The sequence below is a fragment of the Protopterus annectens genome, chromosome 14.part0 (genome assembly GCF_019279795.1).
Source record: "Protopterus annectens isolate FY-2018-M chromosome 14.part0, PAN1.0, whole genome shotgun sequence".
Classification (NCBI taxonomy): domain Eukaryota; kingdom Metazoa; phylum Chordata; order Ceratodontiformes; family Protopteridae; genus Protopterus; species Protopterus annectens.
Genome location: NC_056748.1, coordinates 554965828 through 555110006, shown reverse-complemented (window position 1 = coordinate 555110006; position 144179 = coordinate 554965828). Strand labels below are relative to the sequence as shown.

Here is a 144179-nt window from a genome sequence, read left to right as displayed (position 1 = left end):
TAGACACTGAGTGACCTACAGAGCTATTACCCCCTTCTAGGGGGACATCCAGTGGAGGCTGGACAGCTAAAGAATCTGGCTGAGACTTTTTGGTCTTCTTCTTACCTAGTGGGAGTATCTCAGGGTTAAAGGATTCTGCCATGGTACTGTGAGCTAACTGCTTAAGCCATTGTTTTTCAAACTAAATGGTCAGGGACGACAAATGGCTTCTGAGTGTTTTGGGCACAAATGCCTTAAAGATACTACAAGAGATATGGTCTTGGAAAGCAACCAAACCAAAAAGACACTGTTTGTAAGGATCCTTATGGGGAATCTGCCTCCCACACTGTTATTTTCCCTTCTTGGTTGATATAAACTCTAGGTTGCAAAATAAAATACAAGACCAAGAAAAGTAAAAAAAAAAAAAATGGGGCACTTATCTGGTGGCTATGTATTCAGTACAGCAACAAGGCATTCAGACCAACTAGCAATAATGGTGTTTATACTGGGAACAAAGAAGTTCTGGGTAGTTGCATCTGTGCATCCCTTTGATGCCCTACAGCCTGTATGGAGAGGATAAATGTAATGTACAGTGCATACAAGATCATTAGGCTTTCGTATACTGGCTAAGTGTGAGGCTGCACTAGGCAGGAGATCCCATTTGTTTTGGATACTGCAGCAGTGATATAGAAGGACACAAAGGGATATATAAAGTAAAGAGTAAGAAGGGTGGGAGAGAGAGCAAAAGAAATATTTTCTGCATGAAGGCTCTTTCAAGGATGTTAAGAAGCCATGCAGTTGTGATAGTTATCTAGGTTAGCTTATCTGCGTGTGGAATATGTGTGTTGTTTATGTACTGTTTAGCTTGGTTTTGAAACTTATTGACTTTTCTGTCAGTCTGAGTGTGACAGGGTAGAATTACATCATTTTGAGATGTAGTTGGAGCATAAGGAGTCCCCTACGACTTAGCAGTTTTACAGTAAGGACGTGCTGCTGGAGCACAGCTCTCTGGTACAGTGGTACTGCAGTACGTTTTGAGTGCAGGGCATTCTTCTGGCATATAGATAAATTGGTTTGCCATAGCTAATTGGGAATACGATAAGTGAGTTATTCTAGTCAGTTTAGCTCTCTTAAAGCAGTGCAATGATGGGCTTTCTGTGAGGAGTTTGCAACAAATTTAGCTACTTTGTTATAGTATGTTTCTAATTTTTTTTTTCAGTTTTGTTAAGATTAGTAAGAATTGGAGATGCGTACACACAAGATGGGAGTAATGGGATTAATATACTGTACAGCAAGTGAAGGAAAATAATCAAAGCTGTAAGAAATCTACATCCCCAAACTCAAAACCACACTGCAATATGACAGCAAAGAACTTAAGAGCACTGTTCAAAAATATAAATTCAACCGATACAAAGGAAACTACAAATCTTTTATTCATTTATGTCAGGAAATCAAGCAATAATGTCCATCAGTGCACTGAGTGCATTCGCAATAATATCAAACATTCTGACCGCAAGGATATAGCCAACATAGTAGTAGACAAATCTAAGTGCTAACTTAACCTCCACATACCCATATTACTGGCCCTGCTATCAGTGAAAATTTATTTTCTCCTGAAGTCACTTTGGAACAAGTCTCAGAATCTTTTTTACAGCTAGGAATGATGTTTCCATGGGACTGGAAACATAGCTGGCTGCATTCTCATCAGTACAAAGAACACAATGAGACTGTAGTTAAATTGTTCAAACTCAGTATCTCCACAGAGTTTATACCTGATACCTGGAAAACAGCCACTGTGTCTCCCCTAGATAAGGGTAGCCCCTCCACATGACTGTAAGCCCATTATCCTCACCAGCCTTATACAAAAAGATATGGACGGTACCACAGCTGAACACATTTATGTAGACTTAGACAACTTAATTGATCTAGACCCAAATCATTTTGGTTTTATGAAGGGCAGGCCATGTCTCCTAAATGCAGTAAACATGTATGAAAATGTTACAGAGGCTGTGAACAGTGGTCATTCTGTGCATACTGCTTAACTCAACCTGGCTAAGGCTTTTGATACTATCCCCTACAATGGTATTATTGAAAAATTAGACACACTAAACATAAATGTAGTTAACATTTGTTGACTGGGAAAGTCGGACTAGGACAGAGCCTATTTTCAGCAGAGGCCTGGGGAGAAACACTCCAGACACATGTTTTTGGAATGTGGGAGGAAACCAGAGTACCCAGAGGAAACCAATGCGAACACAGGGAGAACATATAGACTCCACACAGAAGGCACCCCAGCTTAGAATCAAACCAGAGAACCTCTTGCTGTAAGGTGACAACGTTAACCACTGCACCACCCTATACACTTATAGGATCCTCTACATTGTCCACTGGATTACAAATTGGCTATGCAATAGATCCCTTGAGGTGAAAGTTGATGTTCTTATTTTTGTCTGAATGTAAAATTGTAACTAGTTGGGTACCAAAGGTATCAGTGCTCAGGCCTCTCCTGTTTTGGATTTATTTTACAGATATCCAAGCCAGTATCCCAGCGGTATGGTTGACAAAGTTTGCTGATGACTGTAACCTGGGCACTTTTATCTGCTCATCCACTGATACTAAACATATCCAGTAAGTACTGGAATATGCACATATCTGCTGTACCAAAAACAGTGTCAAATTAAATGGAAAAAAGTGCAGCAAACTAGTATTTGGCAGAAAAAAACTGCTCCACCTCATAAGTTATTAATGGTACTCCTCTTCAGACAGATTTAATCGTAAGACATCTGGGTACAACTCTCTCTCTCTCATTCAGTTATTATGTTTCCACCATAGTCATTAAGTTCTATTATTTGGTCCTTTTAATTTAATTTATTTTATTTATTTATTGACATTTGTTAACTGAGTTAGTCCAAGTGGGCTTGTGGCCCATTTTCAGTGGAGACCCGAGGAGAAAAGCTCCAAAAATACACAATGCTCCAATTAATACAGTACAGTTTACAGTAGTTTACAGTACTTAGAACATTAAACTCAGAAAAAGGAAAACAGAAGAACTTTGTTAACAGGAAAATAAAACAGAAACAAGGCAAAGAGTATGCAAAAGGTTTTTGGTCCAAGTTTATACAGAGAAATAACAATAATAATATATTTACATATTTACATAGGAATTAATCCTTCAGCAAAAAAAAAAAAAAAAAAAGATTAAAGTTCAGGAAATATCTCTTAGGTACAGAAGTGGTTGAGAGGGGAGGAAAATATTTGGAAATATGAAGGGTATAAGGAAATTAGGTTGGGTCTTGGCAAGGGCAAGTTTTGGAGTTAAATAGAAGAAGTTTAAGTTCCTTTTTGAAGTGTGATGGATGGGTGACAGTATGTATATTAAGGGAAAGTTTGTTCCAGGCATGGGTAACAGTGTGTTTGTATAGAAGTTTGCTTACTGATTTCTTGGGTTGGTGGGTATCTAGTAATTGCTGGTTAGAGGTACGGAGGGTCCGAGTTGGGGAGTAGATAGAGACAAAAGCAGAAGCAGAGAGAGCTGGACATAATAAGGGTTTATAAAGAATAGAATGTAGTATTTGAAATTGTGATAGCAGTAATTGTTGGGGGAGATCGAGCCATTGGAGAGAGTTTAGGGCAAGACAGCGATGTGCATTCTAAGGAGAGTTAGTGGTGAATCTAGTTATCTTATGGTAGGTTTGTTGAAGTTTATTCAGGTTTTGGCTTGAATGTTAGTAAGAAGAGGGGCAGCATAAAGAAGAGAGGGAAGGAGGAGAGCCTGTGCAAGGGAGAGTCTGGCATGGGGGGTTAGAAATGTTTTGTTACGATATAGTAGACCAAGTTTTTGGTGTGTCGTTTTTATGCATTGGAGTATGTACAAGTTGAATTTGTGTTCATCATCGATGATGACTCCCGGGAGTTCCCTAGGGAATATCTTCAAGATCCAAAGATGTCAGCTATCTCGATGTGCTTCTGTTTCAGCTTAATTATTGAATATAATGCTACGTTTGGCATGTATAAGTCCAAGCATAACACTCAACTAGAAAGGGCCAAGAGATTTCTAACCATGAAAACTAAAGCCCTTAAGCCCTTCAAATATCTTAAAAGATTAGTATGACTCTCCTTATCCTCAATAGTCTGCTCACTGCCCTGAGGTGACCTGTGTCTCACTTCTCATGTTGTGAAAGACCCAGTCCTATCTGACTTCCTATTTCTTAGTAAATTAAGTGGATTTTGAAACACCCATGCTAAGGACTTAAATATGCGCCAAGATAAACAAGACTGAGTAGAGCAGAAGCTTAGCTGGTTCAGCCAGCACTCTGGTCTAGTACTAGGAACCAGTACCCTCCCAGCTCTTCAAATGAAGAGAGAAAAAAATCAATTCACTGTAATAAGCCGATCACTCCATTGTAAGCAATCAGCTTATTACAGTTAGATCTATTCCACCACCCCAGCTCTCACACTGAAGAGCCAAAAAAAAAAAACAGACGTTCCTTCTACTGGCACACCATCCAAGTGGCTAGATGAATGGCATGACTCCACTTGACACATCCATTCAGGTCCCATTTCTATGCTCTGTACCCAACTCTCCTTCAGCACATATTTTATTTTTAAAAAATTCTTATTTTAAGCTGTAGCAAGCTGTTTGCTACAAAAGTAGCAAAGAGTTGCTACAGTTTATACCTTGCCTGCACAAAGAGTTACAGTGCTCATGTTTTCTGTTTTAAAAAAATATATATTTTTAAACTGTAGCAAACTGTTTGCTACAAATATAGCAAACAGTTACTACTGTTTATATCCTACCTGCACAGGGCACTACAGCACTCAGGTTTTAAATAAAATAAAATATATATATATATATTTTTTTACTTTTAAACTGTACCAAACTGCTCACTGCTACAGTTTAGACCACAAATGGAGCACTACAGCACTCAGGTTTGACCACAAATGCAATAACCAGCTTTTAAAAGACAGTATTGCATTAAAAAGTGATTGAGATCAGCTAATCACAGCCCCCAAACACTTTACATCTGGGTCAGTTGCCCCTCTTGACCCACCCTAGCTACACTACTGAGACAGAAGGATAGCTTCCTAACTCAATTTATTCCCAGCTATGGAATAAGTTATCACTATAGGTCAAGCAACCTTCTACTTTGACTACCTTTAAGGTTAGTCCTGATGACTGGATAGGTAGACACTAGTTTACAACATGTGCATTCCTCTCAGTTTGGGAAGTGAGCACTATTAAGCGTTTGTAAAAGGTGTAAAGAGCTTTTAAGTGTATCTACTAAAAGATTTATATGGCTAGACATTTTATGGTCCCCATGATCACTTGCCTAGCATTGTTCCTATGTTTCTAAGTCTTGTGGTGCTGTGGGTCAGTTTTGGTAACCCTAGATTGGATGCATGAAATGTAATGATGTGTCTCAACCATGGCAACCTTCATCTCCATATACATTTCACATGGCACTGTAAGTCATTCATAGCAACTACCACATATAGCTGAATGTTATTTGCTGTTGTATGGAATTCAAGATTGTTCTCACCTGTGGGTAAATGTCAAAAACTGAATTATGTCTGTTACAGTAACCATTACCTGGGGTGAATGTCATGTGTTGCGGTGTGTACCTCATGGCAACTGTCACCTGGGGCTGAATGTCATCTTTTGCTTTTTGTCACAGTAACTCTCAGATGGATTGCATGACATGCGGTGTTGGGTGCCACGCATGATAATCCTTGCTTTGGGATGAATGCTATATTGTGCCGTGCAATGAAATTTCGTTTAGGCTACATGTGTGTAGTTCTAAATGACAGTACTTTGGCTTTGACTCTGACTAACTCATGATGACTTTCATCTTGATGAGCACCATGTAATGCTATGTGTCACTCATGGTAGCCTCTGCCTTGGAGTTAATGTTATGTGGTGCTGTGTGAAGTTGTGAATGCCATGCTCTGTGGGTGTATCTACTTTGGAAACCTGATCTTAGGAGGACTATCATGTTATGCTATATGTCACTCATGGCAGCCATCACCTAGGGGTAAATGCTATGTGTTGCTCTGTCTCACTCATGATAACCTTCATCTGATGTGAATGTCATGTGGTGCTTTATGTCACTCATGGAAACCCATGCCTCAGAATGAATGTAGCAGTGCTCTTTGTTATTTACAAAAATCCTCATTTTGGGGTAAAGGCACAACAAAAGGAAGAAACTGTTGCAGAAAAGAGGAAATTCCCAGGATGCAAAACACTCCCTTACCAGCCTCAGTAAGAAACTGAGATCCCTCATAAAATCCTCCAAAGCTAGTTATGAAAATAAAATTGCCAAAGATTCCAAAGATAACCACAAGGCATTCTATGACTATGTCAAGAATCAAAATGGCAATGCTCAGATCTGGTCTGAGCTAAAACAGAATGGCATTAAATATACTGATTCTAAGGATATTTCCAGGATCCTGGCAGATCGATTCAGTGCCAACATCACCCCCCTCTCTCCCCCTAAATGGCCCATCTCAATACTGGAAGATTGCCAAATTCTGGTAATAACGGCCACACAGGTAAAAAACGCACTCTCCAAAGCTAAGAATACAGCATACATGGGACCAGATGACATCCCGGGCTGTGTACTACATGAACTACAATATGAACTGGCACCTCACCTAAGTGTCATGTTTAATCATAGCCTCACCTCAGGTTTCATGACCACTGAGTGGCGCAGAGCTGCAGTTATCCCACTCCACAAGGGGGGGATCCACCTTGGATCCAAGAAACTCCCATCCCATCAGTCTGAGGAGCCTTATCTGCAAGGCCATGGAGTGTATTATCATGGAACTTATAAACAAAGACATTGGCAACCTTCAAACACTGGACTCCACCCAGTTTGGGATTGTGAAGGGCCAATCTTGTCTCCTGAACCTGATTGACTTCTTTGAATCAGTCTCCAGAGCCATGGACAAGGGTGAGGTGGTCCACACAGCCTATATAGGCCTTGTCAAGGCCTTTGACACCACCCCCACTCTGGAATCATAGATAAACTTATTAAGCTGGGCATTAATCCCTACATCACCAAATGGGTTGCTAACTGGCTTATTGATAGAACCCACTCTGTAAAAGTAGCCGACTCCAAATCCAGCTCCAGACAAGTGACAAGTGGAGTACCTCAAGGTTCAGTCCTGGGACTGCTCTTGTTTGGCATCTGCTTCTCTGAAGTACAGGCCAACACTAAGGGACTCTGGCTAACAAAGTTCGCAGATGACTGCAAACTGGGAGCCATTATTGAATCCCCAAATGATGTGGATACTCTACAAAAGGGCCTTACAGAAACAGATGCTTGGCGCTAGAGCCATGGACTCAAGCTCAATGCCAAGAAATGTATAGTTATCCCCTTTGGGAAAAAACATGTACCTGTGAATTACCATATAGGTGGCAGTACACTAAACATGGAAAGTGTGATAAGAGACTTAGGGACACAGGTGGACAGTGGTCTCACCTTCGATAATCACATTGCCACAACAGTCAGGAAGTTCTTCTATGTGGCACACCTCATCACTAAGGGCTTTTCATCCAGAAAAAAGGAGGTCATTGTCCCACTGTACTCATCCCTCATTAGACCCATTATAGAATACAATGCCCCATTTGGTATGTACCTCTCAAGACATCTGCAACAACTGAAATGGCCGCAGAAATACCTCACTAAAAGAATCACAGGCCTAAAACAGATGCCCTATGCTGACCACCTTAAAAAACTCCAGCTATACTCTGTCACATATTGTCTACTCAGAGGGGATCTCGGTTTAACATACAAGGCCATGTCAAACCCAGAGCTGTTGGACATGCTACACTTAAAGAAATCCCAATCCCTCAGAGCCACACACTCCAGGGATCCAAACCTTGTCATCACAATAAACAAAACATGCTAGAGGGATAGGTTCCTGACCCAGAGACTCCCCAGACTCTGGGAATAGATTGCCCATACATGTCAAGCAGAGTGCCACTTTGGCTCTCTTTAAAAGGAACCTTGACGACTGGATGGGAGAAAGGAAATTCACCCTGGGGATCACATCAGTCACTCTGCTAGACAGGAGTCCAGGGAAGTAAATAGTGTGGGAAGAAATAGCCAGGGAATTGTTATGGCTAGGCTTGTATAGGCCCTAGGGCTGATTGCCTAGTACCAACCTATGAACCTATGAACCTATAAGGTCATGTGGTCAATGCTTCACTCTTGATAACCTTCTCTTTGAGTGAATGCTAAGTATTGCTTCTTATCTTGGGGTGACTGCCATAAGATGCTGTATGTCGTTCATGATAATCTACACCTGGAAAGAATATCACGTAATGCTGCATGCCAGTCATGGCATCTCTCATCTGGAGTGAATTTCATGGTATATTCCAAGTCATCGGTGGTATCTTTTACTTGGCAGTTTATTTCATGTTCATGTTGTGTACCACTTATGTTAATTCTCAGCTGGGGTAGATGTCACATGACCCACCCATGTTAAGCCACTCTTGGTAAATATCAAATGATAACTGTGTGTCACTTATTGAGACAAAAATAATATGATTCTGTCTGTCAGTCATAATATCCTTCACTTGTTGGCAAATATGAGGTGCTGTGTGTCATTCATAGTTATCCTCATATGTGAGAGAATGTCGTGTGTTCCAATTGCAGCAGGCCCTCATGCATGACAGATGCAAGTGCAATACATCATGGTACTGAGAAAGAGAAAACATTTGTCCCAGAGCTATGGGCCATGACAAGATAAACAGAGCACAAAACTAAACTCATGCATGCATTAACACACCCAGGATATGCGTAGTGCATTGACTGGTCATGCAGTGTATCAGATATGAGGGCCTGCTGCAACTGGTACTCCCCAAACTGTAACAGGTTCCATAGCACCATATTAAGTCACATGGCACAGATCACTAATGTTGGTTTCAGGATCATACAGCAGTACACCACTAGATTTATCCAGGCAACAGAAGTGGGCCATCAGCAGTCTGAACACTTTAACTATGTTCCATTACTTTGACAATGTGGTGTTGTATGCCACTTCTGCCATGGTGTGGGCATCATCATCATTTGCACAAGCAGGTAGACAAAGTGACAACAGGCAGCAGCAGCTGAAGCATCAGTAGAGGGGTCATGAGTGGTGCTTGCAGTAACTGCACACACAGCTAGAAGTTTGCAGGGTGTCAAGTATCACTCCTCCAATGATGGGGTGGAGCTTCCAGTGGTGGCACTGGCGGAACTCTGGCTGGATGTGCCATGTCGACCTGCAGTGTCAGGTCGGCAGGTAGCTTTTTCAGGGAATAGTGTAATGCTTCTGGAGTATGTGTAGGAATGTTGCTTTGGCCCCCACAGGCAATATGATGGCATTTACAATTCCATCCTCAAATATAGATAAGTATAACTACAAGTAAGGTTATGGGGGTAGTGTGGCAGCATTAAGTTGCAAGATTCTGAGTGGGTAGCTCACTGGGTGTGCCTATTAGTGGAGCTGGACAAGCAATGGCCACATCCATAAGAATGTCTACTGCCATGGTTAGAGGCCACAGAGGAGCCAGATGAGTATCAGTCACATCATGGAAGCATCCATGGCCAAGGCTGGAGGCCACAGTTGAGCCAAAAGACATCAGTCACACTCAGGAGAGGCATCCTCAGTGAACAGTGGAAGCAGCCATGAACAGCATCGACAGTGTGGCTATCAGAGAAATAGTGATCAGCATCTGCGTTAGACTGGTGTGCAGTCCTTCAATACACAACTGATTCCTAGTATGATGACCATGGCGGTTGGGTTCCTGCACTTGCACAGATGCACAAATGGATGCTAAGAAGGCCACTGCAATATTCACGAGATGTGTCTGCTTCAGGTCCCTTTGAGCAACTATTCTCCATACATTGCGGAATGTCCTGCAGTCCCTGCACTATCTGAAGGTCCTTGCACAGGTCATAGATCACACTGAGCAGCTGTAAGATGGTCTGATTAGTGGCCATCTGTGAGGGGATCACAGATGTGTACATCATCTGATAGATGCCAAGAGTAATATCCAGGTCAGGCAATGTTCTGGAATATTGGTGGCAGCAGTTAACTACACTCCTCTCCCCAATGCCTTGTGCATAAGTCAGAGGCAGTATGGCCCTCTGATCTGCCTGTGATGGTGCTGACTGTAAATTGGTGTAGGGCTGACATGGATAGAAGAACCAGCTCCAAACACAGGTAATGCTGGAGGCTTGTCCTAGACTTTCACAGTACCCTCATCTGTGGACAGTGAGTGCGTACCCTCCACTGATAGAGTTGCCAAGAGTGCCACTATATCCTCAGACTGTGCCAAGTATATGTGTCAAACACTGCCAGTCTATAGGGACCTGCTGATATCAGACAGGTGCTAAGTTGTTATGCTGGATCTTGTCCCACTGGAACTTGTGAATGCATATGGATAACATGCTAGCATTAATGCTGTAACACATATGTGACTCCCACCATCATATGGCACTCACACTGCTACATGCCAGCAATATAAATAGCTTATAGGAGCATACACACCTTGTGGTGCAGGTTGTCTCCATTGCAGCTCTGATATCCCTAGTGGACATAAATGAAAATTTGTTTGTCTGAATAAACCATGCAGAGGTGGGTGTCAGTGTCCTTCTGGAATGCATGTGCTACTATTCACTTGGGGCATACTTTACAGGCACTCAGAAATTCATAACTTCTTTTGTGTGTCATTCCCTTGTTGCAGGCCTAATGTCCCTGGTTGATAAAATTGCAAGTGTGTATGTCTGAATAAATCAAGCAGAGGCTTAAGCAATGTCCTACAGGTCTAACATGTGCCACTATTCATGTAATGCATCCTCTGCTGATACTCAAGCTGTTGTCATCAGCTCACCTCCCACATCCAATACACCCATCAGGCTAGACAGTTCTCTCGTTGTTATATTTGAGGGATAACAGGAATTTATCAATGCCTTTGAGATGACACTGTGCTTGGTATCAGCTTTATACCCCCAGTGGTAAAAATGTCCCTGGCCATTTCCTGAGCCTTGGTCATGACATGTAGGAATATATCAGTGATCCTGCAACATACCTGCTGCAGCATTCTATCATGGCCACCCACTGCACTAATGTCCTGCTTCAGTCCCTGTAACACCTTGCACCAGAAGGTCTTGTCTGCAGGACAGACCTTCCATGTTTGCATAGAACCTGTAGTAGCACCTCAGTTTCCTCTGAGGTGGACTTCTCCAGCCATTGCCATTCTTTCTATTTCATGATAAGTCAGGTACACCTGAGAGTACACATGTGGATCAGTGTGGTTGTGCATGACAGTCTATGTTACAGAATCATAGAATGTACAAGGTAACTGGGTCATTTGGCCACGTATGCTTTGCCAGTACCCACCCTTAGTACTCACCTCCTTTTTCAGGGAACAGTAGGCTAGTCATACCAGTGGTGAATTTATGAATATCCATCTGGTTCTCTAAGTCCTTCTTAAAGGAAGATAGTGTGCCACATTTCTTGATCTGGAGAGGAATTTGTTCCAAATAAGGTGTAGTCATTGTGTGACAAATCTCTCTCTGTTTGCTGTCTGTCTATCTTGGTTTGTTTGTTTGCTGAAACAGGCTCAGATCTCTGGTTCTAGAGTCAACTGAACAGTTTGATTTGTGGAGAAATAAGAGATCTTGGACTGCCAGATCCTTAATATCCAGGAAGACAAGGCACAGATCTCCACTAAAGAGTCTATAGGATACTGAATCCAGGGACAAAGCCACCAGCCTCTCTTGGTTGTTCAGGTCCTTTACACCCATGATCCTTTTTTGTTACAGTACTTTCAGGTCTCTGCAACTACTTGATATGTAGAGTAGGATACAATGAAAGGCCTGAACAGAGAAGAACATCAAAGGGTAGGGACTTCTTTTGACCAACAGGACATACCTTTTGAATTTAGCTGTGCCAGACAGAAGGACTTCCTTCCCACTTCTGCAAAAGGGAATTGTCTAGCCATGTTCCAAGGCCTCCTAAAACATCTTCATGGGTCTTTTAAGACTTTTTACATCATAGTTTCATAGTTCCATGTCCTTACAGATGGTTTAGGAGCTATCTCCAACACAGGCAACAAGCAGTTCTATGGGATAATAACCTATCTTCCTTACTACCAGTAAACATAGGTGTTCCACAAGGCTCAATCTTAGGTCCCTTGCTTTTTTCCCTTTTTATTAATGATCTACATGTAAACATTCCCCAAGCCATCTGCATTCAATATGCCGATGACTCAACTTTAATCTGTGCTGCTAATAATGTTTCCTCACTCCAATCCCTAACTCAAACAGCTTTCCATAAAGGTGAAAATTGGTTTATGGAACATTCCCTCCTTCTAAATCCCAAAAAAACAAAACTTCTTCTCTTTTCTCCTACTCTCAAATCTTCCTCACCTTTCTTCTCCATCTCTTCTAATAATGCCACCTGTATAAACCCAGACATGACCACTCGCCTATTAGGTATTACTATTGATAACCGTCTTAATTTTGATCACCATATTGATAACACCATCAAATCAGTTAACAAAAAAATAGGTACTCTCTACCCTTTCTTACCCCAGCAGCTAGAAAAACCATTGCCCAAACCCACCTGATCTCTACTCTTTTCTATGCCTCTGCCATATATACTAACTTATCAAAAAATAACATTACCAAACTCTCTTCCTGCTACAACAGTATAACTAGATTCATTACGGCTACACCCTTCAGAACTCACCACTGTCTTAACCTCAGACAACTTGATTGGTTAGAACTTAATAGCCACTTACTCTATCAACAACTAACTATCATTCATAAGTCCCTTTACTACCCAGATGCTACCCCTAGCCTTACAAAACTAATTACCCCTTATAAAAACCTAGCCACACTCCGATCTGCTAATAAACTACTAGTAGCCTCGACTAAATCTTACAATAAAGCTGGTGACTCATTATTTTCAAATTCTGTCGGGAAAATCTGGAACCAACTCCCTCAAGAAATAACTAACCTAGACTCCACATCCCTTTTTAAAAAAACATATCAAAGAGCACCTAAAAACCCACTGGCTATGTCCCTGTGCTAACCCTGACTGAAAACACTACCCCCTTACTCTTACTTCACTCACTCTCCCCTGTTTCTTGCCTCTAAATGCCACACTTACTGATACCAGCTACTTCCTTATTTTGAATCCTCTATACATTTTACCTATTCTCTCTTTCATCTCTACTTTAGGCTATTTAGGGGCTTCCTAATCAGCTCTTTTTATTACCCTTACTTTCTTTCCTGCATACCTGAAATCTCTGTTTTTAACCAGCTGTTTCATTTATAGTTGTTAATTATGGTCTTGGGTTGACTAGTCTGTTTCTGTTTTCTCTTTTACTCTTTTAGTCTTACTCATGCTTACCATTGTATCATTATGTACATTTGCTTGCTATTGTCTTTTTTATTGTAAATGTTTGCATACTGCCTGTATTTTGGAGCTTTTCTCCCCGGGCCTCTACTGAAAATGGATATATGTCCAGCTAGACTAGCCCGGTCAACAAATGTAAAATAAATAAAAATAAATAAATAAATACAGATGAGGCTCATTAAGCTGATGGGTCTGTAATTCCCAGAGGCTGTTGTGGGACCACCTTTGCGGAGTAACATAACAGGTGCTGTGCAACAAACCTTAAGAACAAAGATAGTGGATAAGCTCAGGTCAAATAGTAGTAAGAGTGGGTACAACAGTAAGTTTAGTGCAATTCAACAGGCAGCCTTGTACATTATCCGATCCCATAAAGGATGTATTTTTTTTTTGTTTTAGACAGTACTTTTAACTAGTGTTCTGCTGTGATGATACATGGTTTGAGATCCTTAGATCACCTCTTCTTTTTCCACTCCACCTATTTTTGGCTTGCTTTTTTAAGCTTTTTCCTAGTCTATCTCTTGCCCATGCTTGGCCTTTATGCTTTACCCCCTTCTCCTTGCTCTTCTCTCTCGTCACCTTTGCCACTTCTTTTTCTCCTTACTCTCTTTTCTCTCTATTGCTTCTTCTCTTCTTCTGTTTCTCCTAGATTTCTTTATAACTACCTTAACTTACCTGTCATTCTTTCTGATAATTTGTTTCTTTAGCCTTAGCTAAAGTTTAATGCTCTGTAACTGGCTATGTATTTCTCTTTGCCAACTGTAGTTTCTTTTAGCCTGTCCTTTTTTTGGGGTCTGATTGTATTTTAATTATTATTCACAAATATATATATATTTACCATAATGTATTGTTGTTATGTTTTTTTTTTTTTGTGGAGCTTTTCTCCCCGGGCCTCTACTGAAAATGGATATGTATCCAGCTAGACTAGCCCGGTCAACAAATGTAAAATAAAAATAAATAAATAGATATAGGAGGGATTTTTCATAGATTTCTCTGGGGTGAAATTTGCTTTGAATTTGTTTGCTAGTATATTTGTCATACCCACTAGATCAAAGTAGTTAGTGTCATAATGAGTAGGTTCTGAACAATGTTGGGTGTTGCTTGTAATGAAGAATTTGTAGTTATCTTTAGCTTCTAATGCCAGTCTAAGCTCATTGGAACCCTTTGTTTTCTAGGTGGCATTTTTCAGTATTTTGGAAAGCCTTTTGATGTTGACCTTGACTTGTGGGTATTTAATTTTGCCTTATATTCTAGTGAGCTTTTTCTTTTTATTGTAATTTTTATTTATGTATGTGGACCAAGTTTACTTTTACCCTTCCCTTTCTGTTTAGTTTTGTTAGAGACTAACAGAGTTATATTGTTTTCTACGTAAGTGTAGAATTTATTTGCATAACTATTAGCTGTGTCCACATTTTGAAGGTAACGGTTGTACTTGAAATTTCAGACTTCATCATAGAATAGCAAGAAATTTGTATGTCTGAAGTCTTGAATCCAGCAATGTTTGACTTCTGCTGGTTTAGGAATTTTGAATTAGAAGGTTACCAATTTGTGGTCAGACTTGACTGAGTATAGAATTTATGTCAACATCCTGCAAGAAGGTCTTAATGCAGACTAATGACTGGTGCCAAAGTCATGGTCGTAAACTTAATGATAAAAAAGGCATTGCCATCCCCTTCAGCAAGGGAGATGTTCCAGCAAACTACCACATCAATAGCAATACTCTAAGCACATAGTCAGTGGTGAGAGATATGGGCACACAGGTTGACAGCAACCTTAACTTCGATCTGCATATCTCCACATTGGTAAGAAGGGCACTTCATATTGCTCATTTCATAGGTAAGGGCATTGCCTCCAGAAAAAAGAGGTTATAACCCCCTGTACTCTTCCCTCATCAGGCCAATAATAGAGTACAATGCTCCCTTTGGTATGTTCCTTTCCAAATACCTGCAGCAATTGGAGAGACCACAAAGGTTCAGGGTTTTCAAGATCTGTCTTATGCAGACAGACTGAAATCACTGTCACTTTACTCTGTGTCATACAGACTGCTCATAGGTGAGCAGTGCCTTTCATATAGAGCAATCTTGAAACCAGATTTAATGGAAATGCTGCACATTCCCAAATCAAATATCACATGGGTCACTCGCTCAAAGGATCTTAACCTGGTATGTGACATCAACAGAACTTGCTGGAGAGACATATTTATCTCACAGAGGTTGCTCCACCTTTGGAACAAGCATCCTATTCATGGTAAACAAAGCCACTCGTTGGCCCTATTTAAGCATAATTTGGACGATTGGATGGGTAACTGGAAATTCAGCCTGGGGGTTCCACCTGTGTCCCTCTTAGACAGGGGCAATAGGTGCTTATTTTAGTGTCTGCTTGAATCAGACACCCTTGGGAACATAAGTTGAACTTGGCTAGGCTTATAAAGGCCCTGGGGCCGTTAGTCTAGTAACCTCCTATGAGCCTATGAGTATACCAGCAAGGTAGTGCATAGAGATTCTATATTTGAAAGGACCATGTCAAGAATATTTTGTCCTCTAGTAGACTCTGACTAATCTGGGAAATTCTTATTTATGAAATGGAGGAAATTTTGAGTATAGCCAACATCTGAGATATACATCTTCTAGTTTATTGAGGGGTAGCTAAATTCTCCCAGGATGATGGGGTTTTTGTGGAAATGAAGTTCATCAAATGTATTTAAGAACTAGGTAATGTAATTTGGTAGTCTATTCCTTGCAACAGCTACTTATTTTATTTATTTATTTATTTGCAGTTGGTTTACCAGGATAGTCCATTGGGCCAAAGAACCCATTTTCAATGGAGTCCTTGGGAGAAAAGCTCCAAAAAGCAATTATCAAGGTTACAATAAGGTATTTAGTTTCAGTTATACAATTACTACAGACTTGGAAATATAGTAGACTAGTGTAGAAATATATACAAATATTACAATCTTGTAAGGCTGTAAACAATTTACAATATAGAAGCTGAGAAGCTTTTACAACTTGGGGTGTGTTACACTGGAGGTATCTTTTATACATTTAGGATGAGTAGCTTAATACAAGCAAGAGAAAGGTATATGAGCTGACATCGAACTTTTTCAATATAGAAACAAAGAACCTTTTCCATCTTAGGGTATATTTACACTAAGGTACTTTTAAGTATTCAGAGAAAGCTTGATACAAGCAAGAGCAAGATCTATGAGTTTAGGAGAGTAAGTAGAAATTCATATTATGAACAGGAGAGGAGAAGTTGAAATTCCCAGTATTAGGAGATTATGTTGGGTGGGAGCAGGAGCATTCCCACTGGGAAATTAGGTGTGAGTGAAGGGATTTTTTGAATGAGAAGTGATTTGTCATGGTACAAATGGATGGGGGTAAGGAGTTCCAGAGACGAGCAAGACTGTAGGATAACAGACTTTTTCCAGGGGGACGAATCGGTTTATACAGTTCAATTAGGTTAGCTACTCTCTCAGAGAACCAATTAGTACACCTCTCATTCCTATATAATCTTCTACATAGGTTGTCTGAGGATTCTCTACTACTTTTTGATAACCCTAAACATTTCCAGAGGTAGCTGTCTATAAATGCCCTACATACCTGAATATGGTTTCTTCTTATATGTTTATATGAGATGTTGTACAAATTCAAATATTTTAGTCTTTCATAATAAATTAAGTTTTTACATCGATTGATACATTTCCACTGCACTCATTTCAATTTACTCATGTTTGTTTTCTTATAAGGTTTCCATATTGATGTTCCATATTCAAGTATGGGTCTAATACTAACTACCAAACAGTGATTTCAACATTTCTGATCTCCTGGACTTCATAAATCTTTTATACGACCTATAGTTCTATAACTATTATTAACCAAAAATATTTTATACGACCTTTAGCTCTATAACTATTATGAAAACTAATTTGTTGAATGATTAGAAAAAACTCAAAGATGGATATACCCAAATACCCAGGTCCTTAAATGAATCTAGAGTTTCAGTCACTGTATATGGTATTAAATTCACATTTCAGTCTGTATCTGTCAAATCTTGTATGCCTAGTTTTTGGTGTATTTGTAAGCATAATAGTCTCCTGTGCCCAAATGGTCAATTTATTCAAGTTCTTTTGCAGACATACTCTGTCTTTAACACGTGGAATAAGTTTACACATTTTCAAGTCATCTGCATACAGACTGTAGAACATATCTAATAAAAAAGATAGATCTGAAAGATACAGCCTAAACAAGTGTGGGCCTAGGACAGAGCCCTGTGAGACACTCTGACTGTAGCCCAGAATTTCACTTGTCTAATTATTGTGTGATACTTGCCATGTCCTCTTTGTAAACCATTTAGCTATCCATCTTATCAAGATTACATCAATGCCTAGGTGTTCTAATTCATTCATCAGTGTTTTGTGTATGACCCTATCAAATGATGAAGCTAAGTCTATATAAATTACATCACAGCACAATTTTTCATTTGTAGCAGTTATTTTATTGTGATAAAACATGTAACAGGTGGTTATAACTCTGTTTTTTAACATATGCATGCTGATCTATGGTTTCAAGTCCCAACCTTTTCCGTTCTGACAATAAGTTATCCAAAATAGATTTCTTCATTATTTTTCCACAACATGAAAGTTAACTTATGAGTCAGTAGGACTCAGGGTTTAACCTATCCCCCTTTCATTTAACGCTAGATTGAACAATTAGATGTCTCCAATCTTGAGGAATCTCCCTTTCTTAGATGACCTAGTGAATAATAGATATAATGGGACTGTAAGTTCATGCTAAAGTGGTCTCAGGTCATTATTACTAATTCCATCTCATCTCTGTGCTTTGTTTGGGTATAGCTTGTTCAGTTCTTTTTCAATATTAACTAATTTCAGTATCTGTAGTTACCTGGATGTTACTAGGACAATTTATTGCCACCACCCCCCCCCCCCACACACACACACACACACACACCTTGGGGTGCCAAACTACTTTGCATAAGATTTTCTAACTATATCTATATTCTGTTGTGTTTGAAAATAAATTTTAGAATCCACACACAGTTTACCAATTTGTATGACTTTACTCCTACCACATCTTATGTATCTAAAAAATGTTTTCTTATTATGCCCAATTTCTTTATATAAAATTTCTTCAAGTTTTTCACAGTCTTGTTTCACAATGTTTACTTTGTCTGTCCAGTTTGTTTATTTTGTTTTTCAAAGTTATAATTCAAACACTTTTCCATTTCTTATATTTTTCTTTCACCTTAATTATCTTGTTCTTATGGAAATATGTCCTCCTGACTTTGTGTTCCTAGATTCTGATGGTAAACATTTTTTTTTTGTTTTTTTAATTCAATTTATCTTTCAAAACCTGCCATGTTTCTTCAGCATTTTTTCCACTGAACACATCACTCTAGTTAGCTTTACATAGTGACTGTTTTGCTTTCATATAACCTGTTATTAATCTCCTGTGTATTGCTTTAGATTTCAGTTTGACAGAATTATCTAGCAACAAATTAGCCTGTGTAAACCCATGATCACTTCACATCAATGGTGATAAAACTTGACATGAAGTCACTTCCTTAGGAACATAAACAATGTCTAGTATGTTCCGTTCCCTGGCAGGCTTTTTTACAATCTAAAGCGATTGTTTCCTGAAAATACACTGTAAATAATTTCCTTACTAATGTTGCTAAATCAATATTATTCCAGTGTTTTCTGGTAAATTTTAAGTCTTCTGCCACTATTTTCCCTGCTGTGTTTCATGCAAGAAATGCATGAATTCCTGTAGGTCATCTGCACATGACTTTGGTGGACTATACACTCCAACAATTGTTACGTGTTCTAGGGCTGTCTTTATTGTCACAGTAACACAATCTATAGTACTGGTGTTATCAATGAGCATGTGAAGATTGGTGAAGGCTGCCAGCCTAGCCAGGTAGAATTTTGTAGATAATTCTGTCATTTGTAAATATTAATGTAAGCCACAGGCTTGTTCTCTTAAATATGAAAAGACTGCATTGGATATTGAACTGCAAAAATGTAACAACAGTGCACTCTGCTGTAAGAAAGCTAAGTCAAGCATTTCATGACTGTCTTTGATGTTAAAAATCGGAGCCGATATGTCTAGATGAAGGTATCCTGCCTATTGTTTTAAGACCACAGTTAATGGCTAGAATTTGCATGTGTAAATGTCCTTTATTGCTCTGGTTTCTGACCAGGTGTAAAGAATGTAAATGCAGTTACTGTTAGCCTGGGAAAACTTGAGAAGTGTGAAGAATGATGTAATGTGAAGCAGCTCTGTGTTATCAATTTAAAGAGAGAGAATCAGAACTCAGAGTATTTTGTCTTGAGAACATCCAACATCACCAGCACTGCTTTGCTCTAGATGTAAGTTATTTAGAATTGTGTTTTCTCTCAGATATAGCTAGGGAATAGGTAGGTTAGACTAGTTTGTTTTTCTGTGATGTCAAAACTTTTGCTACTGTACTATTTTAAGTATTTCTCTGTGATCTCTGAACTCTTGACTAGCACTGTGTAGTAAGAAGTATTGTCTTGTGTTTTTATTATTTATTAGTAAATATTTTTAAACCTTTCAACTGTGGCTGTTTTATGTAGAGTTAATTTAAGCACTAAGAGTACATTGCATGTATATAGTGATGCAGTACCAAGTCACTCCAAATAAGTCTTGACGGTTATGTCACACTTAGCATTTGGATAATAATATTGTGCAGTAATAATCGGACACCTTTTTAATGGCCTTTGAGTAGCTGATAAATATTAGTTGAGTGGTGGCAGTGATTTCTACTGTATAGTCTGGCCAGAAAAGGGGCACAGCTGGAGAACCTGTGCCAGCCTTCCCCAGGAGTGTCTGTGTGGTTGTATAAAACTCTTATCTCAAAGTGTGTGTGTGTGTGTGTGTGTGTGTGTGTGTGTGTGTGTGTGTGTGTGTGTGTGTGTGTGTGTGTGTGTGTGTGTGTCGGCTACTTGGGCAGGGACACGAAGCACTGGTTGGACAGGGAGGGTGCTGGAGGTTTTAGCATGGCCACTAGGCTGAGATTTGGACCTTATAACTGTGCCAGTGGGGAGTCTTATTGGGACCTGGAGAGAAGGGGAGAGACCAGCCCCAGACTGACTGTGATCTCTGTGTGCTCTTAAGGGAAATTGTAATTTACTGTGTGTGTATTTATTATCTTTCCCCTATATGGACACCCCTCACTGGTGTTAGTGGTGAGGACTGATGCTCCTTGATTGCTGGGCCAGTGCACTGGAGTCACATATTAATTGTTTCAGTGGTGGGATATCCACGCCACATATTAATTGGTTAGCAAATACTAACTGGCTTGTAGCGGTGTGGGTAGAATTCCTGTAGCTTGTGTACAGTGAAGTGAAGGTGTTTTGTACTCTAAATCAGCTATGCAGTGAATACTTAGAGTTCAGATCACAATTGTTTTATTTCTTTTGTTAGCTCAGTTAGTCAGGGAGAGCACACAGCATGTCAGCAGAGGAGACAGGAAAGCTGACAAGGAGCCAGCTGGCTGAGATGTGCCAGGCTAGGGTACTGGTGCATGGAAACCTGATTAAGGCAGACATGATTGCAGCTTTGGTCACAGCTGCATCAGAAAACAGCAACCAAGAGGGCAATCAGACTGGCAGTGGAGATGTACCACCTTCAGAGACTGTACAGCTCAACCTTTCTGCAGAGGACTTAAAAATCCATCTGAAGATAAAGAGACTTGAGTTGGAGGCCAGGCATTTGGAAACAGAAGCAGCTGAGAGACTGAGATGTCTGCAGGCTGACGTGAGGAGAATTATAAACTGCTATGCCTGGAATCTGAGGAAAAGGAGAGGCAGAGGTAACAAGAGAAGGAGATGCTGACTCTTCGCCAGAGTCATGGAGGTAATGGGGAAGGGAGTAACTGGACCCCAGAAGCACAAAATGTCAGTAAATTTATTCCACAGTTTAAAGAGGGGGATAATTTTGATAGTTTCATTCATATGTTTGAGAGAGTAAGTAAACAGTATGATGTTGACCAAAGGCTCTGAGTACAGTTCCTGACCCCCTTACTCCATGGTAAAGCTGTAACTGTGTTGTCTAAACTTGCTGATTGTGAATGTTTTAATTACACAGTTATTACGCATTGCTTGTTAGAATGTTTTAAGCTAACAAATGAAACTTATAGGAAAATGTTTCGTGAGCATAGACGATGAAAGTGTGTGTGAATATGTTGCTGAACTGAGCACTTATTTTCATAGGTGAGTGAGTGGATTTCAGATCACCACTTCTAAAAGGCTGGCAGACCTTTTGGTGAAAGAACAAGCCCTTAGCACTTTGCCTGAGGACATGAGGATCTAGTTAGCTGATAGACAATGTGCTACTTCAGATGAGTTGGGGAAGAAGGGAGACCTATACCTAGCAAGCAGGGCATCCATGCACAGGAAGGGGACTCCCAGTACTGCTCATGGGTCTAAAGGAACCCATGGTGGGCAGCATAGACTGCCCCAACAGAATCTGCCAGTAGCAGGGAAAGCCACTAGTCCAGGTACGTCCAGGACCTAGGGTTAAATGTTTTGAATGCAACCAGTGGGGCCATGTGGCATACAGATGTCCATGGAGGCAAGGTGGGGAACAAAAGGTGAGAGAGCCAGTAAGTGGGAAAGACAAAATGCCAATAGTAGGTTGTCTTGAGACAACCAGCGTACCAAACTATCATCCTGCAGATGTCCTGATAGGATGGAGTTGGATGACGCAGTACCATGTGCTTATGCAGTTACACGCAGTCAGGCTAGGAGACAAGCATGTGGGTCTGGTAACCTGGGGGAGACCCAGACGGACTGCATACTTGCAGCCAAAACAGGTGAGGTGGTTACTTCAGGGAGGAAGCTACACTGTAGCAGTGAGGCTGAAGGTGAGCCACAGCTGCTTGTGGGTACTGATGGTCCCTTGGACAGGGTGACTGCAAAGGTAGAGACAAGTAGTAGTACCCAGGCTGACAGTGAGGCACCACTGTCAGGGGATGCCAGACTTCCTGTGGAAGGGGAGCTGGGAAGGGTTACAAAGAGGAAGTTGAGACAAGCTCAGCTCTCAGACCCTACATTGCAAGGCCTGAGGCAGGTAGCTAGGGAGGCACCTGATTCTCAAGGGAAGGGGGAATCTGTATACTAGGACAAAGGGTTACTGTACAGAGAGTTGACCCCTGAGGGTGGGCTAGAAGGTGAGAGGGTGCAGCAGTTGATAGTGCCTAGAGCCTACCATCTGGAGCTTCTAGCCATAGCCCATGATATTCCCTTTGCAGATCATATGGGCATAAAAACGTACCAAGAGACATATTATGTAGAACTTCTATTGGCCAGGAATTTCCAGAGATGTAACAGGGTACTCCAGGACCTGTGAGCAGTGCCAAAAGGTAGGCAAGGCAGGAGACAAGGTGAGAGCTCCTTTGATGCCTTTGCCTGTGATTGATGAACCATTTCAGAGGGTAGCTATGGATATTGTGGGGCCTCTGAGTACCCCAAGTTCCACAAGGGAAAAAGTATATCCTACTGGTAGTGGATTATGCTACACGATACCCTGAGGGAGTGGCTCTGTCCTCCATTGAGGCAGAAAAGGTGGTAAATGCTTTGTTTGAGATTTTCAGCAGAGTAGGTTTTCCAAAAGAAATTCTGTCTAACAGAGGTGCCAATTTCATGTCAGACCTGCTGGCTTGTCTGTGGAAGTACTGTGGGGTGAAGCACCTGAAGACCACCCACTACCATCCCCAGACTAATGGTCTTGTTGAGAGTTTAAACTCTACAATCAAGTCCATGATACAGGCATTTGTAGACCAGTTTAAGAAGGAATGGAACTAATATTTACCCCATCTGTTTGCTTACAGAGAGGTTCCCCAGGAATCCACATTTTTCACCCTTTGAGTTGCTGTATTGGCATAGGGTGAGGGGACCTCTAGATTTAATTTGAGATGAGTGGGAAGGTGAGTGTGAACCTCACAAGGAGTCTGTTGTGGCATATGTCCTAAACCTCAGGACAAGGCTCAGGGAACTCATGGACTTGATCCAGGAGAACCTGGCAGAAGCCCAACAACAGAAAAAAGGTGTGGTATGACAGGAATGCTCGAGCTAGAGAGTATGCTGCTTGGCAGCAGGTAATGGTTCTCATTCCTGTCTGACACAACAAGCTGCAAGCAGCTTGGGAGGGACCCTACAAGGTGGTATGAAAGATGAGTGATGTTAACTACATGATGGAACTGCTAGGTAGGAGGCAGGGTCACAAATTGTACCATGTTAACATGATGAAACCTTGCCATGATAGGGAGGCCCTTGTGCTGAGCATTTGCAGTGGATCTCCTCAGTGAGGCTCGGACTGACACCTCAGTGGAAGGGGTAGCAATGTCCCAGCAGCTATCTCCTACCCAATTTCAAGAAATCCAAGCAGTGTTACAGGGGTTTGGGGACATGTTCACTGTGAAACCAGGGTTCATCCCCCTGGTGCAGCACTGGGTGGATGCAGGACCCCAAAGGCCAATTAGGCAGGCCCCTTATAGGGTAGCTGAGAGAGTCAAACAGACTCTGAGGGAGGAGATACAGGAAATGTTGGAACTAGGGGTGATTCAAGAGTCCAACAGTCCCTGGGCCTCCCCAGTGGTGCTGGTGCCAAAGAAGGATGGCAGCACCAGGTTCTGTGTGTACTACAGGAAATTAAATAGTCACACAGAGTCAGATGCTTACCCTATGCCAAGGACAGATGATGCCCTAGAGCAGCTGAGTGGGGCTAAGTATCTTACAACCATTGATCTTACCAAGGGTTAGTGGCAGGTGCCCTTGACTCCCAGTGCTAGAGTGAGGTCAGCCCTTGTGACTCCCTTTGGCTTGTATGAGTTCACAAAGATGCCCTTTGAGATGAAAAATGCCCCAGCAACTTTCCAGAGGCTGGAGCAGAAGGGTTTGCCCTTGCTTACCTAGATGATATTACCATCTTCAGCCATTCCTGGCAAGAGCACCTTCAACATGTCAGGGAAGTGCTGGGCAGACTACAGAGGGCAGGGTTGACCATTAAGCTGAGCCAATGTCAGGTGGGTATGGCAGACATCTCCTACCTGGGACATAGAGTGGGGAGTCGTAAGATCAGGCTAGAACTTGCCAAAGTAGAAGCCATTCAGGCATGGCCTGCACCTGTTACCAAAAAGCAGGTGATTGCATTTTTTGGGGACAGCAGGGTACTACAGAAAGTTCATCCCCAGTTATAGTACCATAGCTGCTCCCCTCACAGACCTGACAAGGAAGAACAGAGCCAGCCGGCAAAATGCCAAGTTGCCAAGATGGAGCCTTGGGTTGCAAGCATATGATATGTCAGTGCAGCACCGCAGTGGGATTAGCAATGCCGATGCAGATGGGCTTATTCTGCCCTTCATAGCAATTCAGGCAGTTTATATCATAGTTGTACAGTTTGAGCATTTTTGATCTGTTGCTGCCATCTAGTAGCCTTTATTTATAATAGTTAGATTAACTTGTTTTACAGCATTATAGCAAGCCTCAGGAAGTGATGTAACTCAGTCAGGAAGCAGCTTTCTTTCTAGCCCTCATGAAGTGCATTCATGACCTTCTTTTCCCAGGCCCTGGCATTCACATCTCTTGTAAGTAATTTGTATGTTGCAATTCTTTGTATTTAGAAGTGCTGTATATTGTATATATTCTGATATGTTGCTATTTGTATTGTGTTGCAGTTTTCCAAAATGTATTAAAGTTAAGAAATCTCAGTAAAGCTACAAGAAACCCTGATTCTTTTGCTTATTGAGTTTTCTTAAAGTGTTAAGCTGTCCATTTAATTGTACTATGCCTCGTACAGTGCTGTGAGAATGGAACAGTTAAAAGGAGATCCTTGCAGTTCTGAATACAAGAGGTCGCTGCACTGCAAATATGAGTCTGAGATCAGGGAAGAAGTATAAACCTGAGGATATTCCCCAATGACACAGCATGGCAGGAAGAACAGCTCTAGTGTCCCGAAAGATGATACACGGTCACATGCCTCCAAATTGTCAAGATCCAGTAAGATGTCCTCAGCATGTTCCTTAGCAGTAAGTGCTCATGCCAAAGCAGATACAGCATGTGCCCAACTGCAATTTTCTGAAAAAGAATCCATTATGATGCAACAAAAAGCAGAATTGGAAGCTAAACTACACATTCTTCAGTGCCAGATTGCAGCTGCTGTGGCAGCTGCAGAGGCTGCTGCTTACCTGGAAGCAGATTCATCAGTAAGCAAGATAACTCACTTACAACCAGAAGTCCCAGAGAAACCTCTCTCCTCTGTTGAACGTACAAGTGAGTACATCTAGAAACTTACTAGTATGCATGCAAGCCAGCAGTCACTTAGGATTATGCAAGGAGAATCCAGCCCAAAGCCAGCAGATGTCCCGAGTATGCCCCATCAGTCCTGTGATGTCAGCAGTGTCAAACCCACAAAAGAACAACCTCCAGAACTTCTTAAAAATGGAAATCCAGGACTCCCCCTACCACAGCCTAAAGATTACATGCCTGAACACCAAAGCATACAAGATGTCACAAAGTATTTTATCTGCAAAGAAATGGTTAACTCAGGTTTTATCAAGTTTGATGACTGTCCAGAAAACTATTGGGCATGGAAGTCCTTCTTTCTGAGTGCAACTAGAGACTTAAATTTGGCAGCTGCAGAAATGCTGGACTTAATGATAAAATGGTTGGGCAAAGAGTCAGCAGAGCACACAAAAAGCATGTGTGGAGTACACTCATTTTACCCTTTGGCAGGACTTAACATGGCATGGCAGAGGCTAGAAGAAAGGTATGGTTCACCTGAAGCAATTGAAGGTGCTCTACTGAGAAAGCTTGAAACCTTCCCCAAGTTGAGCAATAAAGACAATACAAAATTACAACAACTGGGCGATCTTCTTCTAGAAATAGAGTGTGCTAAAGAGGAGGGCTATTTGACAGGCCTTTCATATTTAGACACTGCTCATGGTACTAATCCAATAGTGGATAAACTACCATATACCTTGCAATAAAAGTGGGTATCTGTTGGAGCTAATTACAAAGAGGAAAATGGAGTAGCTTTTCTCCATTTCTTTGTGTTTTCTAGGTTTCTTCAGCAGCAAACAAAGATTAGGAGCGACCCCCAGCTTTGCCTTCATTAGCAGAATTAATCTGCCATCCAGATCAGAAAAGCCTTCCAGACCTCATGGTAATACTTCCGTGTTCACACACAAAACAGTTGTACCTTCAAGGGCCACAAACTGTCAAGACAGCAGCAAGGTGAGCCCTACAGAAAGTCCTGATAGGCAATGCCCAATTCACCGGAAACCTCATTCTCTGAAAAGGTGCAAAGGGTTTAGAGGTAAGCCTATTGAGGAGAGAATGTCCTTTCTTAAACAAAATGGCATCTGTTTCAAGTGCTGTGAATCTACTAAACATATAGCTAAAGACTGTAAAATATCAGTCGAGTGCACAGAATGTGGCAGTGAGAAACACATAGTGACCTTACACCCTGCTCCATCTCCACAACCAGCAGGGATGGTAGAAGCCAGGAAAGATCAGGGTTGGGAGCAAAAAGAGGATTCCCCTTCTTCAGTGATGTCTAAGTGCACTGAAATCTGTGGCCAAGGTAAAAATCCACGGTCATGTTATAAAATCTGATTAGCCACTGTGTATCCCACTGGGAAAAGAGGCAAAGCAGTGATGATTTATGCAGTTCTTGATGAGCAGAGCAACAAATCACTTGCAAGGTCAGACTTTTTCTATATCTTTAACATTAAAACAACTGCAGCTCCCTATACTCTAAATGCATGCTCAGGCATTATGGAAACTGCAGGCAGAAGAGCCATAGACTTTGTTATTGAATCTTTTGATAAGGAAATGTGATTCCTTTTACCTACACTGATAGAGTGTGACATGATACCTGATGACAAGTCAGAAATTCCTTCTCCAGAGGTGGCTTATCATCACCCTCACCTCCGCCCAATTGCTCACCTCATTCCAGCTGTTAATTCTGGTGCTTCTATCCTTTTGCTTCTTGGAAGAGACATTTTAGAAGTACACAAAGTGCATGAGCAAATTAATGGACCAGTCAATACCCCTTATGCTCAGAGACTTGACTTGGGGTGGGTCATTGTAGGAGAAGTTTGCCTGGGATCAGCTCACCAGACAAACAGCATCAGTTCCTTCAAGATGTCTATGTTAACAAATGGCTGCACATCCTTTTTTAATCCATGCCAGAACAATTTTACTGTTAAAGAAAGCTTTGATAATGTAACACAGTTTTGGGACTCTTCTTCACACAGCAAAGAAGATACCAGCTTTAACATAGAAACTGACAATCTAGGGGTTTCAGTGTTCCAGAAATCAAAGGACAATAATAAACAAACCCTGTCCATAGAAGATCAAGCCTTTCTCCGGATCATAGCTAGAGAGACTTACCAGGATGATAATGACAGTTGGGTGGCCCTTCTGCCATTTTGCAAACCCAGGTATCATTTACCTTGTAATAGAGAACAAGCCATGAAGCGCCTGAACTCTATTTGTAGAACCTTACAAAAAAAGCTAAAGGTAAAGAGAGATTTCACAGAATTCATCAAAAGGTTACTGGATAATGATCACGTTGAAATTGCAGGACCACTGGATCAAGGTAAAGAACACTGGTATCTGCCAATGTCTGGTGCTTACCACCCACACAAACCTGATCAATTAAGAGTTGTGTTTGATTCCAGTGCAGAATGTGAAGGTATTTCTTTAAATAAGGTACTGTTACATGGTCCTGATCTAAACAATATTCTACTAAGGGTCCTTATGCACTTTAGAAAAGAGCCCATAGCCTTCACAGCTGATGTGCAGCAGATGTGTTACTATTTTCTGGTGAGAGAGGACCACCGAGATTATTTACGTTTTCTCTGGTACAAAGATCATGACATACACAAAGAAGTAGTGGAGTACAGAATGAGAGTACATGTCTTCAGACCATCTCCTGCTGTGGCTATATACTGCATGCGCAAAGCTGCCCTAAAAGGAGCTGAACATTATGGACAAGATGCCAAGCACTTTGTGTTGAGACATTTCTATGTAGATGATGGACTCGCACCTGCTAGCACTCCTGAGATAGCAACTGACATTGTCAAAAAAACAAAGCAGATGCTGTCAGAATCTAATCTGCAGCTTCATAAGGTCGCTTCTAACAGCAAACAGGTCATAGAAGCCTTTCCTGTAGAAGATAGAGCTAAGGACCTTAAAGATCTTTGTCTGGGTACAGACTCCCTTCATCTTCAGAAAAGTTTCGGACTAGGCTGGGATCTAGAAACAGACAACTTTGTTTTTCAGGTCTCTTCAGAGGAGAAACCCTTCATCAGAAGACGAATCTTAGCTACTGTGAAAGCTTTTATGATCCTCTTGGGTTTGTTGCACCAGTGACTATAAAAGGTAAGGCCTTAGTCCATAAACTGTCATCTGGGAAATGGGAATGGAATGCATTACTCCCACAAGACAGACTGCATGAGTGGATTCAGTGGAAGGAGTCTTTGCAGGTTTTTGAAAGGCTTAAAGATACCCAGATGTTATGGGCCTGTTTCACTGACAGTAGCCTGTAAAAAGGAACTGTATATTTTTCAGATGCATCCATCACAGCTATAGGTGCAATAACCTACTTGAAAACAGCTGATGCAGTAAGTGTATGTCATGCTGGGTTCGTTATGGGAAAGTCTAAATTAAGCCCTATACTAGCACATACAATCCCATGATTGGAGCTATGTGCATCTGTATTAGCGGTAGAACTGTATGAGCTAATCAGAGATGAAATAGACCTGGAACTGGATGTTGTGAAATTCTTTACAGACTGTAAAACCGTCCTGGGCTACATCTGAAATACCTCTAGAAGATTCTTTCTGTATGTCCCTAACTGAGTAAATAGAATCAGACAACTAACTCATCCTGATCAGTGGTTCTATGTACCCACAGAGCAAAACCCTGTTGATTATGTTACAAGGTACACACAGACAGCCTGCTTTCAGAACACTATATGGTTGTCAGGCCCTTCGTTTCTTTACCAGTCAGTTAAAGACAATTCAAATGACACGGCTACTGGTTATCCTCTCATAGAGCCTAAAGCTGATCCTGAAATGAAACCAGCAGTTGCAAGCTTCAGCACTAGAGCCTTTGATTCCACTATTCATTCACATTGTTTTGAAAGATTTTCAGACTGGAAGACACTAGCTGAAACTATAGCCAGACATTCATATTGCCAAAAGTTTTCAGAGAAAATCAAACAGCTCTCTGCTTAGAGGCTGGAAAAGTTTTCATCAGCAAGTTAGCTCACAGGAACTTTCACAAGCAAAGAATTTGATCATCTCTTCTGTTCAGCACAAACACTTCAAAAAGGAATATGACTGTATAAAAGAGCAAAAAGCATTGCCAAAACAAAGTCGTCTCAAGAAGTTTAGTGCTGTTATAGATCAAGATGAACTGCTCAGAGTTGGCGGATGCTTGTCCTTTGCAACAATGACTGAACAAGATAAGCAACCAATTATCATCCTCCACAATCATCACATTGCTACACTGATTGTGAGATATTACCATAACCAAGTGGCTCATGAAGGATGTCACATAACAGAAGGTGCAATCAGAGTTGTAGGTTTCTGGATCCTTGGTGGTAAACGCCTGACGTCTGCAGTTATTCACAAATGTGTTATCTATCATAAACTGAGAAGGGGATTAGAAAATCAAAAGATGGCAGATTTACCAGAAGATAGAGTGACTCCTGAGCCACCATTCACCAGCGTGGATATTGATGTTTTTTTTTGGCCCGTGGACAGTGGTAACTTGCCGCACTAGAGGAGGTAGTGCTGACAACAAATGCTGGGCAGTACTTTTTACATGTTTGTCTACGTGAGCTGTATGTATAGAACTGATTGAATTTATGTCAGCTTTCAGTTTTATTAATGCCTTGAGAAGATTCTTTTCAATCCGTGGCCCAGCAAAGTTACTTTACTCTGATAAAGGGACAAACTTTGTGGGAGCTTGTAAGGAATTGAATATTTGTGCAGGTGATACAGCAGTATGAGATTATCTACAAGACAAAGGATGCATGTGGGTCTTCAATCCTCCGCACTCATTTCATATGGGTGGCACTTGGGAAAGACTAATAGGTGTAGCTAGACGCATCTCGGATGCAATGTTGCTCCAAGATAAGCCCACTTGCCTGACCCATGAGAGTTTAAGTACCTTTATGGTGGAAGTTATGGCTATTATGAATACAAGACCTTTAGTACCAGTTTCAAACAATCCAGATAATCCTGAGGTACTTACACCAGCCATGCTTTTGACTCGACAGACAAGCTCTTTGTTGGCTCCTTCTGGTAACTTTGAGACAGCAGGCCTTCATGAAAAACAATGGAAGCAAGTTCAGAGTCTCGCTGACACCTTCTGGAAAAGATGGAGAAGGGAATACTTGTCCACCTTACAAAGTCACAGAAAGTGGACTCTAGACTATCCAAATGTTAAAGTAGGTGCTGTTGTGTTAATGAAGGACAGTCAAAAATGGATGAATGAATGGCCTGTGGGACTTATCATTGACACGTTGCCAAGCAGAGATGGTAAAGTGAGAAAGGTGGAAGTAAGAGTTGTCAAACAAGGAACAGCTAAAGTTTATTTGAAGCCAGTCTCGGATATTGTAGTTCTTGCTTCTGAAAATGGTTAAAATGTGTTATTGTGAGTAGTAATATTAATAACTGTAGTGGCATCCCATAATATGCCAAGCAGGGAGTATTCTGCCCTTCATAGCAATTCAGGCAGTTTATATCATAGTTGTACAGTTTGAGCATTTTTGATCTGTTGCTGCCATCTAATGGCCTTTTGTTTATAACAGTTAAATTAAATTGGTTTACAGCATTATAGCAAGCCTCAGGAAGTGATATAACTCAGTCAGGAAGCAGCTTTCTTTCTAGCCCTCATGAAATGCAGTCACAATCTTCTTTTCCCAGGCCCTGGCATTCACATCTCCTGTAAGTAATCTGTATGTTGTAATTCTTTGTATTTAGAAGTGCTGTATATTGTATATATTCTGATATATTGCTATTTGTATAGTGTTGCAGTATTACAAAAAAGTATTAAAGTTAAGAAATCTCAGTAAAGCTACAAGAAACCCTGATTCTTTTGCTTATTGGATTTTCTTAAAGTGTTAAGCTGTCCATTTAGCTGTACTACGCCTCACACAGTGCTGTGAGAATGGAACAGGGCTCTCAAGACAGGGAATGGAGTAAGGTATACTCAGATAGACCTAACCCTCTCAGGGCAGCGTTTCTCGAGGGTCACTTGAAAAAATAGCTTGAGTTCTTTGGGGGGGGGATGTGTGAAAATAGGTGAAGGCTGCCAGCCTAGCCAGATAGAATTTTGTAGATAAATCTGTCATTTGTAAATATTAATGTAAGCCACAGGCTTGTTCTCTTAAATGTGAAATGACTGCATTGGATATTGAACTGCAAAAATGTAACAACAGTGCACTTTGCTGTAAGAAAGCTAAGTCAAGCATTTCATGACTGTCTTTGATGTTAAAATTCAGAGCCGATATGTCTAGAGGGAGGCATCCTGCCTATTGTTTTAAGACCAGAGTTAATGGCTAGAATTTGCATGTATAAATGTCCCTTATTGCTCCGGTTTCTGACCAGGTGTAAAGAATGTAAATGTAGTTTCTTTTAGCCTGGGAACACCAGAGAAGTGTGAAGAATGATGTCATGTGAAGCAGCTCTGTGTTATCAATTTAAAGAGAGAGAATCAAAGAGCTCAGAGCATTTTGTCTTGAGAACATCCAACATCACCAGCACTGCCTTGCTCTAGATGTAAGTTATTTAGAATCATGTTTTCTCTTAGATATAGCTAGGAAATAGGAAGATTAGACTAGTTTATTTTTCTGTGATGTCAAAACTTTTGCTACTGTATTATTTTAAGTATTTCTCTGTGATCTCTGAACTCTTGACTAGCACTGTGTAGTAAGAAGTATTGTCTTGTGTTTTTATTATTTATTATTAAATATTTTTAAACCTTTCAGCTGTGGCCATTTTATGTAGAGTTAATTTAAACTCTAAGAGTACATTGCAATGTATATAGTGTTGCTGTACCAAGTCACTCCAAATAACTCTTGACTGTTAGGTCACACTTGCCATTTGGATAATAACATTGTAGAGTAATAATTGGACACCTTTTTAAGGGCCTTTGAGTAGCTGATAAATATTAGTTGGGTGGTGGCAGTGATTTCTACTGTATAGACTAGGCAGAAAAGGGGCACAGCTGGAGAACCTATACCAGTCTTCCACAGGAGTGTCTGTGTGGTTGTATATAACTCTTATCTCAAAGTGTGTGTGTGTGTGTGTCAGCTACTTGGGCAGGGACACAAAACACTGGTTGGACAAGGAGGGTGCTGGAGGTTTTAGCTTGTCCACTAGGCTGAGATTTGGACCTTATAGCTGTGCCAGTGGGGAGTCTTATTGGCGACCTGGAGAGAAAGGGAGAGACCAGCCCCAGTCTGACTGTGATTTCTGTGTGCTCTTAAGGGAAATTGTACTTTACTGTGTTTGTATTTATTATCCTTTCCCTATATGGATGCCCCTCACTGGTGTTAGTGGTGAGGATTGAGGCTCCTTGATTGCTGGCCCAGTGCACAGACGTCACAGAGCATGTAATAATCACAGGTCTCATAACAAACTTCAGTCCCTATTATAACACCTTCACCTAATTTTTTGTTAGATTGTCTGTAACTGCAAAAATATTTATACTCTGGCAGAAATGGTTGCAGTCATTATTCTTTAATCATGTGTCAGAAACAATAACAACATCAATCTTATGAGAATGTAGCAAATTTTCCAGTTAAAAAATACTTTATTACTTTTGCATCTAGCATTAACAACCATCAGAGATACATCAATCTGCTATCTGTGAACTGTTAAATTTCTGAGCTGGAAAAAATCCTGTGTTGTGTTAGTGAAATACTGTAACATATCTGATTAAAAAATAATCTTCCCTTGTCTTGACAAGTGCACACCATCCTATCTAAACACATATGCCAAAAACTAAGCTTGGTTACTCTACACATTCCCTTTTTTTAATGTGCTATTTTTCATGTTGGTATTTACCCCCAAAATTGTTTCATTCACACTGACCTGACTCCCTTTCTATATGCAGTTTATGAAACAGATGTCCTAACACCTGTGCAAGCTATGCTATTTGAGGTCTGTAAGTTCACTACTAACAGAAAGTCTTTCCTGATGAGATGATTTGTAATAACATGAATAAAAAAATGCTTCATTCTTCCTTACATTATGGCATGCTAAGGCCTTCCTCACATCCTGTATTTTTGCTCCTGATAAGCGTTAACACTATTCAATGTTCATTATCTTCTTTGTAAATGTATCAATTTCTCTAATATTTGAATGTCCAGTTAAGTATATTATTTCTGACTGGATCTGAAGACTCTCCAACTTGTAATTCAGTAATATCTGCTCTATCAATTGTTCCAAAGGAACGATATTCATCATCATTAGTCTTACTAATCCCACTGATTTCATTGCTTATTATATTTGCAGGCGTACTATTCTCATGCAGCTGTCTTTGTACATCCACATGCCTGAGCCATGTTGTCAGCTTTGGTCTTTTTTCTCTTTGTTCTTACAATAATGTTCTTCATTCCTTCCATTTTCAGTTTAGATTTCTTCCTTTTCACCAGCTCATATATACTAACTCTAGGATTCCACTACAGTAGGGAACAGGGCATATACCTTTCAGAGAAATGAGTTTCACTCAAATGAGTTTTCAGTGAAGTGAGCTTTCAGTGAATTGTGCTTAGGCAGCTGAGTTTCCGTGAAATGAGTTTTCCACGAAATGATCTTCAGTGAAATGAGTTTTCAGTGAAATGAAGTAGACCCCATTTAACAGGAGCTGAGTGATTTTTAGAGATAATAGGCACTTCCTTTCCTAAATATGTTCTATATGCATTCTGCCTAATATGGTTTATCTCCTCACTCCAGCCATTAATATATCTATCAACAGTTTCCAATCTGTGCCAGTTGCACACGTATAACTATCATCAGTAAGTGTAGATTTACTATTAATAATGGTAAGCAAATCATCCAACTTTAGACATGCAAAATGCAGTCCACCAGTGTTATCAGGTGCTGCATTTAAATATACATAGCATTTAGTACACTGTACAAGATACTTGTGCTTTAGCAAATCATTAATTATTTTTCTATATGGCACTAAATCCTGATATCCCCTTTTTTTTTCTAGTACTCTGCGTTGTCTGTTGTAATGCTGTCTGCCACTAAATGGAGACCGCAGTAATGATTGTGTTAAAGCAGGAATTATAGAGCGGCTATTATACTAATGAAGTTATTAAGAAAGATCAACGTAAAATTATGCTAGTAACACAATGTGTTAACTCTTCCCTATTCCACAGTATGTGGCCTTGTCCTGCTTATATATGGCCTTTCAGTCACATATAATGTGTATGTATGGCGAGCCTGGTCACACTAGTTAGAGCCCACATCTTAGTAATGACCACGTCCGTCATGCTGCTCAACTGTTCATTATAGTCATGCATAGGCATTGAAGTTGCATATGGTGTTGAAACCTGTAGAGTACAGGCATCTTAATGTCGCCCTTCCAGACACTACAGAACACATACATTGCTTCACCATAGATAGGCATTGTGATACTGTGTTGCCTGTTAACGCACCTTATGTGGTTTCCACAATGTCTGGCCATGCATCCTGACTACCATTTTAGATCCTGGACTTGACCTAATGAGTGGGCATGGTCTCATCAGGCTCTAGAAGGGCTCCCATATATTGCAGCAAGGAGAACAAATCTTTTTACACCTGCTGCACATATAGCATACAAGCCACAGATGGGAAATTATGAAAATCCCCTATATAAAGAGGATGCCTGCCACATGCTTGCCAGGTTGGTAAGTGATGCCACTGACATCACCAACACTGGAAAGCAGTGCCAGCATACATATAGTAACCTGAAGAGTTGCCACGTAGATCTTCTCCACCAGTTGGAAGAAGAAGTGACACAGAGAGAAACTCAGTATTAGAGTAAGCACTCTGTTCTTTACTGTCACTTTACAGCAGGCCTGGCACGTATAGCTATAAATGCCTTCTGCTGTCATGGATATGTTATGTATTTTGTCATTTGTTTCATACCTGAAGAATAACTGGTTGCCTGCTGGAGGGGCAGACCAGTTTCTCCAAGTGGCAGAAAGTATTGTTGGCTTTACTGTATTACTGCACTTAAAATGTGTACCAGAACATTGAGTAGCAGTATTGTTTTGGATTTAATGGATAGTGTTAGGTACACCATTTGCATTCTGATGTCCTTGCTTTGTTGTTCACCAACTTTTAAGATCTTTTCCTCTAGTTATTGTGCTACTGCATTAAACAGTACCACTTATATTTGCAATGAGGTACCTGTGTTATCACCTGTTGTATATAGTGTGCTGCACTGCCATTGGTTTACATTACTTTGCTGAGTTTTCCCCTTCCATGTCCTGTTTTAATAAACCATATCACACAGTACTGCCAATTGTATTTGGTTTCTGTTTTTTCTGATTTTTCTTTTTTTTTTTCTTTTTAATTATATTACTTGGAAATTTTGTTTTCCTCTCTTTATATTCCTTTTCTCTGCCATCAGCCATGGAGTAGACAGAGGTAAGACAGCAGACGTCATGCTCTGCACAGGCCACTGCATCTACTGGTGGTTTCCAGAAGTCCCCATGCCTGCCTCTCTGTAGAGTGATGAAGGTCATTCTGTGGTACATGACAGGGAGGGCTTGATGGTGGCTTCCCTTGCTACTTCCCATATGGTCTAGTGGATAGGATTCCTGGTTTTCAACCAGGCGGCCTGGCTTTGACTCTCAGTAGGGGAATAGGTCACTCTTTTCTGGTGAATGGAATGAAGTGGCTCCCTTATTTTGCTCAGCATGAGATTCAGCCAGTAGTGAGGACTGATAGCTTGGTGCTCACATTAGTACTGTATGGCACCTCCTTATATATCTGGCAGAGTTGCATAGCCAGTCAGCCCATATCATTTGGCCACTAGAGGTAGAGCCCACCCATGATGTCAACCACAGAGGTAACTTCTGGGTAGCTTTCCATCTTATCCAGCTTGGCAGGCAATCCTGATGCCAGGCTCTTCCTCATCATGGCGTTCCCCCTTCCATATGTGTTACTCTGTATCCCCTCTTTGTATTCCAATGTTCCACATCACCAGATCTCACCATCTATCAATCTGCATCTGTCAGTTGTTGTCCCTCTTCTGTGTCAACCCTCTACTGTCAGTCTTTGTCAACATTACATGGTTGTGTATTTGCCTGGTTCACCATCCTTATGTACTCAATTATACCTGCACCTTTCCTATGCTACCTTCCACCTCTACCCTTCTTATAAAAGAAAGACCACCTGTTCCACAAAAACAAATACACCCTTCTTCCATCAACCCAGAACATTCTTCCAATCCTATTGTCCTTCTGTGTGCCCTGCTTGACCTACCCCCTTTTGACTGTTCTATCTCCAGTTTCTTCCAGTTCATGTAATAAAATCAGTCAGCACTATGTTGTGTAAACCTTGCACAGACTTCTAGTTGTTTCCATTATCACAGCTATGAAGTACTTTGATGTGTATGTGAATGTGGATAGTGTTAGGTACACAATTTGCATTCTGATGTCCTTGTGTAGCATGATCGATGATTGTATGAAGCCTAAGGTTTTTATTCCTTAATAGCCTCTGCATTTTCATGCCGTGTAAGTATTTACACATACCTAATCCCCATCAGTCCTCAGCATGCTATCTTCACACTACTATTTATCACACTGCACTTGCATTATGCCTATTTCCGAATAGCCCCAGATATTAATGAGAAAATAACCTATACGGATAATTAATACAGGGATATTTTTATCTGGGACAAAATAAGTATTTTCAAATTATTTTTATACAGCTACAGGTTGTTGATAGTTTTTTAGATACTTCATAAGTAATAATAAAAATATACAGCTTGAAGATAATTCATAAGTAATAATACAAATATACAGCTTGACCTATGTTTAGGCTGAAATGTTTAATAGTATGTTATTTTACCTAAGGATTTTTATGGATTATCAATAGGTGTAGTATATTGTTTGAACACTAGGAGTTAGAATTAATTTATGTTAATTTAGGTATATTTAATTATAATGGAAATTTAAGAATTCTTTATTAATACCTTTGTACATGGTTCTTGATGATTTCTATGAAGGTAATTTATGTCTGAACTGTTATGTGTTCCAGGCAGAAAGAGGTTGAGCACCAGTGATTAGCATTTACTTAGGCTCATTTAAGTATATTTAATTATAACGGAAATTTAGGAATTCTTTATTAACTTTTGTACAAGGTCCCTGATGATTTATATGAAGGAAATTTATGTCTGAACTGTTAGATGTCCCATGCACAAAGAGGTTGTTGCAGTGAGGTACTTGGCTTACTGTTATCTTATGCTGGGGTTGTCTCGTTCCTGCTGAAACTTTGCTTCCAAGCAAGAATCTGATTGGTCAATTAGAGCAGCCATGAGTATTCTAGCATAAAGTAAAAACAAACACTGTATCTCAACCACCAAATATTTTATTTAAAGTTGTATAAAACACAAAGCTTTCAGGATGTACCCTTCATCAGTGTATATAATTAATCCATATGCAGCCATCTGTTTTATACAAACCACATGGGTAATTCACCCAATCATATTAAAGCTGTACTCGGCTAAAATATATCTATATATATATATATATATATATATATATATATATATATATATATATATATATATATACACATACAGTGGATATTAAAAGTATACACACCCGTATTAAAATGTCATGTTTTTGTGATATAAAAAATGAGACCACAATAAATAATTTCAAAACTTTTCCCACTTTTAATGTGATCTATAACCTGTATACTTCAATTGAAAAACAAACAAATCTGTTAGGGGAAAAATATAAAAAATAAAAAACATACAATAAGCTGGTTGCATAAGTGTGCACACCCTCCCCTTAAACTAATACTTTGTTGAAGCACCGTTTGATTTAATTACGGCATTCAGTCTTCTTGGGTATACACCTGCCATCAATTAAAGAGACTATGATTAACCCCAAATAAAGTTAAGCTGTCCTAGTAGGATTTTCCAGACATTTAGTCAGTTGCCTGCTACAACAAAAGCCATGGTTCACAGAGAGCTTACAAAGCATCACAGGGATTGCATTGTTGAAAGATGTCAGTCAGGAGAAGGGTACAAAAAAAATTTTCACAGCATTGGATATACCATGGAACACAGAGAAGACAGTCATCAAAAAGTGGAGAAAATATGGGACAACAGTGTTGCAAAGAACTGAACATCCCTCCAAAATTGATGAAAAGACAAGATGAAAACTGATCAGGGAGGCTGCCAAGAGACCTACAGCAACACTAAAGGAACTACAGGAATTTCTGGCAAGTACTGGTTATGTACTACATGTGACAACTATCTCCCATATTCTCCATATGTCTGGGCTATGGGGTAGGGCTGCAAGACGGAAGCCTTTTCTTACACAGAAAAACATCCAGGCCCAGCTAAAATTTGCTCCATAGTAAGGGAAGTCTCTGCGAAGGAAATCTATCCCTCCAGCATGTTCTATCAATTGTTGTGTTGAGGTTTATATCCCTAGAGCATGTAGCTCAAGTAGATTTGGTTTTGCTAAGATGGAGCATGTTCAACAATTCTGGGTTGGACATGGCTCTGTACGTTAGACAGAGATCGCCTCTGAGAAAGCGGTATGCAACAGAGAACAGTCTTAGCTTTTTCAATCGTGCTGCATAGGGCAACTGTTTGAGGCCAGTAATCCTCTTGGTTAGGTACCTTTGTGGTCCCTCCAGCTGCTGGAGATGTCTAGCCAGGTACATTCCAATTGGTGCATTGTACTCAATAATGGGTCTGATGAGGGAAGAGTAGAGGGGCACCATTACATCCTTAGATCTTGATGCGAACCCTTTTGTGATTAGATGGGTCACATAGAAGGATTTTCTAACCACTTTGGCAACATGGTTATCAAAGAAAAGCTGACTATCTACTTGGGTCCCTAGATCCCTTATTTCTTCTTCAGATTTCAGGGGATTACCTCCTATGTTGTAGTTTACGGGTACTCTGTTTTTTCCAAAGGGGGTTACTACACATTTTTTGCATTTAGCTTGAGACCATGGCTTTGACACCATGCATCAGTCTCATTTAGGCCCTTCTGGAGGATCTCCATGTTGGCCGGAGACTCTATTATAGCACCCAGTTTGCAGTCGTCTGCAAACTTAGTCAACCACAGCCCTTCCGTGCTTGCCTGTACTTCTGAGAAGTATATGCCAAACAGGAGGGGCCCCAGGACAGAGCCCTGAGGCACACCACTCATTACTGGTCTGGATTCGGACATAGATCCCGCTACTCTTACTTTATGGGATCTGTCTGAGAGCCAGTTTGTGATCCATCTTGTGACGTAAGGGTTTATGCCCAGGCTGGTGAGCTTATCAATAATACCTGAATGGGGAATGGTGTCAAATGCTTTAGCAAGGTCAAAGTAAGCCATGTGTACCTCCTTTCCCTTATCTATAGCCTGAGTAACTGTCTCAAAGAAATCCACCAGGTTCAGGAGGCATGATCTGCCCTTGACGAAGCCAAACTGTGTGGGGTCCAGCGACTGGAGGTTCCCAATCTCTCCATTTATGAGTTCCATAATGATTCGCTCCATAGCCTTACAGATCAGACTGGTCAGGTTTATTGGTCGGTAGTTCCCAGGGTCAGTTGTGGCCCCACCCTTGTGTAGCGGGACCACCATTGCTGTGCGCCATTCTATGGGCACATATCCTGTGGAGAGGCTGAGAATGAACAGGGTATTAAGATGCGGGCTTAATTCCTTTTGGAGCTCGTGTATGACAAAGCCTGGAACACCATCTGGTCCCATGGAGGCATTGTTTTTAGCTTTAGATAGAGCCTTATTAACCAACATATCAGTAATAATTGGACTTACACAATCTCCTAGAATGGTAATAGGCCCTGTAGGTGGTGAGGGGGGGGGGGGGATTTACACTGAACCTGTCAGCCAATATGTTGGCAATGTCAGAAGGGTCAGTGTATTTTGTTCCATTTTGTACTAGCTCAGAACAGACCTGAGCATTGCCATTTAGGTTTTTGACGTAGCCATAGAAGGCCTTATGGTTATCCTTGGCATCCTTGGCAACTTTCTTTTCAAAATTAGCTTTAGTTGACTTGATGAGGTCCCTCAATTTCTTACTAATGCTAATCAGGGATGATTTTTCTACTTGAGATTTGGCCTTTTTTTGTATAAGTCTCCTCCTTTTATTGTAAAGTTTGCTTATGGCCAGGGTCCACCAGACTGGTTTCTTCTTGCTTGAGGAAGGAGTCTTGGTTTTATTTGGGATAGCATGGTCCATGCAATCCTGAAGATGCATATAGAGTGCCTTGGTGTAGGATTCCGCATCCTGGATATCATTATCCTTCTGCAAGGGAATAGTGAAGCTTTTCACTTCGGATGCAAGTAGTTTGAAGTTTGCTTTGGAAAGGTTTTTGACTATGGTTTCTTTGATTGGGGGAGGTGGAGGAGTGAGGATGTCCAGGGTTATCAGTTTGTGGTCGGATCAGTTTTGTGGTACTAGTTATATACACGATTTACAAATACAGAATGATATTACTACTGAAACTTTACATTTATTGTTTGTAGCTCATCCTATTATTCCAGTATTGTACAGTCTGCTGAAAATTCACAAAGATCCACAACATCCCCCAATGAGACCCATTGTGTCAGGCAAAGGCTGGGTAACAGAACCAGCTTTGCTTTATTTAGAACAGATTTCATTGAATAATGCATAATACAATATATGCACAATACAAATTATTTTTAAAGGTGCTATGTCAATGGTATGAATGAAATACTATGTATGATTATATGTTGGTTATATTAGATGTCAACTCATTGTTTATGATCATACCTAATTATTATGGTATAGAAGCCATTAGAAAACATCTGGTTGAAAGTACTGATTTTCTAGGTACCAAAATTGAAACTATTTCTTGTCTTTTAGAATTGGTTCTAACTGATAATGTTTTTATGTTTGATAACAGTTTGTATCTTTAGATGTTAGGGGTAGCAATGGGAACTTCAGTTGCTAACACTTCTGCAAACCTTGTCTTAGATCAATGGGAAAATAATTTTGTTTATAACCCCGCAGCTGTGTTTACAGAGAATATGTTTTAGTGGCGCTTTGCAGATTATATCTTTATAGTATAGAAGAGACACACACACACACACACTACTGGTTTTTTGAGGTTTAAGTTAAAATTTTCATTAACTGAACTTAGTTTTTTAGATATTGTAATTAAAAAACAGGGACAAAAACTAGCTATATGTTTGTATAAAAAAGATGTGCAGGCAAACAGATTTTTTGCCTAGAAAAAGTATGCACCCTAAACATGTTTATAGGGGGATTGTTAAAAGTCAGTTTGTAATAGTAAGTAGCCTGACTACTGATTATTAATATGTAAACAGCAGGTTTGGAGAATGAAGGATACATTTTTGGTTAGATAATATGATAAAGATCTTTTACATGAGTTATATGATTGTATTCTTATTGAACGTGAATGGCAGATGTTGCCATAGTTTGCTAGTTGCCAGCAAAGGCCAGTGGTATCTAGTAATACTGCTGTAAGCAATGGTGATCTGGTTCATTATATTACTAAATATAATATTAGAAGGAAGGAGATCACTAAGATTATTCAGAATAACTGGAGGATTTTGCAAGCATTGCCACAGTTGACTAAATTTATAGATGAGAAGCCACATTTTGCTTATAGGTAATCATAGAATCTCAAACAAAAATAATGTTATAAAAAATGCATCAAGAATAAATAATTGTCAGTAAAAAGATAGGTACAGCTCCTTGCTATAATTGTATTTTTGTAAACATTTGTTGAGTAGTATTACTTTTGTTCATCTTGTTACTCAGAAAAAAATATGAATTTAGTTGTTTTGTGACATTTAACACCACAAGCATAGTTTACTAAGCTGCTTGTGTGGCATGGCCCTCCTTTTATATTGGTAAATCTAACAGAAAGCTGAAAAAATAATTTCAGAACACCTTTTAGAAATATGAGGGGGTATACATGCCAACTATTTAGCTAAACATGTTAATGATAATAGTGTGGAACATAAATTTAAATTTAGAGTAGTTCAAAATCTAATGTTGAATAATAGAGGATATTATTAATAAGACATAAGTAGCGGAACAAAAGTGGATAGAAAGGCTTCAGATTGAAAACCCCCCAGGACATAATGCACTAGCAGCTATAAAACCTATTGTTAAACTAAAACTGAAGAAATTATAAGTATTTTTTGTAGTTAATGATAGTACATACAGTTTTATTTATAGAATAATTGTTTATGTTTGAGTTGTTATATAAATTGTCATCACACATTGTACAGTTTTAACTATATGCGAGTACTTGTATGAATGTGTAGTTTTTTTTCTATATTTTAGGTGAGTACAGCTTTAATATGGCTAGGTTTTACTGATTGGTTGAATTACCCATGTGATTTGTATAAAATAGATGGCTGCATATGGATTAATTATAGACACTGATGAAGGGTTCATCCCAAAAGCTTTGTGTTTTATATGGCTTTAAATACAATATTTGACAGCTGAGATCTAGTGTTTGCTTTCTCTTTTCGTGTTGCTGTGTTTCACTGCTGATCTCATTCTTTTGGCCCTGTTCCTTTGGATTGTTCTCTTTAAATTCTAGCATAACCCATACCCTAATATTTTATTGCTCATTTATTTTATTATTTTAGCTGCAAATTGTATGCAAACTCTTGGTTGCAGTCTGCCACACAATGCTGGAAAATATTTATAGCAAAGACACAAATCAAATACTCAAAACAGGCCGACCATGGAATTATATCTGCTCAGTACATGATTAACCACCTTTTTTCAAACACCTTTATTGCATTATCACTTGTGACATAGGAAAATTTACATGCCTATAAAAGTAATCAAATTATATTAATATAACAAACATTATAAACTTAACTCACACTGAAATTCTCCCAACTATTAGAAAAATAAAGTTCCCAATTTCCACTACTTGTAAAGTAGCTACAACAAAAAAAACCCTAACATTTTCAGCTGCTTTAATTGCTGCATAGCTGAACATTTCCTAGGTTCACACTAGGCAAGCAATCCAGTAGACCATTAAGACCCGAGCCATCATACATCCTGTTATTTGTTCCTTCTATCAGTAAGTTCAAAAGAGAACAGCATGTGGGTGAATTTGCAGCTCTCCATCCACTCATCAAAATGTATTTTAATAAGGGTTACAGAGATACCTGTTCAACTTGGAGTAGGATCTTATTCCAGAAGTAGGGGATATTTTGGGAGAGATGTATACTCTGCAAACAGGTTCTGTTAATATTAAAATATAATACAAAAAGAGCAGCTTCACCTGTAAACTTGACAGGTGTATTAAGTAAATCCCGTATTATCATGGATTTGCACGCTGTCTGTTAGTTTGTGAAATCAATAAAAATATATATATATGCAATATATACAACTATATGTATATGTAAAGCACATTTTCTTCCTCATTGAAAAACTTCATCAGACACCAAATACACTTTACTGATTCCTTTTATACAATGAAATTCTGAATGTCAGCATCATGTGATTGCCAAGCCTCCCTGATGCCCCCATCTTGGTTAAAAGTAGCATATTCATTTTTCTAAAATCTTTGAAGTTTAAAAACAGCTAATACAATAAATACAATACAATAAATATAATACATATAAAAATAATTTCATTAAATATTCTATTGTTCTAATGCATTCAATTTTAATACACTTGAAATAGAAACACATTCATTCAATCCCAGCCAATTTTTAGCATTTAAATTTCAACTGTGAATACAGTTCAATCTTTTCAAGGCTATCTTTTCACCACTATCTGATCCAGGGATTTGGAGTTGTCAAAGCTGAGGAACAGCTGTGCATATTTCTTGTCTGTGGAAATGTGTGACGATAGGAGTCTAGTTATATGTTATATATATATATGTATATTACTGATTAATTTAAATTTTGAATACATTATTATGTATTCAGATGTCAAGTTGGTAGGTAAGGTCTTATTAGACCACTATACAAAGAATCTATTGATTGGACATTGCATGACTGGCGTATACTATAAATAGTGCTAGGTGCTCTGTTGGTGGTTCCTTACTTTTTCTATTTTGTGTGCTCCACTGAAGAAGGTTGCACCGAAACCGGTTTGGAGCCTGGGGTATTTTTATATCCCGATGTGATTTCTATAGCTTAATAAAGCCTTTTGGAACAAATTTTGCTGGCCGTTGTGTTGCTTCATAGTTTGGTTGGCCATGCAAAGCTTTGCGTGAGAGGTTTGGTGTGGATTTTACGATAGGAGGCACTGCCAATGCAGCTAGCTGGAATTTTGTAAATAATTATATGTCATTTCTGAATATCAAACTGATTTATACAAGATGCTTGTGTTAAAAATGTATTACAACTATATGTCGTATTTATATCAAACTGATTTGTACAGATATTTTTGCTGAAAAAGTATTTGTAAAGTGCTTGTGTTTGAAAAGTATCCACAGTGTGTTCTACTGGAGTGAACAGACATGTACATGCACTATTGTAACTGTTTAAATGTATATGTTTTAACAGAGGAAATGAGAAGGTTAACCTCAGTCCATCAAACTTTAAAAACTATCTGAAATTAAATCACTTTATGGGCTAGGCCATAAAGATGCTATTTGACAGGTTCCAATTCAGCCAAAAACACCAAGTCTACTAGGAAGCTTTCTATATTGTCTTTGGGGTGAACTAACTACTACTCTGGAAATGTAGAGGCATTAAATTGTTTTATGACTTCCAGCATATGCTATAGATCTGGGTAAAAGCCCTTGTGTGTGTAGTTTTACTGGAAGGTGCTAAATCCTGCCAGCTTCCAGCAATGGGGGGCTGCATGGGAACTAGAAGTCAGATGACCAAAAGTGATGTAATTCTGCAAGCTATCACAGAAGTAATAGTTTAGATATTATTTTGAGAAGTCTCTTAGTGAGACTGGGCATTCTGTAATCTGTCTTGGGCCCGACAACAAGAAGGACTATTCACCACATCATCTGCCTTGCTCTATTAAATAAGTAGAGATACATATTGTTTTTCTTTATTTGTCTGAACCTGTCCTTCGATTTTATTTTAAATATTTCCTGTGATTTGAACTCTGATGTCACTGTGAATATATACTTATTATTTCCTTGTTCTTTTATTATTTATTATTAAATATATTTAAACCTTTCATTGTGGCTGATCTTTGTAGATATATTTACATTTTGATAGTACTTGCATATTTATTTGGTGACACTGTGTGGGCCACTCATAATAGCCTTGTTCTTGGTCAAACTACCATTTGTATTAATATGAATTTCACTCAGTATATTGGGTACCCTTGGAAGTGCCTTAAGATGGCTGGCAGGAGTATCTTGTGGCAGTCATAACTGCCTTATAGTCTGTGCAGAAAGGGGCATAGCTAGTAAACCTGTACCAGCCTTTCCCAGGTGTGTGTGTGTGTGTGTGTGTGTGTGTGTGTGTGTGTGTGTGTGTGTATGTGTGTGTGTAAATTGAACCTTCAAGACTGTGTGTCTCAGCTACTTGCCAGGGACACAAAACACTGTCTTGGCTTGGATACTCAGCTAAGATCTCAACTCTATAACTGTGCCAGTGGGGAGTCTTATTGGGGATCTGTAGAAAGAGGTAGAAACCATCCCCAGACTGACTGTGTTCCCTGTGTGCTCTTAAGGGAAATTGTGTTTGATTGTGCTTGATGCAGGGAGCGGCATCTGGAGATATTGTGTGTGTACCTGTTATCCTCTCAGTGAACATCTCCCACTGCTGTCAGTTTTGAGGATTGAGGCTCCTTGATTATCAGCCCAGAGGTAGGGCATCACATGGAGTTATGAAATTTATTTGGAAAAAAGGAGGTAAAGAAGATATAAGGAACTGAATATCAATAGTGCAAATAATGTGGATTATGAGATATTTATGAAAGTAATAGGAAAGACACTGGAAAGTGATGTGAATAAATTTTTGGAAGAAAAGGAAAATGGAGTCAAGAATTTTTAATGATGATAATAAGGGAAATAGTGGATATTATAATAAATAGAAATTCAGACCTTAAATTTTGACAGGTGATGTAAAACATTCAGTAACATACAATATTACATTTTATGGGAAATTTTAAAATAATATAAGTGAAAAAATTAATAAGAATTATTGCTTCTATTTATGGAAAGGATAAAGTACGATTACTAATAAATGGTTGGTTAAATGAAGAAATAGATATAAGATGTGGAATAGCAAGTAGTATTTTATTTGCAATAATTATGAATGCCACTGTGAATGAAATAAAGTTTACATTAAAAGCAGCAGAATATAGCAAAAGAGAAGGACTCCAAATACCAGTAATGTTTTCCTGTGCAGATGATATAGTGTAATGACTAAAATTGAAGAGTAGATGGGGATAGCTATTAAGCAACTTAGTTAATAGTTAAATGTTGTTGATCAAAGTATAAATAAGGATAAAAGTAAAGATTTAGGAATAATAAGGAAAATAAGAGGGATTCCATTTAACAGAAAGGAATTGAAATTTTAGGAACAAAAATTGGTAGTGATCAGCATAGAATGTTACAATGGCAGAATATGATACAAAAACATGAAATATATTTTTGTTTTGGAGAGCATATAAGTTGGCATATTTAAAAAATATATTAATTCTGTTCTATTAAGAAAATAGTTTCCATATTTATATCATGTATACCCTTTAAACCGTTTATAATTTCATTTTTACATATTTTCCCATAATCTATTTACCTTTTCACAATTCAAAAAAGTTCTGCTGTTTTGACCTTACCAGAGTGATTATAAATTCTTTCTTCTCTTTTTTTGTATAACATATTCACTTTTAGTGGTAATATCCTTATTGTTAATTGGTCTGAAATACTCTTCACAACTGTAACACAATGTGCTACTCCAAATCTTCCGATAACACAAATGAATCAATTTCAGATCTAAGTGCCCTCTTCTCTGACTACTGACTTTTGCTCCACATGGTTAATTTACTACATTTTATCACTTCCTGTATTTTTTATGTTTCCCTTTCTTTTTATAGTTCCCCCTTAAATCACAATTAAAATCATTCCTGTAGCCAAGCCCCCCCTTCCCCCTTAACACCATAGTGTAAATAGAGACTGTGCTACCTAAAACTAGTGTAAATAGAGACTGTGCTACCTAAAACTGAAAAGCTAGAGACAAATTACAATCTTAGTCCAGTTTACTGACACTTTGTATAGACTAACCAACTAATCCAAAACTTTAATTAAGAAAATAACTAACTAAAAAAAAACTGACTAACAAAAAGATCTACCACTAGATATCTACCAGAATAAATATTAATAAATATACTAGACATCTACCAGAATAAATATTAATAAATATACAACTCTTAATAAAGATCGCTTTCATAACAGATAAATACTTCATCAGGTGTGTGTGTCACAAACAAATCATAATGAGTGAACATGTGTATAGATATACAACTGAAAACCTAAGTAGGATGAAAACATAAAAATAATTGCTAAGCTGGAAATACTGTGATAAATGCTAAAAATGTTTACAGTGTGGTATTAAGGGGGAAGAGGGACTTGACCAAAGGAATGATTTTAATGCTTTTATTGCACTTAACAGAACCACTCTCTGTAACTACTCCCTTGCTCCAAACAACCTGATTATATATAAATAATGAATGTTTTTGATGTTTTTCATTATACTTACTAGAATTGCTTGTTTGTGTGTTTTAATAAAGGATATTCCATTTTTAATTCAACAGTGGACTACCTACTATTTTCTATTTGATTATTTTGTAGTACGTATTTTACAGTTCACCCAGACTCTGATACACTCTGCTGTGAAGGAAATGTTGGTTTGCTTTTTATTTGTTGCATTTTGTATTACTTTATTGCCTTTTTCTATTTTGAATACTGTGATTTGTTTTCTTTACCTTGTGTTTTACTTGCATTCTGCTTTTAACTGCATATTAAAATTTGAAAAGAGACCACAGCTCTGACTCTTGTGAGTCAGGCAGAAATTATAACAGGTCAATTAAAGACTCACACATAAGATAGAAGAGGTCAGTTAAGGTTAATCATCTGTGAACTGAGGGGGTGGAGCTAGAGACTAAACCTTCTATTTAAGGGGTAAAATAAAACATTTCAGAGCTTTACTAGAAAGGCTCACCCAGACTCTGCTACACTTTGCTGTGAGGGGAAAGGTTAGTTTGCTTTTTATTTGTTGTATTTTGTATTACTTTATTGCCTTTTTCTATTTTGAAAACTGTGATTTGTTTTCTTTACCTTGTGTTTTACTTGTATTCTGCTTTTAACTGCATATTAAAACTTGAAAAGAGACCACAGCTTTGTATCTTGTGAGTCGGGCAGAAATAATTTTTCCACCCTCCCACCCAGTTACTATTGTGTTCTTAAACACCATTGTCTTTCTAGTTGCCAGCCCCTTATGCTAATGTGACCATATATCTCATTTCCTCTCTGCTTTTACTGGCTTGTGTGAGCAAGCACAAAATTATCATTTTCTGAAATCACTCGCCTTCAACTATTTAAATGTATAGGCCATCCAATTGTATTCCATAGTACCAGAATACAAAAGTGACCACCCCTTTCAATCTATCTTGCTGTTTTAAAATACTGGCTCTCCACTAAAACTTAACTTTTTAAAACGGTTAAACTTAAGTTACCTACTTTCATGTCTAATTCCTCTAGTGCACACTGCAGTGTTTAGGATAAACCATTTTTTCATCTTACCTTTAAGCATCTATTGCAAGACCACCAGTTATTGGGGAGCCCACATTCTCCCTCTCAGTAGTCATCTTGGGATTAGTGCTTCTGTTTTCTCCTGGTGAGAGAAGGATTGCAGTTACATTATTTCCTGGAGACTGCTGATCACCAGAAAGCTTAATAACTGCTTTATAGATGACAGCTTGAAATCTGTGCATATATTCTGCTCCTGCTGGGAGTAGGAGCAGAGTGCATTGATTCCTGACTCTTTCTGGTTGGAGTCCCTGTGACTAGCACTTGCTCTAAAACCTGCTGGAAAGCACTAGGAAGCCTTAAACTGATACAAGCACTCAACTCTCCTTGTTAATAAGAAGAAATTGATCGTAGGCACTAAACAGCCTACAATTGCAAAGTACCTTGCCAAGGTAAGGGGGAAAAAGCACCTAACCAGGCATGTCCAAGAGTCAGCTTCTTGTGATTTCTCCTGTCCACCTGGTGAATCTGGGCATACTGAGGAAATGCAACAATTGCCTCGTACACAGACAACCCTGTCCTCCTACCACCCAACACTACAACCTGCAAGAGATGCACTTACATAGCCAAACTGGAAGCAAAGCTCTCTCCAGCCAAGATTGTGCTAGACAACCAAGAGGAGAAGGTTAAAACTCACACTACACCTCAAGCAACACATAGCCCTTCAAAACCCTCACCACCAACACCCACACATAGCAACGCTAAACCCACATACGCAGAAGCCCTTAACATTAACCTGCCCAAGCAACAAGGACCTCTGAAGCTGAAAAGCAAACAAACACCAGTCACAAACAAAGTATCACATAGCTCACAACACCAGTGTGCCACCCAACAACAGTCCCTAATGCAAGACAATGTACCCAACACTTTAGTCATAGGTGACTCTATAGTCAGGCACACTGATGTCCCACTCACCAGGCTGAACAAGGAGAAAATTACAGTCAGCTGCCTGTCGGGTGCCAGGATCCACCACATAATGCATGCACTCAAGTCACTCCACAACAAGTACAAATACAACTCTGTCATTGTCCATGTTGGAGTGAATGACTTGAGATGTACCTCCCTGGACTACATGAAAAGAGACATGGAAGAGCTCTCGGATCATGTGACCCAGACAGGTATGACCCTAGACCTGAGTAGCATCCTGCCTTCACACAGAATGATTCCACAGTATATGGACAAAATTATTGACTTCAACAATTGGCTAAGCTTTTGGAGTCATTCAAAGGGGATCCAGTATCTGTCTGCCTGGGACAACATGATCGACAAACCACGATGCTTTGCCAGAGATGGTCTGCACCTGTCGCCCCTGGGATTCAGGTTACTGGCTAAGGCTCTTGCCACCCCTTAGTGCCTTTTTTAGGCAAGGCTCAAAGGACAAAACCACCACCGTAACAGGTGCAAGTATGCAAAATCTGAAGGCAATGCTACTCAGTGCTAGAAGTCTAAACCTCAAAATGCGCTCTCTTGAGGCACTCCTAAAAATGGAGAACATTGATATCTGTGCAGTAACTGAGACCTGGTTCAAGGCTCCAAAGAGCACCCCTGCAATACCAGGCTACAACTCTTACCACACTTTTCGGCCACCAAACCAAGACCGAAACACTAATGGTGGAGGAGTGTCCATAGTCACCAAGGATATTCACACCTCCAGGCTAGTTGCTCAACACAATGCATCTGAAATTCTCCAGGTTCAACTAACACTAGGTAAGACTGCAATCCAAATTGTAGCTTGCTGCAGATCCCCCACCATGCCCCGAGATTCTCACTACACCTTTCTAAACATACTAGAAAATATTAAGATACAACCAAACACCCTAATACTAGGTGATTTCAACTACCCTGCCAGTAACTAGGAAAAAGAGAGACTGGAAAAGGAATACACTGGGGAACAATGGGAAGACAAATATATGTCATCCAAGGATGGAACAAAGTCTACATGATTCAGGATTTTTGCTTGGAAGTGTTTGCATACGTATTTTTATACCTCAAGCAGATTTCAAAGAATTTTTCCTCAGGCATAAGTTGGAGGTGTGATGAGAAATTAAGAAAGAGGAGAATGGGAACCTATGTTTTGGGAGTGCAATAAGTTGGCAGATTTTAAAAATTCCCTAAAGAATGCTCTGTCAGAAATATTGGATGAACAAATGGCTGTAACTAAGGAAATTATTGTTTTGAGATGGGACATAAGATTTGAATTTCCTATACATAGTAAGGCCTTGTTTAGTTTAATTCTGTTGGCTGCCAAAAAACAATTACTAGAAAATGGAGATCAAAGTCTTAACTAACTGTATTTAAAGTACTGACTATTGTAAAAGAGATAAAAAATCTTTAGAAAAGGGAAGGAGAGAATAATATTCAGGAGGAGGAGTGAAGTTTAAGAGAAAGCAGGAATTTAGTAATATATAAAAAGTTGGACTGATAGCTATAAAGCAAGAAAACATGATGTATAATGTATGTAAATGGGAAAAATGTTAACATGGTTTTGTTTTCTTTTCTTGCAATCCATGTTTGCCAATGTCATGACTGTTAATTAATAAAAGTGTTTGCAACTACAAAAAGGCTATTGCACTTTGATGACAGTGGAAGGCAATGGGTTGTGTAAAGGTCGATGGAAAAAAATCATTCCCCTTTGTTATTGTCATTCAAAGTTTTAAGACAGGCAGGTCCATAAAAGAAAGCAAAGTGGAATCTCTGTGTTACTTTAGGTGGATGTGGGACTATTACCTTATCAATGAAGAAAACTGTAAAAGCATATTTGAAAAAAGTACACATAAATATAAATTATAATAAAATTTCAGTGGTAAATGACTATAATTACTATGAAGTGCATAGTTGATAAGAATTTCCCTACAGAACTAAATCTGGAAGCATTTAGTAAACATTTTCATTGTGTCAATGCATGTTTAAATTCAGCCGGGATCATAGGATCATAACTGTGCCCCACTTATTTGCTTTTGACCATTCAGCTGTTACAACCCATACCCGCGCCAGGTTAGACTGATCATCAGTGTTAGACCTGTAACCATGCGCATACTCCAGAAAGTCCCTACCCCACACTTAATCGGGCTTCTATAACTCTGATATGTGTATAAATATATATATATATATATATATATATATATATATATATATATATATATAGATAGATATACAGATATATATTTTGCTATCAAAATAAAGAATGAAGGTTCGGCGAACACGGGAATGTTGAACGTCAGTTGACTGATTCCTGTATTGCCAACCTTCAATTCTCTGAGTGTCTGTTGCAGCAAATGCCACTGTGCATTCGCTGATATGTGTTTGATGTTACAAACAGAGATTGCAATACAGTGCAGATCGGGAAAGTTATCCTTTTCCTCAATGTAGTACGATCTCACAGTTGGAATATATAGTATGCAGGAGGTGGAGGGGGACTTGCCCCTCTGCAAAAATGTGAATTTTATCATTGTGCAGTACTGAGCTACATTTGTTTGTACTGCTGGAAAGCAAGCAGGTAAGTTGTTGCAGGTAAGTATATCCTGGCTGACATTGAAAACTACCAAATTCAAATTGTTCGGTATATCAATTTGGCAATGTCAACTAATTAATATGCAGCACATCAAACATTTAAACTGCAATTTTGACAAGTTTATGTTGTAATGTTCAATGTTTTGATAGCAAACTATATATATATAGATATATATATAAATATATATATATACATATATATATATATATATAGATATATATATATGTATATATATATATATATATATATATATATATATATATATATACACACACACACACACACACACACACACACACACACACACACACACACACACACACACACATTTTTGCAGATTTTTTTCTCTTCTCCACCATGGCCATTGGCAATCACTTGCTCTCTTTACAGGGTGAGAAGATAGTCACAGCAAGGGCATTATCCAGCAGCCATCAGTGGGGTTTTAATATAAGTCCTACTGCACAGTTCACACGTCAACAATGTCCTAATGGTTCAGAGTGCAATGGTGTTACACAAGGGCTTGATAAAAATCTCGCTGAGTGACATTACTACAACTGACTCACCTCCACTGCTGGTAGATACCATTATCCATACACATATCCTGGGATATATGGCACCAGTCTACTCCTTTAAGACAAGTAGGCATACTGTACCAGATCTGTTGCTCTCCTGCTCCAGCTAGCTTCCTCAGCATCTAGGTCACAGAATTAATTTTTTTTCCAGGATGCAGTCAGAGCTTCATCCCTCTATACCAGAGAGATGGATGACTGAAATATATATATCATTATCCTTCCACTCTGACTAATTCATTAGTTATTCTAAACAGATTACTGAGAGTGATATATGTGCCATTTTTCTTAAAGTGTTCAACCCTAAGATATTGAATTAATGTTGTACTTCATTCTTTACTTGTACGTATATTGAGAGAAATAATTATGTGGTAGTTTCTCTTCCAACAATAAGAGTAGAAAGATTTATTGATATCCATACAATTTACTGCACTACTCACTCAGACTACATTAATCACTGTTCATTTCCAGATTCATCTCTCTTACTTACACAAGGAGTGTTTAATCACAGAAATTAACTCATAGCTGCAAATATCACAGACTCAGGCACTATGTTTAAGAGGCCTTTAACCTCATATTTAATTACTACCAATCCAGGAAAAAAATAACTCTCCTAAATTATTCATCAGTTCCATTTTATAATTTCTTGGACTGATCTCTTACTGTTCAGTAACAGGCTTAAATCATCTTGAAAGAATTTCATCTTTCTTAACTAAAGAATTGTTAACTGTTGTCATGTTCTATATAAACAAAAAAGTTCAGGCTTGTATACTGATACATGCAGATAAAACTGTATTTGCTTTACAAAACATTACCCAGTCAAACTGCTGTTCATCAGCTTTACTAATTATTATCAGTCTTAGTAGTAGTGTAGCTAGGGCAATGGTAAAGGGGCAACTGCCCCCAGGCACAAAGTATTACAGGGAAAAATCTGATCAACCATCCTTCATCCAAATCACTCTTAGTGCAATACCAGTTTTAAAAGCTGATATTGAATTTGGGGTCAAACCAGAGTGCAAGATATAAACTGTAGCAACTGTTTAAAACAAAATATAATTTATTTATTTATTTTATTGTTTACTATAATGTAAGGGTGGGGAATGTCCTGTATCTGGTCATCTGGTTGGTTTGCCAGTAAAAGGAACAGACTTTTTTTGTGTCTGTTCTTCACTTGAAGAGCTACTGGGGTGATACATGGCATAAAATGGCACTGTCTGTAGGAAGCATCCTGCACGTTTTGCAGAAGTCTTTTTTTTTTTGCCTTTCACATGATAACTGAGGGGGCAGGGGTTTTCAGAACTGGCAGAGGGAGATGGTTGGGCCAGCTATGCTTCTGTGTCTTAATCATACATGCCACACAGAGTTCATATTATACAAGGAGTATGGGATGCCTCAGCACATGTTGACCAAGATGTGATGCACGAATGGTTAAGGAGAGGTAAACTGAAACCAAAAAATGAAAGATTAATAATGGCGACCAACAATAGTAGACTATCTGTTGGTTTACAAAGTCCACTGAAAATGTTGGAGAAACAGACAAATACAGGTTCTGTATACCAGAAAGGAAAACAGTCACACATCTTGTTGCTGGGTGTGATACACTCATGGCAGAGGGCCTTTATACTAAAAGGCGCAATGATGTGGCAAGACTGTTTCAATTGGGATTATGCAAATATTACAGTATAGAAGTAACTGAGAAGCACTGGAAACATGAACCACAAAGTACTATAGCAAATAATGACATTTATATCTCATGGAATCACCAATTAATATTAGTTCAAAAAAATATATAGTTCATGATAAAAAGACAAAAGTGGTATCAATCACTGAAATTGCTACACCCACTGATTATAGTGTCTTACAGGCAAACAGAAACAAAGTCCTAAAATACCAGGATATGCAGGCAGGAATAAGAGCAATGTGGAGGAAAGATACCCAGACAGTTCCAATATTAGTAGGAGCAACAGGGCTAATAAAAAATACATCCATACTTACATTTGTTAGTAATACATGTAACCACATATGAATTACAGAAGGAGGCAATTCTGGGAACATTGCAAGTTCTGAAAAGAGCAATGTTTGCTAACATCAAATACTGACACAAAACTAATGTCATGAAGTCTAATCGTACCCTGACTTAAGAATGTGTTCCATTCCCATCATGGTATTAGAAACACAAAACATTAGAGGACATTAAAACTAAGAAAATTAACATGACATTAAGAATTATATTACTGGGTAGAATAGGGCACAATGCATGTGCCCTGTAAACTACACACATACATGTATGTGTGTGTGAGCACATAGATAAACACACACACACACACACACACACACACACACACACACACACACACACACACACACAAATATCTATATATGTTAACATAACCTTGTATGCATTTGTATTCTGTACTATACAGCTGCAGGAAGTGAACTGTAAATGGGACAGGACGACTGGTATACAGTGCAATTCATAAGACACTTTCACTACAGCTGACTCGTCACATACTTATGAGAAACAGGCCACATTTATTCCTCACTAGGGCTTTGTACACAGTAAGGGACCACCGCACTGCTGTCTTAAATTGTGTTATACAGTTGCATTGTGAGATGTTCAACTCTCCTGCTTCTTGAGGAAGATGTGGAGGTGTGCCCTATCATTACCAGCAGAAGGCTATAACTGTGCATGAGTGTGTGCATGTGTGTGAGAATGTGCATGTGTTTGAGTGTGTGTGTGTGTGTGTGTGTGTGTGTGTGTGTGTGTGTGTGTGTGTGTGTGTGTGTGTGTGTGTGTGTGTGCATCTGTATCTACACATAAATATTGCTGTAGCTATACTTATAGTTATATATATGTGTATGTCTAGTTACTATAGCTCTACTTTATAAATACAAGCCTTTGTGCCAGGATCTGTCTTCTGCATATTATGTTTTGAATCTCTGAAGTGTTGTTGGCTCAATGGCTTTTTCACAGTTAGGAATCTGGCAGAACTCTGGTGCAATACCACATGAAATAGCAGCTTTGGTACACCATCTCACTGTCTCTGAAATGTCTTTGAACTGTTATTCATGCTATGTTGCCCTTTCTGTCATCAGTAGGTTTGGAATATATTGACATAGCTTACCTGCAGCTTTAATACTCCATGGTCTATGACTCATGTTAGCATTTCTCATGCTTTTTGTTGTACACTAGGTGCACACACTGTGCATTGTGCCTGAGAGTCCTGCTGATGACAGGAACATAACAAAAAAAGCCAGACATGCTACTTAGTATTTTCCCAAAATGTGGTGCAAAGCAAGCTTCCCTATCATTGAGAGACACAGTACATCTCTGCTTTTTAACATTATACACAGTGATAGGCGCAAGGAATGCTTCCTGTATGAACAATCAATGCCTGATTTAATATATAACAAAAAAATAAAAATATTTTAAAATGCTTACATTATAAAGTGTTTATATAATGCATTATTTACATTTTGTTGTTTGATGTTCTTTAGATGTTCATAAATTCTGGAACTCAACTGTCTTTCAGTTTTACCTATACAAAATGCAACATAAACAACTCCTACCTATGTACAGTTGCAAAACTCTGGACAGTGTACTGTTTATCATAACCCACTACAGTTACAAATGGAATTTCATAGACAAATCTGCAGTACTTACAACTACCACACTCAGCCATTCTCTTTTCTTTGTTATGCTTAATAGCCTTGCTACTCTACAGTGTTGTTCCCATTCACAAAAATCATCTTCATATTGGAACACCTTTTGTCCATAAAAGAGGGTACATCCCCAAGCTTTCTAGTGCTAGCATTCACCATCATCATCAACCCCCATTTCCCATTTTTCTATATGGAGTCAGGGTGTTGTGTTAACTGTTGCCATCTCTTTCTCTCTCTCTCTCTCTCTGTCTGTTCAGTGCCACTCTCCTACCTTCTTCAACACTCATGCCTGACTGCCACAGGCCTTCTCTCACACAACCCATCCACCCCTTTGCTGGATGTCCTCGTTTCCTCTTACCTTCTTCCTGTCTGTCCCAAATCTTCTTCACCAGTCTTCTGTTTTTCTGTACATGTGCCAGAATGATCATAAGCTGCTCTCTTTGACCTTTTCTGCAATTGGAGCTACTTTGGTTTCTACTTTTATGTTCTAATTTCTTCATCTGTCCCACAGTGTGGTGCACTCTGTCATGTCTAAGGCACTTTATCACCATCACCTCGAGCTTCTTCAACTGCTCTGCTTTTACTGCCCAGGTCTCTGCACCATTAGGTACTACTGTTCACACCACTGTTTTGTACACCTTACTTTTCAGCTTCTTTGGCATTCTTCTGTCATATACTACGCCTGACACTCTGTGGCAGTTGGCTTCAGCCCCTCTGATTCTAGCTTTGACCTCCTCATTGAGACTTCCATTCTTGTTAACCACTCTTCCAAGATACTTAAAGCTATTAACTTGTCCCACTATTTTTTCTATCTCAATTCTATGCTTCTTCTGATTTCCCCCAATTTGCTGCCATTACAGCTGTTTTATCTACATTCAGTTTCATCCCATGTGCCTTCAGTTTTGCATTCCATTCTCCTGTCCTTTGCTGAAGTTTTTGCTCAGAGTCTGCCTATAATACCACATCGTCTGCATACAGCAACTTTGTTGATCTGTCCCTCCGACCTGTTTGCTAATGTAGACCATCACCAGAATGAACAGCAGCCTGGTGTGCACCCACTCCCACTGAAAACATCACTGTGAGACTGAACACTGTTTGTACTTGAGTCATTGAATCCTTGTACATAGTTTGCACTAATTCTACCAATGTTTCTGGAACTTTGAATCACAGGACTGGCCAAATCAGCTTTCTTGGGACCTTGTCACATGCTTTCTCCAAATCTGGGAATGCACAGTTGGACTCTTTCAGCATTTCTATCTTCTTCTCAACTATCTGCCTCACTGCAAACACTGGGCCAGTGGTGCTGCATCCTGATCTGAATCTGAACTGCTCACCTCCCATCTTACTTTCTACTACGTGCATATTCATTTATCAATCATCCTGTCCAGAAGTTTTATGCAATATGACAGGAGTTTGATACCTCTGTACTGCCCACAGTTATGAATGTCCCCTTTGTTCTTGAGCACTGGTACTAGTACACTTATTCTCCAGTCATCTGGGATACGCCTTTCTCTCTCCACAGCTATGAGTACCCTCAGGATCCAATTCTCGTTTATCTCACCCAGCATCTTTATCATATCTACTGTGACCTCATCTGTGCTTGCTGCTTTCCCCTGACTTCTTTTTCCTTAGTGCTATTCTTCCTTCTTCTTTAATGGGCTTCTCCTCTTCTCACATCATAGGTTGTGTCTAGGGCAGTACAGCTTCTGTGGGGTTTTCTTCATTCAGAAGCTGCTGGGAAAACTCTGTCCATTTGACTTTGATGTCCTGTGGACTGGTAGGGAGGTTGTTGCTGACATCCCATATGAAGGCTACCTGATTATCTTCTTTATGTTTCTGTCTTTGCTTTGCAACTTGATATAGATTCTTTGTGCCATCTACTGATTCACTTTCCAGAAGATCTTAACGTCTTTGTTAGCCAACCAGTATTCATTCCTAGTCTGGTCCTCCTTTTCTTTCTCTCGCTTTTTCCTACACTTCTTTCTTTTGATGACTTCCTGGAATTCTGCATTCCACCAGCAGCTTTCCTTAAGTACCTTATTTCCATATCTGTCCTGTAGTCCTCACATATGCTGTTTTGAGGAATTGACATTCTCTTCAATTCCACCTATTTCCTCTTCTTGAGGTGCTAGAGCCCTGAGTAATTCCTTGAACTGTTGTGCTTTCTCTCCAGTCAACTTCCATTTCTTCATCCTAGTTTCTGTTGACCTTAGTGCCTTCTATGACCACTGCTTGCAACTGATTATGGTAACCAGTTGTTTATGCTGTGGGCAGACTGCTGTACTGAGGATGACTTTGCAATTGCTGATTCTACCCCATTTCACTTTCCTTGCTAAGAGGAAGTCTATTGAGTTACATGTTGGCCACTCTTGTATGTGATTTTGTGACTGTCTCTCATTCTGAACCATGTGTTGGCTACTATCAAGCCATCTGCCTGACAGAATTGCCTCTCTTTCTTTATTCCTGTTGCCCTATCAATGTGGACCCAGGCAGTCAACATATTCTATTCTGTCTGTTTTTCCCGATATGTACATTCAAGTCACCCATTATTAACACCAATTCATGTTATCCTATTTTATATAGTAGGCCCTGCAACTGTTGTCTGATTGCACTCTTTTCCTCACTATCACTACCCTGCTGTGGGGCACAGGCTGAGATTATGAATACTGTCCTACCTTTAGGCTGGAATCTGATTGCCATGAGTCTGTCAATAATTCTAATGACATCCCCTCTGTGTCTTCTGCAGCCTCTCCTTCACCACAATTCCCACACCATTTCTAGTCTGTCCTCCTCCTCCTCAGTAGTAGACTCTAAATTCCAAGCCAAGTGGTTTGCTGCACAGCCCTTCCATTTTGTCTCCTGGATACATAGGATGTCCAGCCTCCCTCATACCATCATGTTATGTACTTCCAAGATCCATCCTGTCAGTAAACCTACCTTAAGTGCAGCATTCATAGTTCATGTTTGACAGTTTGATTGATTTTTACATCTAACTTTCACTCAACAGCGCAATCCCAGACAACCCAAACTGGGCAAATGGACATAGGCAGGCCAGGCGCTTATTGACCCAGGGGTGCTAGGCTTTATGGTGGATACACACTGGCCAATAGGAGGACATACACCCCTCCCACCATTAGCATGAATTCCTGGTATAGGTTGGAATACACCAGGTCGTCAACCCACTTATCACAGGCAAATACCTAAGCCCATTTGGGAGCATTAGTTGGCACGACCGAATCACCTAGATCCATATTTTGCACTGCCGAGTGGCTAGCCCTGCCACTGTGTGCAGTCTGTGATCCTTGTTCTCCTATCATGTGGATACTGTGTACCACAGCAGATGCCCAAAGCGGTTGGTCTATACACCTCTTCTCCCTATAGGGCACCATGTAGTCTGTGCTGCAATCTACAACTCCATTCTTTCGTGAGTTTGAGATGGAAACACTCAGCATATTTTTCAGAGGTGGGAGGAACCCCACAGAGACACAGGATGAACATGCAAACTCCGAACAGGCATTGGCCGGAGGTCAGGATTGAACTTTATACCTTGTGAAAGTGAGTCAAAAACCTTAACCATTATGCCAACTGCATTAGAATGTTTTAACATTATAAAACAAAATATTCTTCCAGTGTTTTAAAATTACCTTCCATACCTTCGTAGTGTATGTGACATGCATACTGGGTATAACCATTATTACTTTAAAGTCCCTAGCTGCCAATTTTTCAAAAAAAAAGTCCTAAATTTCACCATTATCAAAAGTACCAAATCTGTGTTTCTCCTCTTTATAATTTCTTCAAATATATATATATATATATATATATATATATATATATACACACACACACACACACACACACACACACACACACACACACACACACACTTGACCATATCTATTGGGTAACAGATTTCTAAAAACATATTCATTATACTGTCAAGTTCCTTAAGAAACACATGATCATCACCAACTAATCAAGATAATTGAATGATTTGCCCTTTAATAATATTTCTTTTCTGACATCTTGCATAATTATTGATAAAATATGTTCAGGAATATGAAAAAGTTGGCTTAAAGCATATATATAAAACTTTTTATTCAGCATATCCTTATGTATAGTGGTGTACAAAAAGTTAATGGAATCTTTTGAATATGAGTATGCAAATCTTAAAAATGATGTAGCTGATTCTAAATATTCAAAAATGCATTATCTCCAATCTATAACATAAAAAATATCATCCAAAAATGTGCAGTAAGTTTTAATATAAATATATTAAAACAATGTTAGAATAAACTGGCGTGCTAATTGCACCTATAGCCTTCCTGGCCTTTTGGTGATTGAAAAAGTTATAGTGTGAAACATAATGCATAAACTCTTCAGTCAACCTGATGTCAGCAGTATGAGAATAATGTAATACTGTGTCCGTGCACCACTTCATTCCCCCATCACACACAGTAAGATACGCAGTGACTGTGTCCGTGCACCACTTCATTCCCCCAACACACACAGTAAGATACGCAGTGACTGTGTCCGTGCACCACTTCATTCCCCCATCACACACAGTAAGATACGCAGTGACTGTGTCCGTGCACCACTTCATTCCCCCATCACACACAGTAAGATACGCAGTGACTGTGTCCATGCACCACTTCATTCCTCCATCACACACAATAAGATACGCAGTGACTGTGTCCGTGCACCACTTCATTCCCCCATCACACACAGTAAGATACGCAGTGACTGTGTCCATGCACCACTTCATTCCCCCATCACACACAGTAAGATACGCAGTGACTGTGTCCATGCATCACTTCATTCCCCCATCACACACAGTAAGATACGCAGTGACTGTGTCCGTGCACCACTTCATTCCCCCATCACACACAGTAAGATACGCAGTGACTGTGTCCGTGCACCACTTCATTCCCCCATCACACACAGTAAGATACGCAGTGACTGTGTCCGTGCACCACTTCATTCCCCCATCACACACAGTAAGATACGCAGTGATTGTGTCCATGCACCACTTCATTCCCCCAACACACACAGTAAGATATGCAGTGACTGTGTCCGTGCACCACTTCATTCCCCCATCACACACAGTAAGATACGCAGTGACTGTGTCCGTGCACCACTTCATTCCCCCATCACACACAGTAAGATACGCAGTGATTGTGTCCATGCACCACTTCATTCCCCCATCACACACAGTAAGATACGCAGTGACTGTGTCCGTGCACCACTTCATTCCCCCATCACACACAGTAAGATATGCAGTGACTGTGTCCGTGCACCACTTCATTCCCCCATCACACACAGTAAGATACGCAGTGACTGTGTCCGTGCACCACTTCATTCCCCCATCACACACAGTAAGATACGCAGTGATTGTGTCCGTGCACCACTTCATTCCCCCATCACACACAGTAAGATACGCAGTGACTGTGTCCATGCACCACTTCTTTCCCCCATCACACACACAGTAAGATATTCAGTGCTACAAATGTTGTAATAAGCAAACAGAACATACTTGAGCTTCAAGTTTCTGGATCTGTTTCTTTCCACCTTTCAATGCTAATTGCTCAGCTTCATCTAGACGAAGCTGCAGGTCCTTAATTGTTTGGTCTAAGTTCTTCTTCATCCTTTCCAGGTGGGCTCTGGTGTCTTGTTCCTTCTTCAGCTCTTCAATCATCATGGCTGCCTACTAACATTCTGAGACATGTCAGAAACACAGCAGTGCATACACTGCCAAATGATTGTTACATTTCTGAACTTTATATAAATAACAAAGCAATAAACACTGACAGCACAAAATAAAAGGAATAAATTAACAGTAAGCAGGAAGTGCTGTGCAGCAAAAGAGTCAGATTACTTATGCTATAATTCATTTAAAACAAACAATAATGTAAGACCTACATCTGTGATGGCCTTCTTAGCCTTTTCTTCTGCATTTCTCGCTTCTTGTATTGCTTCTTCCACTTCACTTTGAAGATTAGAAACATCAGCTTCTAGTTTCTTCTTTGTGGCAAGTAGTGTTCTGTTAGAACATTAAATAGTGAAATTTAGCAGTAATAAAGATCACAAAAGATCACAGAAGGCATCAGCTAACACTGAGCCCTGGGAATGTAGAATCTGTGCTCGTTCATTAGTATCCAGGAGCTCCTGTTCAGCCACTTTACGAGCTCTTTCTGTCTTTTCTAATGCAGCTCTCAGTTCCTCTATCGCAGCCTGCATGAGGTTATTTCTGCGCTCTGCCATAGCAAGCCGTTCCTTCAAATCCTCATTATTTCTAAGGGCATCATCTAAATGCAGCTCGACATCCTTAAAGATGCAGCAAGATATCATGTTAGTTTCAGTATACATTTTGGTATAAGCTGGCATGCTGTAATGTAGGGTCTGTTTTTTCTGATTTGCACAAATTGCAAATGTGTTTTGAAGCATAATGTTGTTCATTATAATTCACCATATACATACATAGCCAAGTTTCTTATGCCTTTTACAAAGAGACCTTGCTTATAACAAGAGCCACTCTTATTAGCATTACAGCAAAGTAATTTCAGTACCTTTCCTTTTACATGTTCATTACCATGCAGGAATAGACAGTTCTGTGCCACCTACTGTAGCACCCCGGATGAGACTATAAATATGCAGTAATATTAAGACCTTTATAACTAAATGTCTTAGCCACAAGGCTAAAAGCATCACTACAGAAAATCATGCAGCATGGACAATCATCTACGCTATTAACAAACTTACTACCTTGAGGTAACCCTGTACATTTTGAAGCTGTCTTTGTGCTTCTCCAGCCTGGTGACTTGCAGGGCTCAACTGAATTCCAATTTCATTTAGATCACCTTCTATTTTCTTCTTCATCCTCAGGGCATCATTTTTGCTTCTAATCTTAGCTTCCAGTGCACTCTGCACAGACTCCACAACCTGCTGATGACTTTTCTTCATCTGTTCAATCTCCTCATCTTTTTCAGCAATCTTCCTGTCAATTTTTGATTTCACTTGATTTAATTCAGCTTGAATTTGTACAACTTTAGTCTCCTCACGTTCTAAAGATGCCTAGAATTAAATGAAATATAATTATCACACTAGTACATTACATTGTTTAATTGCAAAAATATGCTTGTATATTGAATTAAATTTAAAAATATGAATTTTTCATTATAGACACTTGCCTCAGCTTCCTCTAATGCATTTTGAATGTCACACTTTTCTTGTTCTGCCTGTTTCTTCACTTTTTCCAGTTCATGAATACACTTCCCAGATTCCCCAAGCTGTTTAGTTAGATCTGAAATTTCTACTGTGGATGAATAAGAACAAATAGAATGAATTATTCTAGTTTAATTAAAGAAAATATATGAAAGTAGAGGTTAAACTGTCCTTAAAGTAGGCAGAAGGACATTGCTGCTTACAAGTATATGTATGGTGTATTGTACGGCACTGACAACAAAGCATGCTCCAAAGTTTGAGATGGCAGCCATATAGCTCATTTACATATAAACTGGCCCTTGCTGCACAACATTTCCACATTTCCCAGAACATTCACACGTTGTTGAATTGTAGCAATGGAATGAATGAAGAGCTTTAATAGTTTAAGACATCTGGGTAACCATGTACTCTCTTACAAGGTGGTGTGCAAAGTTCTGCTCTGGCATTTCTTACAGTTCCTTGTCACTCAGATAAAGGCATGAAACCAGAAAAGTAAAACTGAAACAAATATTGTTAGTAAGCAAGTCCTTGTAAATGCAAGGCAATGTACCCTAACGGAAACATCTTAGGTGGGTTTTTCATTGACATCGCCCCCAGTTTAATGCATATAGGACAGATATGATGTTGTATGGTACTGTAACCCTGTTAGGCCCTGGTGCACAGCATAAAGTAACCTCACTGAATTTCAGGTCCAAACAACCATAAGTGAAGAGCATAAACATATTCAAACATGAAGAATTCAAAGGTATGTACCCCAGCAGATAAATCCAATGTTGGAGCAATGTCAGCTGACTGAAGGTCCTTTAATAAAAAAATGAGCCAACTGATAAAGATAGCCACTGACTTCCTTTTTGAAATGTTGCATTTTTCAGTAGTAAGCAAGGTCCCCAAACCTCCCATGCAGAAAGTTTTGCCACTAAGCCCCTGGAAATAATGTAATCAGCTCCAAAGTTTTGACACCTCATAGCAAGGGTAAAAACCCAACCATAGTGACATCATTCACTGAATGCAGGAGTTTGCCAATTCCAGCTGCATGAGCAGTTGGGCAACATATGGTTGGGAGGAAACCATCAAATACTTTCTCTGAAAGTTATCTCCTACATTGCAGAAGTAATAACCATAATCAAACTGCATGAGGGTCACTCATTCCAAGGATGTTAACCTAGTAGTTGACAGAAATAAATCATGTTGGAAAGAGAGCTACATCTCTCAGAGACTACCCCTTCTCTGAAACAAGCTTTCTATTCACATAAAGCAAAACCCTTCCTTGACCTTCTTCAAGCTCAACCTAGATTAATGGATGGGTAACCATAAATTTACTCCTGGAATGGTGGCCATGCCCCTTATAAACAGATGTAGTCAGTATTAGATACAATAGCATAGGTTGATACCTTTGTGAACTTTGTTCACCTAGCTATTGAAAACTGAGAAACTCTGGTTAAATACAGCTAGGCTTGTAAGGGCTCTTGGGCTGTTAGCCTAGTAATCAACTATGAACCTATAAGTACACCTGACATCCTAGCCCAGTGTCAAATGCTGTTCCCAAATTTTTATTCTCTACTCAGATGACTCTAATCTGTGCTACCCAAAATAAAACTGTGAACACTAAATAAGTCAGGTTGGCTTTGCAGGCTCGGCTGCTCTGTCAGACTCTCACTTTTGTCTTGATTTAGCTTTGACCTATTTGCTGTTATCCAATCACATCATTCAGAAAGATGGATGCCAAACTGATGTTATCACTGTAGCCGCAGGAAAAGACCAGATACAGGTGGGCATCATTTGCACTACAGGGGTATCTTAAAAAGTGACATCTTAGATTGTTAACTGACACAAGATCCATTTCTTTCACATTTAGGACCAACGATGTTGAGAAGTTTTATGTGCAAGACAGAAAAGAAAATACAAGCAATACTAATGGAAGCCAGCACTGCAGTCAACACAGTGCTTTGTCCAGAATATCTTTGAGGGCAATTCTGAAAGGGGAGGTGGCTCATCATGACTTTATGGTAGTTATTAATCAGTCAGTAGGCTCATGCAATAGAAAGCTGGATTGGCTACAGATTTTTGGTAGTCAGAACTATGACCATTACATACCTACAGACATGCTGACTTTCAAGACAATTACCTCTGGCAGTATGCAAATACAAGAAAAGTGATTTTTAATGTACAGGGTTTACACAGGAAATACGCATAAATGATAAATAAATGCTGGAGGTAAAGCCTCCCAGAAAGGCATCAAGATGAGTGAATGACAGGACAGGCACTGGTGGGCCTTTTGTGGGTTTTCTGGAGGTTTAAGTGTTTCCTGTGGAAGTGGATATGAAAAGGCATACATAAACAGAAGGATTTCAGGATGAGGAAATCATTCTGTCCATTTAACAGGTCAGTATTTCTACCCTTGTATATAGACAACAGGAAACATTTTACACAAAAGTACCAGATATTAGGGACTTGCTCATTTAGGTACATATCCATATTAGAAATATTTTGTCCACCCATGATTCATGTCTGTGGGAACTGACTGATCCACAATTTTGAATTAGGGTTATTTGGGAAATCAGTGAAACCAGTGAAAACAAGTAGTCTAAGAAATGAACCTTAAGAAGCAGTACAGTGAAAAGTTAAAAACAGAACTGAAAAAAATGATGTCATAAGCATCTAGAGCACTTTTGGCTAAAATATAATCTGGTTCATAGAGTTACAGTGCTACACTGGCAAATCTCGGAATAGCTCTAAATACAAAGACTGCAGTGAAAAGCATTGCTCACTTTCTGAAATCCATCTTTGGATCAGAGATGTAGGAAGGGTGTGACTAAGGAGGGCCTGTACCCATCTGCCAACCTGTACAGCACGCCAAACAAGTTGATCGTTTTCAAGATGTCAAACTGCTTATTTTTTTAAGGTATCATAAAGTTTTGAGTTGCTACATAATAACTAATTTCTACTTTTAAAAACAGTATGACAGTTCACAAGCTGTCATTAAGCAATCTCAGTTGTGATCACTTACAGTGAGGAAGGTGACAAAATGGTATCTTGCCCAGGACACCAAACTCCACTGCTGAAGATTTGCCTCAGAGTAAGTTCTTCACATATATAATTGTGAGGGTATTTTGTGAGTTGAAGGAAAGCTGACATGGAGAGTTGTTTATCGAAATCTTGTTGATGGGGGATGTATTTTTATCTAGTTATTTAAAATATTAGAATACTTAGATTTAGCCATCGTACTTACAAATGTTACCTCTAAAACACATAATAATAAAAAGCATATCTAAATGACCAAAATTATGGTTATGTGTTCAACATAAATCTGCATCTGTGCTGTCTGTTTTCATTCTTTCTCACTTGATGGGTCTCATATCTGACATCGGATCCATCCTCAGCCACTCTGACAGACTTTAGGCTCTGTAGGTCAAGTTCCTCCCCTTACCCATAGTCCCTCTCTTCTCCTTAGTTACTTCAGATTGAGGTTGCCTAGTATACAATTAATCACAACTTGACAAAGTATTATTAGCCACTAACAATCTCTGAGGCAAAAATCAAAGGTATTACTAAAGAGTAAAAAGGGTGAAGAAAATAGAGAAATAGAGTCCTGGGGCTTACCTAGCAACACCATTACAGAATATCCTTCAGGGCATACTAGGAGACAATCAAAAGGACATGGGACTGGAGGGTGGGAAGTTGAGGAAGGATGAAAACAGGCAACCCAGATGCAAAGTTATGGTAAGTACATAACTATAATATCTGATGTCTTTTTCATCCATTCCTCAACTGATGGGATAAAGTCCCCACCTACAGTGGTCTTGGGTGGTCCACAAGGAAGGATATTCCACAGTACAGTGGAGCTAAAAGCTGCCCTATTCCTAGATAAGATATCTAACATGTAATAAGCCATAAAGGTCTGCACACTGGACCATGTAGAAGCTGTACAAATGTCATCAGTGGACATATTGGCGCAAAAAGCAGATGATGCAGCCATAGCCCTGGTGGTGTGAACTTTAGGATGTCTTGGTAATGATAGCCTTTATTCTTGTAAATAAAGACAATGCAATCAGTGAGCCATCTGGCTAAGGTTATTTTTGACACTGCTTTGCCCATTTTAGCATTGGAAAAGGAGACAAACAGTTGTTCTGACATTCTTTGGTCTTTCATTTTGTGAATGTAAAATATGAGTTGTCTATGCACATCTAATAAATAGAGCATGCATCTGCCCTTGTTAGAAAATTTTGGGAAGAAGACTGGTAGGTTAATTGAATGATTATGGTTAGATTCTGACACCATTTTAGTTAGGAAGAGAGAGTTAGCCTGAAAGGATACTCTGTTCTTATGAAAAATGAGTCAAGGTGGTTGGGAAGAAAGTGCATGGAGCTCTGATACCAGTCTAGCCAATGTAATGGCAACCAGGAAACATGTTTTCCAGGATAAATATTTTAATTCTGCCCTGGCTTGAAGGGGAGCTGAGTTAAGGCTTGAAGTACAAGTATAAAGCTCCAAGGAGGGATAGTGTTCTTAATAGGAGACCGAAGCAGCAAAGTACCCTTACGAATGGCTGTGCATAACTTCAAGGAAGCTAGAGAAGAATTCTTTTCACCTAAGTAAACGTTTGACATTGCAGTCAGTTGTACCTTAACTGGCAAATTACTAACCCCATCATTGAAAATGGAAGCCATGAAATCAAGAATTGCTGGATATTCTTTCCACAGAAAATAGGTCCAAATGTCTCTTTTGGGCCCAGATAAAAAATCTTTTCCACCTGCTCTTATAAATCTTCCTTACAGAGGCTTTCTTGGATGACATAGAAATTTGGCAAATGGGGGAAGAAAGCCTGGCATTTCTAGCCATTACTGGAAGTGGAGAAACCATGCGGTCAGCTTGACAGATTGCATGTTCAGGACAGGCAAGTCGGACGGGTGAGACAGAAGGTCCTGAGTAGGATCCAGCACCCATGGAGGACTAACTAGATGAGACCACAGGAAGGGAAACCATACTTGGTGAGGCCAGAATGAGTTAATGATGATAATCTTGCTCTTCCACTGTAATGCTTTCTGAATAAACTTGGGGATGAGATGAGGAAAGGTATGTAGTAGACCGGAGGGCCAATCATGAACTAGAAAGTCTCTCTGTGAATACCCCTCCAGGGGGATCAGGGCAAAGTAAATGCTCTACTTCGTACTGATGGTGAAGCAAAGAGGACACAGCATGGTTGATCCCATCAGTGAAATATCATTTCCACCACTGATACGCTGAAAGACCACTCGTGAGGAAGTAAGATAGATCTGCTCAGTTTGTCTGCTAGCAGATTGTTTTTCTTTCCCCCAGAATATTAGTTGCCAAGAGAAAATAGTTGGAGAGATTGCCCATTGCCAAACTCTCAATGCCTTCTGACATAGTGGGTAGGATCAGGTTCCCCTGTTTGTTGACGTACCAGACCACAGACATGTTATCTGTCTGAATAGCAATTGTCTCTGGAGGGACAACATCTTGAAATGCATGCAATGCTAGGACTGCTGTCATTTCTAGGATATTGATGTAAAGACTGGTTTCTATCTAGGACCATGTACCTTGAATTGTCCTTCTCAAATAATGCCCCCCACCCTAGATGGGAGACATCCATAGTCACTGTGGTCTCGGGTATGGGTAGAGTAAAAGGGCAGCCCAAAACCACTTTTTCTGCATGAATCCACCATGCTATGTGATGCCTGCACACATTCGTGATACAATACCAAACTCCACTGTGCCGCTGGAGCCCACTGTAACACTCTCATGTGAAAATGAGCCAAAGGCCAATACTATCAAAGCCACCATCAGCCCCAGTAGTTGTAAGATTAATTTGGCCGGAGATGAATGAAAAGAAAGAATGTGCAATGCTTGGTTTTGTAAAGTGTCCACTCTTGTCTGTAGTAGAGATGCTGTTTGTGTTTGGGTATCTTTCTTTTTTTACTCAAATATTTTTATTTAAATTCATTAAAACATTACAATAATACAATATATATTTTAGAATATAAATTTTAATATAAAACACAATAACTATTTACAATATATACATAGGCCTGAAATATTGTATGAGATATTTCCAAAATAGTAAATACAGTTGCTTATAACATCTTAAACAATCTTAGAAAGAGTTAGAGTTCATTTGAAAAAATCTCGATGAGAGGTAAAATTTTTATCCAAGGATTACTGATGAAGTTCTTCGGATAAATTCTAAGTTCTTTTGTTCTGGTTTCTTTAGATATCATTTCTTTTAACAAAGCCAGGAAATCTTCAAAATCTGGAGAAGTAACAGAATTCCACTTTCTAGTGATACATTTTCTTGCAACTACTAGAATTGTCCATAAAAGATATGAGTTGTTTTTATTCGCAATAAAACCTTCATATATATATATATATATATATATATATATATATATACTAAGAACAATTATTGTTTTGGTTAATGAAAATAGGGATTTAAGAAAATCATTAATATTTATCCATACATTCATAGGTGTGTATTAGGCTAATGGCCCTAGAGCCTTTACAAGCCTAGCTCATAGATATCCCTGGCATCATGCCACCCGATGCCAATGCCTCAGCCACTGGAGTGATCCCCGGGGTGTATTTTCTATTTCCCATCCACTCGTCAAGACTTCTCTTGAAGATGGCCAGTGAGGTGCCCTGCTTAGCGTGTATGGGAAGCCTATTCCAGAGCATGGGCAGTCTCTGGGTTATGAACCTGTCCCTCCAGCATGTTCTGTTGATAGTGGTAACAAGACTGAGGTCTCTGGAGCATGTGGTGCAGATGAATTGGGATGTTTTTAGATGTAACATTTCAAACAGGGCTGGGTCAGACATGGCTTTGTAAGTCAAGCAGAAATCGCCTCTTAGTAGGCAATATGAGACAGAAAATAGCTGGAGATTTTTGAGTCTGTCCATGTAGGACCTGTTTTTAAGGCCTAGGATCCTTTTTGTGAGATACTTTTGTGGCGTCTCCAGTTGTTGCAGGTGTCTATTGAGGTATATGCCGAATGGGGCATTGTACTCAATGACTGGTCTAATGAGGGAGGAGTAGAGAGAGATGATGACCTCTTTCTTCCTGGATGCAAAACCCTTGGTAATGAGATGTGCCACATAGAAGGACTTTCTGACAACAGTGGCAATGTGATGGCTGAAGGAAAGGTTGCTGTCAACCTGTGTGTTCCCAGGTCCCGTATAATGCCTTCAGTTCTTCAATGTGGTAATTAGTGGGAACTGAGTTTTTCACAAAGTGAATGACGATGCATTTTTTGGCATTAAGCTTAAGGCCATGTTTTCAACACCAGTCATTTATCTCAGGGAGATCTTTCTGTAGGATGTCTGTATCACTTAGGCAAGTTAATAATGGCTCCCAGCTTGCAGTCATCTGCAAACTTGGTCACCCAGAGGCCCTCTGAGTTGGCCTGGACCTCTGAGAAGTAGATGCCAAACAGGAGAGGACCCAGGACCAATACCTGTGGGAGTCCACTCATGACTGGTCAGCAGTCTGACTTGGAGTCTGCCACTTTCACGCTGTGGGTTCTATCTGTGAGCCAATTTGCAACCCACCTAATGATATAGGGGTTGATGCCTAGTTTGTTGAGTTTATCAATAATTCCCAAGTGAGGGATGGTGTCAAAGGCCTTGGCCAGATCAAGGTAGGCTGTATGAACTGCCTCACCCTCATCCACTGCTCTGGTGACTGCCTCAAAGAAGTCAACCAGGTTGAGCAGGCATGATCTCCCTTTCACAAAACCAAATTGCTTGAAATCTAGAGTTTGGAGATAGTGTCTGGAGCAGTATTGCTTTAAGTTAGGGCAATCATAAGAAATATGAAACCAATATGTTTTACAAGATTCTAAACATCTCCAAAATGTTACAATTTCAGATTTACTGAATTTAGTAATTTTATCTGGCGTTAAAAAGGATCTATGGAAAATTTTCCAGGTAAAAATGCTCCAGTATTGAACCCAAGATGTAGACTCAATAGAGAATAAAATATTAGCTTTTCCACCTGAGAAGAATTAGAAGAGAGACTTTAGTTATAAAATCCCAGTGTTAAGTAGTTAAAGTGGTCTTATTTTTTATTATGATACCATATAATTTTAGATGTGATGTTATCAGTTTTAAAATTATGTAATATTTCAGATAGCTAGAAAATTAAAGAGAGATGGTCCAGAAAAGAAGAGTTTTTAATAACTCTGCAAAGATCTTGCATGTAGGTTAATATACTTTATAATAACAGCCAATCCATATTCTTTAATAAGTAGATGAATGTCCAATATGTTTAGATTTTTATACATTACCTGAAATTAAAATTATTGTCTTCCTGAATATTACAAATGTTGAAATGTAATATGGAAAATTATTTGTGATTATGAAAGGTATTAGTAAATGAAACAAGATTTTCATATCTAAATTAGAATTGACAAATTTCCTGAAACTGCTGAAGATGTGGTTTAAGGAATTTAGCTTTGTATGTTTAGTTCTATTATACTGAATAATACAGCAAGATAATGCCAACATTTATTAGAAAGGTTACTTAAAGGGAATTTTGTAAACAAAGTATTATCATTTAAAAATATTATAAGATGTGAGTATTTCCAATTTTAATTATAATTTGGGTCAATCCAGATTATGAGATACTTAAATAACAGTGCTCTGATGTAAGTGTAAATGTCTGGGAACTTTATACTAACTCGATCGCATGTTGTAATATGATGTAGATAAGCAATTATATTCCTATTAGGATACCATAAGAAGTTTATTAATAATTTATTTATATCTTTAATGAATTTATTTCCAGAAGAAAGAAAGAATCTTTTCCAAAAGAGTTGTTTTTATCAACTGTAATCTATCTTCGAAATAAATTAAAATTTTATTCCATTTATCTGTATATTTATTTATTAAAGATATAATATTTTTATAATTAGTTTCTATTGTTTTTTTCTATACTATTACACAGGATTATGCCCAAATAATTCAGGGAACTTGTTTGTTCTCCAATGATGTTTTGATTATTAGTCTGAATTTTTAGCTTACTATTAAGTATGATATGCTTAGAGTTCTGTTTATGAAAATGAAGACCAGAAAGTCTTTAACAATAATTCATTATGGAATCTAACTCATATAAAACTGATTGGGAGTTAGATAAAGTAAGTAAAATGTCATCAGCAAAAAGTGTTACTTTAGAGTTGTAATGATTATAAACATTAATTCCTATAATCTTAGAACTATTTTGTATCTAAAAGGCAACAACTTTAATGGCAAGTGCAAATAGAATAGGAGATAGCAGGCAGCCTTGTTTTGTACCTTTAGTTATGGGTATATTTTTGAAGTGAAAAAAATCTAATTTGGCATAAACTAAGTCGTTCTTGTAAATATTTGTTAGCAAAGAAATGAAAGAAGGAAATGCTAATGAGGTCAATATTCCAAAAATATAATCCCAGTTAACAGAATCAAAGGCCTTTTCTATAGCTAAACTAACCAGTAAATCTTCCTCATTCTCTTTATTTAAAAATGAAATAAAAGTAAGAATTCTTTAAATATTATCATGGATGTTTCTTTTGTAAATAAATCCTGATTGATCATTATCATTTCTGAGAGTGGAACTTTCAATCTGTCAACAAATATGGACATGAAGATTTTTTAATCATTATTTCTGAGGAGAATGGGTCTATAGGAGCTACAAAGCTATGTGTCTTCATCAGATTTGAGAATAGGGTTGATCAATGAGTATCTCCAGTATGGTGGAATGATATTTTGAGTTTGTACTTCAATAAAACGTTTATGAAATAAAGATATTATAGTTGAAGGAAATAGTTTATACATTTCTATAATAATGCCATCTGTACTAGTGGCTTTATTAGGTTTAAACTTCTTAATTTTATCTTTAACTTAATTTATAGATATTTGCTTCTCAAGATCTGCTTTAAGTTTCTCAGGGATTACCTCTAAATTAAGGGAAAATAGTTCTGTGTCAAGAGTATTACTTGTTAGATTATTAGAGCTGTAATGTTTGTTGTAATGAAATCGAAAAGCTTCAAGAATATCACCTACGTCAGAAACTGATTTGTTGGAACCTTTGTGTAAAAGATTCATAATATTATTTGACTTAGGTTGAGTTTTGTGTATACCTTTTCTGGTGATTCCTTAAAAATTGAATAATCAATTAAAAAATATTGGCCAATTTTGGTACAACATGATGATTTCAAACAGATTGTTAAGGAGCATCCCCATTTTATTAGGAAAAGGGACACGAACCTCAAGGGTCTCTTTGAGATCAGACCTGGTGTGGACAATAAAAGGGTTTATTCGAAACTTGGAACGTATAAGTGTGGTTCATGTAAGCAATGCCCTTATGTGCATAACGACAGTTCGTTTTTCATTCCCTCTAGGAGGTTTAAATTTAGGGCTGAACACCATTACAACTGTGGTACAAAAGGAGTTGTCTGTTTAGGTTTTTATACTCAATGCTCCAGTTTTTACGTAGGTAAAACTGAGAGAACCCTTAGGAGAAGGATATATGAGCATCTTTATGATGTTTCTAAGAAAAAGGAAAACAATGCTTTTTTTAAGCATCTTAGCACATGCCCTAATATGCAACTTAAATTTTTAATCCTAGAGCAAGTCCTACATGACAGTAGAGGGGGTGATTGGGAAACCCGGCTTGAAAACAAGGAACTGTTGTGGCAGCTCAAGTTGAACGCAACTAAGCCTCCTGGTTTAAATGACAGTATTAGTATTATGAGTGTTTTGAAACTGAGGAGGGCTAAGTTATAATTTTGTTCATTATAAAAAAAATTTTAGATGGGTTGTTCATTGCCAGTTATTTTGGATAACATTTTGTTTTGAGTGGATGTTTCAAACTTTGGTTAACTTTTCTTATGATTAACAGAGGTCTTAGAAACCAATAGTTCTTAATAGATTTTTTTAGACATAAAAATAATTTTTTTAAGACTGTTTTTAAGTTTTTTAAGCTTGTTTGTAGCTTTATATAACAATCATACATGCTTTATTATGAGTTGTAATTTAAACACGTTTTTACATTATTTAGTACAATTTTTTGGGTTATTAGACATTGAATAATTTCATTGAATGAATGAATTGCTGTTGGCACTTTAACATCTGATTTGCATATTTTATTAGTTGCTATTCTAGTCACATGATTTGGGCTAGAAAGTACTTAAGCCTTGAATTTTTAATCATGGTTCATCTTGAAAAAGCCTGGTATGCCTCCAGGCGAAAGCACTTTATGTGGAATTTTTTATCATTTCATTAAAACAGAGTTTTATTTAAGTCATTTTGAATTTTTTGTTCCTGTTGAGCCTTTGGATACATCATTTTGTTCTTGGTCTGGTTCGGATCTAATTTGGTTTTGAATTTTGAAGATTATGCATATGTTTTGGGGCTGAGGCATAAGTATTTAATTTAAATTTTTCTAATGCCAAATTAATTTTATGTGTTAAAATATCTAAGTATTTTTTGTTCAGGTTATCTATTTTCTTGTTGTCATTTGACAATAGGTGTGTAGATCTAGACTTAATTATTGAAAGTTGTAGTTGTAATTTTGTATCTCTTAGAGTCTCAATCTTTCAGTTTATTTCTATACCAGGTGACAGTTTTACTACAGATGTAGGCTTTTAGAGCATCCCAAACCATTGTTATATTATAGTATGATTTACTTTCAAAAACAATTATAATTCTTTTAAAAGCCAATGTTAAAGTTTTTGATTTTAGTTATATAGGCTGGTATTCTAGTTATGGAAATTCATTTAGTAAAATCAAGTTGTAACTTAAGTGTGAGACAGTTGTGATCAGAAAGAGGACATGGGAGTATAAAGATGATATTTTTAATTTTAAGCCATTGGAAACTAGAATCCTATCTATTCTTGTTTGTGTTTTAAATCTGTGATTTATATGAGAAAAACATAATGAGATATTGCGTTTGGAACTGTAAGTATCAGATAGGTTAAGGGATTCCAGACATGTTTTAAAAGTTTTGCTGTAGAGTTGAGTTTCAGTAGATGATTGCTTGTGGTGTCAAAGCTATCTAAAATACAGTTGAAGTCTCCTCCCAATATAAGATTGCCTTAAGAGATTAAGATGACATTTTGCCATTATTACTCCTAAACCCAGAAACCAATAAAGGTTAACAAATGTCCAAATTCTGTTATTGAGCTTTAAAATAATAATGGTTGATAATCCTTCTAGATCTTCATATTTGTAAATAATTTGCAGATTAACAGCATTTTTCTTCCACAGAATCATGACACCCCTCCTCTTTGATTTATATGAGGAATGAGCTAATGTCAAACAGTTATTAGGATTCCAAATATTTTTTCCATGGATTTAAAATGAGTTTCCTGTAAAAATACAACTTGTGATTTATTAACATTTAAGTATCTTAGCAAATTTGACCTTTTCCTTGGATTGCTCATATCGTTGATATTTAGAGATGCTATAGTTAGAGACATAAATGTGTACTAAAGTATTTAGGAATATAGTAAGCAATGGCTGATATTATAATTTCATAACTCTTTCTATTACATAAAAACATGTAAGTATTTGCAGATAAGTATAATATAATTGAAATGACGTTGGCTATACTTATAAAGTTTATTATTGTAAATTTGGGCTTATCTAGCTAAAAAATTAAAAAGATGATGCAAAACATATAATCAAAGAAAATTTGAATTTCCAAAATCAAACATGGAATTATTAAAATTCTCAGTCTAAGAGATAAACTAGGATCTATAAGACTGCCTTCCATAACCATCATAACCATATCTAGCAGCTCTAATATGTTCTATAACTGAGACTTATATAACTGAATTAAAATAATCTGAGAAATAATCTGAACAGATTTAACTAGTATAAATAATAAGCATTTAAGTTATAAACATCCCAAGTATCATAGATAATAAATAAATCTCTTTTCATGAAAGTATACTAGAGTGTATAAGTTCTGGTGATCAATACAGATTATATTGGCTAGATGAAACAGGTTACTGTACACAAAAAGGAAACAGTTTTATAGATATTATAACCGTTCAATTTATATTTCTTTCCTAGTATAAGCCTTGTTGTTATTAAAGTCTATTATAAATGAATAAAAAAAAAAGTTATGTACTCACCATAACATTTCATCTGTGTTGTCGATCTTTGTTCATTCTTGATGAATGGGACTCTGTTCCAATCTTCAGAACCAGCTAAGCCATTATACAGCTTACGCCAGACAAAAAACTTTTTAGCCAAGACCTACCCACAATGCCCCTCTCTACATTACCTCAGATCAAGTTTGCAGACCATAGCAAGAGAGTAACACAGAAAATGTAAGCAAAAGCAATGTCCAAGGTAAAAACCCTAAGGAATCCCAGGACAAGGGTTCGATCCTCCAGCAAATCTACAGGAGGGGGAAGGTGGGTGGGATGCCAAGAATGAATACAGATGGGACATTATGGTGAGTACATAACTTCTTTATCTGATGTTGTCAATCTTCGTTCATTCTATACAAATGGGACAGAGTCCCCAGCTACTTTATTTCCTGGGTGGCCATATGGAAGAATATTCCTGAGAGCCATAGAGCCAAAGGATGCTCTTCCCCTGGATACCATGTCCAGTTTGTAATAAGTGATAAAGGTGTGAGGTGTAGCCCAAGTCAGAGCTGTGCATATTTCATACGTGGAAGCTTTTGAATGGAAAACAGCTGATGTGGCAACTGATCTGGTTGAATGCGCTCTTACAGCTGCAGGTAACTTTCGGTTGTTATGCTCATAAATGAAAATAATACAATCTTTCAGCCATCTAGATAAAGAAACTTTAGAAATGGTTTTTCCCACCTTTGGGCCAGAAAAGGAAATAAACAATTGATCTGATTTCCTGGACTCTTTAGTCCTGTCAAAGTAAAAACGTAGTTGCTTATGAACGTCCAGTAAATGCAAGCAATATTCACCTTTGTTGGAAAACTTGGGGAAGAAAACTGGTAACTCAATAGTTTGATTAATATTAGATTCAGAGACCACCTTAGGAAGAAAGGAAGGGTTAGTTCTCAATGAGACCCTGTCCTTATGAAAAATGATATATAGGGGTTTTGCACACAGTGCCTAGATCTTAGAGACTTTTCTGGCAGAAGTGACGGCTACTAGACAAATAGTTTTCTAGGAAAAGAATTTGAGATGCCAAGTAGCCACTGGTTCAAAGGGAGGAAGAACTAAAGATTGTAAAACTAAGGTTAGATCCCAGGGGGCTAAGGGACCTTTGAATGGAGCTTTTAGCCATAAGGCACCTTTAAGAAAAATCTTGCATATGCAATGACAAATTGAAGAATGGTCATTGAACCCACTGTGAAAATTAGAAATGGTTGTTAACTGAACTCAAATGGTGGCTGCATAAGTGCTTTAGTCAAAAAGGGTGGCTAAAAATTCCAAAACATTTTTAACAATTGCCAAGAAGGGGTCTATATTGTTTTTAGAGGTCCAAATTGAAAATCTCTTCCATTTACTTGAATATAGCCTCCTGGTGGAAGGTCTATGGGAAGCCAAAATAATTTTTTGTATGAGGGAAGTAATATTATTCTGCCTGGCGACTAACAGAATTGGAGGAGCCAAGCTGTGAGCTTCAGAGTGCATAGATCAGGATGCAGCAATCTGTGTGGGTGAGACAGCAGGTCTGGAATTGGGTCCAGAATCCACAGATGGTGAATCAAGTGAGGCCATAGAAAGGGTAACCAAACTTGTCTGGGCCAAAAGGGAGCAATGAGAATCACTTTGCTTCGCAACCTTTGGGCTTTCTTTAGGAAGAGAGGTATGAGGGGAAAGGAGGGAAAGGCATAAAGAAGACCTGTGGGCCAATCGAGAAGATGCATGTCTCTTGGGGACTGCCCCTGATGGTGAATTAGGGCAAAGTAGCTTCTGCACTTGTTGTTCATTGTGAGGCAAAGAGATCGCAACAAGGTTGGCCCCAGCAGTGAAAAATTTCCCCCTTCCACTTTGGGACTGAAAGACCACTTGTGAGGTAGTAGAAAATGTCTGCTCAACTTGTCCGCTATCATGTTGGAACTCTCCAGGATATGCACTGCCACAAGAAAGCGGTTGGAAGATGTCATCCATTGTCACACTCTGAGAGCTACCCGGCAAAGGGGGTAGGATTTGGTTCCACCCTGTTTGTTGATGTACCATACTACTGACATGTTGACTGACTGAATAGCAACTGTTCCCACAGGAAGAGCAGATTGAACGGGTCTATATTAAATCAGTATATGCTTAAAAGAGCGAACACTGATTTATCGACCCTTTAAAAGCAAAAGCTTGAAATCCCAAAGACACAGAACAGTGATTTTTTCCCAGGGAAAAAAATTGCTGGGCTGTTTTCGGAACTTTGCCATTTCCTCCTCTATGGTGTGATCTCGGAGTTGGTATATTTAAGTAGGGGGTGTGGGGGGGGTGAAGCCCCCCACTTTTAGTGTTTTGAAGGTTTTTTTTTTTTTTTTTTTTTGTGGAACAGAGATTTTTTTCCCTGGAAAAAAAATAGCTGTTCTGTGTCTTCTGGATTTCAAGTTTTCAGGGTCGATAAATCAGTGTTCTCTATTTTAAGCATTCACTGATTTAATATAGACCCGAATGAACGGCTTGCAACACTAGGAGCACTTCTCTCATTTCCAGGACAATGATGTGCAAGTTGGCCTGTTGTGGCAACCAAGTGCCCTGGACCGTTCTCCCCAGATAATACCCCCCATCTGGGAGATGTCCATGGTCACTATGGCCTTGGGTTGAGAAGGAACAAAAGGGCGACCCATTAGAATTTTTTCTGATTGCATCCACCAGGACAGACCCTTATTGCATCAGCCTGTTACTAAGATCTGGTGAGTCATCAGACAAAACAGAATGGACCATTGAGAAGCAAGAAGACATTAAAGTATCCTCATGTGAAATCTTGCCAAGGGATCTAGGGTGATGGTCACCACCAAAGATCCTAAGGCTTGAAGGACAAGTAGAGCAGGCACTTTTTTCTTTACTAAGATGAGCTGAACTTCAGACTTTATCTTTTGGAGCCTGTGAAAATTTAGATAAGCTATACACAAAATCATGTTGAGGCGGGCTCCTATGAATTCTAGATCCTGAGTGGGAGACAGCTGTGACTTTTTCTTGTTGACTGTTATCCCTAGAGCACTGAACAAGTGTATGATGAAGTCCGTGGCTTGAAGCAGTAGATGCCTGGTAGGGGCAGTGAGGAGCCAGTCATTTAAATAAGGAAACACCTAGAATCCATGTAGTCTCACATGAGTCATGACTGCTTCCATGCATTTGGTGAACACTCTGGAGGCTGTGGTGAGGCCAAAGGGCAGTACTCTGAACTGACAGTGACTATTCCCTAACCAAAAGCGGGAATACCATCTTGAGTGTCTGTCCATCTTTATGTGATAATATGCTTCTTGAAGGTCTATAGAGCACATCCAATCATCTTCTCCTAGAAAGGGGAGAATAGACTGAACCGTGACCATCCAGAATTTTGTCGGCTGAACAAACTTGTTCAGAAGGCTGACATCCAATATTGGCCTCCAGTCCCCCATCTTCTTTGGCACTAAAAAGAACCTGGACTAAAACTTGGATCCTAACTGGTTTGGTGGGACTTCGTGTACGACTCTTTTTTTCTAGCAGCTTTTGAACCTCTATGGCTGCTTAATGCCTCTGATTGGGTGAAACATCAGGGATTTTTCTCAAAGATCTTGGGAAAAGCATGACAGAGATGTGATAGCCTCTAGTAATGATTCTCTGCACCCAAATATCAGAGGTTATTTGTCACCAGGTTGTCAAGTGCAGTAAGAATCTTCTCCAACTGCTTCCAGAGGTAAGCAATCAGGCTTCCATTCAGGACCGCTGGTAGGGTTGTCCAGGAAAGGAATCTCTTGAAGCCTGGCTCCATGGGTCACCTCTGCCTCATGGCTGGCATCTTTCATCTGAGTTCCTCCCTCTGCCCTGAGGTAAGCTGCCACCATGTGTGTCCTGAAAAGGTCCTGGGACTTTTTGAACCACATCTTTTCACTCTTCTGATTTCAGGAACAGGATTGCTGATGAGTAGAAAAATGAATACCCACAGCAGACAGGGTCTTCCCATCCTTTTCATATCTGACTAGTGTGTACTTCACCTTGGGGCTGAACAAAGATGATCTGTCAAAAAGAGCATTGATGAAGGAAGACTTGAAGAGCTCTGTGAATTCACAGGAGTGCATCCAAGCATGTCGCCTTATGGCAATGCCAGAACCCGCTGCTTTTGTCATGCCTTTGGCTGCATGTTAAATGAGCCAAATGGATGAGTTTGATATAGACTCCAGGGTGGCTAGCTGAGAAGTGACTTTATCCTGCACCTCGTTAAACACAGCTCCAGCAAGAGTTTCTGATAACTCCTTAATCTGACCTCTCTGGAGTCTAGTAAAGTGCACCATAAAGTTCAAGGACCCAAGTGCGAAGGTTGATGAAGTATAGACCCTCTTTCCAAATCTGTTCATTGTCCTAGATTCCCTGTTCAATGGATGTACAGCAGGAATATCATCAGCGAGTGTTCCTTTGTGGTGGCAGCCACCACCACCATGGCATCTACTGCTAAACCCTTGGCCCAATATTGGTGGTCATCTGGTGGGAATAGAATTTGTCTGGTCTCCAGGGAATAGGCTTTATGGAGTCAGGATCCTTCCAAGAATGCTGCGTGATCAGCTTAATAAGTTCATCAGTGAGTGTGGTCACCCAGGAAGTAGATGGTTGAGCACCGAACACTTGCAAGTACACGGATTCCTCTGAGGTCAGTTCTTGGGGCTTCCAGTTATACCTCTGCTTGAGTATCTCTAGGATGTCTCTAAAGGACACATCTTTGGGGGGTGAATGGGGGGAACCTTCCCCTTCATCAAAGTCCGTGTCCTCAGTGCGATTCTTTCGGAGAACCTAGGTCCTTCCTCTTGCATGTCTTCTTACAGGAGGGGTTCCTCAGTGGGAATCTCTGAGGAAGACTCTGAAGAAGAGGGGCCCTGTACAGGGGTAACTTGAAGCTTCGGTACTTGCTGTCCTGCTGTGGAGATTGGTGTCAACTCTGGACAAGAAGTTATAGTAATATGACACTCTGATGCAGGAGGAACCAGCTGAAAGCCTGCAGAGGCTAAGGCTCTCTCCATAATCTGGAAGGCAGGGCCCCCTAAAGAGGAATGGGAGCCCAGAACCAAGAAAGTCCACGTCGGCACCAAGGTCACACCCCGCTCAGGAGAGTCCACCCTCTGAAGTAGGAGCTGGGGAAGAACCCGTAACTGACAAAGTCCCAAGAGCCAAAGTCAGCTTCAAATAAATACCAGAAGTCGATCCGAGTCCCTCAAAACTGGCAGCTGAGTCACGGCCCTGAGAACCTATTGGTTCTGAGGAGGGAACCAAAGAAGTCAGAGCAAAATCCAGTGCCAGTGTAGGGATGCCTAACAGCCCTGGAATAGCTGGCACTGGGGAATTGAAGTGCTGTGCTCCAAAACTCTGGTGGAAGTCAGAGGAGGAGATAGTACAGGAGTCATTGGAGAAGAGACTCCCGACTCCAGATGGGAAAGGGGCCTGAGGTGGGGCAGGAATACCTCTGGCCACCAACAGTTGATCCACCAATCTGATGATGTCCACCTCAGAGAGACTTCTGGAAGACTGAATGGATAATCCTGAAGGAAACTCTGGTTGGTCCAGAAAGGGGCTGGGTAGCTGGTCTACAAAGGGGTCTATGGAAGGTGAATACCTCACCTGGGAAAAACTGGTTCTGGTTTTAGCACCGAGGGGCTGGGTAAAGCTTCCAGAGGTGCTGTAGGAGAAGTCGGCACTGAGCCAGAAACCAAAGATACCGGTGCCAATGCTGGTGCTGAAGGGACCATAGTAGCAGCAGTCGGTGCCGAGGATTCTTAACCTTATAGCTTTGGTACCTTTGCTTTCAGCTCTGATGAGGTAGTCAGAACCAAATGTCTTATGTCTTTGGGCCACCCGTGCTGTGGGAGACACAGGTATGATTTTGGAGGAGAGTCAACCTTGGACAAAGTTTCACTGAAAGAAGTTTTCAATAAGCCCTTTAAAATGAGTTTATTTTGATGCTCAACCAAGGCCCGGTGACTAAAAGCCTGGCAAATGTTGCAATTTAAGTCTAGATGTGGAGCTCCTAAATAAACACAGGAAAGATGCACATCTGAACTGGGCATTTTTTTCCCACAGTCTTGGCACTGTTTGAAGCCAGAAGTGCCTTTTTGTCTGTCTGCCATTTTAATGTTTGCATTGAAAGGAAACAAGTGCTAACAACACACATACACACACACACAAACACACACACACACACACACACACACACACACACACACACACACACACACACACACACACACATACACTAAGGATAGATGGAAGGTCTACCAACGATGGTAGAGGAGAATACCATAAAGGTATAAGGGAGAAAGAAAAGAGGTACCAATGATGGTACTAAGAAATGCCACAAGAGGTAAGAAAGGCAGGAGAGGGAGTTAACAACAAGGGTAATCAAAGTTAAAGGGTAGAGTATTCAAGCACATATAGATATAGGATATAGCTTAAAAATATATAAATTTTTAAGGAGTTAGCTGAGAGCAATGGCTGATGTGTCAAGCTGACAAGATCATGGGGTAATGTAGAGAGGAGCATTATGGGTAAAGTCTTAGCTCGAGAGTTTTTTGGCTGACGCAAGCTGTATAATGACTGAGACAGTTCTGAGGATTGGAACCAAGTCCTATTCGTCCAGAATGAATGAAGATTGACAACATCAGATCATAAGTTATAAAAGGCATCTAAGCTATTAAGTATAGATTAAAGTAAAGAAATTCACTGCTATGAAGCTGTATTTACCATGCTCGCATTATCATAGTTAGAATAAATATGCTGCTTAAGGTAACAGTTGCCTTTATGAGGCTAACTCTGAACTAATCATAATATAATTATTATTATTATCTAAGTGAAGTATTTTTCAAATCCAGTCATGATCTCACTTGCTTTCACTAAAGTTTGACTGTCACTTCTTCTAAAGTTCTTTGAATCATTCATAGTTTCTATAGTATCTAGAATTATATGCAAATATATTCCCCTTGTGAAGTTTCCACAACTGCAAATTTATTCAACAACTGAGTATGTACAATTCACAGAGACTAAAAAAAAACATAATGTTCAAATCTTTGCAGCATTGCTATCTTATATAAGAAAGTCCAGGGACCCTGCTGCTTACTCTCACCCAAAAGCTGATTCCACCTCACATAACATCAGTAATTATATCTCCGGCAGACTACTATGATATCACAATGTGGGGGGGGGGGGGTTACTACTTCAGACTGGTAAGCACAGCAAAACATTCAGCTTAAGATTCTTATGTAACATGGATATTTACTTCTAAAGCACCTAAATGCATGCCTAAGGACAGTAATATATGCCTTTGCACTACCTAAAAATGTATATTTTATCATATCTCAAGCCCACACTCATACTTCGGGTGTTATACAGCACATGTTGGCTTGCTGTAACTGTGTTATTTAGTAAGAATAAAAGAGGTACCAAGGTCTACTTATGTTAACTATAATACTTAGAAACAAAGAATAATTAAGCAGCTTAATTCTAACAAAGGAAAAATTGCCTGTATTTAACACAGGATCACTTTTAACGATGTTTTTAAATAAATAAAAGCTGACCTTAATAGTTTTATAATTCCAGGAAATCACGGCTAGTAAACAGTATATTTGAATCAAAAGATGCATCACTGAAATAATTCCCCTCTCTTCCTGTGTGTTACATCAAAAAGGAACCCCCAAGAGTTTATCAAAGAACCTGAATGAAATGGTGCAGTTTAGAACACCTCATGAGGCTCCTCAAGGTAAGAAAAGCTTCACCTCATGTTAATGAGGTGATTTTAATGTAAAACTGTGATTTGAAAGTGGGAAATATAAAAAAATAAAAAAATAAAAGTAAACAGGTTGCAGCCATTTTCCTTGTATTTACATCAATGAAACATAGTTAAATAAACTAACAGTTCTTAAGCCATTTTTACTTAAAAACATAATGAAACTATTAATTAATCATGTTTTACTAAGCTACAGTTGGATTATGTTAACTAATGAAGTAATTTTATATAAAACATTTTAAAGCAAACAAAGGGAAAGCAGTTTAACAAAAGGAAATCCCTCTAAGTTACAGTAATGTCAAACACTCAGTTTCCATATGCTTATGTATAAATTAAATCAAAGTTACCTGTGGTCAGCAGAGAGATTAGTTTTCCATTTTCATTTGGTATTGCTTGTTGCAGTAGGTGGATTGGACACTCTAAATTGGCCCTAGGTGTGAGTGTGTGCGTGTGTGTGTGTGTGTGTGCCTTCTATGGAAGGTTGGGCGCCGAGCTGGCAACTCGACACTGTAAAATCCACTGCCAATCATGAGCGGACAGATGATCCACTGTGATGACCCCTAACCGGGAAAAAGCCAAAAGAAGAAGAAGAAGGTTGCTTGTTGTTGTGATAACACCAGGAAATTATAGATGTATGGTAAAGGCAGTAAGTCCTTTGACTGAAAGATCTTGAGTAAAATAAACTATGCCACATCTAATTAAAAGACTGTTAGCAAGAAGGAAATAAGAGTCATTTACCAGGAGATGCTTTGAGAGATTTGTTGTAATTCATAGATATAACATCAGTCTTTTGTTCTTTATTTGCATCTGTCCAACTGCTTTTTTGGGGGGGGATCTCTTTAATGTAGTGGAAGAACAGTCAATATCTTCAGGAATGGAAATTAAGTTGCTGTTTTTTATAAAGGCAGATGTTTCATCTTGATTGTTAAAAGTTCTTGCTCCATTGGAAAGATGTATTTTAATTATTGCAGGGTATATAATTTGACCTTTAATGTTATTTTGTTTTAAAATTTTAACAAGGGGTCAGCATTGTTTCCTCATATCAAGAACCCTAGTGGAATAGTCATTGTCAAATATGATGTGAGTTTGATTATATTTTAAAGGGTCTTTCCTCCAGGCAGTCTTTAGAACAAGCTCTTTTTTATGATTGACAGAAATTTTATAACTATGGATCTTGCTGGAGATGAGGGGCCTGAGGTGGGGCAGGAATACCTCTGGCCACCAACAGTTGATCCACCAATCTGATGATATCCACCTCAGAGAGACTTCTGGAAGACTGAATGGATAATCCTGAAGGAAACTCTGGTTGGTCCAGAAAGGGGCTGGGCAGCTGGTCTACAAAGGGGTCTATGGAAGGTGAATACCTCACCTGGGAAAAACTGGTTCTGGTTTTAGCACCGAGGGGCTGGGTAAAGCTTCCGGAGGTGCTGTAGGAGAAGTCGGCACTGAGCCAGAAACCAAAGATACCGGTGCCAGTGCTGGTGCTGAAGGGACCATAGTAGCAGCAGTCGGTGCCGAGGATTCTTAACCTTATAGCTTTGGTACCTTTGCTTTCAGCTCTGATGAGGTAGTCAGAACCAAATGTCTTATGTCTTTGGGCCACCCGTGCTGTGGGAGACACAGGTATGATTTTGGAGGAGAGTCAACCTTGGACAAAGTTTCACTGAAAGAAGTTTTCAATAAGCCCTTTAAAATGAGTTTATTTTGATGCTCAACCAAGGCCCGGTGACTAAAAGCCTGGCAAATGTTGCAATTTAAGTCTAGATGTGGAGCTCCTAAATAAACACAGGAAAGATGCACATCTGAACTGGGCATTTTTTTCCCACAGTCTTGGCACTGTTTGAAGCCAGAAGTGCCTTTTTGTCTGTCTGCCATTTTAATGTTTGCGTTGAAAGGAAACAAGTGCTAACAACACACATACACATACACACACACACACACACACGCACACACACACACACACACACACACACACACACACACACACACACACACACATACACTAAGGATAGATGGAAGGTCTACCAACGATGGTAGAGGAGAATACCATAAAGGTATAAGGGAGAAAGAAAAGAGGTACCAATGATGGTACTAAGAAATGCCACAAGAGGTAAGAAAGGCAGGAGAGGGAGTTAACAACAAGGGTAATCAAAGTTAAAGGGTAGAGTATTCAAGCACATATAGATATAGGATATAGCTTAAAAATATATAAATTTTTAAGGAGTTAGCTGAGAGCAATGGCTGATGTGTCAAGCTGACAAGATCATGGGGTAATGTAGAGAGGGGCATTATGGGTAAAGTCTTAGCTCGAGAGTTTTTTGGCTGACGCAAGCTGTATAATGACTGAGACAGTTCTGAGGATTGGAACCAAGTCCTATTCGTCCAGAATGAATGAAGATTGACAACATCAGATCATAAGTTATAAAAGGCATCTAAGCTATTATATATAGATTAAAGTAAAGAAATTCACTGCTATGAAGCTGTATTTACCATGCTCGCATTATCATAGTTAGAATAAATATGCTGCTTAAGGTAACAGTTGCCTTTATGAGGCTAACTCTGAACTAATCATAATGTAATTATTATTATTATCTAAGTGAAGTATTTTTCAAATCCAGTCATGATCTCACTTGCTTTCACTAAAGTTTGACTGTCACTTCTTCTAAAGTTCTTTGAATCATTCATAGTTTCTATAGTATCTAGAATTATATGCAAATATATTCCCCTTGTGAAGTTTCCACAACTGCAAATTTATTCAACAACTGAGTATGTACAATTCACAGAGACTAAAAAAAACATAATGTTCAAATCTTTGCAGCATTGCTATCTTATATAAGAAAGTCCAGGGACCCTGCTGCTTACTCTCACCCAAAAGCTGATTCCACCTCACATAACATCAGTAATTATATCTCCGGCAGACTACTATGATATCACAATGTGGGGGGGGGGGTTACTACTTCAGACTGGTAAGCACAGCAAAACATTCAGCTTAAGATTCTTATGTAACATGGATATTTACTTCTAAAGCACCTAAATGCATGCCTAAGGACAGTAATATATGCCTTTGCACTACCTAAAAATGTATATTTTACCTTATCTCAAGCCCACACTCATACTTCAGGTGTTATACAGCACATGTTGGCTTGCTGTAACTGTGTTATTTAGTAAGAATAAAAGAGGTACCAAGGTCTACTTATGTTAACTATAATACTTAGAAACAAAGAATAATTAAGCAGCTTAATTCTAACAAAGGAAAAATTGCCTGTATTTAACACAGGATCACTTTTAACAATGTTTTTAAATAAATAAAAGCTGACCTTAATAGTTTTATAATTCCAGGAAATCACGGCTAGTAAACAGTATATTTGAATCAAAAGATGCATCACTGAAATAATTCCCCTCTCTTCCTGTGTGTTACATCAAAAAGGAACCCCCGAGAGTTTATCAAAGAACCTGAATGAAATGGTGCAGTTTAGAACACCTCATGAGGCTCCTCAAGGTAAGAAAAGCTTCACCTCATGTTAATGAGGTGATTTTAATGTAAAACTGTGATTTGAAAGTGGGAAATATAAAAAAATAAATAAATAAAAATAAACAGGCTGCAGCCATTTTCCTTGTATTTACATCAATGAAACATAGTTAAATAAACTAACAGTTCTTAAGCCATTTTTACTTAAAAACATAATGAAACTATTAATTAATCATGTTTTACTAAGCTACAGTTGGATTATGTTAACTAATGAAGTAATTTTATATAAAACATTTTAAAGCAAACAAAGGGAAAGCAGTTTAACAAAAGGAAATCCCTCCAAGTTACAGTAATGTCAAACACTCAGTTTCCATATGCTTATGTATAAATTAAATCAAAGTTACCTGTGGTCAGCAGAGAGATTAGTTTTCCATTTTCATTTGGTATTGCTTGTTGCAGTAGGTGGATTGGACACTCTAAATTGGCCCTAGGTGTGAGTGTGTGCGTGTGTGTGTGTGTGCCTTCTATGGAAGGTAGGGCGCCAAGCTGGCAACTCGACACTGTAAAATCCACTGCCAATCATGAGCGGACAGATGATCCACTGTGACGACCCCTAACCGGGAAAAAGCCAAAAGAAGAAGAAGAAGGTTGCTTGTTGTTGTGATAACACCAGGAAATTATAGATGTATGGTAAAGGCAGTAAGTCCTTTGACTGATGAGGAAGACGTTGGTGCTGTCTTTCCTATTGCTATATTGGCTCTCTCTAGTCCATAGGAAAAACTTTTTTGGAGATCTAAAATTTCAGGGATCCATTGGTTTAGGAAAGAAATGATGCCCTCTTCTTCTGTTTTTTTTTTTTTTTAGCAAGACCGAAAAGTCTTATATTGCACCTTCTTTCCCTGTTTTCTGGGTCATCAAGCTTATTCTGGAGCAAGGTGTTTTGTTTGAGGAGAAATTCAGTTTGTAGTTCCTTTTCTTTAAGTCTCTCATCAATGTGGACTTCCGAGATAGCTGCACATTGAGAAATAGCTTATTTCTAGCTCTCCCAGTGTGAAAACAGAAACTTAACAGAGAAGGACAGTAGACTTGTGTTTATGGGTAAATTTCTGTAACTGGCTAGTAAGTGGACTGCCTGGATGCCAGGAATAAAGAAATACAAAAGACCTGGAAAGAAATCAGCTACAAAAAGTGAGGAAGAATTACTTAGTGGGGAAAGTTCTGCAGCTGTTTAGGAAAAATGCAGTGCAATCTTCAGACATGACTTCCAATAACCTACAAGAAGATATAAGACAATTGCATACAGACCTGGTTAAAATAAACTAAACAGTGATGGAGTATATCAACACAAACAATAGAAGGCTGGAAAAAATGGAAGAAGCCTTAAACAGATATTCAGATGGGATGATAAAGCTGCAGAATCAGAGTTTGAAATGAAGAAAAGGCTAACTGAATATGAGACTGCTCAGGAAGAGATGTTTAAAAAAATAATAGAATTAGAGGGCAGAACGTACAGAGAAAACCTGAAAATTTCAGCTATACCAGTGAAGCTGGAAGGAACAGACTGCATTAATTTTATGAAAGCACAAATAAGTAACTGGACTGGTATTCCACAGCAGGAGTTGTTAGTTGAAAGGGTACATCAGGTGTATGCTCCAAACCTGGCTACAAGAAAGCAACCACGACCATTAATAGTAAAGATGTAATCCTTCCAGCAGAAGGGCTTGATTCTGACAAAACTGTGGCTGAAGGACAAAGTACTAAAAGTGGGAGACAGCAGAGTATTTGTGGAGAGTGATTACTCATTGTACACCAGACGGAAGAGGAGCAAATTTATTCCACTATTCAGGGAATGCTAAGATGTGGGTGTAAGATCCAAATTGCCGTACCCAGCTTTCTTCAGGGTATTCTTCCTTGAAGGGACAAAATCATTTTTTGATGAAGTGCATGCTAAGGAGGAAATACAAAAGTTTGTCCAACAAAAAGCAAGCTGTGAAACAGAAGGAGATTCAGCTTCTTGTTCTTCTGGTAATAGGTCTCTCATCAATGTCAGTTAAAGTAGTTTCTATATCTATTATTTTGTTTTGATGTTGTTGAAGTAGTTCTTTAAATACTTCACTTTGCTTTAGGCTGTTTTCTCTGAGGTTTTCAAGGTTTTCTTGAAAGTCATCTATTTTTTTAGTGTCTGAAGAGCTGAGGTCATCATCTGCATTTCTTTCTTCAGTGTTGTGTCCGTTTGGGAATGCTTGGAGGTGTTCATGTTTGTACAGATAAAGTCTTCAGTAATTTAACAGGAATTTCTTTAGTAAGTCCACAAATATTTGTATTCTTGAAGTTTAATCTATCAATAAGTTTTTATAAAAAAATATTGGTAATCTTTAGCTAAATTCCTGTGTAAATAGTTTTACAGAGCTCTAAAATTGTGCTGCATTCAGATGGCCATCTTGCCCCCCCCCCATGTTTGGATATCTTGATGGGCATCAATGAACTGGAGAGATTGAATGGGGCAGACCTATGATTTTCTGCAGTTTATAGTAATGCCTAGTTGGAGACAGAGTTGGAGCAAGAAGTCCCTGGCTTGAATGAGTAGAGGCTTGGTGGAAGCAAACAGGAGACAGCTGCCTAGATAAGAAAGCACTCAGAATCTGTGCAGTCTCAGGTGAGACACAACCGCTGTCATGTACTTGGTGAACACCCTTGGGGCTGTGGTGAAACCAAGGGGCAGTGCTCTTAAGTGGTAGTGCCTATCTCCTGGCCAAAAGAGTAGACACTTCCTGGAGCACTTGTGTATTTTAATATGGTAGTACGCATCCAGGAAGTCTATGAAGCACATCCAAATGCCTTCCACAACAGAGATAGGATGGACAGAACCGTGACCATCTGGATCTTCAAATGTTTTTTGAAGTGATTCAAATTGCTAAGATGCAAAATTGGTCTGAGGTCCCCTGTCTTCTTTGGCACTAAACAGAATCTTGAGTAAGTTCCAGATACTTGTTGGTCTGGGGGGACCGGTTGGATGACTCATTTCCTCAGCAGCTTTTCTATTTCTATGGCTGTTGCTTTCCTCTGACTGGGTGGAATATTGAGAATTCTTTTGTTGTATTTTTGGGGTAGAAGGGAAAATGGTATGTAATAACCTCTGGATATTATACTCTGCATCCAAGTATCTTTTATAATGGCTATCCAGACTTCTGAGTGGAGAGATAAGCACCCCCCCACTGCCCCCAGAGTGCAGCAGTTGGGTAACCTTTCAAGGAAGCAGAAAGAGCTTTTCAGAGAAGGGTCCTCTAAAGCACTGCTGTTGCAGGCCACCTCTGCCATGTGGGTGGTGTCTTCCACTAGAGGCCCCCTCTGCCTCGAGGGAATCCAGCTCCATAGGAGTCTTGGAAAGAACTTTGTGTTTGTCTGAACCACATTTTTCTGCCACCTCTCTGATTTTGGGAGAAGGCCCTTTGAAGGATAGAAAATTGGATTCCAATGGCAAAGTTTTCCCAACTTTCACTCCTAGACAGAGAGTCTCCTTTACACTGGCACTGAACAAGGCGGATCCATCAACGGGGGCATTGATTAATGAAGACTTGAAGGGTTCTGCAAATTCACAAAGGCTCATCTGGGCAAGCATTTTGTCAGTTATTCCTGAAGCTGCCAATCTAGCTGCTCCCTCTAAGGCATGAGAAACTGATCTTATGGAAGCACTGAATAGAGATGGAAGGGTGGCTATTTGTGAAGAAACTGCCTTTTTGTCCTCTGCAGACATGGATCCTGAGAGAGTATTGGAAAATTGTTTGACCAATTCCCTTTGAAATCTTGTCACATGTGCCAGATAATTCAGAAACCTGAGGGCGAAGGTTGCTGATGTGTAGATATGCTTCCCATATCTGTCCAATGCCCTTGATTACCTATTAGATGGATGGACAGAAGAAGTCTGTTCTGCAAGTTCTTTCTTAGCAGCTGCTGCAACTGCCATAACATCCACAGAAAGACCCTTGCTTCAGTGAGTCCTATCCTTAGGTGCCACAATATACTTGTCAGGATGTTTGGGGAATGGGCTCTGAGATGTATGGATTTTTTCAAACTTGGCAGGAGATAATGTCTGCTATCTCATCCTCTGGGGGGGAGGTATCCAAGTCATAGCTGAGCCAGTTCCAAAAGCCTCAAGGAACACTGATTCCTCTTGGGAAGGGAGGGTTGTAAGACCAATTACCTTTCTGGCTGAAGCGTTTGAGTATTTCACCAAATGAGACTTCCTCAAGGGGTGATATGGGGGACCCTCCCACTTCATTGAAGTCAGTATCTTCAGTTAAGGACTCTTTTGGAGACTCTAAGTGTCTCCTCTTACACATCTGCTTCCAAGGAGGCTCTTCAGTGGGAGGCTCCAGAGAGGATTTGAAAGCACCAGCAAAGTCTTGAATGAGGACAGTCAAGACTTGACTGGACCAGCTGTCTCAATGAGACAGGCTGAAAAGACCCAGCTTCCACAGAAGACCATTAAGCATGGATTGGACCCAAGGGAGATAAGGATATATTTTCCCTAGAAACAGAAAAATCTCTCTCCACTACTTTGAAAGTCGAAGCTGCTGGGAGCTGAGCCCATCCCTCACTGGATCAGAAGAAGTCTGTGAAGGATTAAATTAAACCCAATCCCACTGGGTTCCAGCCTCAAAGCAGAGGTTGGGACTGAGTAGTCTAACATCAAGGCTCCAAAGGGATGGATGGCTCCAAGAACATGAGATTAAATCCTGGCTTTCCAGATTCAGCACAGATGCTACAGTTCAAAGATCTGTTCAGATCTGACAAAGTCAGGCCCACCTGGATCACAGAAGGTGTTGCAGTCAAAGAAGGCCAAGTCTTCTGATCTGATGCAGACATGCTCAAATGTTTTAGGTCCAATATCTCTGAAACAACTGGACTGATCAGAGTAGGAGTCAAAGGGTTAGGGATTGTGTATTAGAAAGGCTCACATTTCCAATGGGAGATGGAGCAGTAATAACACCCAAATGAATCTGGGTTCTGAGAAATGTCTCATCATCCTATCCTTATCCACTTCTGATAAGCTCCTAGATGACCTGAGGGAGAATGATGTGGAAGGTGGATGGGAAACTCTTTGAGGCATGTCCTGTAGAAAGGAAGAGTATAGCCTTGAAGTTTCTGATTCTGGAAAAAATCTAGCAAGGACCTGAGGTGACTTAGACTTAGATCAGGTCAAATTCAAATGGGAGGATGGATCCAAAGTTTTAGATTTTGTTGGGGTCAGAGCCATGGAGGTTGACAGGTCCAACATTTTAGAAATCTTCTCAGGCAGAGCCAAGCCCAAATAAGTTGCAAGAGGAGAGTGGTCAGAGGAATGCTTCCTCAAATCCTTATTCTTGTCTTAAGCTTCTCCTAAAGATTTCTGGGAGGAAGAAGGGGCTCTAGAAATAGATTAAGCTGAAGTAGGAAAAAGTCTTTTTAATATCAGTTTGATCTTTCTCTTGATCAGGGCCCAGTTGTTAAAATTGGCACAAAATTCATAATCTTTATTAAGGTGAGATGGACCAGACCAGTAAACACATTCTGAATGACTGTAGAAAATGGGAATTTTGTGCCCACAAGTGCCGCACTTTTCAAATCTGTAGATTTCTCAGACATCCTCAGAAAAAAAGGTACCTGTAAAAGGAGATAGAACAGACAAAATACCAGCAATGGTAATCAACAATACACAAGGAAAGAAAGAAAGGTAATACCAGCAATGGTAAAATGCAATACCAATGAGGTAACAAGGCAGCCTGTAACAGCTGAAGGCCCAATGGAAAGGCTATCTAATTTAAACCTAAAGAAGTTTTCTAACTACATTTATGAATGTTTTTTTTTTTTTTTTGTAGAGAAGAATGACAGAAGGGAAAAGAAAGGATAATCAACCGGATAAGAAATATTGAGAAATTTCACTTATTTCACCATCTCCATACTTGAGCTAGCGGCAACCATGTCTTTATCACTAAAGAAGCAAATGAGATCTGAGGTAACTAAGGAGAAGAGAGGGATTATAAGTATGGGGGAGCTCAAGCTGCAGACCCTAAAGTCTGTCAGAGTGGCCGAGGATGGATACAATGTTGAATCCGAAGCCCATCAACTGAAAAATGGATGAAAAAGACAACATCAGATGATGCCAGTTATAAATCTTTTAATCAGTCCTTCAATCCATCCACAACTCACTTCTGCACATGGGGTCAGGGTTACACTTTAACAGTGACAATCATTTACAGCCAATTTTCACACCTCCAGGTGGCTACACCTAAACTATACAAGGACAATTAAAAAAACAGATGACGTGAACCCCTTCAAGTCCAGACAGACCCTCTTAAAAAGATGGTACTTCACAGATCTCTTGTAGAAGTATAAGGAATTGCTCAACTGAATCAGGAAAGGCAGTTGGTTCCACATATTGTGGCAATGTAGTTCAAAAACAACCTGCTCAAAGTCTGTTATTGTATCTGTGGAAATGTCAGCAGCCTATCAACTGATAATCTGAGGTGCATCAATACTGCACAGGATTCAGCCACTACTTTAGACACACAGGACCAAGATTGGAAAGGGCAAGGTAGGTGAGGATAAAATTCAGGCAGTGCAGATCCTATATAACCAGAAAGATATATCTAGCTCTGGAGATCTTGCAACACAGTTCTGTACCTTCTGAAGATGAGCCAGGTCTCTATCTGTTAGTAAAGGTAAAGGATATTGCAATAGTCCACTCAGGGCATCACCAGAGCATGAACTCCTATCACTAGGTCCACAAATAGCATTAAGTGCTTGATCTGGAATATATTATTGAGATGGAAACAGGATGTTTTATCAAGATATGTAACTTGCTCCTTGAGTAGTAAGCACTCGTTTATACATATATCCAGATGAGGTAGATGACTTCCCCATGGGTGATCCAGAGAGATATAGATAGAGAGAGAGAGAGAGAGAGAGAGAGACAGACAGACAGATGATGAAGAAAATGAAGGCTAGGTTATGATCTACATCAACAGTCTCCAGACGGAGACTGAATTAATTCTACATCAGTCAACACAGAATATCACCCACACAATCCACTAAGGTAGAAAAAAAATCCAGCACAGGCTACTAACAGAAAGAAATCAGAGCTAGATATAATCAAAATATTACTGATAATAAATTATTCCCATAATGACCTTCAGAGGAAGCATTTACATTGTGAACAATAATATATCCGACAAAATATATCCCAACTGGAGCTATGAGGCTCTTTGCATTCCCAAGAGAAGTATCCAGAAGCATAAACTCCTGAAAGCATCTGCTGGAAGAGACTCTAGAAGTAAAAGGCAAACCATTCAGGTACAGTGACAGTAAACCACAATAAAATTTCAGGTACTCAAAGAGAATCCTGTGGTCCTTGGGGTTAAAAGGCATCAAGATAACAAGAAAGACTAAGATGGAATATGGCCACTGTTCCTTTGTCATCAATGTATCATTGACCATTTAAATGATGTGAAAGTCATACCATCTGAGGCATGTATTAAGCTGACTGATCACCAATTATATGGTTTCTGACTTTAATTTCTCCAAGTTTTTTGGGCTTCTAATAACTTGACAGAAACGGGCCCTGTTCCTATGTCACAGTATGACTAAACTTCCTGAAATTAGTATTGTTTCAATCTTTGATGTTAGAAGTGCTCTTTGTAGCACCCACAATGCACCCAGTAATGATTCCTTCTGCAATTCATATGGATTCATATGTATCGGTAGCATATCTAAATACAATTGTAAATTCTTTTTATAAGACCCGTTGCTCCTACTACTATTGGAACCGTGTGGGTATCCTTCTTCCAGACTGCCCTTTAATACTGGTATTTTATGACTTTGTATCTTTCTGTATGTAAGACACTGTAGTCATTATGTATAGCAATTTCAATGATCAATGTTACTTTTGTCTTCTTTTCATGGACTACAATATCTGTTTTTCTCACATCTGTCTTTTAAATTGTTGGTAATGAGTGATACCATGTGGTATAAATTTCATCATTTTCTAATGTGTTGAGGCTCATGTTTCCAATATTTTTCAACTATTTCAATATTATAATGTTTGCATAATCCCCAGTGCAACAGTCTTGCCACATTATTATGCCTTTCAGAATACAGGCCTTCTGACATTAGTGCATCACACCCAGCAACAAGATGTGCAACTGTTTCTAATTCTGTTTTATAAAACCTGCATTTGTCTGTTTCTCCCACTCATTCAATGGACTTTGCAAACCAGCATGTACATAGTCCACTATCTTGGGCCACCAATATTAACCTTTCATCTCCTGGTTTAAATTCACCTCTCATTAACCATTCCTGGATTTGATCCTGATCAACATGAGGTTGGTACAAGAGTTTTCTGTACTTGCAACTATATTTATACATTTTTCACATATCTTGCCTTCTCATCTGATCCTTCACCTTAAGATACACCCTACACTGATCAATTACATCACATTCTTTCTTTTGTTTTTTTTTGACACATTCAGTTGCTGCCTGATTTTTATCTACTTCTGGTTTGATTTCCATTCCCTCTTGACACCAATATGCTTCTGCTAAACTAAGCAAGGAAGTCATCTTAGACTTATTCTCCTCATGTTTTAAAACTTTCATTATGTTTGGGTCTTGTGAGGTCAACAGATATGTATTTTGTCCTACAATTGCAGATCTATACAAGTAATCAGTTTTGAGGAGTATCATACCTCCTTCAGAATGGGGAATATACAATCTTGGTATACACTCATTTTTATAAAGCATCTGATAAAAATGAACCATCCTTCTTATTTTCCTGTGCAACTGATCCAACACCTTTTGAGACCAGTCAATCACTCCAAAACTGTAAGTTAGGACCGGAAGAGCAACTAGGCTTGCAAATTTGACTTTGTTCCTAGATGTCAGCACTGTTTTCAGTATTAATTTTAATCTTCTAGAATATTCCTTACTAAGTTTTATTCACATTTGTTCATGTTATATTTTTTATCCTTTGTCAATTCTGAAATATTTAAACACTCCCTCTTGCTCAAAATTTTTTATATCACATTCCTGTCCCAGGCTGATTTTTTTGGTGCTGCAGGTTTCTTGCTTTAAAGGTTGCTTTTGCACATTTATAAGGACCAAATGATATTCTTATATTATCTAAAAACATTTTGACCACTTGCAGTTGTGCTTTCAAATCCTCATCTAATGAACTATACACATTTTTAAATCATCCATAAAAAGAAGTTGAGAAGTCTTTACACTTTCTTGTTTTCTGGGACCAAATTGTAGCCATGACTTAATTTGTTAAGTAGACAGCTTAATGGGTTAAAGGTAAGACAAAACAGCAGTGGTGACAGAGTCATCCTTGAATATTCTCCTTTAAATTTTTATCCCTGGAATAATAATGTGTCCTTTATCATGGCTTAACTGCAAACTAGTTTACCACTGTTTCATGGTGGCTGTAATGTAATTGAACGGTGTAGGATGTATCTTATAAATTTTTAACCACTCTTTTATTCATGAATGTGGGATACTATCAAATGCTTTTTTGCAGTCTATCCATGCCATACTTAGATTCTTCCCCTTTTTACAGTTCTCCATTATGGCTTTATTTAACAACAAATGATATTTTGCTCTTTGTGACTTTCTTTTGTTACCCTTTTGTTCTATTGCCATGATTGAGTTTTATTCTAAATGACTATAAACGCTGTCAGCATCAATTTCAGTATGTAGTTCATATGTTGTCAGAAAGCAAGTTACTGGTCTATAGTTTTTAGGATAGCTTGCAGGTTCGCTCTTAAATAGGAGCATTGTTTATCCTGTTGTTAACCAGGTTGGCATCTGTTCGGGGTGTGCATATAAACTGTTCTTACTCATGGCTAAATCTTCATGCAAAGATGTTAATACTTTTAACCAGAAGTTAGGTACTGCATCTGGACCTGGGGTTTTCCAATTAGAGGCTTTTCTTAACTTTGTTTCAATCTTGACTGTTACTTCATCCCATTTCATATCCTGTACATTTGAACCTATTAGTCTTTCTTTTACTTCTATCCATTCAGCATCTTTGTTATTTTCCACAGGATCTTCATCGATATTTATCCAAAATGAATCTATTTCTTCTTTTTTTTGTGGTGTTTCAATTCCTTTTGACTTGTTTCCCAATTTTCTAAAAAAAAAACTTTTTTTTGCATCATCAATAAATTGCTTATTTGTACCTTTCCTTTATATTTATCTGCATATCTTCTAAGTTTATTTGCCTGCTTTTATCAAGTCTATCTTTCTGAGTATTTTTGTTGATCTGCTCCCTCTTCTGTACTCTAACAGCGACACTCTTCTGTACTCTAACAGCGACACTCCTTGTCTTCATTGCTTTATAGTTTCTTTATTCGATACTTCCATGATGGCATTTGATTTCTCCCCTTCCTTTACCTTAGTGCTCTGTGCTTTTGTAGTAATACTTTATATGTTGTTAACGTAGCTGCACAGTAATACATCCTATTTACATCTGTTATATATCACATGAATTTCTGTGAACAGTTCTAATTACTGTGTTCATCTAAACTTCTAACTTTTTGGGTTTTATTGACTTTCTATAATCTGCTTTTCATTGATCTTAATATGTCTGTCCATCTCTTTTAAATCAAGCAACTCTTCTCTTAGTAGGATTGCCACCTATCAGTTTTTTTTTCTGGTCTATCCAGAAATCAAATCAATTCTCCAGTAGTTCAGAAGGCACTGTACAAACTCCAGTATTCTGTTTCAAAAAAGGAAACAGACTATCAGAGTTTGTTAAATTGGCTGATTTACTGTGCTTTTTTACAAAAAAGCATAGTAAACTGGCTGAAAGCAGGCATCAGGTACAGAAAAAGAGGGTGTTCTCTGTCAGCTGATGTCATATTGACATCACAAAATGGGTGGAATGTGGGTGGAAATGGGTGGGGGTTATGGGTGATGCCAGGGGTGTGGCCTTAGTCTGGTTTTAGCTACAACGTAAGGTGGCAACCTTATCTCTTAAATCATTTTCTTCTAAACTGAGGGCAGATTCTTTGTTCTCCATTTCCTGTGGGCATTCTAAAGAAAGTTCCACAGCATCTTCCTGTGTCACATTCTCTTCAGTTTCATCCTGTGTCATCCGTTGCTCTTTCATATGGGAACTAACTGACATATCACTCCACAATATTGACTGTATCAGAGTGGCCACAGTTTCCTGTTCCTTCTCTTGCAACTCCAAATGAACACCTGTACTGGTTTCCTATGAAAGGCTTCAAAGTATCTTCATATGGCAACTGATCATATGTTTCCCGCTCCACTGCTTTCTTCTTAATTTAGGGATCCATTGTTCTATCTTGCTTTGGTATCAGAGTTAGATTTTCTACACTAAATCCTTCACTTCGCAGGTAATCCATAACCTCTGTTTCTGTTTCTTTAACGTCTCCATTATTAATACTCTTTTCTGCTCTTCCTCTTTGTTTTTTTTATTTTTGTATTGTAAAATGTTTCATATCTGGATGCTTTTACTGTATTTATCTTCAAATATCTTTGGTGCTGCTCTTTTTGCATTGATTAGTTTTCCTCCATATTAAATATTTTTTTCTTCCCCATGTCCATATTTCTTCTTCAGATGTCTCCTGCTCCTCCTGTTTCTCCTTTCTTGGGGGACTCATTCCATCATGCTGTGATATAACCTGTGTTAGATTTTCTACAGTAAATCTTTCACTTTGCAGGTATTCCATAACTTCAGCTTCTGTTTTATTTTAACTTCTACTTTACTAATCTTCTGTTCTATGTTCCCTCTTTGTGATCTTATTTTTTGTATTGTGAAATTTTCCATATCTGTGTGCCTTGCCTGTATTTCTTTTCAAATATGTTTGGGGTTGCTTTCTTTGTATTGATTAATTTGGCTTTCTCCTTTGCGTAACTTTTGCACCATATCAGATCTCTCTTTCTTTCCCATGCCCGTATTTCTTTTTTATACCAAGATTTCAGGTACTCGAAGAGAATCCTGTGGTCCTTGGCGTCAAAAGTGACCAAGACATCAAGGAAGACTAAGATTTATTTATTTATTTATTTCAGTTTGGTAACTGGGGAAGTCCACTGGGCCAAGAAGTCCCCATTTTCAGTGGAGGCCTGGGGAGAAAAGCTCCATTAACAATCATATAAACATTAAGTAATACAAACATTCCCAGAGTGCAGACAATACAGCATATGTTGGGAGGGTGGGAGGGTGGCCTAATGGTTAAGGTGTTTACTTTACAAACACAAGGTGCAGGGTTTGAGTCTCACAAGGGATAATTGGCTAGGCTTAAAATGGCTCGCAAGGGCAGTTAGCTTAGTACTAATCTATGAACCTATGAACATATTACACTGGAGAACTATACCCATGCAAATAGATTAATGACAGTTATGTACAATGCTGAAAATACAGCATATTACATTGGAGTACTAATCCCATGCAATTGGATCAATGACAATTATACACACAATTAAGGAATACATGGAATGTGGAATATGACCTCTGTTACTTTGCCATCAACATATCATTGGCCATTTAAATGATGTGAAAGTCATACCATCCGAGGCACATTATTAAGCTGATTGATCACCAATTATATGAGTGTGGTGGCAATTATGATGTCTGACAGGGGTCTACTTCAAAGCATTGAAAGCCCACAATATCGAAGACCAAATCATCGAGACAAAATCATTGAAACCTCACTTCAGTGAATGACCGGATCAGCGAATCCATTCCCAGGGTAAGTAATCAGTCATACCACAACTAACGAAGATGGAACCATACCATCCCCAACCCACCCAACTGGAGGCTATGCCTCCACACCCCCCCCTAACTAAATACCAACTCCAAGATCACACTACAGTTGGGAAAAGGGCAAAGTCCTCCTTGCTAGCCAATAGGTTACTTACTGTGGGAATGGATTTGCCTCTCCATTCATTCACTGAAGTGAGGTTTCAATGTTTTCGTCTTGATGATTTGGTCTTCGATATTGTGGGTTTTCGATGTTTTTAGGTAGACCCATCTGATAGTTGCTAGGATGTAGATAGGTGACTGGCTATAAAAATAGATGAAAGGATTGCCAGTTTCTACTGTGGGACATAAGTAACTAAACACATAACACTGGATACACATCTTGGGACAAGTTAAACATTACACTGGCAAGAACAGAAGTGTTAAATATATTATTTAAGAAATGCAGAGCAAGTGGTCAGTGCTTTTTTAGGACTACAGGAACAAATGATGTAAGACTACATATCATCAGGCTTGACTAATTTAAAGAGAGTGTGGGAATTTCAGATGGCAGATTTATTATGGATGTATTCATGTTGTGTTAGGACTACTTAGAATGTCAATTGAAAAGACCTAACTCAGATTTAAGAAGACATGGATTAGAGACATCTGCATAGTTCTTGAACATGACACAAGATAGCAATGCTCAAGATAATTTGAGCTAAGACTTTGCATTTCTGGCTGTGACATTATGTGAATGTTGCAGAAATATGTACCACAAGGCAAGCATTTTCAAAATGCAGTTCAAAATGCAGCATTACTTTAGTGGTTCTGTGTCAGTGCAGGCATTGCATTGACAGAGCACATCTTATAATCAAAAACACAGAGTGATGGTCTGGTCTAGATTGAGATGTAATGTGTTTATTTCCTCACCCTGATTGAAGCCAAACAGATAGAGGTTAGATATTAAACTTAAACTTTATGCTCATGTAAACACCAGCAAAATTACATCAGTACTACCCAAAGTTTGGTCCACATAACTTTTCCCACATTTATGAATGAGGGAAAAGTTAAAGTGGGATCGTTTAGAAAATATAGAGCACTCACATTTATTTATTCAGCACTGAAAAACAACTTTAGCCACATCTTGATGATAAAATATAATATATCAGACAGCAACTTACACTGAAAAATTTTATTCTCCCTTTTCAAAGTTTCAAGTTGGTTCAGAGACACTTCATAAGCATTCTTCACTTTAAAGAGTTCTGTGCCCAGAGAACGTGACTCCTTCAGGGCTGCATCCAGCTCTGCCTGACCCTTTTCATACTTCTGTTTCCATTTGGAGATAATCTATAAATGAAGCATTTTCATTTTTAGATAACTGCAATCAAAGTCTAAGTAAAGTGTTACCAAGACTAAAATTGCTACATTGTTACCTTATCAAAGTTCCTCTGTTTCTTGTCAAGAGCTGCTGCTGCTGTGTTTGATCTTTCTTCATCTAGCATGAGATCTTCTACTTCATTCTGCAGCCTCACTTTTGTCTTCTCCAGTGAGGCACACGTGGGGCCGGATTCACAATAGCTTGCATGGTGTCTAAGAGTAGAGTAAGACTCCATGCAGCCATCATGTCTGACGAGCGATCCACGAACAGCCTGTAGGGGCGTGTAAGAGAGCTCCTAAAACGGCTCTTACACGGACAGGGCTTGGATATGCAAATTACCTCACTTGCAGCCGAAAGGCATGCAAATGAGGTAAATTTGCAATCCAGGAAGCACAAACCTGTCCGTGTAGGAGCCGTGTTAGCTGCAGAAATGTACTCAGTTGACAACCGAGTACCATTCTGCAAATAGCACAATGGAGCCTTGTCAGCTCCAAATAAAAGTTGCATATGTTCCAGGAAGCATGCCAGTGGCCAAATATGTGGCCACTGGCAACGTACCCACATGCAAAATTAAAATAAAAATTTAATTTTTTTGGAGATTGCCGATGTTTAAATGTAGCGCAGCACCGCACAAATGGGCTGCGCTGCAAAAAAACAGAAAAATAAAAATTTAAAACTCACAAATGTGGGTTTAATGAAAACCATCAATTTACAATGTAAGGGAATAGCAGGCTGAAAACAACATGGCCACCGAGTAGGGGTTGCTAAGGGGGGAAGCTCAGTGTAAGACATGTAACTAAGCATTAGTAGGCAATCCTATGTAAATGAGTATTAGGATACTGAATTGCACTTGTACATAGCAAATGAGCACATTCCCTGGAGAGTAGGAGTAGGATAAGGGGAGTAACAGAGTAGGAGATAGGTGACATCACAGAGGGGTATGTATGAAAGAAGTGAAGCTTATTGGAGCAGAGTGGCATGTGAAAGCTGTCAGTTAGACATCATGGAAAGAGGTGTGTCAACAGGTAGACAAGGGAAAGCCAAGAAATGGAAGGTGTACACTGTGGACAACACCAAAGTTTCTTGCTGAGCGTGCATGCACGCTGGGAAGCCCGAGTAAGATGGAGTGTGTGCGTTTAAGCCGGGGTAAGCAAGTAGAAGCCTGTTTAAAGACTTGTAAGTGCATTTGCGCTGGTGTGCACATGTTTTAACCCGAATAAGAAATTTGTAGTCCATCTAAGCATGTGTGCGCGCGTGTTAGCTGCTGTGTGGGTGTTTGCCCTTGTATGCGCGTCACCCCCCCCCCCCTGAGCAAACAGACAGGAAAAAGGAAGCACAACAAATTGTAGGAAGCTACCAGGGAATACTGGTGAAAACAATCAGAATCAGGCAATTACACAGGCAGAACAGTAGCCCTTTTGGTGAAGGAACAAGCCCTAATCACTTTGCCTGAGGACATGAAGATCTGGTTAGCTGATAGACAATGTGCTACTTCAGATGAGTTGGGGAAGAAGGGAGACCTATACCTGGCAAGCAGGCTAGCCCTGCACAGGAAAGGGACCCCCAGTATGGCTCATGGGTCTAAAGGAACCCCTGTTGGGCAACACAGACTGCCCCAACAGAATCTTCCAGTAGCAGGGGAAGCTACTAGTCTTGATACATGTCCAGGAGCTAGGGTTAAATGTTTTGAATGCAACCAGTGGGGCCATGTGGCATACAGGTGTCCACGGACGCAAGGTGGGCAACAAAAGGTGAGGGAGCTAGCAAGTGGGAAAGACAAAATACCAATAGTAGGTTGTCTTGGGACAACAAGGGTACCAAACTACCACCAGAGGTTATATTCTATGGTAGTGAATGGCAAAGAGGCCATTGCCAAGAGAGACACAGCCTCTGATATAACCATTGTAAAGCCTGCAATGGTTACAGAGGAGCACTACTTGTCTGGGCAGTCTACTCCAGTCAGGGCTTTAGGAGGGATCCCATTCCAAATACCTTTGGCTAGGGTTCACCTTGACTGGGAGGGTGGAAAATGAAGCCAGCAAGTAGGTGTGTTTGAGGATATACCTGCAAATGTCTTGATAGGGAATGATTTTGATAGTGCAGTACCCCGTGCCTGTGCAGTTACACACAGTCAGGCTTGGAGATAAGCAGGTAAGTGTGGTAGTATGGGGGAGACCCAGACAGACTGCATACTTGCAGCCAGGACTGGTGGGGTGGTTACTTCAGGGAGGGAGCTACCCTGTAGCAGTGAGACTGAAGGTGAGCCACAGCTGCTTGGGGATACTGATGGTCCCTTCGACAGAGTGACTGCAAAGGTAGAGGTGAGTAGTAGTACCCAGACTGACAGTGAGGCACCACTATCAGAGAATGCCAGACTTCCTGTGAAAGGGGAGCTGTGAAGGGTTACAAGGAGAGAGTTGAGACAGGCTCAGCTCTCAGACCCTACATTGCCAGGCCTGAGGCAGGTAGCTAGGGAGGCACTTGATTCTCAAAGAAAGCGAGAATCTGTATACTGGGACAAAGGATTACTATACAGAGAGTGGATCCCTGAGGGAGGGCTAGAAGATGAAAGAGTACAGCAGTTGATAGTGCCTAGAGCCTACTGTCTGGTGCTTCTAGCCATAGCCCACGATATTCCCTTTGCAGGTCATATGGGCATAAAACGTACAAAGAGGTGTATTATGCAGAGCTTCTATTGGCCTGGAATTTCCAGAGATGTAACAGGGTACTGCAGGACCTGTGAGCAGTGCCAAAAGGTAGGCAAGGAAGGAGGCAAGGTGAGAGCTACTTTGATGCCTTTGCCTGTGATTGAGGAGCTATTTCAGAGGGTAGCTATGGATATTGTGGGTCCTCTGAGTACCCCAAGTTCCACAGGGAAAAAGTATATCCTAGTGGTAGTGGATTATACTACACGATACTCTGAAGCAGTGGCTTTGTCCTCCATTGAGGCAGAGAAGGAGAGAAGGTTGCAAATGCTTTGTTAGAGATTTTACAGCAGGGTAGGTTTCCCAAATGAAATATTGACTGACAGAGGTGCCAATTTCATGTCAGTCCTGCTGGCTTGTCTGTGGAAGTCCTGTGGGGTAAAGCACACTAAGACCAACCCCTACCATCTCCAGACTAATAGTCTTGTTGAGAGGTTAAACTCTACAATCAAGTCCATGCTACGGGCATTTGCAGATCAGTTTAAGAGGGAGTGGGACAGATATTTGTCCCATCTGTTGTTTGCTTACAGAGAGGTTCTCCAGGAATCCACAGGTTTTTCACCCTTTGAGTTGCTGTATGGGCATAATGTGAGGGGACCTCTAGATTTAATTTGAGATGAGTGGGAAGGTGAGTGTGAGTCTCACAAGGAGTCTGTTGTGGCATACATCCTAAACCTCAGGACAAGGCTCAGGGAACTCATGGGCCCAACAACAGAAAAGGGTGTGGTATGACAGGAATGGTCAAACTAGAGAGTATGCTGTGGGGCAGCAGGTAATGGTTCTCATTCCTGTCAGACACAACAAGCTGCAAGCAGCTTGGGAAGGACCCTACAAGGTGGTAAGAAAGTTAAGTGATGTTAACTACATGGTGGAACTGCTAGGCAGAAGTCAGAGGCACAAATTGTACCATGTTAACATGATGAAACTGTTCCATGATACGGATGCCCTCGTACTGAGCATTTGCAATGGATTGCAGGAGGAGTCTGAGGGAGATCTCGGGACTGATCTCCTCAGTAAGGCTCGGGCTGACACCTCAGTGGAAGCGGTAGCAATATCCCAGCAGCTATCTCCTACCCAGGTTTGAGAAATCCAAGCAGTGTTGCAGGAATTTGGGGATATGTTCACTGGGAAACCATGGTGCACCCACCTGGGGCAGTACCAGGTGGATACAGGACCCCAAAGGCCTATTAGGCAGGCCCCTTATAGAGTGCCTGAGAGAGTCAAACATACTCTGAGGGAGGAAGTACAGGAGATGTTGGAACTAGGAGTGATTCAAGAATCCAACAATCCCTGGGCCTCCCTAGTGGTGCTGGTGTCAAAGAATGATGGCAGCACCAGGTTCTGTGTGGACTACAGAAAATTAAATAGTCACACAGAGTCAGATGCTTACCCCATGCCTAGGACATATGAGGCCCTAGAGCAGCTGGGTGGAGTTAAATATCTTACAACCATTGATCTTACCAAGGGTTACTGGCAGTTGCCCTTGACTCCCATTGCTAGAGAGAAGTCAGCCTTTGTGACTCCCTTTGGCTTGTATGAGTTCACAAAGATGTCCTTTGGGATGTAGAATGTCCCAGCAACTTTCCAGAGGCTGGTAGATCATATCCTAGCAGGAGCATGAGGGTTTGCCCTTGCTTACCTAGATGACATTGTCATCTACAGCCATTCCTCGCCAGAGCACCTTCAGCATGTCAGGGAGGTGCTGGGCAGACTACAGAGGGCAGGGTTGACCATTAAGCTGAGTAAATGTCAGGTGGGTATGGCAGAGTTCTCTTACCTAGGACATCGAGTGGTAAGATAAGGTCAGAACCTGCCAGAGTGGAAGCTACTCAGCCATGGCCTACACCTGTCACTAAAAAGCAGGTGAGGGCATTTTTAGTGACAGCAGGGTACTACAGAAAGTTCGTCCCCAGTTGTAGTACCATAGCTGCTCCCCTCACAGACCTGACAAGGAAGAACAGGCCAGATAAGATAGTGTGGACCCCAGCACATGAGCAGGCATTCCAGAAGCTTAAAGAAGCTTTGGGAGGACCCCCTGTGTTAGCCAGTTCAGATTACAGCAAAGAATTTGTTGTGCAGGTGGATGCTTCAAACCATGGGGTAAGGGCTGTACTTTGCCAGATTTCTTCAGAGTGGGAAGAGTACCCAGTGGTTTATCTCAGTCATAGGATCCAACCCAAGGAGGAATGCTATGCAGCTGTATTAAAGGAATGTCTAGCCATAGTGTGGGCACTGCAGAAACTTCAGCCTTATCTGTATGGAAGGAAATTCACTGTTATGACAGATCATAACCCCCTAACATGGATAAACAGAGCCAGCCAGCAAAATGCCAAGTTGCTAAGATGGAGCCTGGGTTGCAAGCATATATGTCCATACAGCACCACAGTAGGATTAGCAATGCCAATGCAGATGGGCTCTCAAGAATGGAACGGGGCAAGGTATACTCAGATAGATCTAATTCCCTCAAGCAGCGTTTCTCAAGGGTCACTTGAAAAACTAGCTTGAGTTCTCTGGGGGGGATATGTGAAGATTGGGTGAAGATAGATTAAGTCTTCCAGCCTAGCCAGATAGAATTTTGGAGATAATTCTGTCCTCTGTAAATATTAATGTAAGCCACAGGCTTGTTGTCTTAAATGGAAAAAAAATGCTGTTACAAAAATGTAACAACAGTGCACTCTACTGACCAAGTAAAGCATGTTGTGACCATTTGATATAAACACGGCTCCAGATGATCTAGATGAAGGAATTATTGCTATTGTTTTAAGGCCAAATTGAATGGCCAGAATTTGCATGCATAAATGTCCTTAATGGCTTCACTTCCTAACCTGGTGTGAGCTTACTAAAGAATGTAGCCTGTTAGCCTGGGAACCCAGGGAAGTGTGAAAAATGATGTAATGGGAACCAGGAATGTGATTTAAAAAACAGAGAATAAGAGAACATTAAGCATTTTTGTCTTGACCATCCAACTCATCAGCACTCTGCCTTTGCTCTATATGTAAGTTAATCTTAGACTTGTGTTTTCTCTTAGAAATAGCTAGAAACTAGAAAGATTAGACTAAGCGTTTTTCTGTAATGTCATAACTGCACTACTGAATTATTTTAAGTATTTCTCGGTGATCTCTGAACTCTTGACTAGCACTGTGTAGTAAGAAGTTTTGTCTTGTGTTTTTAGTATTTATTATTAACTATTTTTAAAGCCTTTCAACTGTGGCTGTTTTGTATGGAGATAATTTAAGCTCTAGAGTACATTGCATGTGTATAGTGATCCTGTACGAAGTCACTCTAATAAGCCTTGACTGTTTAGTTATACTGCCAACTGGATAATAATATTGCACAGTAATAATTGGACAACCTTTTAAGGGCCTTTGAGCAGCTGATAAATTTTAGCTGGATGGTGGCAGTGATTTCTACAGTATAGTCTGGGTAAAAGGGGCACAGCTGGAGAACCTGTGCCAGCCTTCCCCAGGAGGGTCTGTGTGGTTGTATAACTCCTATCTCAAAGTGTGTGTGTGTGTGTGTGTGTGTGTGTGTGTGTGTGTGTGTGTGTGTGTGTGTGTGTGTGTGTGTGTGTGTGTGTGTGTGTGTGCGTGTCAGCTACTTGGGCAGGGACACGAAGCATTGGTTGGACAGAGAGGGTGCTGGAGGTTTTAGCTTACACAGCTGGCTGAGATCTGGGCCCTATAGCTGTGCCAGTGGGGAGTTTTATTGAAGAACTTGAGAGCAAATAAGCGACCAGCCCGGACTGACTGTGATCTCTGTGTGCTCTTAAGGGAAATTGTACTTTACTCTGTGTATTTGTTATCCTTTCCTCCTATATGAGATGCCTCTCACTGGTGTTAGTGGTAAGGATTGAGGCTCCTTGATTGCTGGGCCATGGTAATGGCATCACACCAGTTAAATACTTTTACTCTTGAAACTTGTAATTATTTCTGTTTCCAGACGATAGAAAGAATTTCTAGCTGCAGACATTATGTCTCTTAGCTGTGGACACAATCATAAAACTCTTTACTTGTTAACTTATTTTCTTAGAGTTTTCCACATTAACTCTGTATGTTCCAACTTCTACCATGGAAACATACATTTGCATAGGCATATAGTCCATATACATTTCTGCTCTTCTCAAGCAGGGTGCACTGTGGTTACATTTTTGAAGCTCAGCACATAACATATTATTTATTTACATTTGTAAGACAAGCCTATGGATCATATTAATATTTACAATGACATAGAATTATTTACAAAATTCTAGCTAGCTGGGCTGGCAGCTTCACAGTGTTTGTGTGTGTGTGTGTGTGTGTGTGTGTGTGTGTGTGTGTGTGTGTGTGTGTGTGTGTATTACACACATATATATATATGTATTTATATAAATAGATGTATAATGAGTCTGTGTCAGATGATCGAGTTTTCTGAAACTCAAAATTCATATGATTAAGACCATATGTCAGAGTTTCTGAAAACTACCTTTTTATGTTTTGCAGGGGGCAAGCCCCACTATATCCCACACACCCCCTGAGAATTATACATACCAACTCTGTGATTGCACTACAGTGATGAATGAAAAGGTAAATTTTCTAATCTGCACTGTACTGCGATGTCCATTTAGTGCCTCAGGTTTTCAAAAAAAACTTGATCATATGGTCATATGTGTGTTTGTAAATGTGTATGGGTATATGCGTGTGTATATGTATATACACATATGTATAACATAGATATATATATATATATATATATATATATATATATATATATATATATGGATTCACTTTATATCCTCAATATACTGAAATATTGAAATTCAGTATTTCGGGGCTATAAAGTCGAAACCTGAAAACAACAAAAACTCAGAAGTGCGAAATTCAAAATCTCACACACTGGAGATTTTGAATTAGCTCTTCTACTCCATACACACACCTTCCTCCCCACACACAAACACTAGCTCTCTACTACATAAAAGCAGGGGACAAGCACCCCTGCACCCCCCCATGCCCCCCCTACTTAAATATTCTAACTCCGAGGTCACACTACAAACACACACAAAACACCACCACACAAGCTACATTCTCCTTGCACACACACATCACAGCAACAAAACACACTAACACACACCACAACCCCTACCCAAAACCCTTAACAAATAAACACTTACCTGAATCCACAAACACAGCATAACACCGGAAGCGCTAATTCAAAATCTCTGGTGTGTGAGGTTTCGAATTTCACTCTTCTGAGGTTTCACTGTTTTCAGGATTCCACTTTATGGGCTCGAAATTCTGAATTTCGATATTTCAGTATTTCGAGCTTCTAAGGTAAATATCTCTCTCTCTCTCTCTCTCTCTCTCTATATATATATATATATATATATATATATATATATATATATATATATATATATATTTTAATCCTAGCTATATTCTATCAGGACTCAGCCTTCTCTGTCAATTGGCGTGGAAGCTCTGAAGGGCTTGGCATCTAAACCTCTCTTTTAAGACAGCTCTGGAAACCAGCCAGCTATTATATCCTTGACAGGATGTAACCTGTATAGCTTTGGCTACTGAAGCAACAATCATTCAAACATCTGGCTTTATGGTAAGTTCACTTACATGATTATTTTTCTTTCCTGACAGTTGTCATCCTTTAGTTTTTAAATTTTTTGCCAAACTAGATCCAGCAACATTCTTATTGAAAGCTACTCTTTTTATATACCCTCATTTTTCAATGCATAGTTAATCCCACTTGTCACAAAATCCATATTTTCTAGAAAAAAAATATTTTCGGCATGTGGATGATATCTCAGCCAAACTGATGTGTTATTTTCTGCTCTAGAGGATGCTGGCTTCAAAAATGCAAAAAAAAAAAAAAAACACGTTAGTTGGCATCCTATATATTGAAGAAATGATGGCCTTTTAAACTGTAAATTTGACATCTAAAAAAATTAATTTATTATCAAAATAGTATACTAATCTTAAAAAATCAGTTGCATAATTACGATAATTCATAAATTCTTTTACTTCATCCTGGCTCCCCACAAGGGAAAATATCAAGATAGAAAAGATACATTGTCAAAAATGTATTATATTGACTATCAAAAGTCCTTTCTTTCTCACAACACCACTTAATAATGTCAGCATATGCTGGGGCTCATTTGGTTTACATTGGCACTTTTGGAAGTAATCACATTTAAAAAACATAAAGCTGTTTTATAAAACTGAATCTGTACACTTCATCAGTGGTGCTATCTTTTTAATAGCGAGAACTGTTTCTGTTGATAATGCTAAACCAAACCATTTTAACTCCACAGAATGCATGATACTGTAAAGTAAACCACAGACATCTACTGTTAACAAAACAGCATTATCCTTAAAATTTAATCTAGGTACTGGTTGTACTGTGTAAACATACGCATGTGCAGTACATCAGAAAAAGCCCCAGGATAGTGGAAAATCTTGGAAGGGCACCACACAGGTATTATACAAAGGTATTATTTAAAAAAAGTAAGTGTTTTTTTTTCTTAAAAAATGTCATTGTATAATAGCAATAACCCACATCTGAGTGTGGGTAATACTAGATTTACCCACGGTTGTCTTTGTTTGGTCACTCAGGGTTCGCCCTCATGACCACACCACCTCAACTGTGGGTAAATCTAGCATTACCCACAGCCAGACATGAGTTACTGCTTAAATATCACCTTACCTAGGAGGAAGAAGGATAAGAATCCTGGAACCCTTGGGGAATGGTCCCTGCAACATCTGCTCTGCAACTTGAAAAATAATCCAGGTTATAATGAATTGCAGAGGTAAGAACAGAGGACCAAGTTGCTGCCTCAAGAATGATTCTAGAGTCCACTACTTTCCAGTTCGTAAATTGTTACTAGGTTAATGAACTGGGGGCAATTTTCAGCCTAGCCAAGTTTTCCCAAATGAATAATGATGTCCTGTATCCAGATGGGACATCGAGGGCCAGGCATTTATAAACTCTCTCTGTCCATAATGGGCATGGGTGCTAGGCCCCCTGTAAATTTCCTATCCCCATCCTATGGCCTAGGTCATATTAAAATTGGGTAATAGACAAACTCAGCTTCACATAGATGGGAAGCTTCTTCCATTGGAGGGGCAGTCTCTGGGACACATATATGTTTCTTCAGCATGTTCTGTTTAAGCCGCATACAAAATTCAGGTCTCTAGACCTTGTATGTCTGGTACTATTTGAAGTACGACTATGCAGAAGATTCATAAGCTTGGGGTTTGTAGATGCCTTGTAAGTCAGGCATAGATCACCCCTTTGCAATCTATAGGAGACTGAGTAGAGGGAGAGGGCTTTAAAGCACTCTGCATAAGGCAGGTTTGGTATGCCTTATATTCCTTTTGTAAAGAACCTCTGAGTTTGCTCTAGTTGCTGTATATGCCTGTTCAAGTACATACCAAAGGGAACATTGTACTCTATGATTGGTCTGATAAGGGTAGAGTACAGTGGGATAATGATCTCTTTGGACCTAAATGCCATGCCCTTACTTACCACTGTGGCCACATGGTGGTCTAAGGTAAGGCTACTGTTTATGTGCATACCCAGTTCCATGACCACTGAGTTGACTTTAGGGGCATATTATCAAGATGATAATTAGCAGGGATGACTGACTTCCCAAGGGGGTACAATTATACATTTCTTAGTATTGAGTTTAAGACCATGGCTTTGGCATGATTTGTTAGTCAGAAATAGACCTTCTTCAAGACTGCTAGTGTTTGCAGGGGAGTCAGTGGTAACCCCCAGCTTGCAATCATTTGCAAACATAATCAGCCATTAACCTTCAGTGTTTGCTTCTACTTCAGAGAAATAGATGCCAAAAAGGAGTGGGCCCAGTACTGAACCCTGGGGGGGGGGGGGGGGCCTTCACTAGTAATTGGCCTCTTGATGGAGGTGACCTTACCTGTTTTGACCTCCTGGATCCCATCAGTGAGCAAGTAATAAAAATGTTTATAACTATTTTACTAGGCTTGTTAATAATACCTGACTGGGGTTTTGTATCAAAAGCCTTGGCGAGGGCAAGGTAAGCTGTGTGCACAGTCTTGCCCTCATCCATTGCTTTGGAGACCCTCCCAAAGAAGTCCACTGTATTTAACAAAGACAAACTGTGATGGGTATACATTTGCAGGTTACAGATGTCCTCATTTATCATATCCATGATGATTCTTTCAATGACCTTACATATGAGGCTCATCAGACTTCAATGCCTGTATTTACCCAAATCAGTGGTTGGACCTCCTTTGTGCAGGGGAATGACTGTAGCCATCTTCCTTTCCTTGGGAAGAAACCTGACTGTAAGCTCCAGTTGAAAAGTAATTCAAGTGGTCTAAAGAGGTCATGTTTTTGCTGTTTAAAAGTAAGCATCACAGAATTTTTTGGGGGCCCACTCATGCAGTGTTTCTGGTCTTAGGTAGATTGCCACCAAAGAGGAGAAGACTGTGGTGGAGTGTGCCTTAACCTTGCCTGGAATGGATTTAGCATGGTGGGAGTAACAAAAAGCAATAGCAGAGGACAGCTAATGAGCAGTTGTTTGCTTAGAAACAGGCTGACCCTTCTTAGCATCAGAATAGGAAATAAATAGCTGTTCAGCTTTCTTGAAGGGCTTAGTTCTGTCAAGATAGTACCTCATCTGCCTGTGCTCATCCAAGGTATGCAGAATCTTCTCTTCTTGCTTTTATTTTCCTGTAATAAATCTGGGAGATTGGTGGCTTGATTCAGGGTAAGTTCAGCAAAAACGTTTGGCATGAGAGAAGGATTAGTGTGTAGAACAACTCTGTCCTTGTGGAAAATTAGATAAAGCTGGCCCACCATGAGAGTTTGTAGCTTCCCTGCTCCATTTTAGTAATATATGCTAAACATAACCTTGCCCTTCCTCCAACTATAACATGTATCTTAACTTTAAAAACGCCCTTCCCATAATACTAGGACTACACAAGACAGCTCATATGCTCAACACACACACACACACACATACACACACACACACACACACACACACACACACACACACACACACACACACACACACACACACACACACATACACACACTAAATCTGTCCTCTAAACTACATTGACCCTAACCCTAAACACTCACAGTCACACACAGACATTTAATCTATCCCTTTCCTAACTCTTAAGCTAACCCTAACCCACACACACACGCACACACACACACACACACACACACACACACACACACACACAAACACCAACACACACCTAGTATTCATCCCACTTAACTTTTGCAGTAAAGCAAACATCTGATGAAACGTTTGTGTGATAAACTGGACATTTGTACAAACAGCCCTGCACTTCTGGCTGTCGACAAAAGCAATGGTCGATAACCACATGACACTCGTGTGTGCATATACATATATGTTTTTAAACACACACACACACACACACACACACACACACACATATGGCCGACATACATTTGGCACTACATTTCTATTGTAGGTGACACAGCCTACCCAGTAAAGCCATGACTGATAACGCCTGTTTACCATCCAGATATAGCAAAAGAGGATTTATATTACAGTGCACACACCCACAGCCAAGCATTAGTGGAGCAGGTTGTGGGTCTGTTGGCATGATGCTTCAGGTGGTTCAGGTACTTGGACATTTTTGGTAGCTAACAACAGTAGGCAGTAGTAAAGGGAAGTGGAACTTTTGTTGGGTGTGCCTTATACAGCATTGTATCATAATCTTTAAGAAACAGCCAGGCCAGGCATAGTATCATCAAGGTACTCAGTCAACACTCCAAGGAAGTGATAACAGAGACAGTGGCCATAAGAGAGAAGCCATATGCACCAATGGCACCACAAAGGGCAAAACATAAAGCAGCACAGGCCACCAATGTCTGGTGCACAGAGGTGCTTCTGATATTAGCACCAAAATGATGCTTAAATACAGAGCCCAACACACTATTCCATAAGTCAGCCAACAATGTCCAGAACATGATTCTGCCACACAGCATGGCAGATGTGCTTCAGGCACCAAGAACAAAATGATATACATATAGAGAGCCTAACATACTGTATTGCAAGTTGTAAACCATTGTCTACTGCACAACTATGTGACATGGCATGGCAAATGTGTTTCAGACACAAAGAGCTAGATGATGTACACATAAAGAAAGACACCATGGAGTGATCCATTTAGGCTATGTTGGCACGAATATGCCCATTTCACTCTGGGCAACTGGCTGTATCACATACTAGTGTAAATGAGAATGAATATTGTGGTAAAACTATCACCGGTTTATCTTGTGATGCTGGACACAGAAGACACATCCAACAGTTACATACATAGGTTGGGGGAGAACGCAGCAGACCATGACACTTGCAGTACATCAGCAGGATAGTAAAGGCATGGTTTATAAGACATTATGATCTTGAGACATGCATTACAATCTTCTGTAATCCATACATTTGACATGCTGTTAGAGGTAGCCCCTAGTGCACAGTATTTATTGGCTCTGCACAACACTGGCATGGCCATATGGAAAGATGATGTAGAGGAAAGTGTCTTCCACTTCATTGTGTTATAGGGCTGGCAGATACCGATGTTGCAAAGTCATCACAACATCCACTGACTGCTGCATGCCCCTGCTTCATAATGCGGGAAGTGACCAGTGTGGTATATACTGTCGTCATTAGCTGAATAGTGTGTGTGTCATCATTAATTACTGCATCTTGCAATAATACGGTTCTATACCATCTTGTAATATGCATATCATACAGATGTGGTTCTGCATTGCCATTTAGGAAATGCCTGGTGTTCCATGATTTGTCTGACCAGCTTGTTGCTGGAGTCCATATATTTTCAGAATTCTGCAAAACAGATCATGAAATATTGGTCAATTCTGTGCAACAGCACCTACCTCTGCAGCTAGAAGCCATATTTCATCTATGGTCTTACCTTTCTTCTCTCTATTTGAGGAGCCTGCCACAGGATGCAGCTGGGTTTCCTCAGCCTCAGTAACTGCACTATTACCCCTCACATAGGTGGATGATGCAATGTCCCCCTGTACCACTGTAACTACGGGCACAGCATTGTGAATGTGTGGGTTGTGTTTGGTATTTATGACTTGTCATCAGACAGCTCATCATTGTCCTGCAGAAGTGCTGCAGGAAGCATCTTGCCATATCAACTTGGTATACTGGAAGCATCACCACAGGTGGCTTGTGTACCAACAACCTTAACATCATCACCATATAGGTAGTGCAGGACCTGCAATGCACAATCGGCATAGAGCTAAACAGAGATGCAGAATGTACATCCACATGGAATCTACATCATTTTGCACACCACTACCATGACTTTGCTAAATAAATCATTGTCAGTACCTACTGTTATCAGAGGCATTAACATTAGATAGACCAAAGTTCCTCAAAGGCATTGATCATGTAGTGCTTACACCCAATAATAAGACATGTAGCTTTTTAATCTTACCATGGCAGCCTCTGATATGTTAAACATCTTCTTGGCCCATGACTTCTGGAACTGTGTGATGGTCAGTTCTACACCATCAGCAGTGCAGTCTCTGGCACTAGTGTAGAATACAGTGAACATATTGTTACAGGTGTGCCATGATAAACTAGTAGAGCTGTTTATGTGTGATACATAGGTATGCATACTACTAGGTCCAGCTGGCACACCAGTGTCACCTCCACCCCAGGAACTGTTTGCCTATCATTCCGGCACCCCTCTGGGAAACAAACAATAGCTCAGCTTGAAGTGGTGGGAAAACCTACCCAATTTATTGAACGGAGAAAAATAGCAATGTCTCATGCCTTCTTCTGGTCTACTCATACATGTCTGTGATGCATCACTGAAAGAATTGCATGATCCATCCATGGCCAGTTACAATATTGACATGGTGGGTGATCACCTCCTAGAGATAAATGCAGTGCTGTCTGCTCTCCCCCTCACCACCAAGGAGAGCCAGATCACATTGCCATAAAGTAAGAATTCTTATCCTGGATGAAGTTGTCATGGTGCTGCTCACATTCCCCTGCTGCTATCTGGACACTTCCATATGCAAAGACCATATATGCATCATTATATACTTACCGACAATGTGCACTAAAACAGCAAAAAGTAACATGTTACAACATACATTACAAACCTGCAGAGTATGTCATAAGTAATATCAAGTTCATAAAGTACTATCTGATGAAATCATACAAAGAAGTAGCAGTAATATTCAGCTGTTGCTGCATTTATAGTGAAGTAGAAACACAAAAATCTGCAGAGTGGATATAAATAAAACACAGGCTACAACTAGTAGCTAACAAAAAATACTTATAAATCTGCAGAGTGGATATAAATAAAACACAGGCTATATCTAGTAGCTAACAAAAAATACTTATAGATCTGCAGAGTTAATGTAAATAAAACACTACAACTAGTAGCTAACAAAAATACTTATATATCTGCAGAGTGGATATAAATAAAACACAGGCTACAACTAGTAGCTAACAAAAAATACTTATAGATCTGCAGAATTAATGTAAATAAAACACAGGCTACAACTAGTAGCTAACAAAAATACTTATAAATCCGCAGAGTGGATATAAATAAAACATAGGCTACATCTAGTAGCTAACAAAAAATACTTATAAATCTGCAGAGTGGTTATAAATAAAACACAGGCTTCAACTAGTAGCTAACACAAAATACTTATAAATCTGCAGAGTGGATGTAAATAAAACACAGGCTACAACTAGTAGCTAAAAAAAATACTTATAAATCTGCAGAGTGGATATAAATAAAACACAGGCTATGACTAGTAGCTAACAAAAATACTTATAAAGTGTCTGTGCTTACCCTGAACAAAATCTAGCACTGACTACAAAAACACTAGTCTGTCTCACAATACACACACACACACACACACACACACACACACACACACACACACACACACACACACACACACACACACACACACACACACACACACACACACACACACACACTTTCTTCTCTGAATTTCAGTATGGTATCCACTGAGGAATACTGATCTGCATTGTAGATATTTTTGAGCACAGACTCCACTGACAACCATGCAGTTTGGTAAATTCATGTTAGCATATTCCATGCTTAATATTCAATGCCACCTTGTTTAGACTATGGCTCTGTGAGAAGATATGGTATTAGTGGATTTCACATGTTGGGGAGTTTCTTTTGTTTTACACTGCACCCAGTTCTGATACTTTATAGCAATGGCTGTACAGCAAATTGACATATTCAGACAAGCCGCAGGATGCAGAGAAGCAGCGTGAGTAAAGAAGGAAATGCTCTTCTACTTCACTGTCTGCAGAGGTATGAGGACTTCATCAGTAGGGGGCACACCCATTTCTAAAAAAATAATAATAAATGGGAGGACCTTACTCTCAGTCTGCGTTAGCACATTGGAATATACTACATAGGGAGAAAATGCACTATACACAGACTTATACCTTGCCTGCAACATAACTAGGACATGTTGGAGGGACAGATGTGTGTCTGTGAGAATACCCCTACTCTGGAACAGGCTTCCCATCAATGTGAAGCAGAGTTCTTCACTGATCCTATTCATGCATAACATGGGCCAGCAGGTGGGAAATCAAAACTTCACCCCCGGTCTCTCACCTATAACTCTAATGGATAGAGGCAACTTGTAAGTGTTTGATCACACATGTCCTAGCTTACACATACCCCTAAAAATTACCTGCAGGGCACCAAACTCATTGGATACACTTGGGATGCATAGCTATGCTTAAAAAGACCCTTGTGGTCATTAGCCTAGTATATACCTATGAAGCTGACATATTACACAACGTTAATTTGCTGTCTAGCACAGAGCATGCAGGTCACTGGTCATCTTTCATTGATGACATATGACACACAATATCCCAGATGATGAAATATTGTTTTATAGTTGTAGAAAATGTTGGCAGCTCTGATTACATAAATTTTCTAATGTGTATCTGGAAAGGCAGAAGTGCTGCCATGAGTTGCTTACATTTTTTTTGAATCTCAAAGAAATATAAACTAATGGCTGATATATCAGATCTGACTTGTCTCATTCTCACCCATTTCTACTCACTAGAACCCAACAAATCCTATGTGCTCCCCAGCATTATATTTCCTTTCCCACTCGGTAATGCTGCTTCGTATTTTGCTTAATTCTCATGTTAAATGCTCTGATATACATTTCTGTTTTTCTGTCATTATAAATATTCAAACCACTTTCAGTGAATTAATGTCAAGATCTACAACAGGATGGGCACCTTGTGTGGTCCTTATAGCTCCCTTGTCTAACTTTAAACTCTTGCCTCAAGAAGATGTATTTCTTCGGAGAAATGCTCGCCATTTGTTTTGTGTTCACACCCATGACTTACTGTCTCATAAGATATTACAAAGCACAAACAAGAAATGCCAGGCTATGTCTTATTAAGGAAACTATCTATTTTTAAAGTTGCATATCAAGTTTATTCCTTAATCTTCAAAGTATGTCGCATCTAAAATGGACTGTGGGCCAGTTCAAAAGTAAAACCTATTTGGGTAGTTTATTTCAGACACTTTATAATGTAGTTTGGAATCCAAAGAGCTGATCCCTTCTCTGTTGTACCTTCCCTTGACACACTGGTATTTGTTAAGCAGCTGTAAGAATAAAAGCAGAAGGCCAGACGATCCTGCCAAATTGGCCTCTCACTACTTATAAATGCCCTCAGTATCCAGGGCACCAAAGGAAAAAGACCTTGCTATGCCAAGTATGTGACTTTTACCCTTTGCTAAGGAGCATGGACAGTATTACACAATTCATGTATAAATTTCAAAGCCTGAAGTACTGGGATTGTTTACTTTTTCCATGTGAACTCTGTATCTGTACATACAAATGTAGGCTTAGCATGTCAGATCCTACTATGGGTCTTACTTTGTTACTGAGTAATGCACTTCAGCAATTTATTCAGTGAATTACACACTTATTGAGTATATATGGATGTGCTTGCTTCACTGAGAGAAAGTTAAGCCTTTGTTGCTAGTATTTTCTTTACCATTAAGCTCCAACATTTTATATGCACTATATACTAATAGAACTCGTTTGATTTACTTTAATAAAACCCAACAATTCTTAAAGGTATGTAGCTAATGAGGCACACAGATAATTAGCAACCAGATTGTTTTTTCTAATTGTCAGATTAAGCGGACAGTGTGCCTTGTCTTAGTTTTGCAGTTGGCATGATGGCTACCAGAGTGATAACAGACAGCAAGGGACATCACATAAGCTTCCAGTGGTGTGTTATCAGTATGCAGAGTAAGAGGTTTATAATGTTGCAGCTGATTCTGATGCATTTGTGCTTCTGTTACTATACAACACTGTAGCCATCAAGCCCAGCAAATACATTGTTTTCTCTTTTTCTTGGCAGTTTTGTTTGGGATCTGGGACTGTAACAGCAATGTCAGTCTTGCAACTTAACCAAATCTACCCAAGGGATGTGCCCATTTTCACCATAGTTTACTTGTCTGATAAATATGAGACTTAGTAAGCAAAATGGCAGTTTATCTGATAGGACTAAGACTGAGTTCTTAGCAGACTTCATCCTGTAGTCTTGAGTTTGATTCTGTCTGTCTCCATTTGTCTACTGTATTGATTCTGAGCAAGTCATTTAGCCAAACAGTGCTCCTTAGTCAACCTGAAAAGAGACATTGGTACTTGATCCTAATGGATTTTTCCTGTTAACACATTTTAAAAAAAAGTCAGCTAAAGACCAGGACTTCTAAACAAGTGGCATCTGTAATAACAGTGCGTAATGTCAGCCATGAACATCTGACCATCATCACTTACCATCTGAAGGGGTTACATTAATCCATGCTAATGCTTGCCCCAAAGTTGCAACTCGTGCACCTCACTTCTGTAACCATATTATAATTATTTATTTATATAGCTATTTTAGGACATAACACACTGTAAAATGCAAATATCTTGTTTGCAAGATGCTCTTGTTTTAAGATTGCAAAATGCATTAAAAGTTTCATGTAGAAGTATTTATCCTAGGGTTGCCACCTATCAGGACATTTTCCAGACAATCAGGAAATCAGGATCTCTGTCAAGAAATCCAGTTATCGTGAGTACTTAAACGGTATTTTGAATCATTCTGATAGCCAACACAGTACATTTCTTAAAGTGTTTTACTGTTTCACTTGGATTTCCAATTTGTATTCAAATGCAGTGTAAAAAAAACAATCTGCAGTGGCTTGCGCTTCTGTATGTGTATGTTGGGGTGAGGATAGACTGAAGTGTATATAAATATATACAAGAGTAACAAGTTGATAATGGTTTCTTCCTGTTTGCATCACTGTCTAGCATCAGCACTGCACACAGTAAGTGGCTATGTTTGCTAGTATGGGCAAGATGTGTGGGAAAAGAACACATCACTGGTACAGTGGCACAGTGAGTAGTGTTGCTATCTCAAAGCTCATGTCTCCCTGTCTGAGTACTTCGCTTTGGCTCCATCTGTATGGAGTCTGAGGTTTATTGAGTGACTCTCATTTTTTCTATTACCCCAAAGAAATGCCAAAGGTTAATTGATATTCTTATAATTTGTGTAGAAGGCATAGTGTGTGTGTGTGTGTGTGTGTGTGTGTGTGTGTGTGTGTGTGTGTGTGTGTGTGTGTGTGTGTGTGTGTGTGTGCATACACGAGAGTGTGTGTGTGCGTGTGTGTGCGTGCGTGCATGTGTGTGTGTGTGTGTGTGTGTGTGTGTGTGTGTGTGTGTGTGTGTGTGTGTGCGTGTGTGTGTGTGTGTGTGTGTGTGTGTGTGTGTGTGTGTGTGTGTGTGTGTGTGTGTGTGTGTGTGTGTGTAAAAATAATATTGCCTTGTGCATACATAAATCTCGAGTAGTTAAAAAATGTCTAGAATCTCATATCTTCTGGGGACAATCATTTGTGGGTGTATACATTGCTTAGTAGGGTGCTTAAAGGTGGGCCCCACCTAGTATAAAACTGACCCCACTCAGATTGTGTGGGGGCAGATGATACTTTGGTCATTGTTTCTTTAATTATCCTCACAGTCAAACATCAGAGGTGTGTCCAGGTTGGTGATGGTATAATGGTTAAGGTTTTTTCCTCAGACACAGGAGGTACAAGGTTTAATTCTCACCTTTGAAGGGGAAATTGGCTAAGCTTAAAATGGTCCACAAGGACAGCTAACCTACTACTTAACTATGAACCTATGAAGAAGGTCATATAGCATGAGTGTTCACTTGAAACAGTGTGGTCATTATTTCTTTAACTTTGTTCAAAATCACATCTCATAGGTATGCACAGAATGTCACTAGAGCATGATTAAATTCCTTCCCTCCCCGGTTATTACAGAACAGTCTTCACCATTTAGGATATGTTGCAGGGATGTAGAAAAAAGATGACAAGTAAAACAAAGTGTGAAAACAAGTACTCTGAATATGAAGAGGAAAGGATGGCAGGAAAACAGAGGAGCACTGGGTTGAATGCCAGGGTGACAGACAATGGTGGTGGGGACTGCAATGGAGCACTTTACCTAGGGATCCATATCATTTAAGGCTGCAGTTGGTGCTTCAGGGTGTGGCTAAAATGTTGCAAAGGTTGTGTTTTCATTATGCAGTGGACGTGGCTTATTTGTCAGGAAATGCAAGGATACAAAGGTGGCAACCCTAATTTATCCAGAGGTTAATTGTGACAACATGTAGTGATAACTTATGAAATATCTATTTTTATTTGGGGAAACATTTATCCACAGGTTAACTGTGAAAACACTGAGATAACATTTAGTAATAATTTATGAACTCGTTTTATTTGGTTATTGAAAGTTTTCACTACAGAGGACGCACTGACCCAGAGATTGTTTGCTGGTGGAATCTAGTGGAAGTGGAGTTCAGAGACGATTGAGGAGCAGCTATCAAGTCAACAAACTGTTAATGAATATTTATTGACATTAGCTCAATGCATAGCACATCCATAGTGGGTTCCAAATGAAAATCTGCATCTGAGTGGAACAACAGACAGAGGGAGGTGGGAAACGGTAACCAAATTAATTTCCTTGACTAAAGTCAGTACATGCCACTACTATGTTCATAATTTTAGACAAATAACTCTGAAATTACCTATTAAGTGCTCATTTGTCTATGGTAAATTAAATGGAATAATTTTAGTTAACAAGGCTAAAAAAGATATGTACATAAAAAATATTTTATTATATACTCCATGTATATTTACAGAATTATTACTTATGGATTGGAAATGCATGTACATGTTTCAAATATATAAATTTGCTTACTTTTGGAAGCATGCATTCTAATTTTACAGTTTAAAAAGACTGTGTGGCAGGTTCATGAAAAATTAAAGAACTGCATAAATCCTTATAAACTGGTGCTGCAATGTGGACATCACAGAATCAGTGACCCAAAACTGAAATAACATATCATGAGACAAAATAATGAGCCTTTGAGCTGATTTGTTCAAACACAATGTAGATTAACATATTCTGTACGTACGAGAAGCTGATGCTGCAGACTGTGGAATGGATTTCAAAAGAAAGTTATACACAGCGCAGTGCGCCAAAGAAAGATGTTGGTGAACTAGATGCAAATGCAATTCTAAAACGGACAATATTTCAAGTGCAAGTAATAATTTATTCATCTTAAGGTAATTGTGGACTCTGCACATGCGCACCATATTCTAAAACACAACAGCTGCACTCGATGACAATAAAATGCTACAGAGTAGTACTCTAACACTTCTGCTAAAGCAATAGGCGGAGATCATAGGCGCTGAAGTGATATCAGACAAATCTTGCTACAATCCCGCAGATTCCACAAAAAATAAATAAATAAAAATGCAAACTGTAGTCAGTACACCACAGCATACTGGGATTTTCAGGCTATACTAAAGGATGATCTGCAAATGCATCCTAGAAGACAGCTAGCATGGTGCCAAGCCTGGCTACAGTTAAACCAGCTCTCTATCCAAAAAAATCATTGATAGATACAGATTAGATAAAGAGCTAGTGCAGACTGTTTGTAGGATGAGTGCACCCCAAATTTTCTCATGCAGTCTGTGGGGTAATCCTTTCTGAGTAGAAACAAAAGTGTGCCTGAGTCTAGGTACACTGGCCTCTGGAACATCTCAGCACCATATGGGCTGTTTTTGTAGGGGTGTCACGAACAGTTGCAAGTCACATGCTAGAGCAGTTCCTCGCAGTTACCTGATGCAAAGTTGATGAATTCATCCACTTCTATGCTATCACCAAGTTTCCCAGTTTCCTCTGTGCAGTTGACTGTACCCATCAGTAAAAACACCCAGCATGAGACAATGCACATTAGTACCTCATTAGAAAGGGGTGGCCATCACTTAGTTGTCAATAGTGTGCTCTGCAGATGGCAGTACTATTAACATTATGACAATGCACCCTGGTACCATGTATGACACAGCAATCTACAGGGAAAGTAAGCTGAAGTCCACTTTCCAACAGAGTGACATTCTTGAGGGGCTCCTGTTTGGTAAGTATATGATCACAGCTACAATATAATCTGAACCAACACCTGTCAACATTAAGCAAGGAGTATTCTGGTACAAAGGTGATTATGGTTACCCACTGGAACTCTGGCTTATGATGCCATTCAGAGCCACATCCATGCCTGCTGAGAAAGCATACAACAGAGTGTACACCTCAACATGTAATAGCATTAAGTGGGTGTTTGATTTGCTGATATTATGATTCAGATGTCTAGATACATCCGAGGGTGCACTCCAGTACACACCAGAAAAGGCTTCACACATGGTCCTGCATGTGCCATGTTGCACAACATGTTAGCAACAAAAATCAGTGACCTACCAGCCCTAGGTGTAAGAAACCTAACCCGAAAACCCCATATGTCTGACTTGTCGATATCAGAGCTTTCACAGGATGATTAGGATAATATAAAGATGAGAACAACTAGATGGAGGTGACAGAGGCTGTGGTGGTATATGGTAGCTCAGACAACACTTCATATCTGCCTCTGAACTTTGAGTCATGACAGGCCACGCATACACAAGTACAAAGAAAAAATAGTGATATTCACACAGTATTGCCCCATTACAGCATCACAACCGACAGCTACAGGAAAAGGCTAGTAGTTGTCCAGATGGAACATCATACATACCATAATAACAATTTACTGTGCAAACTATTATATACATATGTGCACAAAAGAAATTAATGCATCTGGATGGGTATAGAATAACAATTCCTACTGGGGTACTGTAGGCAAGGTACACTGCCAACAGCAACCATACCTGCATATGTATGGACGTCATGAGTTGCACCCTCAGCAAGTGTCAATGGCTAGAGGTGCTGTCATCATATTTGTAATGAGTGTGTGTGTGTGTGTGTGTGTGTGTGTGTGTGTGTGTGTGTGTGTGTGTGTGTGTGTGTGTGTGTGTACGTAGCAGCAGAAATCTGTGTATGATAATGCCTGTTGGAGTATGCATTAAAGGAGGTACTGTAACTGATGGAACTTCACATGGGGGGGTTGTATGATAACATTAAGATGCACAATGCACATGTCATAGGAATGTGTTACACTGTAGGACAAGAGGCTGTACAGCATACAACAGCTGCAATTCTAACACTAGGGTATGGTTTAGTAAGGAAACAGTATAATGCACATATGATTGCAACAACATGATTTATGCAGATGCAGACGTAAGTACAATACAACAGTGCAATGAAGACAGGTATGATACATCAGCAGTGGGATATTCAGCTGTGCATCAGTAAGACCACTATATGTATTGAAGTGTGTGCATGTAAGCAGGTATGTCTGGAAAGGCACACATGACCATTACAGTATATGAGGGATATAACAAATGTGAAAGGGGAAAATGCAGATACATAGAGTGTTGAGGTGGAAGCAGTAGCAGAACTAAATTACATAACTCTAGTGTGCTATCTCTAGGATATATGTGCATGGGATAAAGGCAGACAACAATAGAATGTTGAATGAAGAAACTAAATGCTGTAGCCAAGAGATAGTATGATGTAATTATCAACTAGGAATAGCAAGTCAAATGGAGGCATTGGTAATAGCAAGGTACATTAATAAAAGTGTCAATATATTGCAAAAAAATGGAACAAGGGCTTATATATACACCATGCCACAACTTCTTGGCAGTCTAGCTGGCATCAGACATGTCAAACATCTCCTACGTGTAGTAGGCAGTGGTCAGCACAGCAGTTATCATTGCCACAGGGTCAGAGTGACACAACAGGGAACACAGTAACTGTCACTGTTACACTAACACAGTCAAGGGCATCCAAAATGATGGCTCACACAGCAGTCCTTGCTGTCCCTACCATGACTGAAAACACTTTACCCATGGTGCTATACCGCTGAGCTGAATGTGGTGACATTTCCATGTTTGGACACAATGTAGATTTAAGCAGTAGTGGGAGTAGAATGTTGGGACATAATTGCCAGGTTCTGAACATGGCAACCAATAGCAGATGTGCATGTAGGTTGTAGCACAGACATTGATGGACAATGACCATGTGTGGGTCTTGTGAGAGGTAGTCTACCTCTCCCCACTGGAGGTAATCTGCTGATGAGTGTCAGGGCACATAACATCCAGTTTGTACTACGACACTGCTCCAGCTCCTCTGTAACAAAGCTTTCAACAAGAGCATGCAAAAGATGCCATGCTATCATTCTGTGCAGCCAATGCTGCCATGACCTCCATATGTGTGAGGTCCTGACCCTCGTATAACACATGGACTAGATGTGCTACATGATTGTTGGCATGAGCAAGTGCATACATGTCATTGCCTTGACATTGCTGGAATGTTCATGCATCTGTAAGAGCAGGCGAATGCCACCAGACATACGTCCATGCGTATCAGTCAAATGTCCACATGCGTTCCTACAGATGTTATCACTCCATTATAGGGCAGAGTTACCACCACTCTTAGACTTAATTGGGGATAGCAGCTCAAGGTCATCATCATGATCAATATCTGATGTCTACAACATCATCACATGGACCAGTCAAACTATCACCTCTACCAAAGACTGCACCCTGAGCCACAGGCCTGACATCTTCTGGACATGACTATGCTGATCCCAATTTAGTGCTCTGTATGATAGTGCTATACTGTCTGAGTGAGGCACACCACATCCCTGCTCAGGATCAGTGGACAGACTTGTGGGGGAGGGGGAAGTGGATATGCTACAAAATGGTGAACTGGGCAGAATATATGTGAAAAAGTTTGACACCTCCTTAACTGTACAGAACAGGAATAGAGATATTGGCTTACCTGCAGTGGGGCTGTTGGTGGAGGAATGCCTTCAGAGAACAGTGAAAGTCCATATTTAGCATAAGAAAAGCATGTGGTATTGGCATTATAAAAGTGCTAATACCTGTATATGTACCAGACATGTACTCCTCTGACTATACCCCCTATGGTGAGAACTTCATTGCCATTGTGGAGTACAAACAGGCATACACAGTAAGTCAGTAGGAAGCACTCTGACATCATTTAGGTGCTGGTAACTAGTACAGACAGCCCTGTCTTAGTAGAGAGATGCATATCTAAAGGCCAGTGTTGTGTGCTGGTATGTGAAGGCCTTGAGAAGGTAAACAGAACATCAGTGCACAGACTGCTGACAATGACACCTAATGAAACTACAGTATAACCTATATGCAGACAGTCTTACCTGGTCTGTCATCATCTGATAAGTCCACCCTCTCATGGTCTTGTGATGTAGTTGTGGAGTACAGTGGAACATATACAAGTTAGTAGAAAGCACTGTAACATCATGCAGTGTCAGGTCAACTAGTACAGACAACACTAAGTAGAGAGAGAGAGACCATGCCTCAAGGCCAATGTCCTGTTCTCGTATGTGAAGGCCAAGTGAAGGTGAACAGGGCATCAGTACACAAACTGCTCACAGTGACGCATAATCAGAGATTAATAAACAGCCTATACAAGCAGTCTTAATGGTTGCTCCCTCAGCTGAGGTGTGATGCCATGCAGGTCACTGGTGTAATGATGTGAGGGTATTGCCAGCTATGCCAGGAGAGGTAGGGCAGTGACATAAGCCAGCATAGCTAGCTAGAGTTTTGTAAATAATTATATATCATTTATATATCAAACTGATTTGTACAGGTGGTTGCGCTGAAAATGTATTGGTGAAGCTGCTTGTTTTAAAAGTATACCAACATTGGGTCCTGCTGGACAGAAAAGAAATAACCTGTATGTCAGACAGATACTGGAAGAGAAGAGATTAATCTCAGTCCAGCTAACTTTGAAAAATAGTCTGAAATTAAATTACCTGGTTTAGGCCATAAAGATTGTATCTTACAGTTCTGATTGCAGTCAGAGACAAAATGTCTGTAAAAACTACGACTAGCAATCCTACTGTGTTGTCCTTAGGGGTAAACTAATTGCTACCCCAGAAGGGTGGAAGCTTTTGAAATGATTTTATAGCTTCCAGATGCTATACCACATTTTAGCAAAGCTCTGTTTGTGTGTGTGTATTATGACACATATGTGCTAGATTCTGATTAATTTTGTAGTAAATGGGGTAGTATGAGAACCAGAGTCAGGTGACCAGATTTATGTGATGTCATTCTGTAATTCAGCCCTGAAATGTTGTTTTAATACTTGATGAGCCAGAAGTCCCAGGGCAGTCTGTTTTTGAAACCTGACAGAAGGAAGACCACTCACCCACTTCAGTTTGGCTCGCTTTAGTAAGTAACCAGGAAATAGTAATTCTTTAGATCAGTCAGGAAAATATAGTGAGATTAGTTAAGTACTGTTTTTCTGTAACTGTGTGAATCTTTCCATCTATGTTATTTTTAATATTTCCTGTGATTGAAACGCTGGTGTTTATTGTAAATAGATATTTAGTATTTCCATGGTCCTTTATTATTTATTATTAAATATATTTAAACTTTTCATTGTGGCTGGTCTTTTAGAGAATATTTTAACCATTGAGAGTACTTATATTTATTTGGTGACACTGTGGCCACTCCTGAAAGTCTTGCTGCACTGGTCAAACACTACCATTGGTATTAGTATTAATTTTACTCAGTATAATTGGGTACCCTTGTAAGGGCCTTAGAGCAGCTGGCTGGTGACAGTGTAACTACCTTATAGTTTGGGCAAAGGTAGCAGAGCTAGTAAATCTGTGCCAGCCTTTCCAGGTGTGTGTGTGTGTGTGTGTGTGTGTGTGTGTGTGTGTGTGTGTGTGTGTGTGTGTGTGTGTGTGTGTGTGTGTGTGTGTGTGTGTCTGTGTGAAAATCAAATCTCAGAATGTGTGTGTCAGCTACTTGGAGCAGGGACATAGAGCACTGGTTTCACAGAGAGGGTGGTGGAGGACTTGGCTTGGAACACTCAGCTGAGGATTCAATTCTACAGCTGTGTCAGTGGAGAGTCTTACTGAGGGCCTGGAGAGAGAGAGGGAACCCAGCCCCTGGACTGAGTGTATTCCCTGTGTGCTCTTAACGGAAATTGTGCTTGGTGCAGACAGTTGCATTTGGAAATACTGTGTGCATCTATTTTTGTTCTAAGTGAATGTCCCTCACAGGTATCAGTGATGAGGATTCAGGCTCCTTGATTACTGGCTCAGAGCAGGGATGTTACAGCTGGGTTGTTGCTGTGAAATAAATATGAACAGTGAAGACATTTCAATGTGCGTCCATGCATCTCACATGTACTGCGCTGTCATGTAAATTAAGTGCACATACCACAGTTTCATGGGATACCAGGCTCTATCCCTTCCCCAGGAATATGAAGGTCCTGGCAGGTGGTATGATGAGAGGCCAGTAGCCCATGTTTTCATCTGGGAAACTATAGGTAGTCCACCATCAGTGGCATTTCTCTCCCTCTCATGATGGTGAAATCTGTTGGCTTCATGGAGGATCATGTCAAAGCAATGTTAAAGGCAGGCCTCCTGCGATCGGTTGTGACCATGTTGGCAGTGTCCTACACAGTGTATCACCTATCCATTCAAGTAGATTATCTTATTCTCCCTGTTGGCTGACATCAAAAATTGAAAGAATACTAACTTCATAAACTTTAATCATACCCTAATTTAGGAATGGGGTCCACTCTGTCAATGTATTAGAAACCAAGAATACTTGGATAAATTAAACTGTGCATAATTATAGAAAGATACCCAGACAGTTCCAGTAGCTGTAGGAGCAGTGGTTCTAATAAAAAGAATTTACAGTCATACTTAGATATGTTACCAGTATATGTAACCTGGTATGAATTACAGAAGGGTGTAATTATGGGTACATTGCAGGTGCATTTGGGGAGCTTGACTGGCCCCAAAAGGTAATGGCTCAGTTGGACAGGAAAATGAGAAAAATGCTTCATGTTTCTCAAATGATGTTTAAAAATCAGTGCATACCAAGATTGTATATTCCTCATTTTGAATGACCTATGGGCCTCCGCCTCCTTGAAATTGATTACCTTTATTGATCTGCAGTCATGGGACTGCATACATATCTGCTGACCTCACCAGATCCAGCCATAGTGAACGTTTTATAAAATGAAAAAAGTCTAAGATGACTTCTCTGCTTAGCTTAGCAGTTGCATTTCAGTGTCAAGAGGGAATGGAAATCAAACCAGAAGAAGACATCAGACAGCAAGTGAATGTGTCAAAAAAAAAGAAAGCATATAGAAGGGTTAGATGAGAAGGAAAGAAATGTGCAAATGGTGTAAATATTGTGGCAGATACAGAGATCTCCCGGAGTAGCCTCATTTTGTTCAGGATTTGACACAGGAATAGTTAAGCAGAGGTGAACTGAAACCAAAAGATGAAAGTGTATTAATGGTGGCCTAGGACAGTGGACTTCATACACGTTGGTTTACAGAGTTCATTGAACATGTGGGAGTAACCGTTAAATGCAGGTTCTATACAAATGAGCTGTAAACAGTTGTATATCTTGTTACTGGGTGTGATACACTGTTGGCATAGGGCCTGTATGCTGAAAAGCTCAATAATGTGGCAAGACTGTTGCACTGGGGATTGTGGAAACACTACAATATCAAAGTAGTCGGGAAGCATTGGAAACACGAACTACAAAGCATTGTAATTGTTCAGAATGTTGAAATTTATATCACATGAGATCACTCATTACCAACAATTCAGAAAATAGATGTGAGAAAATCAGATATAGCAGTCCTTGAAAAAAAGACAAAAGTACCATTGAACATTGAAATTAGTGTACCCTGTAATCGTAGTACCTTACGTACAGTGAGACGCAGTCATAAAATACCAGAATTTGCAGGCAGAAACAAGAGAAATTTGGAAGAAAGATACCTAGGCAGTTGCAATAATAGTAGGAGCAGTGGATCTAACAAAAAAAGAATTTACAGGCGTATTTAGATATGCTACCAATACGTGTAACTGTGCATGATTTACAGAAGGAGTCAGTTCTGGTCACATTGCGGGTGCTGCAAAGAGCACTTTTGGTTAACGTCAAAGACTGAAACAGTATTAATTTCATGAACTTTAATTGTACCCTGACTTAGGAATGGGGTCCATTCCTGCCATGATATTAGAAACCCAAAATACTTAGAGCAATTAAACCTAAAGAAATTATCATGTCTGATTCTGTCAGACATCTGCAAAAGATAAAACATATACATATCAGGATATATAGATGTAGTATACCTATTCCCAGATCCTTGTCAGCAGTGTTAGATGCATTACTGCTCCACAAATATGTTCTACAGCAATGAAAGAGAAAACATGCCAATTTAAGAAATGTACAGCCCCTCTTACATATACTCATAATAAACATACACGGCAACTAATAGGTGCTGCATATGTATTTACACCAAAATATAAACAGAATGCTACACACACTCACAGTATATGGCTTAGGATATGTCATACATTCAGAGATGTGTTTAAACCCAGGTCATGTTTTTACAGTGATTTCACACCTACATTCAGCTGCAGAGCTTAATATCACTACCCTGTCACCTACACATAAAGGGCATATAGAACAGGGAAAGTACAGTAAGTCACATAGAGCTAAAAACATGTTTAATGTGTTGAGCGCATATGAGTAACATGTGAGCCTGTATGTTGTGTGAAACACATCACATCCGCATATTAGAAATAAATGTATACCTACATCTTAAAAGTGATATTTCAGTATAACCACATTAAGAGGGATACAGGCTGAGACTGCTGATGTTATTGAAGTTCCATAGAATGCCATAGGACCATCTAGTATTATACTTCAAGATCACTCAAGTGTCTGCAAACCATACTTCATACTTACACCCTTGTGGATACTGCCGTAAGACATAATTATCCTCTAACAGTGCTGTACACAAAACAAGTAGACCTACAGTACTGGCAGTTATGATCAGAATTCATCCATATCTGCAGTCAACTAAGGAATGGTGGATATGTGTCAGTACGCCTCCATATGGTAGGAAGGCAACATGTGCCCTTTATCTCAAAACATCTGCATTTACTGATGACTTATAAGTATAATCTTTGTGTGTAATGGTATAAAATGGTACACACAGAACAATATGATTGTCACTGAACATCGGTAGGCTCCATTTGTGAATATAGAAACACAAGCAGCTCACCTACTGAAACTTACCTTTTGCATGTGCAGAGTCAGGCAAGTATGCTTAACTGTGTGAGCACCTCACCGCACACAAGTTTTAAGTAATTAGTGAGCTTTATTAGCATAAAATGTTTTGAAATCATGTCTGCAAATGTCCATGGAAGTCTTTATTTTTTATTTATTTAACATTTGTTAACCAGGAAAGTCTGACTTGGAATGTAGCCAATTTTCAGTGGATGCCTGGGGAGAAATGCTCCAAACGCATGTCTTTGAATGTGGGAGGAAACCGAAGTACCTGGAGAAAATCCACACGAACACAGGGAGGACATGCAGACTCCACACAGAAGGCACTCGAGAATCGAACTGGAGAACCTCTTGCTGTGAGGTGACAACGCTACCACTGCACCACTGTGTCCGTCTTGCATCTGTGTAATAACCAGTAGCTCAGTACAAGTGGGCAGTGCTCAGAACAAATGCTCAATAGTTGCCAGTGTATTTGTACATGTACAGAATGTGCTTGATGTCAACCAATGGAGTGCTACAAACCTCACTGTGCCAATCTTAAAACATAACAGTGCTATATTTCCAGATCATTCCTTTGCTGCCTGAGAACTCAGTGTTACCTCAGTGAGCAATTTTCTGAAGGTGTTCCACAGCTGATCAACAACTTCAAGGAAGACAGCAAACACAAAATAGATGGTCAGAAATATATCCAAAATACTTTATTAACATAAACTTCTGTAGTGGCTCGGCTCAACTGACTTTACAGAGTATGAACCCTCATACAAATACAAACACTTATATACAACAAAAATCATCCAATTAAATCATGAAATGTATAATTAAAAACAATTAGAAGCAATTAAACTGATTACAGCCAATGAAATTATGTATCTCCAGTTGCATTCATTATTTAAACCCTTAAGAGATAAAGTTTCAAATTTCAATATAAAAATTCTTTTTTGAGAAGTTTATTTTTTATATCACAAATGTCAATAGGTCTAAGATGTATTTGTTCCAATACTGTGCCCTGCAATCCTAATGCTTCCCTATTATGAAAGTCTTTAAAGACACAGACAAGCAACTGATGTGAGAGCCATGGACTAAAACTAAATGCCAAGAAATGCATAATAGTATCCTTTGGGAAGTCATCCATTCTTGGTAACTATCATATTGACAACACACCTCTTAAAACTGACCCAGTAGTCAGGGACTTAGGGACACACATAGATAGTAATCTAGCCTTTGATCATCATGTGTCTACAGTGGTAAGAAAATCATTCTATTTTGTGCAAGTTATAAACAAAAGTAAGTCCAAGGAAGTCATTGTTCCACTTTATTCGGCATTCATCAGACCTATCATTTAGTACAATGCCCCCTTTGGTATGTACCTAACCAGGCATATCCAACAACTGAAACATCCACAGAGGTTCCTCACTAAAAGAATACAGGGCATAAGTAATATGTCCTATGCAGACTGCCTCAAGGCCCTATCTCTGTATTCTGTCTCCTACAGGCTTTTGAGGGGAGATCTATGACTGGCATACAGGACATTGTCAGACACCACTCTGATGGAACTCCTGCATATCCACAAAACAAACAGCACCAGAATTACCCATTCTAAAGGCTTAAACCATGCCTGTGATATAAATAGGACCTGATGGAGAGATATGTATGTATCCCAGAGACTACCCTGTCTATGGAACAGCTCCCCATCCATGTGAAGCAGACTTCCTCCCTAACCCAATTCAAGTGCAACTTGGACAATTGGATGGGAAACCAGAAATTCATCCCTGGTTTGGCACCCATGTCTCTCGTGGACAGCGATAACCTGGAAATGGTTAGTCTCCCAGGCCCATGGTTACAGTCACCAAGGGTATCAGAACTTGTCAGAGATTTGGGATGCATGGCTAGGCTTAAAAAGGCCCTTGTGATCGTTAGCCTAGTAAATACCTGTGAACCTATAAAAGTGGACCGCTACAGGAGTTTCTACCTACATTTTCTATTATCTCTGATATGTTCCTTTATTCTTGCAGAAAACATCCTTTTACACTCCGCGGTGTAAAATTTACCACATAGACATCTTAAAGCATAGACCGCCCCCTCCCCACTATCACAACTAAAACTCCCTTGTGTCCTAAAATGAAGACCGTTAATTATTACTGGAAAGCTATTTACCACATATCTGCAGCAAGAGCATTTGCCACAAGTGATAGTACCCTTAAACATTACTTGCTTACTCAAATTTGTTGTTGGCATACAAAATGTACTATGTACCATGATATTATTAATATTCCTACCATGTTTGTATGAAATTTGTGGTTGACTCTCCAACATTAAACCTAAATCTTTATGTTTTACTAAAATACCCCAAAAGTATTTTACTAAACTAACCAACTCCTCTGTAAGTAATGTTAACCTTGTAACAAAAAATATAGATTCCTTCCCTATTTCATATTTTGTCCAACCCCTTTCATTCCTTCATTGAGCCCAGCTTTTCTTATCAAAACCATATGCTTCCTGCTTACATCCCCAGAACAAACTCATATCATAAACTCTTCTGCTGAAAATCTGAATAGCTTTCTCTTTCTCCTGTTCAGAGTCTCTCTCATCACTGCACAACCTCTTCAATCATAAAAACTCTCTGTAAGGTAAGGCATTTTAGAATATGGGAGGGGTGACAGCTATGTCCATGTAAAAACCGCTGTCCGTTTTCAAGTTTCTTATGCACCCGTTTTTTTTTTTTTTTTTTTTTTATAACGCATTCCTTCGCAATATCTAAAAAAACAACCTTAGCACCCACTTGTAAACCATCAAACTGTAAATTAAACCTGTTAATATTTAAAGCCCATATAAAATCATTCACCTCATTTCAATCCCCTGTACAAATAAAAACCTAATCATCTATGAACCTAAATATTTTATTACAGATTGTCTAAAAAAATCATTATTATAAATATATGATCATTCAAAAAACAACTATAATTAAATTTGCATACATGGGGCAAAGGCTGCCCCCATGGCTGTACCCTGGAATTGTTTGTATAGTTCCCCATTAAACTCAAAAAAATATAAAGACAAAAATATACCACTTCAGTGATAAAATGTGTTTTGGGATTATCTCCTAAAAAATAAAATAAAGCTTAAATACCAAAATTGTGATTTATGCTTGTATATAAACTAACCACATCTATTACTATAAAAAACATATCCTCTAACCAAATCAGATGTTTTATCCTATTCATAAAATCAAACACACAGGGTAATTTTATAACTTCTCTTAATAAATACTTATGTAAAAAAAACATGAAAAATTGTGTGTAAAATACTGGCAGGCCAAAACTGTAGGACGACCAGGTGGGTTCTTCAAATTTTTATAAATTTTAGGTAAACAAAAAAAGTGTACCATAGCACAGTTCTTACTGTTAAACTCGTATTCAACATCTTCAAAAGAACAATAGTTTAACCTATAATCCTTATTTAACAACTCTTAATATTCCCCCAATGCTTTGGTATACATTTCAGAATTCAGTATGGCATAAACTTCTCTTTTATCAAAGTGTTGTAAACACATTCCTAAATACTGATTGTAATGTATAACTACAACTTACTCCCTTTATCTGCTGGTTTGAAAATTAAATACTTTCTTTGGCCCAAGCCCTGTAAACTCTGCCACTCTTTTTTTAGTTAAGTTGTAATGTATATTAGTTTATTACAATAAAAGTTATTGTATACCTTTTCAATACTGAAGTTCAGTGTAGTAGAAAAATGCTGTATAATCCCATTATTGAAGGGGGGGGTGTGAAATGACTTGTATGGTATATCTTCGGTATACTTCATGGAAGATGCCACTGAAGGAAACTGTAGCATGTCTGTGAGCCCAACTGGACCAATGTGGAGATGAAGCACCTGCTTATTGTGTATGTCCAACATGAGGCAAGGTTGCGGGCAGATCAGAGGAACTTCGCCCAGATTGATGTTTGGAACCATATTGCCAGGGAGCTTCACAGACGCACTGGGAGCTTCAAGATTGGCGTGCAGGTCTACCACCATTACGGCAATCTCCATCACAGACATTGGAATCGACTGCTGAAGTGGGTCAACGCTGTCCACAGACAGTCCCTGGAACCCTACAGTAAGTGAAATAGTTCACATTCCCTTGCATGCACAATACATTTTTGAAGTAATTTATCAACTATGATATTGTAAGATATAATACAGATGCTCCATTTTATAATGTGCAGACATATTTTAGTTTCATTGTGCATACATTCTCTTCTTTATTATTCAGTTTAATATTAAGAATGCTGTTGAGCTTCAACCGCACTTGTTATTTACACACACACACACACACACACACACACACACACACACACACGCACATATATATATATATATATATATATATATATATATATATATATATATATATATATATATATATAGATAGACAGATATATAGATAGATATAGATATATATGCACTAAATGGGTGTCACTGCTTATAGAGATACACTAACTTAGTTATGCATTACAGATAATTGAGTAAGGGGAAAGCAGTTAAACTGCCTGGATAACTTAATTCCACTTGTCTTACAACAAATGTTATTCTGTAATCACTCAAATGCATTACAACAACAAAGGTGGCTGTACATGTAAATGCATTCATTTTAATGCTGATTGTTGGGTGTATGATAGGTAAAGGCATTCATTTTAATGCTGGTTGTTGGGTGTATGTGGGTTCAGCCCCCCCAAAAAAAATTAAAAAAGTGGCTGCTTCAGATCCCTACAGAAAAGTCTACTATCTGTCTTGTTTTTAATCAGCTACATCAGAAAAATCAGTTTCAGAAGCAGAAAATGAAGGTATGATATGCTACAATGCTGAGAATCTACTTGAAATCCAGTCTCTAATTTCTTTGTGCTGTATGTATGATGCGTTACTAACAGTGAGGCCTGTAAGGCCTGACACACTTCAGGAACTACTACAGCTAGGCATCTTGCTGAAACATGGGCAAAAATGCACAGATCTGGCTAAGTGTACATTTATCGCCCCTAGCAGATGCATAAAAAGAAAAAGATGTGAAAGATCAAGAAAAAGAGGCACTGGAGCAAGAATTACAGCCAGACTGAAAGCTTAATCCACACAGGCCTGCACTTCCTTCCTTACTGCTGGCTAATGTACGCTCTCTAGAGAGTAAGATGGATTACTTAAGGTTGGAACTCTCTACACATATTAAGGTGAGAAATAGTTGTTTATTTGTGTTCACTGAAACTTGGCTTAACTCCAGCATAAATGACAACACAGTAAATGTAGAGGGAATGACATTATTTCGTGCTAACAGAATTCATTCACTCTTTGGCAAATCTCATGGGGGGGTGTATGTATATACGTGAACAACAACTGGTGTATTAACTGCAAGGTGGTCACCTCACACTGCTCAGAGAATTTTCTCTAAAATGCAGGCTCTATTACTTGCCTAGACAGTTTAATAGAGCGAGCATAACTGCTGTTTAAATTCCACCCAGTGCAAACACCAGTGCAGCACTTGCCACTCTATACCAGTCCATAAGTGAACTCCAGAACAGGAACCCAGAATTTGCTCATGTAATTGCAGGTGACTTTAACCAAGCCAACCTGAAAGTGATACTACCTCACTACCATCAGTATGTGAACTTCGTGAACAGAGGGGAGAATACACTAGATAAGGTTTTCACCAACATAAAACTGGCATATAAAGCAGCACCTTATCCACATCAGGGCAACTCGGATCATCTTGCCATCATATTGTTTCTTGCATACAAACCACTGTCAAAAACCAGGAAAGCCATCAAGGAAACAAATAAGGTTAAGGTCTGAGGGTGCAATCACAGCACTGCAAGACTGCTTTGAGAGTACAGACTGGTCGATGTTCAGGGAGGCAGCTACAATGAATCACCAAATAGACTTTGAAGAATATACAGAATCTGTTATGGCCTACATCTCAAAATGTGTGGATGATGTGACAACTACCAAAGACATCATCATACGTTCAAACCAAAAACCATGCCTGTCCAGTGGGGTGTATAAGCTTATAAAGACACTTATTGCAGCATTCAGATCTAAAGACAAAGATGCCCTAAAGTTGGCCAGAGCAAACCTAAACAAAGGCAAAGAGAACCTATGGAAAAAAATTCACTGTCACTTTAATGACCAGAGGGGCTCTAGATGTCTACGGAAAGGCACACAAACCATAACTTGACTACAAATCTACATCTGCTCAGTGTGATGACAGTACAGAATTCTTCAACGAGCTAAATAACTTCTTCAGTAGGTTCGACGTGGACAACAAAGCAATGGCAAATATGGTCAGGATGAAAAAGTGCTATGGCTCAGCATAGCTGATGTACTGAAAACTTTGAGATGAGTTATTCCAAGGAAAGCAGGTGGTCCAGATAACATTATGGGCAGGGTTCTTAGGGCCCATGCTGCACAGCTAGCATCGGTACTCACAGACATTTTCAATACATCATTGTGATTAGCCATTGTACCAAGATGCTTTAAGAACATGGCTATCATTCCCTTACCCAAGAAACCACAACCAGCAAGTCTGAATGATTATCGCCAAGTTGCTCTAACACTGATAGTAATGAACTGCTTTGGGCAGCTGATCAAGGACCACATCTCAGCAGGCATACCTGCAATGCTAGATACATTGCAGTTTGCTTACAGGTCAAACCACTACACAGCAGATGCTATCTCTTTAGCACTTCATGAAACCTTTACTCACTTGGAAAATAAGGACTGTTATGTTAGGATTCTATTCGTCGACTTCAGTGCTGCCTTTAATACTGTCATCCCCCAGAACCTAGTGATGAAACTAATCCAACTGGACATCAACACCCCCTTGTGCAATTGGATACTAGACTTTCTGATAGACAGACCCCAAAAGGTATGTGTGGGAAATAATAGCTCTAAAAGCATAACTTGGAACATGGGTGTAGCACAGGGCTGTGTCCTGATTCCTGGATCACATCAACCTCTAGAAATTGAGGGAGTAGCAGTAGAAAGAGTCAAGAGCACCAAGTACCTGGGTATACACATATCAGAACACCTGTCTTGGTTGGTGCACACCAACCACACTGTTAAAAAAGCACAGCAATGTTTGCACTTCCTACAGAAACTGAGGAAAGCAAACCTGTCACAGTCCATCCTCCAAACCTTCTATAGAGCAATCATTGAGAGTGTACTGACAAACAGCATCATTGTATGGTACGGAAACTGTAATGCCTCAGATCACAAGTCTCTCCTGATAGTAGTAACAGCAGTCAAAACAATCATTAGCTCTCCACTGGCATCCTTGGATGACTTACACAAATCTTGATGTATTTGATGGGCTAGAAAGATAATAAATGACCATACTCATCCTGCTTGTGTTATGTTCTCCCACCTTTCCTCGGGTAGATGTCACCACAACATGCACTGTAAGACTTGCAGGCTCAGAAGAAGCTTTTTCTCCTTATTCACCAGATTGCTGAACTCTAACAACAGGCAGGCCAGAAGCCATTTCAACCAATTAACTGAATATTCTCTTGACTAATTCAGTACATGACATACTGTCATGTCCATTTATTCTAAGATCACTACTGTTAGTAGCATACTTTAGTGCAATATCCAAATCTTCATCTGTGCTGAAACTTCAATGTGCAATACTCTATGCAGTATTTATTCTTCAAAGGTACCTGTTAATGTGAAAATTCAAGCTTGTGCAATATCTACTTGTGCAATACCCTAAATGCCACATTTTATGCATGGAATGTCTGTGTCTGTCCTAGTATTACTAAATAATAACTATATTTATCTATGTTTCTTGTACTGGGAACAAAGCAACATAATTTCATTTAGCTGCACTATATGCAGATCTAAATGACAATAAAGGTTACTTTGACTTTCACAATTGTCCTTTTTTCACTGTTGTCTCATGATCTCTCTGTTATGCTGTACAGTTCTACATGGTGTATGCAAAACATAAATTTCTATATAATTTTGTGTAGTACAGCAACTATTCCATGTAAGCTGCAAAGGACTAAGCATTTGTTCATCTTCTACAACTCTATGTTATTTACAGTGGTTCTATAATGTTGCTTTTTAACAGGTATTGAACACAGGTATCTTATTTATGTATATGGCTGTGAAATATCTGTTTTATACACACATCCACTCATATGCATACATATATCTATGCATTTGCATGTATGTAGGTTGTTATATATGTATATATGTTGATGGTGTATACATACCTATATATGTATATATGCATATATCTTCTTCTTCTTCTTCTTTCGGCTTTTTCCCGGTTAGGGGTCGCCACAGCGGATCACCTTGTCCGCACATTGAATGGCAGTGGAGTTTTACAGTGTCGAGTTGCCAGCCCGGCGCCCAACCTTCCACAGAAGGCACACTCACACGCACACCTAGGGCCAATTTAGAGTGTCCAATCCACCTGCAGCATGTCTTTGGGATGTGGGAGGAAACCGGAGCACCCGGAGGAAACCCACGCGACCACAGGGAGGACATGCAGACTCCGCACAGAAGGCACCCCAGCCGAGGATCGAACCGGAGAACCTCTTGCTGTGAGGCGCCTGTAGTTATTTATGTTACAGCCTTTGAAGTGCACGTTGATGAGTATGGGGTAGAAGATACATTTGTACATTCAGATACCTGCATACTGCTGCACACACACCATCGGAAGTGTTTCTTGATACTCCACTGCCCATGATGATCAGGATCATCCTTCCCATCATAAATCAGGGCATCTTTACATTTTAGTTGCCATACATTAATTATTGCCCATTTTCGTAAAATACAATGTCAGTGACATTATAGTGGGTTATATGTTTATTCACAGCTCACACTTGACAGAACTGCAGGACCTCATTCTACCTTTTGTTATGGCACAGCATGTATGGCTAGGCAGACAGAGTTCTTGACTGTCATTTAAATATAGGTTACTGCTGTTTAGGATCAAAAGCTAGCATCCTCTAAGTTGTCAGGTAACCTTGTATGCATGTATAAGAATTTCTATGTATTTATGGTACATGGACTTCTTGAAACGTACTAACATCTTTATATTTATTATTGCAATATTAACGTTTGAAATTATGTCATCATCTAGTCTGTGGTTAACTTTTATCTGCAACTACATAATATTCTTCTCCTCTTTGCATCTTCCCACAGGTGATGAGGACAGAGGAGGGAATAGTGCCATATGCATAGAGTGCAGACACTGACTAGAGGAGCACTGATTGGAGAGAAATGGCTTCTCTCTCTCTGTTGTTTGCTGCTGTGGTTGCTTCTTCATTTTAATTGGCCTTCATTGTTTCCACTTATGAATGTTTATGCAGTTGATTTCAGTAATTGCAAATGTTTATACATGCTTCTCATAATGCAATGCCTGTTACATATAAAAAGAGTTGTTATTGTCATGTGTAATGCATGTGCTGATTTCATGCATAAAGTTTCCATTGCAGATTGTAATGTGATAATCATTTTACTGCTGTGTATTGTAATGTCAGTTTCACTTTGCTGACACGACCAACACGATAGCTGTTATATACCTGCCCTTGAAGGGTAGCTGTGCTTGCATTATATATAAGCTGCATGTGTTTGCTGCTGTGGTACTTGCTGCTGATCACAGTATCCACAGCTGCTGGTGGTACCACTGAATTGTCAGCATAAACTGTGAGCAGCGTATATGTATGACAGTGGTGTTCATTTACCTTCACGGTGTGCATGCACACACCGTCTGCTCAGTTGTTTGATGGGTGCCTGTCTTCTCCCCTTGTCAGCAATGATGGCACAGCTATATCACAGTTTTATGGTTGGGTTCTTCTGTTCTTCACACACTTATATGGAAATGTATGTGTGTTATTGCACCTAGCATTACATATGTATTTACAAATAATTGAATCAAGGAGTACTTTTGGTGTGAGTCCATGCACTATAGTCTCTGCCCTATAAAGTCCTACATGAGCATCTGCTGTTTTATGCTGACAAGCATATATGTGATGTGTAACCTATTTAAGTATTGTCACATCATGCTGAGGTTTCAACAATATGTATTTATCTATGTTATTTACATATAGCTAAACACAGTTATGGTGTGTATACTGAGAATGATATTTAAGGAAAGCTCTGATCTGAGCAGCCAAACACTCTGAATTATGCAAAATGCTACACATTTAACATTCACCAAGAGCACGGTTTCACATTGAACTGTGCTGGCTCTGTTTTGATTTTTTTGATTGGCACATATACTGCAATTACAATCAAACAGAAGTGTGGTATATGAGCCAGTCAGAGAACTTCTCCCAGAGCAAATGGAGCCAATGAAGAGGCTCAGAAGTCATGCAGTTGCATAACACTACAGTTTTTGTGCTACTGCAGTACCTTCAAAAAAGATATTACAGGGCATTGAGATTTACTTAGGAAGGGGAATTGCCATCAAGAAAAGTTCTGCTTCTTTTCATTGTGGATAGACTCATATCTCTCATCCTCTTAGTGCAAGACGTTTGGACAAAGCCTAAAATAATGGGGGGGACAAAGGCCCAAAAATAGAGACACAACTTAAATTTTGCTGTTATAAACTTAGAAAATTGCTAGAATAACAGGGTTTATATTAGTATGTACTTCCTGAAGCATATAATGTCTGAAAGTGAAATGATTGTCATTATTTACTGACTTCTGTCCACAGTGATTTGCCAGAAACCCACAAATTTTATGAAGAACAGACCAAACATATGAGGTAAAAATCTGGACATTTTGTGAAAATCTGGACAGTTGAGATGTATGGATAGACTGACTGAATGACGAGACCCTGAATAGGAGTTGCTGCAGTGTGCATGCAGGGAACACCAGACCACCTAACTTGAACAAAAGAGCTGCAGTGGTCCCAATATTTCAAAAGGGCTGTGATTTGCAAGTAAGAATTTGGAAAGAATGGTT

The 144179-nt window shown here is 39.4% G+C and overlaps 1 protein-coding gene across 1 annotated transcript; it reads right to left on the bottom strand.

Annotated features, from left to right (window-relative positions):
- Nucleotides 1–44809: 44809 nt before the first annotated feature.
- On the bottom strand, nt 44810–103094 carry LOC122788701 (myosin heavy chain, skeletal muscle-like). The gene is made up of 8 exons (XM_044055594.1): nt 102915–103094; nt 102663–102828; nt 64330–64454; nt 63905–64213; nt 63255–63466; nt 63062–63182; nt 62676–62846; nt 44810–44944 (listed from the first exon to the last, which is right to left on the bottom strand). The coding sequence occupies exons 1-8, from the start codon at nt 103092–103094 to the stop codon at nt 44810–44812; spliced, it is 1419 nt and encodes a 472-aa protein (XP_043911529.1).
- Nucleotides 103095–144179: the final 41085 nt, after the last annotated feature.

Coding starts and splice junctions, on each gene's coding strand:
- LOC122788701 (XM_044055594.1), bottom strand. CDS start 103,094: ATGGAGTCTTACTCTACTCTTAGACACCATGCAAGCTATTGTGAATCC. Junction 64,455..102,662: donor GGAGAATAAAATTTTTCAGT/GTAAGTTGCTGT, acceptor ATTCATCCACAG/TAGAAATTTCAGATCTAACT. Junction 64,214..64,329: donor ATGCATTAGAGGAAGCTGAG/GCAAGTGTCTAT, acceptor ATTTAATTCTAG/GCATCTTTAGAACGTGAGGA.